Source organism: Mesoplodon mirus, assembly GCF_964341445.2.
Source record: "Mesoplodon mirus genome assembly, chromosome: 6".
Taxonomy (NCBI): domain Eukaryota; kingdom Metazoa; phylum Chordata; class Mammalia; order Artiodactyla; family Ziphiidae; genus Mesoplodon; species Mesoplodon mirus.
Window position 1 is genome coordinate 146834294 of NC_138982.1, and position 107070 is coordinate 146941363.

At 50.6% G+C, this 107070-nt stretch overlaps 3 protein-coding genes across 7 annotated transcripts; all 3 read right to left on the reverse strand.

Annotated features, from left to right (window-relative positions):
* Positions 1 to 10782: 10782 nt before the first annotated feature.
* Positions 10783 to 27480, reverse strand: FTCD (formimidoyltransferase cyclodeaminase). 3 transcript variants are annotated; one of them, XM_082625631.1, is made up of 14 exons: positions 27400 to 27480; positions 26568 to 26751; positions 25796 to 25924; positions 24933 to 25021; positions 24663 to 24842; positions 23491 to 23610; positions 23274 to 23405; positions 17244 to 17305; positions 16773 to 16902; positions 16515 to 16676; positions 13115 to 13158; positions 12774 to 12912; positions 12061 to 12156; positions 10783 to 11031 (listed from the first exon to the last, which is right to left on the reverse strand). In XM_082625631.1, the coding sequence occupies exons 1-14, from the start codon at positions 27451 to 27453 to the stop codon at positions 10945 to 10947; spliced, it is 1608 nt and encodes a 535-aa protein (XP_082481757.1). In that variant the 5' UTR covers positions 27454 to 27480; the 3' UTR covers positions 10783 to 10944. The 3 variants fall into 3 exon arrangements, with proteins under 3 accessions (XP_082481757.1, XP_082481758.1, XP_082481756.1); XM_082625632.1 differs by having other exon boundaries at positions 16833 to 16902; positions 23491 to 23628; XM_082625630.1 differs by having other exon boundaries at positions 23491 to 23628.
* A 2754-nt stretch (positions 27481 to 30234) lies between these two features.
* SPATC1L (spermatogenesis and centriole associated 1 like) lies at positions 30235 to 53029 on the reverse strand (the record flags this gene model as incomplete). Its single annotated transcript, XM_082625345.1, is given in 5 exon segments — positions 30235 to 30561; positions 31108 to 31160; positions 31163 to 31258; positions 41163 to 41519; positions 52828 to 53029. Coding segments are annotated over 5 exon segments (1035 nt in total).
* A 7533-nt stretch (positions 53030 to 60562) lies between these two features.
* Positions 60563 to 100799, reverse strand: LSS (lanosterol synthase). 3 transcript variants are annotated; one of them, XM_082624970.1, is made up of 23 exons: positions 100700 to 100799; positions 100067 to 100235; positions 99192 to 99330; positions 97029 to 97137; positions 95786 to 95907; positions 94303 to 94399; positions 92290 to 92425; positions 91902 to 92010; positions 91131 to 91249; positions 89733 to 89830; positions 89448 to 89475; positions 87735 to 87791; positions 87042 to 87113; positions 86748 to 86798; positions 86049 to 86198; positions 85547 to 85643; positions 84650 to 84755; positions 72798 to 72941; positions 63397 to 63462; positions 62929 to 63009; positions 62166 to 62336; positions 61267 to 61345; positions 60563 to 60834 (listed from the first exon to the last, which is right to left on the reverse strand). In XM_082624970.1, exons 1-23 carry the CDS (start codon positions 100711 to 100713, stop codon positions 60703 to 60705), a joined length of 2346 nt encoding a protein of 781 aa, XP_082481096.1. In that variant the 5' UTR covers positions 100714 to 100799; the 3' UTR covers positions 60563 to 60702. The 3 variants fall into 3 exon arrangements, with proteins under 3 accessions (XP_082481096.1, XP_082481098.1, XP_082481097.1); XM_082624972.1 differs by lacking the exon at positions 100700 to 100799 and adding an exon at positions 99423 to 99572 and having other exon boundaries at positions 100067 to 100177; XM_082624971.1 differs by lacking the exon at positions 72798 to 72941.
* Positions 100800 to 107070: the final 6271 nt, after the last annotated feature.

The window sequence follows — 107070 nt, forward strand, 5'->3', positions numbered from 1 at the left end:
GTGACCCCAGAGGAGAATGAACCAGAACTACCTGCTAATGTTGAAGGGTCTCCTGCAGAGGCAGGGGTTGGCTGTGTCTCACCATGAGCACAAGGACACTGCCAGCAGAAGTTCTGGGAAGTACTCCTTGGTGTGAGCCCTCCCAGAGTCCACCATTAGCCCCACCAAAGAGCCTATAGCCTCCAGTGCTTGATCATCTCAGGCCAAACAACCAACAGGGAGGGAACCCAGCCCCACCCAACAGCAGACAAGCAGATTAAAGTTTTACTGAGCTCTGCCCACCAGAGCAACACCCAGCTCTACCCACCACCAGTCCCTCCCATCAGGAAGCTTGCACAAACCTCGTACATAGCTTCATCCACCAGAGGGCAGACAGCAGAGAAGCAAGAAGAACTACAATCCTGCAGCCTGTGGAATAAAAACAATATTCACAGAAAGGTAGACAAAATGAAAAGGCAGAGGGCTATGTACCAGATGAAGGAACAAGATAAAACCCCAGAAAAGCAATTAAGTGAAGTGGAGATAGGAAACCTTCCAGAAAAAGAATTCAGAATAATGATAGTGAAGATGATCCAGGACTCTGGAAAAAGAATGGAGGCAAAGATCGAGAAGATGCAAGAGATGTTTAACAAAGACCTAGAAGAATTAAATAACAAACCCCCAGAAGAATTAAGGAACAAACAAACAGAGATGAGTAATACAATAACTGAAATGAAAAATACACTAGAAGGATCAATAGCAGCAAAACCGAGGCAGAATGGATAAGCAAACTGGAAGACAGAATGGTGGAATTCACTGCTGCAGAAGAGAATAAAGAAAAAACAATGAAAAGGAATGAAGACAGCCTAAGAGACCTCTGGGACAACATTAAATGTACCAAAATTCACATTATAGGGGTCCCAGAAGGAGAAGAGAGAGAGAAAGGACCCAAGAAAATATTTGAAGAGATTATAGTTGAAAACTTCTCTAACATGGAAAAACAAATAGCCACCCAAGTCCAGGAAGCACAGAGAGTCCCAGGCAGGATAAACCTAAGGAGAAACTCACTGAGACACATAGTAATCAAATTGACAAGAATTAAAGACAAAGAAAACTTATTAAAAGCAAGAAGGGAGGGCTTCCCTGGTGGCGCACTGTTAAGAATCCACCTGCCAATGCAGGGGACATGGGTTGAAGCCCTCGTCCCGGATGATCCCACATGCTGCAGAACAATGAAGCCCATGTGCCAAAACTACTGAGTCCACGTGCCACAACTACTGAAGACCGCATGCCTGGAACCAATGCACCACAACAAAAGAAAACACAGCTATGAGAAGCCCATGCACCACAATGAAGACTAGCCCCTGCTCACTGCAACTAGAGAAAGACTGCATGCAGCAACGAAGACCCAATGCAGCTAAAAATAAATTTAAAAATTATATTTAAAAAAAGTAACAAGGGAAAAATGACAAATAACATACAAGGGAACTCCCATAAGGTTAACAGCTGATTTCTCAGCAGAAACTCTACAAGCCAGAAGGGAGTGGCACAATATATTTTAAGTGATGAAAAGGAAGACCCTACAACCAAGATTACTCTATCCAGCAAGAATCACATTCGGATTTGTTGAAGAAATCAAAAGCTTTACAGAGAAGCAACAGCTAAGAGATTTCAGCACCACTAAACCAGCTCTACAACAAATGCTAAAGGAACTTCTCTAAGTGGGAGACACAAGAGAAGAAAAAGACCTACAAAAACAAACCCAAAACAATTCAAGAAATGGTAATAGGAACACACATATCGATAATTACCTTAAATGTGAATGGATTAAATGCTCCAACCAAAAGACACAGGCTCGCTGAATGGTTACAAAAACAAGATCCATCTATATGCTCTCTACAAGATACCCACTTCAGACCTAGGGACACATGCAGACTGAAAGTGAGGCGATGGAAAAAGATAATCCATAAAAACGAAAATCAAAAGAAAGTCTGGAGTAGCAATACTCATATCAGATAAAATAGACTTTAAAATAAAGAATGTTACAAGAGACAAGGAAGGACACTACATAATGATCAAGGGATCAATCCAAGAAGAAGATATAACAATTAAATATATGCACCCGATATAGGAGCACCTCAATGCATAAGGCAAATGCTAACAGCTATAAAAGAGGAAATTGACAATAACACCGTAAGAGTGGGGGATTTTAACACCTCACTTACACTAATGGACAGATCATCCAGACAGAAAATTAATAAGGGAACACACACTTTAAATGACACAATAGACCAGATAGATTTAATTGATATTTATAACACATTCCATCCCAAAACAGCAGATTACACCTTCTTCTCAACTGCACATGGAACATTCTCCAGGATAGATCACATCTTGGGTCACAAATCAAGCCTCAGTAAAGTTAACAAAATTGAAATCATATCAAACATCTTTTCCAACCACAACACTACGAGATTAGAAATAAATTACAGGGGCAAAAATGTAAAAAACACAAACACATGGAGGCTCAACAATATGTTACTAAAAAACCAAGAGATCAATAAAGAAATCAAAAAATACCTAGAGACAAATGACAATGAAAACACGACGATCCAAAACCTATGGTATGCAGCAAAAGCAGTTCTAAGAGGGAATTTTATAACAATACAAGGCTACCTCAAGAAACAAGAAAAATCTCAAATAAACAAACTAACCTTACACCTAAAGGAAGTAGAGAAAGAAGAACAAACAAAACCCAAAGTTAGTAGAAGGAAAGAAATCATAAAGATCAGAGCAGGAAAAAAAATGAAATAGAAACAAAGAAAGCAATAGCAAAGATCAATAAAACTAAAAGCTGATTCTTTGAGAAGATAAACAAAATTGATAAACCTTATCCAGACTCATCAAGAAAAAGAGGGAGAGGTCTCAAATCAATAAAATTAGAAACAAAAAAGGAGACATTACAACGGACACTGCAGAACTACAAAGCATCATAAGACACTACTACAACCAACTCTATGCCAATAAAATGGACAACCTGAAAGAAATAGACAAATTCTTAGGTATAACCTTCCAAGACTGAACCAGGAAGAAATAGAAAATAAGAACAGGCCAATCACAAGTAATGAAATTGAAACTGTGATTAAAAATTTCCAAAACCAGGGCTTCCCTGGTGGCGCAGTGGTTGAGGGTCCACCTGCCGATACAGGGGACGTGGGTTCGTGCCCCGGTCCGGGAAGATCCCACATGCCGCCAAGCGGCTAGGCCCGTGAGCCATGGCCGCTGAGCCTGCACGTCCGGAGCCTATGCTCCACAACAGAAGAGGCCACAACAGTGAGAGGCCCGCATACCACAAAAAAAAAAAAAGTCTTCCAAAACCAGACAAAGATACTACAAAGAAAAGAAAATTACAGACCAATATCACTGATAAATTTAGATGCAAAAATCCTCAACAAAATACTAGCAAACAGAATCCAACAACACATTAAAAGGATCGTACACCATGATCAAGTGGGATTTATCCCAGGGATGCAAGGATTCTTCAACATGCACAAATCAATCAATGTGATACACCATATTAACAAATTAAGGAATAAAAAACATATGATCATCTCAATAGATGCAGAAAAAGCTTTTGACCAAGTTCAACACCGATTTATGATAAAAACTCTCCAGAGTATGGGCATAGAGGAAATCTACCTCAATATAATAAAGACCATGTATGACAAACCCACAGCAAACATCATTCTCCATGGTGAAAAACTGAAAGCATTTACTCTAAGATCAGGAACAAGACAAGGATGTCCACTCTCGCCACTATTATTCAACATAATTTTGGAAGTCCTAGCCACGGCAATCAGAGAACAAAAAGAAATAAAAGGAATTCAGTTTGGAAAAGAAGAAGTAAAACTATCACTGTTTGCAGATGACATGATACTATACATAGATAATCCTGAAGATGACACCAGAAAACTACTAGAGCTAATCAATGAATTTGGTAAAGTTGCAAGTTACAAAATTAATGCACAGAAATCTCTTACATTCCTATACACTAACAATGAAAGATCAGAAAGAGAAATAAAGGAAACAATCCCATTCACCATTGCAACAAAAAGAATAAAAAGCTAGGAATAAACCTACCTAAGGAGGTAAAAGACCTGTAGTCAGACAACTATAAGGCACTGATGAAAGAAATCAAAGATTAAAAAAAAAAAAGACAAAATGAAACAAAACAAACAAAAAAAAAAAATCAAAGATAACACAAACAGGTGGAGAGACAAACCATGTTCTTGGATTGGAAAAATCAACATTGTGAAAATGACTATACTACCCAAAGCAATCCACAGGTTCAGTGCAATCCTTATCAAACTACCAGTGGCATTTTTCACAGAACTAGAACAAAAAATTTCACAATTTGTATGGAAACACAAAAGATCCCGAATAGCCAAAGCAATCTTGAGAAAGAAAAACGGAGCTGGAGGAATCAGGCTCCCAGACTTCAGACTATACTACAAAGCTACAGTAATCAAGACAGTATGGTACTGGCACAAAAACAGAAATATAGATGAATGGAACAGGATAGAAAGCCCAGAGATAAACCCACGCACATATGGTCACCTTATCTTTGATAATGAAGGCAAGCATATACAATGGAGAAAAGACAGCCTCTTCGATAAGTGGTGCTGGGAAAACTGGACAGCTACATGTAAAAAAATGAAATAAGAACACTCCCTAACACCATACACAAAAATAAACTCAGAATGGATTAAAGACCTAAATGTGAGACTGGACACTATAAAACTCTTAGAGGAAAACATAGGAAGAACATTCTTTGACATAAATCACAGCAAGATCTTTTTTTTTTTTTTTTTTTTTGCGTTACGCGGGCCTCTCACTGCTGTGGCCTCTCCCGTTGCGGAGCACAGGCTCCGGACGCGCAGGCTCAGCAGCCACGGCTCACGGGCCCAGCCGCTCCACGGCATGTGGGATCTTCCCGGACCGGGGCACGAACCCGTGTCCCCTGCATCGGCAGGCGGACTCTCAACCACTGCGCCACCAGGGAAGCCCGGCAAGATCATTTTTGATCCACCTCCTAGAGTAATGGAAATAAAAACAAAAATAAACAAATGGGACCTAATGAAACTTAAAAGCTTTTGCTCAGCAAAGGAAACTATAAACAAGATGAAAAGACAACCCTCAGAATGGGAGAAAATATTTGCAAATGAATCAACGGACAAAGGATCAATCTCCAAAATATATAAACAGCTAATGCAGCTCAATATTTAGAGCTTTATAATATTATACCCAATCAAAAAGTGGACAGAAGACCTAAATAGACATTTCTCTAAAGAAGATGTACAGATGGCCAACAGGCACATGAAAAGCTGCTCAACATCACTAATTATTAGAGAGAAGCAAATCAAAACTACAATGAGGTATCACCTCACACCAGTTAGAATGGGCATCATCAGAAAATCTACAAACCACAAATGCTGGAGAGGGTGTGGAGAAAGGGGAACCCTCTTGCACTGTTGGTGGGAATGTAAACTGATACAGCCACTATGGAGAACAGTATGGAGGTGCCTTAAAAAATTAAAAATAGAATTACCATATGACCCAGCAATCCCACTACTGGTCATATACCCAGAGAAAACCATAATTCAAAAAGACACATACACCCCAATGTTCATTGCAGCACTATTTACAATAGCCAGGTCATGGAAGCAACCTAAATGCCCACCAACAGACGAATGGATAAAGAAGATATGGTACATATATACAATGGAATATTACTCAGCCATAAAAAGGAATGTAATTGGGTCATTTGTAGAGACATGGACGGACCTAGAGAATGTCATACAGAGTGAAGTAAGTCAGAAAGAGAAAATCAAATATCGTATATTAACACATATATGTGGAATCTAGAAAAATGGTACCGATGAACCGGTTTGCAAGGCAGAAATAGAGACACAGATGTAGAGAACAAACATATGGACACCAAGGGGGAAAAGCGGGGGTGGGGGGTTTGTGGGATGAATTGGGGGATTGGGATTGACATATATACACTAATATGTATAAAATAGATAACTAATAAGAACCTGCTATATAAAAATAAATAAATTTAATTTTTAAAAAAAGAAAAGAAACAAACTGGAGAGACATTACAGGACATATGACAAGCCGAGGGTTGTGTCTGCGCTATAACAAACCCACAGATTCATAAGAAGGAAAGTGACTCCAAGGAAGTGGACAAAGAACATCAGCAGACAGAAAGTTAAGTACGTATAAATGGCCAGCAGGCGTGCTTTTATAAGACAAATCATTAATAATCAGTTAGACCCGAGAGTGCTGGAGCATCTTTCCAGCAGCATCTGGAAGCACAAGCATTTGTCCCAAAGCCTGTGAAATACCTGAGACCTGGGAATGGCCTCCTGTGGGGGGTCAGCTTAGGGACACCCCTGGATTTGCCTGGCAGAGCCTCTCCCAACTCAGGTGGGGGTCCCTTGAAGACAGGGTGTCCCCAGGCCTGAGTCCCCAAAGAGAGGATCTCCCCAGATCAGAGTCTCCCTGGGTTCAGTGTCGCCAGGGGAGGGTCCCTCCCATCTGCCCACAGGGCACCCCCTGGTCTGCCACAAGAAACAGGCCACATGGTCGCTGCTGAGGATGAAAGATGTCTGGAGGCAGAAGCCGGGCCCACTCGGTCTTGCAGAATGTCGTCCCACCATGAGTGGAGGGGGCAGTACCTGGGGGGGAAGCGCGCGGAGCAGCATTGGGGGGCCCTTGGGGAAGGCGAGAGGTGAGGCGGGCGGGCTGCAGGGCCTCCCGTGAGCGCCCCGGAGCCAGACAAGCCCCCCCAGTCCCCGCGCCTGGTCCTGCGGGAGCAGGTGGGTGCAGCGGGTCTCCCCTCGCTCAGGGATCGGTGCCCCGGGTCCCACGGTGTGGTGGCCGCCAAGCAATGTCCTGGGTGTTGCCCTGAGATGTCCGGGGTCAGCTGAGCCGGGGCCATGGGGAAGGAGTGCAGAGACCCCACGTTTCTGAGCACACACACACACACACACACACACACACACACGGCGAGACCCCAGGCGCCTCGCCTTCCAACCCCTCAAAGGCAGCAGAGGAGGGACCTGGTGGAGGCGCGGAGAGTCCGGACCAGTAGGCTGGGGTGGAGTGGGGCCCGCGCAGCGGACGAGCTCCCGGATCACGAGGAGTGCCTCCTGCTCAGGGACGCTGTGATTTCCAATAAAAATAACGACCACGAGCAATTACAACTGCCTCAGATACAAGCAAGAAAGAGCCGATGAAGGGAGTCGTGAAGGAGCTGCGGTGCCTCCTGGGCAGCCCGGACCCTCGATACGCCGTCTGGGGGGTGGATTCTAAACCCAAAGCAGTTCTTCCCCTAGGCCTCTTGGAAGGGACTCCGTCCCTCCCCATACGGGCCTGCGGGTCCCCTTCCCAGGACAGCCCCCCACCCCACCCCCGCCCCCCCTGCTCCACGTGTAGGCCGGGCCCCTACGAGAGCCTCTGGCCTGCGCAGCTGCAGGCCCCTCGCCTGTGCCCACACTCCACTGGGAGAATACGGTAGAGGTAAGGGAGACCCTGCACCCCAAGCTCACGCCCTTTCCAGAGTTCACCCCTTGAGGACTTTCCTGGAGCTGTCCTTGCATTTGCACATATACACGCACACCGGCTTGCACACTCAGACAAGCACACCCACCGCACAACTGCTCAGACACTGTCCTTGTCAGTTTAATTTGTAGGAGCTTTTCTATTGGTCATAGTAACTCTATCTGTTATCTATGTTGGGTTTTTTCCTTCCAATAGGTTCTTGACATTTACTTTAGGATATGATGTCTTTTACCAAAACAAGTTTTTTGGGGGTTTGGGGGTTTTTTTTAATAAATTTATTTTATTTATTTATTTTTGGCTGTGTTGGGTCTCATTGCTGCGTGCCGGCTTTCTCTAGTTGAGGCGAGCGGGGGCTACTCTTCATTGCGCTGCGCGGGCTTCTCATTGCAGTGGCTTCTCTTGTGGTGGAGCACGGGCTCTAGGCGCGTGGGCTTCAGGAGTTGTGGCACGCAGGCTCAGTAGCTGTGGCTCGCGGGCTCTAGAGCACAGGCTCAGTAGTTGTGGCGCATGGCTTAGTTGCTCTGCGGCATGTGGGATCTTCCCAGACCAGGGCTCAAACCCGTGTCCCCTGCATTGGCAGGCGGATTCTTAACTACTGAGCCACCAGGGAAGCCCACAAAACAAGTTTTTAAATTTTTAGATAGTAAGACTTCCCTGTAAAACATTTGGGTTCTCTGCCTTGCTCAAGGAGGATATACTCCCCAAATCATTTCCTGTTAATATCTTGTCTGGTTACCTAGCAAGTACGTTCATACGTTTTGTTTTTCCATGTGCACAGCCTGTCGGGAAAGAATTTCAGGGTGTGATGATTTTTTCAATTTTTTTTTTTTTTTTTTTGCTGTACGCGGGCCTCTCACTGTCGTGGCCTCTCCCGTTGCGGAGCACAGGCTCCGGATGCACAGGCCCAGCGGCCATGGCTCACGGCCCCAGCCGCTCCGCGGCATGTGGGATCCTCCTGGACCGGGGCACGAACCCGTGTCCCCTGCATCGGCAGGCGGACTCTCAACCATTGTGCCACCAGGGAAGCCCTCAAATTATTTTTAACAGGAACTTCCTGGAGGCAGGAGGCTACAAACACAAACACGTGAATATATATTCTTCATTCTTCCTTCACTACGTAAAGAGAGCAGATCAAATGCAGCCAAGGACGCCCCCCGGGAAGGAGCTGGAGGCTGGTGGATATTTAGGGCCAGTCTAGTGCCCAACAGAAAAACAGGCTATGCACATGAACAGACTGCAGAAAAGGAAATCCATCATTAATGATATGAAGAGACAGTCAACCTCAGATATAACAAAAGATAATTAAACCATACTGACACTCATCTTCCACCTCTCAAGGCAAAACCCCCAAAGTTTGACAGTACACTCAGTTAGGAAGTGTATCTGTCAGCTGCTGCTACATAATAACCAGCCACGACGTCTCATGGATGGGACAGTTGAAATTTATTTCATTCCTGAATCAGCCAGGGCAGCTCTGCATAAGACTCCTGGGGCTGCCTCAGGTCTGACTCTCACCGAGGGGCTGTGGGTCGGTGGGGAGGCTCAGGCCAATGGCAGTGGCCACCTGGGGAAAGCTGTCCTCGGGTGGAGGTCAGGGGTTCCCAGACAGGCAACAGGTGAGAAACAGGTGAGTCTCTTCTGGCCCGGTGGGCACCGTGCTCACCCCCTCAGCCCCCATCCCAGCATCTGAGAGCTGGGGACACACTCCACCGTCAGTGGTGAGAACTAGCGCTCCTCCGAACTCTGCCACGGGGACAAGGGGAGATTGCGTGCAGTGGTGCAGCTGCTCGGGAGGGTGACACCCCAGGACTCAGCGGTCCCCCAACCCTGTGAGCCTTGGGCAAGATGCGCGCAAGGTGGAGAGACACAGCAGATGCCGAGGGCACATACGACCCCATTTACCCAAATGTCAGCCCACAGGGAAAACTGAGCCTTTGTGTGGGAAGTGTGCACTTGTGCCGGATGGCCTACAGGAAACCAGAGTGCAGTCACCGTGGAGCAGGGCCGTTGGCGTCAGGGGTCAGGGTGAGAAGGAGTCTGTGACGGGGAGAGGGCCGATCAGGACATGCACCTTCCTGAATGTATCTTCTATTTCACAATGAAATGGTGAGGAAATATGGAGAAAGGACCAGTGAATAAAATAAGTATTAAGTAGGAGGCTCTAAAATAAACGCTGATGTGAAAGGGCTCCGGGCCACGGCCTCCAGGCTAACGTGTTAACTAGGAACAAAAGTCAGCATTTGATCTGCTCTCTTAACGCAGTCAAGGAAGAATGAAGAGTGTATATTCACATGTGTTTGTATTTGCATAAACACTGAATGGGCGCAAAGAGGGAGTTCAGTGATTTCCTGCAGAGCTTACAAAAGGGCTGCTGGGGACCAGGTGGTGGCGACTCTCTGCACAGCCCTGGTTTTTGAACTACGTGATGCGTTGCCTATTTTAAAAGACCAGGTTGGGGCCGTCCTGCAGCTCCTGTTGTCTCCTGGCCTTCCTAAAGTAGCGCCTGTGCTCGCGCGCTTACAGCTCCAAGCCTCAAGGATGCTGCCCTACTGGGGCAACACGGCCGCCTGCCCGGGCCTCTCCCACGATCCCCACAGGGCCCCCCACACACCTCCCGCCCCCCAGGATCCCTCGGCCCTCCCTCCGGCATGATTGACTCGGCAGCACCTGGACCAGGTCGGTTGCCCCCAGCCCAGGGGGCTCTCCGCCACACCCCCACCTCCCTCACTGCCCAGGCCCTGTAGGGACCCTCCTGGGACCCCCACCACCGGGCCTTGGCCCCCGAGCTTCCACTGAGGGAAGTCAGTGCCCAGTGCCCGGGAACCCCCTCCCAGAGCCCAGGTCCAACGCTTCGAGCTCTCCCGCCAGGACGTGGGACCCGGCCACACGTCAGCAGCGCCTCCCCAGGAACCCCCGGCCCTCTGCCTCTCCTCACCTTGGCCTGGCCACCCTCACCTTAGCAGGTCCCTGCCCATCAGGCAGCGCGGCCTTCATCCCTCCATGTGACGGGCTCTTTCCCCCAGGACCCCAGGTGCTCTGGGACCCTGTGTCACCTTGGGTGACATTCCCCCCACCTGCCTCCCCACACTGGCACCTCACGGGGTCCCCGTCCCAGCCGCTCGGCTCAGCCCTCCCCCAGCCCACCCACTGATCCCTTGCATGCACCCCACAGGCACCAGTGTGTCCTCACTTTACTGGAGGCTCCAGGTGACAGAAGGTGACACCACGAACCCCAGACACACCTGCCCCCCCACCCTCCCCTCTCTCGGCCCCATGGGATGTGTCTGGAGGGGCCTCGGGGGGAAGCAGAGTCCAGTGAGGTCCCCCGCCCGGCCCTCACTCCTGCCGGGCCTCCAGCTGGTCCAGCACCAGTGCCGCCTGGGTCTTGGCTTCCTGCAGGAGGCCGGAGATGCGCTGGCGGACCTGACAGACACAGGGGCCCCATCACCACCCCAAGCCCGCCACCAACCCCACTGGCCCCGCCTCCCTGCCACCTCCCTGGGCTGTCCACTCTGGGTGACCCCAAGCCCCTGACCTAGGGGCCCCCAGCTCCTCATGGGTCTCTTGGTGGTGACGGGAGGGGCCCCTCTGTCTTTCCTGACATTTGGGGCCAGCCAGCCCCCACCCTCCCAGTCTCCCCAATTTAGCCATGACTGCCAAGGGCAGGGCTGTGTCCTTGAGGCCCTAAGGGCCAGAGCTCAAGTGGCCCATCCGTTATCTCAGTGCCCCCATGGTGGACAGGGCCTTCCCTGATGGCCAAGCCCAGCCCAGCTGGAGAAGCAGGTGGACACGGGCTGACGCTCGAAAAGGCCATGGCGCTCCCACTCCGAGCCGCGAAATCACTTTTTAAAGATTGTCACAAAATCACAGAGACACATGGGCAGTGGCCAGGGCTGGGAATGGGGGTGACTGTGGGGCATCCTCTGGAGTGATGAGAATGTTCCAGACCTTGATAGAGGTGGTGGTCTCGCAACCGCACAAGTGTGCTTAACACCACTGAATTGTATCATCTAACACAGTGAGCTGCATGTTTTGTGAATTTTCCTCCAATAAACAGTAACAATGCAATTATCATAAATGCTGAAGTGGGATCATTGCTTAGGCTGGAGACTGTTCTTTGAGACCCTGTGCTGCCAGTTGTACAGCCAAACCCACCTGGGAGAGAGCCCAGCCCTGGCCAGAGCCCCCTGGGAGGGAACTAGGGGGTGCCGGCAGGCCCCCAGGCCACCTGCCTCCACAGAGACGCTGAAAGACGGCCCGGCCGTCCCCGACCCCTGCGTTCTGCAGGCCAGGCCTCGTCCACCCGCAGGAGCTGGAGGAACTTCTCATCTGATGGACACTTCCCTCCCTCGAGGACCTGCTGGCCAGGCGCCCTGGGCCCCAGGTCTGGGAGCCACGGCCCGAGGGCAACCTCCAGTCCCCTCGGTGGGCCCGGCCCACACCCCTGCCCACCTGGTCCTTAAACGCATCATCGGTGACATCCTTCAGGTTGATGAGCACGTTGAAATACGCACCAAACACACCCGTCTCCAGGGCCTTCACCGCCACCTGCAACAGCCAAGGGGCAGAGCCGGTGTTGGTACCGGGGAGCAGCAGGGCCTTGCCCTGCCCACTCCTCAGCCCAGGGACACGGCCTGGGGGCCTCGCGCCTCATCCGTGAAGATGGCAAACTGACCAGCCCCAGGGTTCCCTCCAGGTGGCAGGGCCGGCCCTCTCCCCACAGAGAGAAGCAGCTCGGCCTGGCCCCCTCCAGGGACGGATAACAACCAGCCCAAGGAAACGAGGCTCCTCCCCTCAGGATGGGCTGCGGACACGCAGAGCCAGCCCTGACGTTCCTGGTCCCCGAGCCTCCGCGCACGGGCTGCGGACAGGCAGGCCTGTGCACGTCTGCAAGCCCCTGGGTTTTCTGGAAGAGGGGCGGTGGGAAGGAGGGAAGGGACGGGGTCTGGGGGGATGGTTAGGGGTGGCCTCTGGAGACACACTCGAGTTTCTGCTTCTCTCTGCCGCGACCTTGAACAAGACATTAATAGGTGACGGAGCCGGCCCTGCAGGCTGAGACTGACCGAAACACCTTGTGAGCGCTTGTGCCTGCCCGGCTTGGTGAAGAGCTGTGATGCCCGGTGCCCCTCCGCACGTCGCCCCTGCAGCGGGGCTCCACCGCATACCTGCAGGTCCGACCGGCAAGCCAGGTTCGCGCACAGGGCCAGCTCCTGCAGCGCCGGCCACAGCGAGGTCACCATCTCCGCCAGCGCCAGGGGCACGGCCACCGCCCGCCTCAGCCCCTCCTGCAGGGCAGCCGCACGTCTGGAAGCAAGAGGGTCAGTAGTTAGAGCCCAGGGCACCCGGGCACCACTGGACCCACCTGATGGCTCCGCTCTGAGCAGACGGAACCAGGGTGGGGACCACAGGGAAACCGTTCTTCAATCACAACACACCCCAGAGGGGGACTGACTGGTACCAGGGCCTTCTGAGGTGTCCGGATGTCCGCAGCCACCGCTGCACTCACCTGTCCTTGTCCTCAGGTGTGTTCTTGGGCAGCTTTGTTGCTTTCTGCCGGAGCAAACACAGAAACGCGCGGGTGACTGACTGTGATGCGGGGACACGGGAGCCTGGGAGGGAGGGGCTTCACGCAGGGCCCACACCACCCCCGAGGTGGGTCCCGTGGATTAGAGCCCTGGGCCCCCGACAGAGGAGGGCAGGCGACCCGGAGCAAGGCCCCACGTTGTCAGTGCTGGAGGCTGGAGAGGAGGGTGGAGGGCAGCGGCTTCTCCAGCCCCAGGCCTCCCAGCCTCCAGGCGAGGCAACCGCACCCCCCCGAAGTCCAGGTGTAATGGTTCAGGCCGTGTCCCCGCATCCCCGAGGGGCCACACAACCCAGGCCTCCTCTGAGGAGCCATCAGCCCGTGTGTCACTCTCCTCGCCGCTGCCAGGCAGGCCTCCCCCGTGCCGCACCCCGTGCTGTGAGCACCCGTCCAGGCTCGCTCGCTTACACCAGCGCCCTAGGCCTGCCCACGTGCCAGGTCCAAGGGCGTAGCTGGTGGGGAACGTGCCCTGCTGGTTTTGTAGGTTTCACCAAATCTCCGCCCAAAAGCTGTTAACAGTCAGCTGGTCCATCAACCCTGCATGAGCGTAAAGGATCCCTGGACCCGACCTGAACCGGATTCGATCAGCATCCTGACCCGACCAGAACCAGATTCTGTAACCATCCTGACCCGACCTGAACCGGGTTCTGTCACCATCCTGACGTTCCCTAGCCTCCCCCGGCGCCCCTCCTGTGACACATGTCTCTTTTCCATGTGGACCCACAGCAGCTCCTCCCGAGCACGGGAACCTGCTGAGTCCGCTGCAGACCCAGGTCGGGGTGGGGGGGCAGGGGGTTCTCCACTGGGCAGAACTTTGCTGATTTTAGTCAAGTCTGGCTTTCACGTGGCCACGTCCGTGTCTGGCTGAGGAGGGCTGCCCAACGCAGTTTGATTTATTTTCTGCTTCACTGTGAGGCTTGTTTGGTGGGGAGGGAGGTGCACAGCCAGCTTCTGACTCCACCTAGAGATGCTCACGTATTCGGTGGAAGATAAGGACGTTTTTTCTTATTTTTGTTCCAAAGTCTGTCTTCTTGTTGCTCACTGGGGACATAGACCAGCACAGTATCTGCCACACTCACACGTGTGTGTGTGTGTGATTGTTGCTCGGGTGTGTCTTCAGTCTAACCATTCTATTTTAGGTTTTCTCTAAACCACACCTCTTTGCTGACTATTTTTCCTTTTCTTTCCTGCCTTTTGATTAGATTTTCATTTTTCTACTGCCCTCCTCCAGTTGTTTTATATTTGTCTTATTTCTAATCTCTAGTGGTCAGAATTTTTTATATTTGTTTTAAATTACGTATTATTATTTATATGCACACTGATGCTTCTACTCGAGCCCCTCTCAGCATCTGAAGTTCCTCAGACCACAGATGGCTAGAGGTACCCTGAGAGAAGTTCAATGATTCCGGCCTGGGGAGGCCGGTTAGGCTACGACACAACACCAAGGAAAGAGCAAAAGAAAGACTGAATATTTGACGACATAAAAACACAAGGCTCTTGTGGTCAGAAACCAGCACAAGCGAAGCTGAAAGTCAAACAAGCCGAGACTCCCTGGCTTATGAAAAGTCCTAGTCAGCACTAAGCAGAACAGAGAAGAAAAGGACACCTCACTTTCCTGAAAAGGAAATAAAACCGCTGCAAAAAGGATGAAAACGCTCCTCCCCCTGCCCTGCCCACGTGAGACACTCGCACCAGGGCAGCACCAAGAGATGCACGTGACCACCAGGTCCAATGGCCGTGGCGTCCGGGTAAACGGCAGGAGGACCACTCCAGGGCTCGATCCACACAACCTCTGCAAGGGCCACTGGGCAGCATCCTTCAAGTGGGAAACACACCCACCCTGGAGGGAAAGCCCGTCCCCGAGTCACTCCTACAGCCCGTCCACTGAGTGCCCAGTGACAGAGGCCAGCTGTCCACACAGCCTGTCCCGGGTGCTGACTGGACCTGGTCAGAATCCCCAACAGGGCTGGTCCAAGGCCTCCACCCCAGGCGTCCCCAGAGCACTGGGCCACTGAGCCGGGGGAGTCCCTGCTCCAGGAGGACGCGAGCTGAAAGACGCAGCTGCACCTGGACATCTGCTGCCATCATGTGCGTAAGAAAGGAAGAGAAAGGGGAACCCAGCTCTGCCTGAACGCACACAAACATCGCAGGGGGACGTACGCACTGGGGCTGCACCTGCTTGGGCAGGGGGGACGGGGAGGACAGGGGGCAGCTCACCAGCTGCCCTCTGCCCCTGTGAACTCTGAACCCCTGAAGCTTTCACCTATTTTAAAAAGCAAATAAATGAAATTAAAATGTAAAAGCGCATAGGGGAAAGGTGATCAGTCTCTGTACCCCGCCCCCGGGGACCCAGCTTCTGTCACAGGGTCACCTCCTCCCGCAATTCGACATTCTAGACTGTCCCCGTGTGGACGCGGCACTCACATCGGGGCGCCCAGCCCAGCAGCCCCCGAGGTCGCCCCCCGAGGTCGCCTGGCCCAGGTCCTCCTGACCCGTCCCCCCCCACCCCCGAGGCGGATCTGGATGCCTGCTGTCTGTTGGGAGCTCACTCCTTCCCAGGCGTGTCTTCCTACCCCCGTGGGTCCGAGCGCCCTCATTCCCACCTCTCCCCGGCCCTCTCTGCTGGATCTGCCCTCAGACACGCCTGGGGCTCCTTGACCTTGAATTCGGACCTCGACCTTCCTGCAAGTTCCCCATCCCCCGCCCGGTCTGATGGACGTCCCTCCTCTGCTGCCCCCTGGATGGGCACTGCATGGATGCAGCCACCCACGTCCTGTGCTGCTGAAGGTGCCCGGCTCCCCGGGGGCCCTTTGTGTCTCATGGCTGAACGTCTTCTCTGATCTCTGAGACCATGACGCACAGCGTTTCTTCTGTGAAGATTCCTGTTCCCGCCCTTCCCGGGATGGGAGCTCTTCCTTGGGGACCTTGCTTTTCCTCCGGCATCTGCAGGTCTGGGTGTCGCCCATCAGGGGACTCGGGGACGTGGGCAGGGGGACGCTGAGACTGGCTGACCCTCAGGACAGGAGCCCTTCTTGCCCCTCCCCCAGCCTGCAGAGACCCCGACATGGAGTCACGCCTGCGCCACACCTGCCGCGCTTGGCCCTGCACGAGCGGGGGGAGGGGGGCGCCCAAGAGGGGCTAGACCACTGTCTCCTCCCTCCAGCCCCCGGGGTCTACAGACACCTGTGCTCGTGGCAGCCCCCCCCCTCCCCCCGTGACCCTGACCCACTTTTCTCTCCTCCGGACCCCATACTGTCCACCGACCCCACTCTCCCTCGGGGCTGCCTCTGCAGGGCTGGTGGTGGAGGCCCGTGTGCATGCTCACCAGGTAGGTCTCGAAGGCCCGGGCGTCGGCATCCACCATCGCGGTCAGCTCAGCCAAGGCCGTGTGGAAGGGTGGGATCAAGCGCCGCACGGTCGCGTCCAGGTGTTCGAACTGGCGCCGCCCGTAGGTCATCAGGCCGGCCATGGAGGCCAGCGCGGCACCCTGGCGAGAGTGCCCTGTGCGTGGGACTAGCCCCAGGCCGGGCGACGCCCCCAACCCCGGCCGTCCACCCCGCATCCTCGCCCCGGCCCCACTCACCATGGCTGCACTGGCTGCGGCCACGGAACCGCCCCCTGGGGCTGCCGAGCGGGCGCCCACCTCACGGACGAAGGTGCGCAGGGGCTGGTCAACCAGGCTCTGTTCTGGGCCGACCTCAGGGACCAGGTACCTGCAGGGGTGGGGCAGCTGGGAGTGAAGGTCTGCATCGTGCAGGGGCGGGGACAGGGTCCTGGGTCATTGCAGCCAGGCCGTAAGGGTGGGGTTGGCTAGGCCAGGGGCCCCTGACTCGCACCAGTGCGGCAGGGGGGCAGGGATGTGGGCCCAATATGCAGAGTGGCTGCCCCGGGTAGGGGCTGTGACCAGCCAGGAGCTGCATGAGGACAGAGTGGGACCTTGTCGGGACCCCACTGGGCCCCCCAGCAAGCTCCCAGCCCCACGCCTGGGGACAGAGCAGAGCTCTGGAGGACTGAGGGGGTCTCCACACGGGGGTGGGGGGCGGGGGCTGCTCACTCGATGATCCGCTCCTTGGGGTTGAAGGGGGCCAGGGAGTCCAGGCCCAGCCGGTTCACCACCTGGAAGAGGGGCCGGTAACTGGAGTCCCCTTGACTGGCAGGTCCCACCCCTGCCACCCGCAGGGCACCACGCCCTGGTGGGGAGCCTGCAGGGACACAGCTGCCACACCCCATGCCCACCAGCAGCCCTGCCGGCTGAAGGCCTCGCCCAGAGCAGGCACCCTGCCTGGGCTCTGGACACACCACCCACCCACCGTGCTGCTCCAGGGAGACCAAGGCCCGCGGTGACCCCATCCTGCCCGCACAAGATCCTGTGCTGGAAAGGGGCCAAGAAAACTGCCTCTTTGGACAGGATTCCAACTCCTCGGGTGTCAGGGTCTCTCTGGTTCTTAAAGGCTGGGAGCTGCCTGATCTGCCCAAATGTGAGACTTGATATGTGAGGAAAAGTGAATTTTACCCAAATTCAAAATTAAGGTGAAAATATACCCATTTTAGAGTAGAATTCTTTCCACCAAGAACCACTCAGGACACTTTATGATGCTCGATGCCGTCAGCACAGTCCCAACCCCTCTGAGCCACACAGGTGACATGTTCCACACAAAATAGAAAGTGACGAGTGCAGCTTGATGGAAACAAAGCAGCAGATCCCAGAGGACGGTCATGAGGTCTCCCTGAGGGTGCAGAAATGGGGCAGAGAGCGCCCGAGAGCTGGCGGTAGAGCCAGCAAGTAGCCCACCTGCCGCAGAAAACCTCAGAATGAGGAACAGAACTCTCAGAATAGAATTCAGCACCCGGCAAAGCTGGCAGAAAGTAAAGGAAACCACTCACAGCCGGAAGTGACCAGAAATGCCCAGAAAGACCTCCTCTCCCAGAAGCTGGGTCCACCCTGGAGACATCTGAGACCTCTCACAAGTAGGGGGTGTCTCAAGCCCACAAGAGCTGGGTCAGACGGGAGACCCTTGAAAGAGGACATCTCCAAGGATGAATCTGGGAAAAACCGCCCATCACAGGAAATATTGGGATACTTCCCAGTCTCGGCCTTCCATTTGGTGAAGCATGAAAAAAATCTTTCCTGGGAATTCTAACCTGACAGGCAGGTGGGCCACCATTCGCACAGAACTCTCTTCCTGTGTGGCTCCAAAGCTCCAAGCAAAAGGCTCATCTAAAGTGGTCCAAACATCTAACAGAGGCAAATACAAACTAAACCAGGTGACCAAGAATTACCACAGACGAAACTCTAAAGAACAGGCATTCACAATCAAAAATCACAAAGCACATGAAGAAGCATCACCGTGAGAATCAGCAGACAAAACAGTTTGCAAAATCAGACCTTCAAAGACTGCAGACCTCAGAATTTTCAGATAAAAAATGTAAAATAATATGTTTAAAAGACAGTAGAGGGGCTTCCCTGGTGGCGCAGTGGTTGAGAGTCCGCCTGCCGATGCAGGGGACACGGGTTCGTGCCCCAGTCTGGGAAGATCCCACATGCCGCGGAGCGGCTGGGCCCGTGAGCCATGGCCGCTGAGCCTGCGCGTCCGGAGCCTGTGCTCCGCAACGGGAGAGGCCACAGCGGTGAGAGGCCCGTGTACCGCAAAAAATAAAAAATAAAAATAAATAAATAAATAAATAAATAAAAAATAAAAGGCAGTAGAGGGCTTCCCTGGTGGCACAGTGGTTGAGAGTCCGCCTGCCGATGCAGGGGACACGGGTTCGTGCCCCGGTCCGGGAAGATCCCACATGCCGCAGAGCGACTGGGCCCGTGAGCCATGGCCGCTGAGCCTGCGCGTCCGGAGCCTGTGCTCCGCCACGGGAGAGGCCACAGCGGTGAGAGGCCCGCGTACCACAAAAAAAAAAAAAAAGACAGTAGAGAGCTTCAAACACATGAATAAGAAATAAATAAACGTGGGAGAGGTGAAAGCTTCTTACAGAAAAAGGATGAAGTTAGAAAATTCTCGATGCTCCTAATACTTGCCGCTGGAATTTTAAGAGGAACAGGTCATTTACACATTCTTAAACTACCTCCCCAGGGAGTTCTTATTAACAACCAAAGGAAAACAGAAACACTGCAGTGATAACCCTGGGTCGGGGATACCAGCTTGACCAGAGGACCCAGGTAACGCCTTGAGGGGGACACTCCGTCACTTCTGTGCTGCTCCTGCCAGAAACGCACAAGCACACCCAGCCCTGAGACAGATCAGACCAGCACCCAGTGAGCGGCACCTCACAAAGCCACCAGCCGGTGCTCCACAGCCCGTCACGGTCAAGGAAAGATGGGGAGAACTGGGGACCTGATCCAGATTAAAGGCCATAAAAGACAAGCCACCCGAACCCACTGCTGGTCTGGGACAGACCGTGGAGAGGGGGGACGCTGATGCGATTTGATTACTGTCTGCAGATTAGATACCAGGTTGTACCGTGCTGGATTTCCTGGTTTTGATCATTGCACTGTGATTGTGTAAGAGAACGTCCTTGATCTTAAGAATTATACCCTGAATAAACAAGGGGTAAAGGGCACAGTGTCTTCAATCTACTTTAAAATGGTCCAGAAAAAAATATGATTATGCGTGGAATACAGAAAAAGAGTGATACAGCAGATGGGGCAAAATGCAACAATAGGTGAACCTGGAGAGTATAAAAGAGTTCCTGGTACTGTTCTTGCACCTCTTCTGTGAGTAGGAAATTACATCAAAATAAAAAGTTACACAAAACTTTGTAACTGCTAGGAAGAGAATAGACCCAGCCATAAATGGCATCAGTGATTGCCGAGTGAAGCCTGAGAAAACCACAGTGAATACGAGGGAAAGAAAGTACAAAAAAGACAGAATATGTGGAAGAAAATGCTACCGCAGTGTAACGGGTGTCGGTAAAGTGCAAGGACCAAAAACTGGATCAAAAATACAATAGAAGAAAACATTCCTGAAGCTAAACAAGAATGAACCTGTGAATCACAAGAAACCCTGCTCCAGAGGAAAAAAATGATGCAGAATAATCCACAGCAAGACTCTTATGGCAGTCATTGAATTTCAAGGATAAAGATGGAATTCTTCAAGCATCCAGGAGAAAGAACCGGTTACCAGGGGTGGGGAGATAACCAGATGGTCTTAGACCTCCCCACAGGGACATTTATTCCAAAGGTGGTAAAGATGTGTTTGCAACATTCTCAGGAAAAGACATGTGACTTGAGGTTTTGGTTGTCCTACTGTCTTGCAAGCATAAAGTCACAGAAGGACATTCCCAAACATGCCAGAACCCACAGAATAAAGCCCCTATGAGCCTTTCTTTAAAAATCTGCTTGTTTGTGAAATCCAGCCAGGCAGATGGGGAAGGACAGAGATGCATAGTGACCTCACTCGTGTATAGAACCAAGATTAAATATCTGTGGATATTTAATATGTGTGGATATGTTTACAGAAGGTAAATGTTATACAGCTGACAATGTAAAAATAACGACAAAGCAATTTAAATCTGGAACAGAGATGACCACTCACACAAGTGCATTAATTTTTTTGTCTCTCTTCACAAGAGTCAACAGACATTGTCTAACATTGATAAACAGCTAAAGGATTAAATACATTATTTAAACTTAAAAAGTTAAGCACCTAGAACTAATAAATGAATTCAGCAAGGTAGCAGGATACAAAGTCAACACACAAAGGTCAGTGCATTTCTAAACACTAACAGTGAACAATCCGAAAAAGAAATTACAAAAACAATTCCGTTTTCAATAGCATAAAATACTTAGGAATTAATGAACTTAACCAAGGAGGTGAAAGACTACAATGAAAACTACAGAACATGATGAAAGAAGGCAAAGACAAATGAACACACAAATGGGAACACAGCCCACGTCCAGGGCTGGAAAGATGGTGCTGTAAGACAGCACCACCACCCAAAGTGGCCTGCGGAGTCAGTGCGAGCCCCGTCACAGTCCTGACAACGTCTTCTGCAGAAATAGGAAGCCCCATCCTGGACACTGGCAACAGCTGCACAACTTTATACACACACACCAGTGGCCGGTACACGTAAAAAGGGTTAAAAGATGACAAATTTTATGTCATGTCTATTTTACCATAATTTAAACATCTGAAAAAATATTTAAGCACCAAAATAACCAGCTCCCTGAAAAATAGCACAAGTCTAAAAAATCAGGGAATAGAGAAGGAAGAAAAGACAGCAGTGAATGCTGGGTAGTTACTTTCGTGTTCATTTTCTGTGTCTAATGTTACGGGAATGTAGATTATTTTCTTAAAGTGTATATTATGCTTTCGGATGATTATTTCTTCAAAGCTACACAATTGAGTATAAGTTCTGTTGGTTTCTGCCAGCCAGCAAAAGGCAGACATCCCTCTACCGCACTTCACAGATAGTACGTTTTTGACAAATTGAAGGTTTGTGGCAACCCTGCTTCAAGCAGGTCTATTGGCACCATTTTTCCAACAGCATTTGCTCACTTTGTGTCTCTGTGTCACATTTTGGTAATTCTTGCAGTATTTCAAACCCTCCACCGGCACAAAGATCACAACTCTCTGTAAGCTCAGATGATGCTTAGCATTTTTTAGCAATAAAATACTTTTTTTTTTTGGCAGTACGCGGGCCTCTCGCTGTTGTGGCCTCTCCCGCTGCGGAGCACAGGCTCCGGACGTGCAGGCTCAGGCCATGGCTCACGGGCCCAGCCGCTCTGCGTCACGTGGGATCTTCCCGGACCGGGGCACAAACCCGTGTCCCCTGCAATGGCAGGTGGACTCTCAACCACTGAGCCACCAGGGAAGCCCTAGCAATAAAGTACTTTTAAAGTAAGTATGTACACAGCTTTTTTAGACATAATAGTATTGCACGCTTAATAGACTACAGTCTAGTGTAAACATAACTTTTATACACACTAGGAAACCAAAAAAATCGTGTGAGTTGCTTTATTGCGATATTCGCTTTATTGCAGTGGCCTAGAACCAAAGCTATGCTATCGCCAAGGTGCCTGTACTGATAAAAGTTAAGTCAAACTGATACATTTGGATAAAGTTTTTAAATTAATAAATCAAAAAATAGAGATAAATATATTGTTATAAAGTAATTACCAGAATTCCTAAAAATAGACTAACTCCTCCATACAGCCCAAAGGAAACCACACACTCTCATGCCTAAAACTAGGACAAAAGCAAGTCCAGACATACCTGCTAAATTAGTAGATACAAAAGGATAAACTCAACTACCAAAAGACAAAAGCTTTCAGAGAGGGCTTCCCTGGTGGCACAGTGGTTAAGAACCCGCCTGCCGATGCAGGGGACACGGGTTCAAGCCCTGGTCCGGGAAGATCCCACATGCCACAGAGCAACTAGGCCCGTGCGCCACAGCTACTGAGCCTGCACTCTAGAGCCCGTGAGGCACAACTACTGAAGCCCGCGCACCTAGAGCCTGTGCTCCGCAGCAAGAGAAGCCACCGCAATGAGAAACCCACGCACCGCAACGAAGTGTAGCCCCCACTCGCCACAACTAGAGAAAGCCAGCACACAGCAACGAAGACCCAATGCAGCCAAAAATAAATAAGTAAATAAATAAACTTTCAGAGAAATCCAATCACGCATTCATTATAAGAAACGCCCTCAAGACAAAATGACCCCGAGGCCAGAGCAACAGGACTGAGCGGGGACGGCCACACCCGGCGGCAGGACCTGGGACCAAAGGAACAACTTTGCGAATAACCCACGGACACTAGATTCATGCACCCAAATCCCAACAGGCAGGGAGCGGATGAGAGGCAGGTCCTTCCATCCGCGGGACGCGGCTCCAGGACAGGCACCAGGCCCCGTCCTCTCCGCTGAAGTTTCACAAGACTGAACACATTTTAGGTCACAGAGAAAACCTCAACAGTGTCCCCCAAGTGAAAACAGTGTGATCTCAACTTCCAGGCACAGACAATAAAACAAAGAAGGAGGAGGAGGAGGCCTGGCCCCACAGACAGGGCCCCAGGCCCGGGGTGAAGGCGCCCGGAGCCCCCGATCTGCTCCTTGACTCACCCCCCAGCCCCACCCACCAGCCGGAGCCGCTGCCCCTCCTCCAGGACGAAGAGGTTCTCCTTCTCGCAGTAGAAGTCGGCCACGTCCAGCAGGGCCTTCAGAGGCACCAGGCCCACCAGCTGCGAGCCCACCACCGGGAGGCTCAGCTCCTGCAGAGGTCAGAGGTCGGAGGTTGGGGAGTCAGCGCCCAGGGGGCTGGGCTTGAGAGAGGGGGAGGGGACCCACCCTGCTCACCTGGGCTTCTCTGCAGGTCTCCTCGTAGACCGTGTGCAGCCCTGTGACCTCAAAGTCCAGGAGGTTCATAGACACCTGAGCCAGGTTCTTCTCATCCAGGTACCAGCCGATGCCCTGCACCTTTCTCAGGCGTCCTGGCTGTCAAGGACAAGGCTTGCCCAGCCCGGCCCCGCCCAGCCTCTCCTGCGCCCCGCACTGAGAGCCCCTTGCCCCTGCATCCCCCAGCCAGCCCGAGGGCTCCCTTCCACCCCAGACACCCGGACGAAGGGGGCCGTGGCCTGAGGACTGTGCGGTGCAGCCGGGCAGCGGCTTCAGGCGGGTCTCTTCCTCACTCTCCCATTCTCATCTGAGCCGGGAAAGGGCCTGCCCACCACGGGAAACCAAGGCTCCGAAGGGTCAGTGCTGCAGGGCCCGCCCTGCACAAGCCACAGGCTCAGACCAAGCCCTGCGGCCTGGGCATCCCCACCCACATCCTTGTCCTGGGGGCAGGTCCCTGCCTCCCACCCCTTCCACCCCTTGCCCCAGAGGCCAGCTCCTGGCCCTCACTCCCTGGGGCGACTCAGTCTACCTTTCGGGGTTAGGTAGACTCTTGACGTCAGCAGAGCACAGAGAAAGACTGGGGAGCTGCGGTGTTTTTGTATTGTGCTTGCAGACACCTGAGTGTTCCGCACAGAAGCTGGGCTCCCAGGGCCTCAGCTGCCTGGAAGGCCCAGGGTTCGGAGTGGGGCCTGACAGGTGGGCAGGGCCTCCTTCACCGGGTGTCTCTGTGTCTGTGTCCAACTGGAACTTTCTGCAGGAGCGATACTCACACTAGGTGACAGCTATGATGGCAGACTTGGTGGATCAGGGCACCTGGGGGCACCTGGAAGTACCTGAGGCATCTGGAGGTACAGGGGGGCACCTAGGGGCACCTGGGGTGCAGAGGCAGCTGTTTTCCTATCAGTGTGGAAATGATGCAGTATTTTAACCACAGCTGCAGCCCTGCAACTTCCATGGAAAACGTCCTTAAAGACCTGCTCCCCAACTTCAAACCCTGTAACCCCGACCCTGCCGGTCCCTCGTGGCATGGACCCCGAGGCGGGATGGTCAGCAGGCCCACACACAGTGCAGGGCCTGGGCCCTCTCCGGCGGCAGCACAGATGCCCTCGCGGCGACCCTGCGCCCGCCCTCACCTGGCCCTTCCCGCGGCCCTGCTCCCGGAGGTCGAGGGCGATGCGGTGCGCCTGCTCCCTGGTGCTGAGCAGGTTGACGTTGAAGGCGATGAGGAACTTCCGCGCCCCCGTGACTGTGGCCCCCCAGCTGGGGACGAAGGAGCTGGGGCCGAAGTCGGGCGCCCACTCAGCCTGCTTGAGCTGTGGGGAGACCCGTGGGTGAGGGAAGGGGGAGGAGGGCCCACCTTGCGGGGCCGCCCCCAGACCGCCCACTGGGAGGGGACACCGCACCTTCTCAGGCAGGGCCTCGTACTCCCCGGCCCGGATGGCCGGCAGAGACCGGCGGCCGTCCGTCCGTGCTGCCTCGCCGTAGAGGTACACTGCAAGGGGCCTGGCCGGTCAGGCCCTCGGCCGGCGGGCGCTGCAGGACCCCCACTCCCGCAGCTCCGTCTTGCTGGCAGCGCCCCCATCTCTGAGCCCCGTCAGATGGGTGTGGGTGGTCGCTGATGGGCACTCTATATGGGCCAGGACCCCTCCTCTGCCCACCCCCGCTGCCCCTGCACAGATGCCCCAGAAAAAGCCATTGCCCGCCCACAAGAGGGGCTGGAAGGATATTCGTGTTTCTCTCCAAAGTGCATTTTCACTGAACAAGCAACACGCCCTCAAATTAAGGAATGAGGAGGAGAGAAAACAAAACTCACCACCAGCTCTGACACCTGCACAGGGCAGGTGACACCTGTCCCCCTGCCCATCCATCCGCCACATCGCAGGGGGCTGGACCTGTGCCCGGGCTCACAGGTCCGCTTGCTGCCCTGTGCTGGGCTTTTCCTTGATTTGGTTAATTCCCCAAAGAGACTGTTTAGGGCTCCCCGTCCATCTCAAGCCCTTACAGAGCGGCTACTCCGTCCCACCACCTCCCTGACAGCTGGGACCCTGTCCCTGTGGTTTGTCCCATTGCAGGAGAAGCGGGACATATTCCTGCCTGTCAAAAACCTGCATGGTAGGGTTTTGGGGGGTTTTTCTTAAAATGCATTTTTAAGGATGCAAGAGCAGAGAACCTCAAGGGACGGTTGAGGCTGCTGGGAAGTGAAGTGAAGTGAGGAGGGGCCGCTGGGGGAGCCCCTGGCATAGGCCGCCCTTCCCCAGGCACGCACCTGGCACACCCAGCTCCTCTGCCAGCCGCTGGCCGAAGGCCTGAGCACAGAGCACACATTCGTCCATGGTGACGCCCCTCACGGGGATGAATGGGCACACGTCCAGGGCGCCCATCCGAGGGTGCTCCCCTGCACAGAGACGGGGGCTGAGGAAGCCGGGGCCCAGGTGTGGAGCTCGGGGCGGATCCTGCCCTCCAGCCCCCTGCACATGCACACCCGCACTGACCACAGGGCCCCGGGAGAAGCAGCCCCCGATTTCTGCGGCACCTCAGGGGTAAACCCCTCCCTCTCCTAAGACGAGAGGATAACTCCGAGCCCTCAGGGAGGGCGCCTTCACCCGGCTGCCTTACAGAGGGTCCTTCTCAGAACCCGAATCCCTCTGCGGGTCAGATGGCGGCCCCGCGCCCCCCGCCCCCCAGGCGGTTCCTCTGAGATAAGCCTCCATCTCTCTTCACCAGTTGGGATCTCTTGTGAATTCCCTCCCCCTCTGTGGGCGTCCAGAGACCCTGCCCTTTTGACCAGCTCCCCGTGTGTCCACCGACCTTTGACCCTGCCGCCCAAAGAATGTGTTTGGTTTGTGGGCTGTTGACAGATCGGGCTGTGTCCCTCACCCCCGCCCAGGGCCTGCACAGAGTGCGATCATCTCTCTGCCAGCCACTCCAGGGCCCCCTGAAACATGGACGGGGTCCAAGGAGCATCCAGCCAGCGCGATGGCCCCATGCCCTTGGCGAGTCCTGCGGGCAAGGCCGGCTGCATGCACTCGGGCCCTCACCTCTGTGCCTGCCCATGTCGATGAGCCGGTGGGCGGCCCGGGCGGCATTGAGGGCCCCCTCCACCACGTCCTCGGGGCGCCCCACGAAGGTGTAGACAGTGCGGTTGGTGGAGGGGCCAGCGTCCACGTCCAGCAGCATGCAGCCCGGGGTCTGCACCACCGCTCGGGAGATGGCGTCGATCACCTGGGGACAAAGCCAGGCCTGCGCCTCGGTCTCCCCACGCAGAAGAGGGGGCGGGAGCTGCAGGGGCCGTGTCCGCCCCGCCCCCATTCAGACACGACGCGGGGCGAGGACCTGGGCACATGGGGGCCGGCGCCCGGGCAGCACCCTCCGGGAGAAATCGAGGCAGGAAGCAGAACCCGGGTGCAGGGGCTCTCAAGGCCCCGAGAAGGTGACCCACAGGCCAAGGTCACAGAGGGGCAGGGCCCCAGCCCACAGGCCACCTGTGTCTGGGGTTGGGGGGGGAGCGTGAAGAGCCCGGAACCTTCCGAGGCACCAGGAAGGCCTGCCCCGCTCTCTGTGCCTCAGTTTCCTGCAGGTCACGTGGGGATGAGAGCGGCGCCCACCTCAGAAGGTGGGGAAGGGAGACAGGGTACCCCCCAGGGACCCTGAAATGGCCCTGGGGGTCGGGCTTCAGAGGCCCTGTTTTCACACAAGAGGCCAAGTGACCCTCCCGGACCCCAGGCCAGACCTGGGTCAGGACCTGGCTGCCCGCCTGCTGCCCCCTCCCTCACCCTTTCCAGAGAAGACAATCCCCAAACCCCACACTGAGCCGCATTCTCCTCGCCCTGAGCCCCCTGCACCGCCCCCCACCGCCCCCAGGTGCCTCACCTCCTGGCTCTTCCCCTCCGAGAAGTTGGGGACACATTCTACCAGCTGGGACATGGTCCAGGCCCTGCTCCAGACGCTCCTCTCGCCAGCAGAGGTGGGAAGGAGGCCAGCGGGGCCTTTATGCCCTCGGGCGGCGCCCCACCCCGGGGCCAGGCTTCTTATTAACTGAGTAGATGGGGGAGGGGCAGAGCCAGGACCCCGAGAGGCTGCAGCGGAGGGCGAGGGCTGAGGCCTCCACCCACATGGGCGTGGGCCCCGCCGAAGGAAGTGCCTGTGACCTGGACCCTCGGGGAAAGTCCTCAGCAGGCAGCGGCCTCAGGTCAGCCCAGGCTTGGGGCCCAGCTGGGTCCAGGGCCCCCTGGTGACCCTCTGGGTGACCGTACGGTGACCCTCCAGGCCTTTTGTTTCTTGGCAGAACAGCCAAGCCTCAGGGCTGCAGGGGGATGAGAGGGACCGTGTGTGAGGCCCCGGTACTGGCCCTGGCTCTCAGCAGAGGGCAGCGCACCTTGTCGGGCAGGAGGAGGGGCAGGGGGTGAGTGTGTGCGGGTGCGTGTCACTGCTGGAGGGGCGGGCAGGTGAGGCCCAGCTCTCCCAGCTGCTGGCTGTGCTCCCTGAGGCCGGAGGGTCCCCACAAGGGCGATGCACCCCAGGTCAGCAGCACAGGGCCCTGAGCCCAGAGAGCCAGCTCGAGTCAATGACGTCTTGGAGTCCTTCGTGATTTTTGAACAGGGGTGTGTTTCCATTCTGCAAAGGCCCACCGATCACATGGTCATCCTGGCAGCACATGGACCCCCACAGACCCCTCCCTCCCAAGAGCAGACTACACCCATCCATGGTCCTCCCGGAAGCGGGCACCCCACGCGGCCTTTGTGGGGTCAGCGTCTGCAGCTGTTTCACCATTGCAGTCACCACAGGGCCGGGAGAGGGGATGCCCGGATCTCTCGGGTCAGCAGCTCTCTGGTCCTTGGGAAGCCCACCCCTCCAGCAGCTGCTCACGGGGACTGGAAGAGGGAGAAGGGCTGGGCGAGCCCAGAGACCCCGGAGGCTAGGGGCAGGCCCGTCCTGTCCAGCTGTGGCTCCCCGGGCTGACTGTGGGTGAAGATGGGTGATGGCCGTCCTGCCCCCCGGGTCCCAGGAGGGGACGTGGGCACCCCGGCAGCACCTGGTCCTTTGCGAGGGCTCAACCAGGGCAGCTCTCCAAACTCAGGCCCCGACGCCAGGTCCCACCCGAAAGAGCCCGCAGGCCCAGGGGTGGGGGCCCAAAGTGCCCACCAGACGGTCCTGCATCCTGCAGAGGGCCCCCAGGTGGTGGGGAGTCTCAGCCAGGGTAGTGTCTGGCGGCTGGGAGGGATGAGGTCTGTTATGGGCTGAATTGTGACCCCCCCCAAATTTATATGTCGAAGGCCTAATCCCCAGCGTGACTGTGCCTGAAGACAGGGTCTTTGCAGAGATAATGAGGATAAAAAGAGGTCACTAGAGTGGGCCTGATCCCATAGGAGTGGCATCCTTATTAGGACACAGACACCCACAGAGAGTGATGACCACGTGAGGACCCAAGGAGGAGACGGCTGTCCACGTGCCCAGGGGAGAGGCCCCAGGAGGAATCCGCCCTGTGGCACCTGGATCGCAGATTTCAGCCTCCAGAATTGTGAGATGATAAATTTCTATTGTTTAAGCCGCCCTGTCGGTGGTGTTTGTTACAGCACCTGAGCTGACTGAGACAGGGGCCAGTGCATCTGGGGCACACAAGGCTGTGACAACCAAGGGACAGGGCGCCCTAGCACCTTCATCCTCATACCTACAGCAGAGAAGGAACCAGGAAGGTGTCCTGACTGCGGAGCCCCCGGGGGCCACCTGCCCTCTCCAGGCTTCAGGAGAGTCGGGGGCCAGAGGGCTCTGGCAGGAGTGGGGCTGTGTGTCCTACGGAGACGGTTCTGGACCAGGGCTTGGCCACGGCTGGGAACGCAAGATGCAGGGACAGGACCCAGTGTGATGCTAGGACCAGTTTTTTTTTTTTTTCTTTTCTATTTTTTTTCTATCTCAGGGGAGTGGGACCAGTTCTTGGGGGCAGTTTTGAGACATTAAAATTTTTGGCAGGTGCTAAAAACAGCTCCTGAATAGGGGACCCTGGAAAGCTCCACCATTTACAGGAAAAAGCCATCTCACCAGCACCCGGGTGCTGGTTTCTACTACAACCTTCCAACCAAAGGGACCAGGGCTCTCGATCCCAGAACCAGGCAGAAGGTCGACGCCCTTTGCACACTGGCTCCCCTCCCCTGGGGGCTCCTGCTTCCTGGAATCATCTCCCAGGTAAACTGCCTGTCCTGCGCCAGCCTCACCGCAGGGCACAGCTGCACGCGGGCACGTGGTTTAAAGCGCTGCGGTCGCTGTCTTGCAATTCCTGCCTTTTGAAAAAGGGGCCTGTGTTTTCACTCTGCCCTGCAGATTCTGCAGCTGCCCTGCCTGCTGCTGAATCCTTGCCCCGGGCTCCACCTTCGGGGAAACCCCCAGGGGGACGGACCGCCGCCCTTCAGAGAGGAGGCACTGCGACCCCAGGGGAGGGGGCCAGGCACCGTGTGTGCGGGCAGGTCGTCGGGGTTGGTGGCCTCGTTCCAAACACAGCGGGGCTTCCGCCCTCAAAGAGCAGCGGTAAAGGAGGAACAGCAAACAGACGACTTTTAATAGAGTGCGACTCGCTGGGCAGGTGGGGGCGGTGGGGCGGGCGGCGGCGCCCGCGGCCCCGGCGCCCTTAGCGCGCCCTCCGGGGAGCAGACGAGGAGCGCGGCGCCCGGGTTGCAACACGCGTTGATTGCGGGGAGGCGCGGGTCGGCGGGTTCACCAGGCGAAGAGCGGGCGGCCGTCCTCCTTGGAGAGCTCGCACAGGCAGTTGAGCAGAAGCAGCGAGTCGCCCAGGAACTTGGGGGGCACGACGTCGATGACCAACTTGCGCAGGGCGGCCGGGCTGCTGTGCGACGGGGTGGCGCGCAGGTCGGGCCGCTGCTTCAGGATGCCGTAGGTGTTGATGAGGAACTCGCTGAACACGGGGGGCACGTGGCGGTCGTAGCCCAGCCTCTGCAGGCGCGCCGTCAGCGTCAGGCAGCGGCGCGTCAGCTCTCGCCGCTTCTTCTCGTCCACTGAGCCGTCCAGGGACCTGATGGACGTCTGTGGGCACAGGCGCGGGTGGGCGGGCGGAGCCCGGAACCCGCAGACGGGGGCGTGGAGTGGGGCGGGAGGCGAGGCCCAGGCCCAGGGCCGGGGCGGGGCAGGGGCTAGATTCCCCGAGCGCAGCTGTGTAGGTGGTGACACTGAGGCCCACAGCCAGGCCCCCACCAGGGGAGCCGTCCCCCAGTCTCCCTCCGGCACACAGTGTCAGGGAGAGCAGGGAGCTGCACCCCAGGCTCGCAGAAGGTGTCTTGCCAGCTGGGGCTGAGCGTGAAAGTACTCCCCGGCCTGGAGCCACTCCTGAGACTGTCCCAAGCCAGGAAGCACAGGGCGGGAGCAAAGGGCCTCATGGGACCCGCTCATCGTGTCCCCTGGCACGTTTGCCTCAGACACCACTCAGGCTCGCCCAGGGCTGCAGCTGTGTGGGCGCCACTTGTGACGGGGCAGCAAGGGGACCCTGGGGCAGGGGGAGTCCTAGGGCAGCAAGGGGACCCCAGGGCAAGGGGTGTTCTAGGGCAGGAACGGCCCCCAGGCAGGGAGGCGCACCTGCTTGATCTTCTCAGGGATGTTGGACACAGTGAAGCCATAGAGCCGGGTCACCCTGGGAAGACATAGGCCAGGATGCGCCGGTCCAGCTGAAAGGCGATGTCCCCAGCGATGCGCCCGTCCTTCTCGGTGCCGGCAAAGCTCTGGATCTCTGCGGGGGGGGGAGGGGGTGGGGGGGGGCAGTGAGACAGGCTGGCCAGGACTCGGAGGGTCAGGGGCCACCCACCTTCCTCCTGCCTGTGCTCCAGGGTCCATTTCAGGGAGAGGACCGCCCCAAACGCAGACACTGTGGGATTGGGGTGAAGCCTTGGGAGCCCAGCAGAGCTTTCCGCAAGGCCCTGGTTGTGACCTGAGGGGGACCCTCCTCCCCACTGACAGCTGCCCTCCACTGTGAGGCAAACACAAATTTAAAAGGAAACTTTGAATTTTCTGTTGCCAAAGGGGAAAGAGAGCTTTCCTCTCCTCCCCATTCTTGGCACGTTCCCTGCGCACCCTGATCCCAAGTCCTTTCTCCATCCCTCCCCCGCTCCCCCACCAAGATGGGCGTAGACACTTTAAAAGCCTGTTTCACAGCCCAGCATTATTTTTCTTGTCCCCGAGCCTGCTCAGTTCCCAGTCAAGGCTGACCCCTCAGAGGCCCCAGCCCTATGACCAGGTGAACACAGGATGGGCTAGGCGTGTCCCCCACCTGAGGGTGGGGTCTTGTTAACTGAAGGACATGTAAGTAACACGTGTGGGTCCAGTCTGCGTAGCTATGTGAAACGGTGAGGCTCTGTCTTGGCAGCCTGTGTGCATCGCATGCTGGTCTAGTGCTTACTCGGTAGCAAGACTTCCCTTCGTTGTGAACAGGATTGCTGCGCTGGCAGGAGATTCTGATTTTAATTGTTTCCCACCGTCACCCCGGCACATCAACCACCCTCCCCTCCAAACCCTGCTCCCACACCCTCCTCCCCACAGCAGCCTCCGGTGTCAGCAAGCCTTCCACCTGACAGCCGTGACACGGTCGGTACCTTCAGAACCACTGCGCTCTGTGAAGGTCACACTGCCTGCCCCCTGCTATCACCAGGTGCCCCTGACCTTGAGAGACAGCGGAGTGGGAAAGGCCCTGCCTCACGACGCCCGGGGCGCCCTCACTGACCAGGACACGCCCGGCGGGGGGGCGCGGGCTCTCGGCACAGGATCCTGTGCCTTCCACGCTCTGCCCTTTCTTCCCCACGGGAGACATTTAATAACGTGCCCGTTTCTAAAGCTTTTCCTAAAGCCCTGCAACCTTCAAACCCGCCCGTGATCCAAACCCCTTCCAAGGGTGTTGGATGGTGCAGCCCTGCCAGGTCCGTCCACCGGGCAGGCAGTGCACAACCGGCTGGGAGCCCCGCGTGGAAAGCCGGCCCCCCGGTCCTGTTACCCACAGACACCTGTGCCCACCGAAGGCTCAGGACCCCCGGCACACAGAGAGGTCGGCCTGACTCCCCACCCATGCTGGCAGGGCTCAGTGGCCCGGGGAGTTGCTGAACTGCTCCTGCAGGCTGTCTGTGTGGGCGTGAGCGCTGGGCTCCCGGACCAACCCTGCCTGTGACCTCGGGCAGCTGTTCTGCTTCCCTCGGCCCCATCCTGTGACTGTCCACGCAGCCCCCCATCCCAGAACCCCGCCTGGTCACTCTCCATAGGAACCTGATCGCCAGTCAGCTCGGGCTTTTCAAGGCCAGGTACTGGCAGCCTCCTCCTCTGTGGACTCCAGGAGAGGCTGGGGGGACATCCGTCCTTCCGCTCCCTCGGCCGGGCCTGTGCAGGTGCTGAGCGGGGAGGACGAGGCCGAACTCAGAACAGTCCGGGTCTCAGGGGATGTGGGCCAGGCAGATGGGTGGGCCGACAGAGGGGCCGAGGGGGTGTGGATGCCCGGGGCAGAGGGCCTCCCCTGAGCCACAGGACCCAGAGCCCTGTGAGGGCCCTGGGGTCACAAGGTCACAGGGTTGGGGGTGGCAGAGAGCCAGGTGTCCAAGGGCCCAGGAGAAATGCTGGGCTGACCCTGTGGAGACAGGGAGCCACAGAGGGTGTCGAGAAAGTAATCTGGCAGCTGCGGCCGGAGCGGCAGGACAGGCTCTGGACTCAGGGTTAAACCGGGGGTGATGGGGAATTTCCTGCTAACAGGGGCTCAGACCCCCTCAGAGGGGCCCTCGAGGCCGCGAGCAACCAACCCAGCTGAGGCCGGGCTGCGTCCGTTCCCTCCTCCAGGAGCACCTCTGGTCCGTCCGTGGTTTGACTCATCCTCACGATGAGCCTTTGAGGGGCCTCAGACTCCACTTACACACAAAGGAACTGAGGTGTTGAGGGGCTCGCTGCTTCCCAATGACTTTTTTTTTTTTTTTTGCGGTACACGGGCCTCTCACTGCTGCGGCCTCTACCGTTGCGGAGCACAGGCTCCGGACGCGCAGGCTCAGCGGCCATGGCTCACGGGCCCAGCCGCTCCGCAGCATGTGGGATCCTCCCAGACCAGGGCACGAACCCGTGTCCCCTGCATCGGCAGACGGACTCTCAACCACTGCGCCACCAGGGAAGCCCCCCAATGACTTTTAACTCTTTTTATTGAGATGTAATTCACATTATAATAGTCACTGTTTTCAAATATGCAATCCAGTGGCTTTTAGTGTATTCACCAAGTCGTATAACCATCACCACAGTCTACAAAACCCTGTACCCAATTAGCATCACTCACAGTTCACCCTGCAACCACACATCTACTTTCTGACCCTATGGATTTATCTACTCTGGACATTTCATATCAGTGGAATCACATAAAATGTGGTCTTTCGTGACTGGCTTCATTCACCCAGCATGTTTTCATGGCACATCCATGTTGTAACGTGTGTCAGAACTTCAGTCCTATTTATGGCTGAATAACATTCCATTGTATGGGTACAGCACATTCTGTTTATCCATTCCTCCACTGATAGGCATCTGAGCCGTTTCCACTTGTTGGCTAATATGAATAATGCTGCTATGAACGCGCATATAAACATTTTTGTGTGGACAAATGTTTTCAAGTCTTTCGGCGATATACCTAGGAATGGAATTGCTGGGACACGAGGTAACTCTATGTCTAACTTTTTGAGGAACTGCCAAACTGTTTTCCACAGTGGCAATGTGTGTCGGTTCCAATTCCTCCACACCCTCTCCAACACTGGTTATTGTCCATCTTTTTTATTATTACCATCCTGGTGGATGTGAAGTGGTGTCTCACTGCAGTTTTCATTTGCATTTCGCTGATGGCTGAGGATATTGAACATCTTTTCACGTGCGTATTGGCCATTTGTCTGCCTTCTTTGGGGAACTGTCTATTTAAATTCTTGGCCCATTTTTAATTGGATTGTTTGTCTTTTACTGATGAGTTGTAAGTGTTCTTATATATTCTGGATACTGTTCCCTTATCAGATACATGATTTACACATATTTTCTCCCATTCCGTGGGTTGACTTTTCACTTCCGTGAAATGTTCCTTTGAAACACCGAAGTGTTTACCTTTGATAACGTCTGATATATCTGTTTTTTCTTTTGTTGCTCATGCCTTTGGTGTCACAGCTATGACTCTATTGCCAAATCCAAGGTCGTAAGAGTTACGTCTATGTCTTCTTTTAAGAGTTTTATGGTTTTAGGTCTTTTAAGTCTTTGATCTATTTTTAGTTAATTTTCATACGTTGTGTGAAGTCCAACTTCATTATTTTGCACGTGGATATCCACTTTCCCAGCACCGTTTGTTGAAAAGACTCTTCTCTCCCCACTGAATTGTTTTGGAACCCCTTGTCAAAGATCAGACCTGTGAATGCATGGGTTTATCTCTGGACTTATTCTATTTCATTGACTTGTATGCCTGTTCTTATACCAGTACCATGCTGTTGATTACTGTAACTTTATAGTAAATTTTGAAATTGGGAAATGTGAGTCCTCCGATTTTATTCTCCTTTTTCAAGATTGCTTTGCCTATTCTGAGTCCCACGCATTTCCATACACATTTTAGGATCAGCATGTCAATTTCTGCAAAGGAGCCAGGTGGGATTTTGATAAGGATTGCATTGTGATTTGTAGGTCAATTTGGGGAGTTTTGCCATCTTGATAATATTAAGTCTTTTAAGCCATGACTGCAAGATTTTTTCCATTCATTTAGATCTTAATTTCTTTCAACCATGTTTTGTAGTTTTCAGTGTTCTCCTTCCTTAATCACTTAGCAGTGCTGCAGAAGGTACCCAGGAATTAAAGCTGAGAACCAGATACACTGCACAGAAACATGTTAGGGAAAATGGGGCCCATGGAGGAGCAGGGTGCAAACTCCCCCTTCTGTATTAATACATTTATCTTATCAGGAATCAGTCCTTCTCCCTGCTTCCCTCTCTCCCTAAAGTATAAATTAGGCGGAAGAAACGAGCTACACCTGAGAGGATCTAGAAATCATGTCTAGCCAACTTGGGCCTTCCAAGATCCAGCCAAAAACCTATTCCTCAAAGAAAAAAAGTCAGTAAGATTGATAAACCTCTATCCAGACTTATTACAGAAAAAAGAAGATAAAAATTACCACTATCAGAAATGAGAGATGGCATCACCACAGATTTTACAGACATTAAAAGGATAATAATGTAATATTAACAACAACTTTATGCCAATAAATTTAACAACTTGGATGAAATGAACCAATTCCTTAAAAGATACAAAAGCTCACTTTTGTATCTTTTTTTATGAGTGAACTACCAAATCTCACTCAAGAAGAAATGAAAAAAAATTTGAACAGCCTTATATCAACTAAGGAAATTGAATTTGTTGGGGTGGGGAGAGAATGTTCCTACAAAGAAAATTCAATGCTCAGATGGTTTCAGTGGTGAATTTTACCAGACACCTAAGGAATACATAATGCCAATCCTACACAAACTCATCTAGATAATTAAAGAGAATGGAACACTTTCTTCCTCACTCACTGAGGCTGACATTAACCCAATATCAAAGTCAAAAAATGACATTATAAGAAAACTATAGACCAATATACCTCACAGACTGCAAAAATTCTTAACAAAAATTTAGTAAATTGAATCAAACAATACAAAAAAAGTATAATACATCATGACCAAGTGAGGTTTATCTCAGTAATACAAGGTTGGTTTATAATTCAAAAATCAATCAATGTTATTTAACAAACTACAAATGAAAACCAAATGCTCATCTCAATAGGTGCCGAAAAAGCACTCAATAAATTCCAAAATACATCCAGGATAACTCTAAGCAAACAAGGAATTAAAGGGAACTTCCTCAACCTGATGGAGGGCATCTACAAAACTTAGCTAACATCATACTTAATGGTGACAGACTGAATGCTTTCCCCCTAAATGCAAAAAAGACAAGAATGCCCACTGTCACCATTTCTATTCAACACTGTTCCAGCCAATGCAATAAGACAAGAAAAAGAAATTAAAGGCATACAGATTAGAAATGAAAAAATAGGGGCTTCCCTGGTGGCGCAGTGGTTGAGAGTCCGCCTGCCGATGCAGGGGACACGGGTTCGTGTCCCGATCCCGGAGGATCCCGCATGCCGCGGAGCGGCTGGGCCCGCGAGCCATGGCCGCGGAGCCTGTGTGTCCGGAGCCTGTGCTCCGCAACGGGAGAGGCCACAGCAGTGAGAGGCCCGTGTACAGAAAAAAAAAAAAAAAAAAAAAAAAAAAAGAAATGAAAAAATAACTTTGTCTTTATTCACAAATGACATGATATCCTAAGGAATCTAAAAAAAAACTACTAGAACAAATATGTGAGTTCAGTTAAGTTGCAAGATACAAGATTCTATTTGTCAGGGTTCTTTAGAGAAACAGAAACAGAACAATGTGTGGTGTGTGTGTGTGTGATTATGAAAACTGACAAGTCCCAAGATCTGTGAGGGTGAGTCAGCAAGCTGGAGGCTCAGAAGAGCTGATGATGTAGTCTCAATCTGAGCTCAAGGTCTGAGAAACAAGAGAATCAATGGTGTGGCTCCAGTTCAAAGGACTGGAGGCGTGAGAACTGAGATTTCAGTTGCAATCCAAAGGCAGTCAGGCAGGAGGAATTCCCTCTTACTTAGGAAAGAGTCAGCTTTTTTGTCCTATTCAGGCCTTCAACTGATTGGATGAGGCCCACCCACATTAAGGAAGTCAATCTACTTTACTCAGTCTATTGATTTAAATATTAAACTCATCCAAAAACATCCTCACAGAAATACCCAGAATAATGTTTGACCAAATATCTGGGCACCTAATGGCCCAGTCAAGTTGACAAATAAAATTAACCATCATGGGGTCAATATACAAAACCAATTGTGTTACTATATACTAGAAACAATCAGAAATTCATATTGATAAAAAAAATACTATTTATTTTTCAGCATCAAAAACATGAAATACTAAGGGATAAGTTCAACAAAAATGTGCAAGATCTGTACACAGAAAACTATAAAATATTGCTGAGTGATTTTTTAAACTTTATTTATTTATCTACTTATTGGAGGCGTTGGGTTTTTGTTGTGCTGCACGGGCTTCTCATTGCAGTGGCTTCTCTTGTTGCAGAGTGCGGGCTGTAGGCGTGTGGGCTTCGGTAGTTGTGGCACATGGGCTCAGTAGTTGTGGCACACGGGCTCAGTAGTTGTGGCTCACGGGCTCTAGGGTACAGGCTCAGTAGTTGTGGTGCATGGGCTTAGTTGCTTTGCGGTATGTGGGATCTTCTCAGATCAGGGCTCGAACCCGAGTCCCCCGCATTGGCAGGCGAATTCTTAACCACTGCTCCACCAGGGAAGTCCCGAGGGCGTGTTGCCTCCCCGTCAGGGAATCGAACCCTGGTCTCCTGCGTGACAGGCGGGGATACTCGCCACTATACTAATGAGGATGGCGGCTTGAATGATATTTTTAAAGAACTAAATAAATGGAGAGATATAAAGGCATACCTTGGATATATTGCTGATTCAGTTCCAGACCACCACAATAAAGCAAAATATCACACTAAAGTAAGTCACATGAATTTTTTTGGTTTTTCAGTGCACATAAAATTAGGTTTACACTATACTGTAGTCTATAGTGTGCAATAACATTATGTCCAAAAAAACCAATGTACATACCTTAATTTAAAAATATTTTATTGCTAAAAAATGCTAACCATCATTTGAGCCTTCAGTGAGTCACAACATTTTTGCTGGGGAGGGCCCCTGCTTCAGTGCTGATGGCTGCTGATTGATCAGGGTGGTGGTTGCTGAAGGCTGGGGTTGGTGTGGCAATGTCTTCAAAAAGGTAACAATGAAGTTTGCCACATTGACTGCACCTCATTTCAAGAATAATTCCTCCATAGCATGCAGTGCTGTTTCGTAGCATTTCACCCACGATAGAACTTCTTTCAAAATTAAAGTTAATCCTCTCAAACCCTGCTCCTACTTTATTGACTAAGTTTATGTAATGTTCTAAATCCTTTGCTGTCATTTCAACAATCTTTACAGCATCTTCACCAGGAGTAGATTCCATTTCAAGAAACCACTTTCTTAGCTCATCCATAAAAAGCAGCTCCTCATCTATGAAGGCTTTATCCTGAGACTGCAGCAAGTCAGTCACATCTCAGGCTCCACTTCTGATTCTAGCTCTCTTGCAGTTTCCACCACATCTGCAGTTATTTCCCCCACTAAGGTCTTTTTTTTTTAATAATCGAATATTAGGGTTTTGTTTTGGTTTGGTTTGGTTTGGGCTGAGTTGGGTCTTCGTTGCTGCGCACAGGCTTCCTCTAGTTGCAGTGAGAAGGGGCTACTCTTTGTTGCAGTGTGAGGGCTTCTCATCATGGTGGCTTCTTTTATTGCGGAGCATGGGCTCTAGGCGTGCGGGCTTCAGTAGTTGTGGTGTGCGGGCTCAGTAGTTGCGGTGCACGGGCTTAGTGGCTCCACAGGATGTGGGATCTTCCAGGACCAGGGCTCGAAACCATATCTCCTGCATTGGCAGGCAGATTCTTAACCACTGTGCCACCAGGGAAGCCCCACACTGAGGTCTTGAACCTCTCAAAGTCATCCATGAGGGTTGGTACCAACTTCTTCCAAACTCCTCTTAATGTTGATATGTTGACCTCTTCCCATGAATTATGAATGTTCTTAATGGTATCTAGAATGATGAATCTTTTCCAGAAGGTTTCAATTGACTTTGCCCCGATCCATCAGAGGAATCACTGTCTGTGGTGGCTGTAACCTTACGAAATGTATTTCTTCAATAAGACCTGAAAGTCAAAATGACTCCTTGATCCATGGGCTGCAGGATGGATGTTGTGTTAGCAGACATGAAAACAACCTTTATCTCATTGTCCATCTCCATCAGAGATCCAGGGTGACCAGGTGCATTGTCGATGGGCAGTAAAATTTTGAAAGGAATCTTTTCTCTGAGCAGTAGGTCTCAGTATGGGGCTTAAAGTATTCAGTAAACCATTTTGCAAACAGATGTGCTGTTATCCAGGCTTTGTTGTCCATTTATAGAGCACAGGCAGAGTGATCTTAGGATTTTCAGATGATAAATGCATAATTCTTAAGGGCCTTAGGATTTTCAGATGATAAATGAGCACTGGCTTCAACTTCAAGGCACCAGCTGCATTAGCCCCTAACAAGAGAGTCAGCCTGTCCTTTGAAGCTTTGAAGCCAGGCACTGACTTCTCCTCTCTAACTGTAAAGTCCTAGATAGAATCTTCTTCCAACAGAAGACTGTTTCATCTACATTGAAAATCGGCTGTTTAGTGTAGCCACCTTCATGAATTATCTTACCTGGATCTTCTGGACAACTGGCTGCAGCTTCTACATCAGCACTTGCTGTTTCACCTGGCACTTTTATGTCATGGAGATGGCTTCTTTCCTTAAACCTCATGAACCACCCTCTGCTAACTTCAAACTTCTCTTCTGCAGCTTCCTCACCTCTCTCAGCCTTCATAGAATTGGAGAGAGTTAGGGCCTTGCTCTGGATTAGGCTTTGACTGAAGGGAATGTTGTGGCTGGTTTGATCCTCTATCCGGACCACTGAAACTTTCTCCATATCAGCAATAAGGCTGTTTCACTTTCTTATCACTCGTGTGATCACTGTAGCACTTTAATTTCCTCCAGAACTTTCCTTTGCCTTCACAGCTTGGCTAACTGTTTGGCACAAGAGACCCAGCTTTAGCCCATCTCGGCTTTTGACCTGCCTTCCTCACTCAGCTTCATCATTTCTAGCTTGTGGTTTAAAGTGAGAGACATGTGACTCTTCCTTTCACTTGAACACTTAGAGCCATTGTAGGGTTATTAATTGGCCAATTTCAATGTTGTTTTGTCTCAGGGAATAGGGAGGCCTGAGGAGAGGAAGAGAGACAGGGGAGGGCTGGTAGGTGGAGCAGCCAGAACTCCCACAACGTAAATGCGTTAAGTTTGCCGTCTTGTATGCGTGCAGTCCTTGGTGCCCCAAACAGCTAGAATAGCAACATCAAAGACCACTGATCAAAGGTCACCACAACAAAGATAATAATAATGGAAAAGTATGAAATATTGCAAGAATTACCAAAACGTGACACACAGACATTAAGTCAGCAAATGCTGTTGGAAAAATGGTGCCAATAGACTTGCTCCACATAGGGCTGCCACAGACCTTCAATTTGTAAAAAATGCCATATCTGTGAAGCACACATAAAGCAAAGTGCAATAAAACAAGATATGCCAGTACAGTGTCCACACATCTGAAGATTCAATATTGTTACAATGCCATTTCTCTGAAAAGTGACCTGGAGGTCCAGGACAATTCCAATAAAAATGCCAGCAAGGTTTTTTTGTAGAAATGGGCAAGCTGATTCTAAAATTCATACAGAAGAACCTAGAATAGCCAGAACAACTTTGACAAAAAGAACAAAGTTGAAGAACTTATACAATCTGATTTACAGTCTTATTATAAAGCTACCGTAATTGAGACAGTGTGTATTGGAATCAATACTGACGCAGATAAATGCAGCAGCACAGAGCCCGGACCACGCTCCCCAGCAGTGCCTACCACCCCGCACCCACCCCTCGCCCGCTGTACCGTTAAGGTAGAAGTTCCTTCTGGTCCTGTCCCCGGAGGGCAGGCTGCTCTGGAGGGAGCAGAAGCACACCTGCAGCCAGTTGTCCACCTCCCTGGGCTCCAGCAGACTCTTGTCCGCCAGCAGGTCTTGCAAGGGACTCAGGAGCGGGGACAGCTTCCAGTCAGAGCCGTGGGGCGCAGACAGCTCCGGGGAGCTGAGGAAAGCCTTGAAGGACACCTGGGAAGAGGTCGCACAGCCCGGGGAGGCATCGTCCTCTCTGGAGAGGGGGGCGTGTGAGCACAGCAGGTCCTCCAGGGAAGACACTTGCAGCTGGGAGGGCGCATCAGGGCCGCTGTTGAACCTTCCAAAATCTGGAACTGAGGCAGGGAGGAGAGGAAGGAGACGCCAGGCTGAGGCTCCTGAAACATCCCGAGAAGTGTAGAGACCACTTTAAGAACACGCACACACCCTGCCCCGGCTCTGACACCTGCTCCCATTTCCGCTTTGGAGGAGGTGACGCACACGTGGGCGAAACAGCTATGGGCGCTGGCGCCCAAGGACACCAGCAGCCTCAGGTTCACGGGCACAGCGAGCATGGGTGCCTCTGACGCTTCCTCCCACCTGTGCATCCACACACTATGACAGTGACTTTTATGTGCTTCTTAAATTTTACATCAATGGTATCACCTGACACATGTTTTATTCTGAAACTTACCTTTTTTTGAGATTTATCCACATTGACTGAGTCAGTTGGTAGCTCACTGGTTCATTTAACCATTTCCCGGCACACGTGCACACACACTTGCACGCAGACAGATCACAGATTTTTTTAACCATCATCCCACTGGTGCATGTGGGGCTGTTTCCAAGTTTCCTTGTAAAGGCAAAGCCGTGATGAGCGTCCCTCGATGGGCATCCCCTGCCAAACACACAGCCCACAAACTGTCAACGGGACACGCCTCAGGAACTTAACAAGGCTGAGGCATCAAGGGTCCCCAGAGCTGGATTCTTCCTCTGGCTCAGCCCCAGAGGAGCCTGGAGCCCTGTGCTCAGGACGCAAATATTCCGAGGGGAGGTGGGCTGTTCCAGCAGTGGGCAGGGGCTGGAAAAACTCACCTCATGGACTTGGGGAAGAGCCACATCTATGACCCAGTTTTAAAGGGATTGTTGTGTAGCCAGGTGGGTTTGCACTTTTCATTTAGTTTCTATTTAGTGAATTGAAATTCCCTTCTGTTATTCCCAAGCCTTAATAAAGTTGTGCTAAACGTTAAATTAAACATTTTATTTAATCCTCAGTGAAGTCCAAATTTTCAGGTCACATTACAATAAAACTGTAAATGAAAAATGAGAGTCAATAGAAAACGCTGTCTCCTCAGAATTAAAAGCACTCTCTTAAGTAATGATCTGATCAAGGAGGAAATAAAAATAGGAAAAAATGATTATTGAAAAATACCGAAAATCAGAACACTATATATATTATGACATTTAAAACTGTACATTTAAAACTGTATTAAGGCAGACTCTGCGAGGGCTCACGCCAAGGAGTACTTCCCAGAACTTCTGCTGCCAGTGTCCTTGTCCTTACAGTGAGCCACAGCCACCCGCGCCTCTGCAGGAGACCCTCCAACACTAGCAGGGTTTCAGAGAGGATTTAACATGTAATGGGAAGAACTCTGCTCTCAGTTTGAAGACTGGGTTTTCGATCAGCAGCGGTCCCTTGGTATCATTAGATTGACTATTGATTCATTTTTGTCTACATCAGTCAAGATCTATCATCTGAGTTTCTGATGCTGCTGACTCTACATCTCAACCTGGATGTTTTAAGAGCATTACAAACTGAGAAAGTCTGAAAATGAATTGGTGGATAAAAGTACTCATGTAAATTCTCTTCAGGAGAGAGCAGACAGCAGAAGCAAGAAGAACTACAAACCTGCAGCCTGTGGAACAAAAACCACATTCACAGAAAGATAGACAAGATGAAAAGGCAGAGGGCTATGTACCAGATGAAGGAACAAGATAAAACCCCAGAAAAACAATTAAATGAAGTGGAGACAGGAAACCTTCCAGAAAAAGAATTCAGAATAATGACAGTGAAGATGATCCAGGACCTCGGAAAAAGAATGCAGGCAAAGGTCGAGAAGATGCAAGACATGTTTAACAAAGACCTAGAAGAATTAAAAAACAAATACCTAGAAGAAATAAAGAACAAACAAACAGAGATGGGTAATACAATAACTGAAACGAAAAATACACTAGAAAGATCAATAGCAGCAAAACCGAGGCAGAACAGATAAGTGAACTGGAAGACAGAATGGTGGAATTCACTGCCGCGGAACAGAATAAAGAAAACAGAATGAAAAGAAATGAAGACAGCCTAAGAGATCTCTGGGATAACATTAAAATGCACCAACATTCACATTATAGGGGTCCCAGAAGGAGAAGAGAGAGAGAAGACCCGAGAAAATATTTGAAGAGATTATAATTGAAAACTTCCCTAACATGGGAAAGGAAATAGTCATCCAAGTCCAGGAAGCACAGAGTCCCAGGCAGGATAAACCCAAGGAGAAACATGCCAAGACACATAGTAATCAAACTGAAAAAAATTAAAGACAAAGAAAAATTATTGAAAGCAACAAGGGAAAAATGACAAATAATATACAAGGGAACTCCCATAAGGTTAACAGCTGATTTCTCAGCAGAAACTCTACAAGCCAGAGGGGAGTGGCATGATATATTTAAAGTGATGAAAGGGAAGAACTTACAACCAAGATTACTCTACCTGGCAAGGATCTCATTCAGATTCGATGGAGAAATCAAAAGCTTTACAGACAAGCAAAAGCTAAGAGAATTCATCACCACCAAACCAGCTCTACAACAAATGCTAAAGGAACTTCTCTAAGTGGGAAACACAAGAGAAGAAAAGGACCTACAAAAACAAACCCAAAACAATTAAGAAAATGGTCACAGGAACATACATATCGATAATTACCTTAAATGTGAATGGGTTAAATGCTCCAACCAAAAGACAAACGCTTGCTGAATGGATACAAAAACAAGACCCATCTATATGCTGTCTATAAGAGACACACTTCAGACCTAGGGACACATACAGACTGAAAGTGAGGGGGTGGAAAAAGATATTCCATGCAAATGGAAATCAAAAGAAAGCTAGAGTAGCAATACTCATATCAGATAAAATAGACTTTACAATAAAGACTATTACAAGATACAAGGAAGGACACTACATAATGATCAAGGGATCAATCCAAGAAGAAGATATAACAATTATAAATATATATGCACCCAACATAGGAGCACCTCAACACATAAGGCAACTGCTAACAGCTATAAAAGAGGAAATCAACAGTAACACAATAATAGTGGGGACTTTAAAACCTCACTTACACCAATGGGCAGATCATCCAGACAGAAAATTAATAAGGAAACACAAGCTTTAAATGACACAATAAACCAGATAGATTTCATTGATATTTATAGGACATTCCATCCAAAAACAGCAGATTACACTTTCTTCTCAAGTGTGCACGGAACATTCTCCAGGATAGACCATATCTTGGGTCACAATTCAAGCCTTGGTAAATTTAAGAAAATTGAAATCATATCAAGCAAAATTTCTGACCACAACGTTATGAGATTAGAAATCAATTACAGGGGGAAAAATGTAAAAAAACCCACAAACACATGGAGGCTATACAATACATTGCTAAATAGCCAAGAGATCACTGAAGAAATCAAAGAGGAAATCAAAAAATACCTAGAGAAAAATTACGATGAAAACATGATAATCCAAAACCTATGGGATGCAGCAAAAGCAGTTCTAAGAGGGAATTTTATAGCAATACAAGCCTACCTCAAGAAACAAGAAAAATCTCAAATAAACAATGTAACCTTACACCTAAAGGAACTAGAGAAAGAAGAACAAACAAAACCCAAATTTAGTAGAAGGAAAGAAATCATAAAGATCAGAGCAAAGATCAATAAAACTAAAAGCTGGTTCTTTGAGAAGATAAATAAAATTGATAAAACTTTAGCCAGCCTCATCAAGAAAAAGAGGGAGAGGACTCAAATCAATAAAATTAGAAATGAAAAAGGAGAAGTTATGACAGACTCCTCAGAAATACAAAGCAACCTAAGAGACTACTTCAAGCAACTCTATGCCAATAAACTGGACAACCTGGAAGAAATGGACAAATTCTTAGACAAGTATAACCTTCTAAGACTGAACCAGGAAGAAACAGAAAATAAGAACAGACCAATCACAAGTAATGAAATTGAAACTGTGATTAAAAATCTTCCAACAAACAAAAGTCCAGAACCAGATGGCTTCACAGGTGAATTCTATCAAACATTTAGAGAAGAGCTAACACCCATCCTTCTCAAACTCTTCCAAAAAATTGCAGAGGAAGGAACACTCCCAAACTCATTCTATGAGGCCACCATCACCCTGATACCAAAACCAGACAAAGATATTATAAAAAAAGAAAATTACAGACCAATATCACTGATGAATATAGATGCAAAAATCCTCAACAAAATAGTAGCGAAAAGAATCCAACAACACAATAAAAGGATCATTTACCATGATCAAGTGGGATTTATCCCAGGGATGCAAGGATTCTTCAACATACGCAAATCAATCAATGCGATACACCATATTAACAAATTGGAGAATAAAAACCATATGATCATCTCAATAGATGCAGAAAAAGCTTTTGACAAAATTCAACACCCATTTATGATAAAAACTCTACAGAAAATGGGCAAAGAGGGAACCTACCTCAACATAATAAAGGTCATATACAACAAACCCACAGCAAACATCATTCTCAATGGTGAGAAAATGAAAGCATTTCCTCTAAGATCAGAAACAAGGGAAGGATGTCCACTCTCACCACTATTATTCAACGTAGTTTTGGAAGTCCTATCCATGGCCATCAGAGAAGAAAAAGAAAGAAAAAGGAATACATATTGGGAAAGAAGAAGTAAAACTGTCACTGTTTGCAGATGACATGATACTAATCCTAAAGATGTCACCAGAAAACTACTAGAGCTAATCAGTGAATTTGGTACAGTTGCAGGATACAAAATTAATGTGCAGAAATCTCTTGCATTCCTATAGACTAATGATGAAAAATCTGAAAGAGAAATGAAGGAAACACTCCCATTTACCATTGCAACAAAAAGAATAAAATACCTAGGTATAAACCTACCTAGGGAGACAAAAGACCTGTATGCAGAAAACTATAAGACACTGATGAAAGAAATTAAAGATGATACCAACAGATGGAGAGATATACCATGTTCTTGGATTGGAGGAATCACTATTGTGAAAATGACTATAATACAGATTCAGTACAATCCCTATCAAATTACCAATGGCATTTTTACAGAACTAGAACAAAAATTCTTAAAATTCGTAGGGAGACACAAAAGACCCCAAATAGCCAAAGCAATCTTGAGGGAAAAAAAAACTGAGTGGGAGGAATCAGACTCCCTGACTTCAGACTATACTACAAAGTTACAATAATCAAGACAATATGGTACTGGCACAAAAACAAAATATAGATGAACGGAACAGGATAGAAAGCCCAGAGATAAATCCACATACCTATGGTCAACTAATCTATGACAAAGGAGGCAAGGATATACAGTGGAGAAAAGACAGTCTCTTCAATAAGTGGTGCTGGGAAAACTGGACAGCTACATGTAAAACAATGAAATTAGAACACTCCCTAACACCATACACAAAAATAAACTCAAAATGGATTAGAGACCTAAATGTAAGACCGGACACTATAAAACTCTTAGAGAAAAACATAGGAAGAACACTCTTTGACATAAATCACAGCAAGATCTTTTTTGATCCACCTCCTAGAGTAATGGGAATGAAACCAAAAATAAACAAATGGGACCTCATGAAACTTAAGAGCTTTTGCAAAGCAAAGGAAACTACAAACAGGACGAAAAGACAACCCTCAGAATGGGAGAAAATATTTGCAAACGAATCAATGGGCAAAGGATTAATCTCCAAAATATATAAACAGCTCATGCAGCTCAATACTAAAAAAACAAAGAACTCAATCAAAAAATGGGCAGAAGACCTAAATAGACATTTCTCCAAAGAAGACATACAGATGACCAAGAAGCACATGAAAAGCTGCTCAACATCACTAATTATTAGAGAAATGCAAACCAAAACTACAATGAGGTATCACCTCACACCAGTTAGAATGGGCATCATCAGAAAATCTACAAACAACAAATGCTGGAGAGGGTGCGGAGAAAAGGGAACCCTCCTACACTGTTAGTGGGAATGTAAACTGATACAGCCACTATGGAGAACAGTATGGAGGTGCCTTAAAAAACTAAAAATAGAATTACCATATGACCCAGCAATCCCACTACTGGTCATATACCCAGAGAAAACCATAATTCAAAAAGAGTTATGTACCACAAGGTTCATTGCAGCTCTATTTACAATAGACAGGACATGGAAGCAACCTAAGTGTCCTTCGACAGATGAATGGATAAAGAAGATGTGGCACATATATACAATGGAATATTACTCAGCCATAAAAAGGAACTAAATTGGGTCATTTGTAGAGACGTGGATGGATCTAGAGACTCTCATACGGAGTGATGTAAGTCAGAAAGAGAAAAACAAATATCATATATTAATGCCTATATGTGGAGCCTAGAAAAAAATGGTATGGATGAACCAGTTTGCAGGGCAGAAATAGAGACACAGATGTAGAGAACAAACGTATGCACAGCAAGGGGAGAAAGTGGTGGGCAGGGGTGGTGGTGTGATGAATTGGGAGATTGGGATTGACATATATACACTAATATGTATAAAATGGATAACTAATAAGAACCTGCTGCATTAAAAAATAAATAAAATTAAATTTAAAAATTAAAAAAAAACCCTGTATTTAGAGGGACCTCCCTGGTGGCACAGTGGTTAAGAATCCACCTGCCAATGCAGGGGACACGGGTTTAAGCCCTGGTCTGTAAAGATTCCACATGCTGCGGAACAAGGAAGCCCATGCACCACAACTACTGAGCCTGCGCTCTAGAGCCTGCGAGCCACAACTACTGAGCCCATGTGCCACAACTACTGAAGCCCACGCACCTAGATTCCATGCTCTGCAACAAGAGAAGCCATGCAATGAGCAGCCCATGCACCGCAACAAAGAGTAGCCCCTGCTCACCACAACTAGAGAAAGCCTGCATGCAGCAACAAAGACCCAACGCAGCCAAAAAATAAATTTAAAAAAATACTTTATAAAACAAAAAACTGTATTTAGAGTGAAATTAGTAACTTAAATCCTTTAATTACTTCTAAAACATCACCAAAAAATTAAACATTCATATGGGAATGAACTCTTGAGGAAAGAAAAAGTTAGAAAATAATAAAAATGGCAGCAGAAATAAACTTGAAACAGCTCTATGGAAAGTCCAATAAGATAGTGAAACTGTGGAAAGCAACTTTAGAGAAACAGAAAACATAAAGGAATAAAATTGGAAATGAGAAAAGTGATATAAGAATGACTAGGAAGATAATGTTCAAATTATAAAAGTATTGATATTATATACAATTGAGTGTTAATTGAAATTTTTAATAAAAGGAGAGATCATCTGGGAAATTATTTTAAATGACTCAGAAGTAGAAAACCTAAATGGACCAATAAGCAAAAAAGAAAAACCTAGGGGCTTCCCTGGTGGCGCAGTGGTTGAGAGTCTGCTTGCCAATGCAGGGGACACGGGTTCGTGCCTCGGTCCGGGAGGATCCCACATGTCGTGGAACGGCTGGGCCTGTGAGCCATGGCTGCTGAGCCTGCGCGTCCAGAGCCTGTGCTCTGCAATGGCAGGGGCCACAACAGTGAGAGGCCCGCGTACCGCAAAAAAAAAAAAAAAAAAGAAAGAAAAGAAAAGAAAAACCTAGAAGTTACAGAATAATTATGCTGCAAAGGGCTGAAGGCCTGGGTGATTGGTTGGTGAGTGAGTTCTTTCAAGTTCCCAAACAATTCACAATCCCTACATCATATAAATGAGGTTGGAACACTGAAAAAATTAAAAGATGCTTGATTATTAAGGTTATAAATTCTCGCAACTCTGATATCAAATCCCTGCAAAGACAGCCCATGGAAAGAAAACTGTAGCCCAGATTCATGTAGGAACAGAGTCCAGAAATCCTAAGCAAAGCCCCAGCCAAACAGATGCCACAACAGACACAGCTCAGGCCCAGGACCCACAGGGTCTCTCAACAAAGCAGCATAACAAGACCCCACAGACGAGCTGTGAGAAGCAGCTGAGGGCACTTCCACCGATGCCGAAATGAGGTCATAAAAATTTAACAAAATGAGCTGTTTCTCAATTCTTTATTTTTGTTCTTTAAAAATAAGGACTAGAAAGACTCTTCCCCAGCACCCAGACTGCACAGCCCCCGATCCCTGGGCAGACAGGGCCATTCACTGCCCACCACCCACCAGGAGGATGGGGGGAGGCTGCCAAGGCCAAAGGTCCTGGGAGTTCTGATGAACAAAGACAAAGACAGAAACAAGTGTATGAGCTGCCAACCTCGTTTAAAATGATCGTTTGTAAACAGAGCAACTACAGACTTAGAAAACATAGGAGAATGAACTGAAAAACTTAGCAGAATAAAGCAGCTTATGAACGGGCTGGATATAGGATAAATATCTACAAATCAACAGCTTACCAAAACATAGCAACACTGATAACTGAAAATACAATGGAAAAAGAAATCCCATCCATGATTGCAACAAGTAACATAAAGTGCCCCAGGAATAAACTAATTAATGTGAAAGATTTATGTGTGAGAAATGGCTAAAGAGACTTAAAGAAACAGAGCGAAAATAGCTTAATAAAACTGCAGTAGATGAAATCATCCTCTGGGTGAATGTAAGCAGAAGAAATGCGAAAAAAATTACCCCTGCCTTCTGAGCCAGTGATTCTACTTCTAGGAAAACATACCCTAAGGAAATAACCCTAAATATAAAGTATTTTGCTGTGGTATTTACCTCAGGGTAAGAAAAAAGAACTGTCATTTCAAACATAAGAAGAGTTCAGTAAATTGTGGTTCATCTGATTTTTGGAATATTACACAGCCATTTGAAATATATTTATAACAATATAGAAACAGCCACATCACGGTGTTAAAGGGAAAGAGGCAGAGAGATACCCAGAAACTACTTAAATCACCTGACACTCCACCCAGGACAACAAGGAGTCCAGGCAACAGCAGAGGCGCCATGACTCGAGGGGCTCGGGGACCAGGATGGTCTGAAGGAATAAGGACCAGGAGGGAGGAGCCGGGATGGTCGAGGCCGCCCCCGCCTCTGTCCCTTGGATCATGTGTACCACATGCTCGAAGTGGCCCCAGGAGACCTCAGTGTGGCCTGGCTCAGCTCCCACAGGTGAGGCCGTGTACTGGGAAGGTGCAGGGTGTAGAGGCCGGGGCCTTTTGGAGAGGGTCCCAGTGTCCTCTTCAACGTTTCAACTGCACGCGGCCTTTGACCTAAGGGCTTCCCGACAGCTACCCCTCGGCAGGCCGCAGAGGCACACGTGGGGCCATCCGTGGTCACAGGGAGCTGGAAAGGCGCTCCTGTCATGGGGTCCCGGCTGAAGGGCTGTGGTGAACCCACAGGGAACAGTGTACCCTCCAGGAGAGGGCCGATGGGCAGTGGCAGCAAGATGGACAGTTGGGGAAATCCAAGTGTAGAACGGCTCAGCCCCATTTATGTAAACCAAAGGGATCCCTAGACACACACACAAATAGCCACCGACAGTGTCAGAGAGACACGAGTAGACGTTGAGAGTGGCTGCCTCTGGGAGTGGGGTCAGAAGCTCAGGCTGAGCCTTGGGGTAGTTATGTTCCCTGAGTGACTCTGGTAAATGAGAAAAATGGGTTTCCAGAGCACATCCTGTTTCGAACACAGACAGTGAGCCGCTGCTGTGTGCAGTTCTCCGGTCTGTACCATGAGCTGCTCGCAGGAACACCTGCTGGTTCTCCAAGTCCAGCCCCAAGGCCAAGGCTGCACCCTCTGCTGAAGGCTGAGCCCTGGGCATGGAGGTGCCTCTCTGTGGAAGGCCTGGTGGCCACGGGCTGGCCAGGGGCTGGGGCTCCTCCTACGACTGCTGTCCGGCAGGATCTAGGCTTGCCCACAGGCGGGGTGCTGGCCACGGTCCCGGAGACTCTGGCCCGACTTGGACTCTGACGGGGAACAGCCCAGCCTGAGCGAGGGCCTGCACCTCGCCCGCAGCCCACACATCCGGCCCGGTGAGGCGGGGAGTAAGGGAGGGCCCAGAGAGCCTGTCCCCGGCTGACCACGTGGATGGCTCTGAGCCCTGAGGGTAGGCCCTGGCACAACTCAATTCTTGGGATGAAGGGTGACAGAGCGGCACAAGGCAGGTGACTCTTGACAGTTGTCACAGTGCAGATGAGGCCTTGCGACAAGTGCCTCATGAGCCTCCGTGCACTAGGCGTCCCTCGTAGGCTGCGAAGGCGGCATGGACCCTCTGCAGGCGTCACACGCAGGACACAGCACCGTGAGGCCAGCCCCTCCTCAGCAAGCGCCCGGGGACAAGTGTGTGTCTCGACCAGCGGCAGGAGCTTACGACACGGGCCCCCGGGTTTCTCCAGCTGCCCCTCCTTTACCCTCCATCCCCCCAGCGAGGACGCCCTGCTTGTCTGAGCTCCTTCCTCAAGGCCCCCCTGAGGCTGAAGGTGTGGAGATGCCATGAGGGACCCTCACACCCTGGGGACACACTCGCTCACAGGGCCCTGCGCCGGGCTGATGGGTGATGGCGCCACCTTCCACGTGGGCCTGCTTGCTCAGGGTGGCAGCAGGCGTTCGGTGGACTCCAGGAGGTGACCACACAACAGAGGTCCCCGGGGCAGCCCAGGCATCCTGCTGCGGAACTGGCAGCAGCTTTGGAAGCAGCTTCAACTGCTTCCAAAAGGAAAGGAAAACATCTCACACCCAGTCGAACGGCTCATCCCAAGAGATGGCAGGTCCATGGGCGCGGGCACGCCCAGGCGAGGGGTGGGGTGTGGACTCTGCCCGCCCTGCTGGGCAGTGAGTGATCACCACCTCCAGGGACAAGGAGGTTGCCTGGTCAGGGGCCCACTGTCCACATCCCAACCACTCAGACCAAGGTCAGGGCTCCAACCACGACCTAAATCATACTCCACGTATGAAAATGTTTAAAGCATAGCCAACTAACTTCCACAGAAAGTGTCAGGCCTCTGGAGCGGCTCCCGCAGGGCGAGCTGCTCTACGGTCCCTCACTCACTTCCTGCCGGTGATGCTGCAGGTCCTCCCTCCTGGGCGCCCTTCCCAGCCCGGGCGCGGCTCAGCCACGCGATGGGCCTTGACTGACGGCCAGAGCGGCGGGCGAAGCTGCCCCGGCCGAGGGCCGAGCATGCCCGGCGGGCCCGGCTCCCACGAAAGGAGATGCGCACACGGCCCAGCCCTGCCAGCACCCCCGGGCTGACTTTGTGGACCTGGACGTGCTGTCTGTAGCCTCTGGGACAGCAGCTCGGCGGCCACCACGGACAGAGAGCCCCGCCAGCCCAAGCGGGTAACCTGCCCACCCTCCTCCCAGGCGCGGACCCGCCTGAGGACACAGGCCCGGGCTCACCTGCACCGCGAGGGGAGCAGGCCTCGGGGTAGGCAGGCGCCTTGGGGATGAGCAGGTCGCGGCCCCCGCGCCCACAGCCCTCCTGGCAGCTCGCACTGAGCAGCCGCTTCAGCACCTGGTTCGCCTTCACGAGGCGCACCTGCTTCCTGAGGTCCGCGTTCTCGCTCACGAGCCTGTTCATCAGCTCGCTGCCCTCAGCCATGGCCATGTCAGTGCTCACATGCGGGCCCGTGGCCCCATGGAGGTGGAAATCCAGAGCCCAGGGGCGCTCCAGAAACACCAAGAGAAGAGCCCGGAGTTCCACGCCCCTAGCCTTCCGCAGCCTTGTGATGTTGCCTTTAAAGCAGCGGCGACCCGAGGCCACGAGGGAGTGGAGGGGAGGGGGCGGGAGGGTGGGGAGGGGGCGCCTGAGACCTCGCGGGATGGGCACCCCAGCGCAGGGAAAGCGCAGGCCGAGGCCCAGACAGGAATGTTCTGGCATGTCCCAGGAACAGCAAGAACTCTGGGCCACAACCCGGAGGGAGAGGAGGCCCTGGACGCAAGGAAGGTGGGCCGGGGAGCCCCTCGACGGCCCCCACGGCCCACGCAGCCCCACGGGGCTCGAGGGGGCTGGCAGTTGGAGGCCACCTGCCGACCACACTCCCTTGGTCCAGAGGGTCCGGGCAGCACGTCAGTGTCCCCACACGGACCACCAGCACTGACTGTCAGGGACACTGACCATTACTGGACCTGAGGACCCCTGGCCAGGGCCCAGGGCTGTCTAGACCAACCACATGCAGAGTCCTGCCATATTCCAGTCCTTGGTCAGGGTGACCTCCGTGACCCCCCTCCACTTCCACTAACTACCTGGGAGGTGCATAAACTCAGCACTGTTTCCTGGCTCCAAAGGCAGCAGGTGGGTCGCCTGCTGCTCTGCCTGAGGACACAGCCCAGAACAGGAGCAGGGTCTTCTCTCCCCCTTCAGCGGACGCCTCGATGCCTTGAGGGCAGGGATAGGGGGAGGAACCTCCATGCAGAACGCAGCCCTGCCTTCCCCAGACTCACAGCTTAGCGTAACGTCGCCCACCCAATCTCGAGTGGCATTTGCGGAGAAGGGTTGCATCCCGAGATGGAGCTGACAGGTCGGCGGGAACGTGGACAGCGCCCACTGAGGAAGGCCCCAGGGCAGATGCCCCACCAGCCTCCTGAGAACAGGGCCGGGCGTGAGCAGCTCCCCTCCGCTGGCCCCTCCCCTCACACTTACAATGCCATTTCTTTCCCCCCACGAGAAAACCCTCTCAAGGTGGTACCCTCCAGCCCTGGACCTGGGAACATCCTGCCAGTTTCCTGGTCATAATGCACTTCCCTTCTAACACATCACTGGATTCAACTTCTAATATTTTAAGTATTTTCTATATTCATGAGGGAAATTGATCTGTATCTCCTTTTCTTGTAATGTCCTGGTCTGGTTTTGCTATCAAGGTCATATTGACCTTATACGATGAGTTGTAAAGCGTTCCCTCCTCCATTTTCTGGATGTTGTGTTACATTGCTATTTCTCTCTTAAATGGTTGATAAACTCACCAGCAAAGCCAGTGAGCTTAAAGTTTTCTTCCAGGAAAGCTTTTAGTTTCTGATTCAATTTCTTAAATAGATATAAAGTCACTTAAGTTTTCCATTTCTTCTCATGCCCATCTAGATAACAACTGTGTCTTTTTTTTTTTTTTTTTTTTTTTTTTGCGGTACGCAGGCCTCTCACTGCTGTGGCCTCTCCCGTTGCAGAGCACAGGCTCCGGACGCGCAGGCTCAGCGGCCATGGCTCACGGGCCCAGCCGCTCCGCGGCATGTGGGATCCTCCCGGACCGGGGCACGAACCCGCGTCCCCTGCATCGGCAGGCGGACTCTCAACCACTGCACCACCAGGGAAGCCCAACAACTGTCTTTTGAGGAATTTGTCCACATCATCTACATTGTGGAGTATTGGCATTACATAGCTCATATTTCCTTATTATCTTCTCTGAGGTGTTACGCCTCTGAGGACTAATGGGTCCAGCCGAGGCAGAAGACCAAATGTGAAAGTGCAGAAACAGTGTTAGCAGGTTTTTGCAGGAGCATGTAAAGCAGAGCATGTGAGAACCATGTGATCCAGGAAGAAGGGTGGCCAGGCTTGGGGGGGCAGGCTGGACGACTTATTTCTGCAGGATCTATAGTGAGGTACCCTTTTGTATTCCCGACATAGGTTGTTTTCTTTCTTACTTGGTCAGACTAGAGGCTTGTTACCTTTCTCAAGGCATCAACTTTTGGTTTCAATGATCTTCTTTTATGTTTTCTGTAGCATTTGACTTCTACCCTTCTGTCTGGTATATCCTTCCTTCTACTTACTTTGGTTTTAAGATTCTTAAGATGGACAATTAAATCATTGATTTTAAACCTTATCTACGGCGTTAATGTGTAAGCCTGTAAACATTTCTCTAAACACTGCTTTAGCTACATCCCACAAATTTTGATGTCATGTTTTTATTTTCATTCAGCTTGAAATATTTTCTAATTCCCCTTGTGCTTTTACTTTTTACTATAGATGATTTAGAAGTGTATTGTTTCATTTCCAAATATTTGGGATTTTCTAAGTCTTTTTGTTACTGATTTCTAATTTAACTCCACAGTGGTCACGTACACTCTGTACAGTTTCAATCCTTTTGAATTTCTTGAGACTTGTCTCATGATCCAGCATATGGCCTATCTTAGTGAATGAGCACTAGGAAAGAATGCTGGGAGCTGTACAGATGCCAATTCCTCAAGTTGGTTGAAGGTTTTGTCTACAGGTGCTGAGACAAGTATTACAGTCTCCCACTTCAATTGTGTATTTGTCTAATTCTTTCTTTAGTCCCACCAGTTTTTGCTTCATGTATTTTGAAGCTCTGTTATTAGGTGCACATACATTTAAGATTGCTATGCCTTCTTGATGAATTGACATTTTTTTTGTTAGTAAATGTCTTTATTTCTGGTACTATTCCTTTTCCTGAAATCTACTGATATTAATATAGCACTTTTTCTTCTAATTTGTGTTTTTATGTTATGTACTTTTCTAAACTTTCACTTTTATCCTGTCTGTATCTTTACACTAAAAATTTCTATGGACAACATTGATGGGTCATGCTTTTTCATCCAATGTTAACAACCTCTAGTTAAAATCTCTGCCTTTTAACCAGAGTGCTTGGCCCTTTACAGTTCATAAGATTATTTAAATGGTTGGTGTATTAGTCTTCTAGGGCTGCCATAACAAACCAGCACATACTGGGTGGCTTAAACAACATTTATTTTCTCACAGTTCTGGAAGCTAGAAGTCCAAGACAAGGGTACTGGCAGGGCTGGTCCCTCCTGTGGCCTCTCTCCTCGTGCGCAGACCGCCCACCCTGGGTCCTCATGTGGTCTTTCCTCTGTGTGTGCGTTCCTGGTGTCTCTCTCTCTTACAAGGACACCAGTTCTACTGGATCAGGGACCCACCCTTAGGAGCTCATTTAACCTTAATTATCTTCTTAAAGGCCCCATCCCAGATGCAGTATCATATGAATTTGGGGTGGAGGGGGACACAATTCAGTCCATAAGCGTTGGGTTTAAGTCTATTATCTTATTTGTTTTCTATTTGTCCCATCTGTCCTTTGTTCTTCTTTTTCTCGCCTTCTTTTATTTTAGGAGGGTTATTTTACCTCTTTTATTAGTTTACCAGCTGTACCTCTCTCTGTTTCAGTGGCTTCCTCTAGGGTTCACAGTAGGTTCTTCTGCTTATCAGTCACCTTTACGCAGCATAACAACCACGTCATACACCATCCTCCTCCAACACCCTTTGTGGTGTCGTATCTTTTACTTCTTATGTTAAAACCACCATTATTATTTTTGCTTTTAAAAGTTAATTTTAGGGACTTCCCTGGTGGCACAGTGGTTAAGACTCTGCCTGCCAATGCAGGGCACATGCGTTCGAGCCCTGTTCCGGGAAGATTCCACTGCCGTGGAGCAACTAAGCTCGTGCGCCACAACTACTGAGCCCACGTGCCACAACTACCGAAGCCCGTGCGCCTAGAGCACGTGCTCCGCAACAAGCCACCACAATGAGAAGCCCGTGCACCACAACAAAGTGTAGCCCCCGCTCACCACAAATAGAGCAAGCCCACGTGGAGCAACGAAGACCCAACGCAGCCAAAAATTAAGTAACTAATTAATTAATTAAAAGAAAAAAAGTTAATTTTAAAGAAAAAATCTTTTAGACAAAGGGGGAAAGCTTCTATACTTACCACACACTTCCCACCTGGTGCTCTTCATTCTCTGAAGATCAGTTTCCACCCAGTATCTCTTTCCCACACCTAAATAACAACATTTCTCGTAAGGCAAGGCTGCTGGATGATCCCTTCAGCGTTGGTTTGTCTGGAAAAGGTCCACTCTGCCTTCATTTCTGTTTTCTTTGAATATGGAATTTAAGGTTCCAACACTTTGAAGACGTCATTCCAGCATGTCTGTTCCTGATGAGAAGTCGCTTCTCACCCTTGTCTTTGCTCACCAGTACATAACGTGCCTGTTTCGTTTGCTTTTAAGATTTATTCATCCTTGGTCTTCATCAGATTATCATGAGCCTTAAAGTGGGTTTTGGTGGGGTTTTTGGTCTGTCTGCTGAGGTTCATGGATCTGTGGGCTTACACGTCTTGTGTTTGGGAAAATTTCAGCCATGGTTTCTTCCAATGTTTTTCTGCCTGCCTTCCACCCTCCCTCCTGCTTTTCTAGGTCTCAGATGACACGCGTTGGACCACTCAGTATCATCCAACAGGCCACTGAAGCTCTGTTTGATGTTTTAACTCTTCTGGCCACCGTCAGGCCGCTTCAATGCTCACCTATTCCTAGAGGGCCCAAGGGCAAGCCCTGCTCCCTACCTTCCCAAGAACCAGGGGCATCAGGGAACATGAGGTCTCAGGCTCGCTGCATCCTGCACAAGAAGCCTGGCCGTGGGACAGGCATCAGAGGCTGCCTAAAGCCACCAAAGTAGCTGTTCTCCACCACGTGCAGCACGGGTCTCAAACGGCCCCTGGGGCACCACTGCCCTGGGAGGAAAGCTGGACGTCACATACCGATAATAGTCATCACATAGAAACTATTGGTTGAATTATTTTCCCTGAAGAAAACAAGTAACTCTGAAGTTATCGCTATCACCCTAATCCTGAGTGAGGAAAGAGGGTTTTTAAAACAGCACCAGAAATTCCAAGTGAAAATGCCAGGCACATGTCTTTGAGGGGAGCCCAAGGTCAAGACATGCTGCCCCAGTGCCCCTAGTAAGTTTACCGAGCTCTTCAGAGCTGCGTCTTCAGCTTCCTACGGGTGCCACTTGCGAGGGCGGTTCTTGTGAATTCTGCTGTGACCAGACACCTTGTGGAGAGGCGCAGCCCAGACGCCCCCTTCCCACAATCAGTGAGAAAGTTGAGCGCTGACTTTGGAGGCCAACGTCAGCAAGCGAATCAAGCCCCCGGCAGGTACCTCATGTGTGACATCCCTGCCAGTCCCCTCTAACTTTCTTGCCTTCGTGTCCCCTTGTCTTGTGTTTCTAACCTTAATTTCTTTTTGAAACAAAGGGAACTATAAATAAAACTTTATATTGCAGATGGAGAGATGAAAATAAATCAAGCTGACCAATTAACCTATAATTAGTTGCTGAGAGTTGAGAGAATGAGGAAGCAACAGTTGATTGTATCAATTGTTCAAACATTTTTATTGTCTGAATAAAAGTTAAATCTACATATCGACATTGGTTATGTTCAGTAGGCAAAGTATTTTCTTGGAGATAAGTTTCCATTGTGAGTTAAGCATTTCCAGTTAGAGAATCCCTCAAAGGGTCAGATCTGAAGCTTACATCCTGCTGAACAAGAAAAGCTAACCTGGCTCCAGAGAAAGCTTCCCAGCACAACATTCAAAATTTGCTCCTGATAACCAAAAATAAAACAATTTGAATTCAAGACACGTTAATCATTCACCCAGGACAGAGAACTTGACTTTTAAGCAGGTTGAGGCAGATATTTTCCCCTCAAATAACTAGAGGTGCATCCTGCTTATCTTGGAACCATTTCTCTTGTTCCCTGAGACTGAGGGGTGGTGGTCCAGCATCGGACATGGGGCACGAGGGACCCCAATCTATGACGGTTTCCAGGATGGAACTAAACACATGCACGGCAAGCCTCTGCTAAGGGACTCAAACGTCTGTGTATTCAGGTAGCTGGGAAGACAGGTGGCGTTCAGCAGCGTTTCAGTGTGACGGCTGGCTTTCACTTCTTCCCTGGAAGTTTTGCGTTTCGTCCGGTGATCTGACCATGGCTGGGCAGTGACCGCTGCAAGAAGCAGACCGCTGGGAATCACCGTCTGCACTGCGGTGCAAGAGCAGCCCCGGCAGGTCCCGGTGGGGCCCAGTGCAGCTTCCTCAGCAAAAGAAACCCGAGTTTAAAAACGTCTGGGGCAAGTGCTGGCATCCAACTAGCACCAGCTGAACACCTGCTACATTCCACAGTGTGGCAGCCGGTGGAGCCAGCAGGACGTGCCCGCGCGTACACGTGCCCAGGCCCTGCGGGGCTCAGAGCAGGGGGAGCACCACCTGGGGCAGGAGGGCAGTGGGGGGCAGCTCAGGCAAAGGCCGGACGCAGGCGAGCCCCGGGCAGAGTCAGGGAGAGCGCTCGGGGGCCACGAGAGCTGCGGAAGCAAGGCCACGTGGTGCAAACCTCGGAGAGCGCCCTAAGGGTCTGGGCAGGGATGGCGGGAGCAGGGGGGCACCCAGGCGTCTCTCTGGCTGTCAGAGGGAGGGTGGTGCGCTGGGGCCGCGCAGCCAGGGCTGCCGTCAGACAGGGAGAGGCACAGAGGAACAGCAGACGGAGAAGGACCTGGGGGGGATGAGAAGCAGGTGGGCCGCTGGGGCGACATCAGGCCTGGGTTTGACCCTCATCAACGCTCTCAGTGACCCACACAGCCACACTCCTGCTCATCCTCGTACGTCAGAGGCAATTCCAGGATTTGGATTTTCCATCCTGAGCCCCAAGTCCATGCACGCTAAGCCAGACGGGTGTAGAAGCCAGAGGGGAGTTCAGAGGCTCTCGCCACCTGAGAGGCTGCAGCCTGGAAATGTGACGCTCCCTGCAGCTTAGAGCACAAAGGGGGTGAGGGGTGTCCCCGGCACACATCAGGGCCCCACTGTTGTGTGGCCATCAACAACCCCTCACCCTTCCTCACGCTCGGCCTCCCATCTGTCACTACAAGGCGACTACAAGCTCTGGAGGTAGCGATGCTGGCGCCCCACAGGCTGTGGCTGCACCAGGACGCAGCGCCCGCGAGCTCGGGACCCGGGGCAGAGGCCGGCCGGCAGCGTCTGGTCCCCGATCCTCGCTGAGCCTGAGCTGCCACGGTGAACAGGGAGGCCCAGCCTCTCCCGCCAGGCCGTTCCGGGCGGCTGTCCCATCCCTCAGCCAGAGACAGAGACAGGAAGAGCCGGTCCTCGAGGGCCCGAGGCAGCACGCGGACGAGGCACAGCTGCTCCGCTCCTGAGGACTCAGTCACTGGTCAGGAAAGCCCTCCCAGCCCCGCGCCCACAGGGAGGATACGTACCACGCCAGGCGGTTCCACGGAGCGCGCTGTGCTTTACCCACCCTCAAGGCTCATCCAGTTCCTTCCCTCACCCGAGCTCGACTAACTGTTCTCAGAACTAACCCTACGCTGAAAATCGGGTCTGAAGGCACCAGCCCTGCCCGTGCCACAGGCCCAGGCTCAGCGCTTCCGCCGAAGCGGGCAGGGAGGGGGCTGTCTCGGCCCCTCTGAGATGCCCCAACCTCGCCTGGAACTCGCATGACCAGACCCCCCCAGGTGCCCACAGACGTGCTCTCAAGGGTAGCCGGCGAGGGCGCTCTCGGGGTGCAGGCGGGAGAAGCGCCCAAGGGTCCAGATGGGGAAGATGTTTCTGTAGCTCGTGTAGCTGATGGCACAGGACTTGTTGAAGACCCCAGCGATGTTGTCCTGAAAGAACACAGGGAACGAACACAACGTCTCCACCAGGTGCTGGGCAGCTCCCTGAACCGGGACGCTGGCTGGAGGGCTGGCCTCAGCACGTGGGCCTACCACCACCCCAGCTCTCGGACCCCAGGCCCTGCAACAAACCCTCCAGCCCAGGCCACCAGCCCCTCACAGCCCCGCCAATCCCGGACTCATCCAAGGCGGGGCCAGCCTCACGTGACCTTGTGACCCCATGCCCTTCCACACTTCCTTCCGAGTGAGGGGCTGTCAGGCTCAGCCCAAGGGTGTCCTGGCCCGTGGGCTTCTCCCCCGCCAGCTCCTTCCCCGACACCACCAGCCCTGCCGCCAAGCCAGTGCTTCAACTGCAAATGGCCCAGGCCTTCAGGACCCGCCACCATCACAGACCTGCTTCCAACACAGGCCACTCACTCGTACCTGGGGCCAGTCGCCATTGGGCAGCTGTTTTCCAAGCAGGTAGCTGACTCCTCTCTCCAGGGCCGCTACGTCAGGGTGCCTGCAGGGAGAGGGGCACTGAACATTCCCACCACCACTCTGCACGAGCCCACCTCCGGCTGCGGACAGACCTGCGTCCTCACCCTTACACAGCCAAGCACAGGGACAAGGATGTGAAACGCTGCACGATGACAGACAGACCTGAACTGCCTGCCAGACCCGCCGGTAACAGTCGGCCCACCAGACACCCCGAGAGCAGGAAACGCCACCAGGGCAGAGGCGAGAGGGCAGGAGGGCAGCCCACGCGTGGCCGGGCGAGCAGTCCCTGCCACGAGGTGCTGCGCTCCTGTCCACCCGGCCACTGGTCCTCAGGGCCCTCTGAGGGCCACTGAAGCCACATGTGCTAAGCTTGCTCATCCCAACCTGATGAGACACCAGAAGGCTCGATGGCTCAGGACGGAGCTCAGCCTGCCCGCTCCTGCCCACACTACCTGGCCTTCCTTTGAGGGGGTTTTAGGGAGATTTCCCAGGGGCCCCAAACCCAACAGGGCAGCACAGACTGGGACACCGTGTGCACGTCTGCGTGTGTGTGTTGTGCGCACGTGCCTGAGCACGTGTGTGGCTTAGGGCCAGCTGCGGACACAGAGCACATGCTGCCATACCTCACGCTGCTGACGGCCCTGCTCCCCTGGCTGTCCCTGTTGGGGGGCCTCTGCACGACCTGCCACCTCGCCCTGGGAGCCTGTTGAGGGGGCCCCGCAGGCCTCGCGTCCTCTCACTGCTGCACTCGGAGCTCAGCTGCCGTGCCCTCCCAGGCTGCCGGCTCACCGCCCTTCCTTCGCCCAGCCCCGTGGCTCTGGGACAGGCCTCATCGCCCCCACCTGACGGCCATCAGCCCCATCAGGGCCCAGCACGTGTTGTGGATCTGGGACCGGGCGCTCTGCACGTAGCGCCGCTGCTCACAGGACTCGAAGTCCTCCCCCCAGCCTCCATCTGCCATCTGTCGGGACAGCAGGAAGTCGCAGGCCTGGGAGACCTCTGCACAGGCAGCCCTGCAGAGACCAGCAAGACACGAGACACCATCATGCCGGGCGAAGTCCCTGCCCCCCTCCTCGCCCTTGCCAGGCCCCTCAGGGTCACGGGGAGGGGCGCGTGGGCCCCCGCACTCAGGCCTAGCCCACCGTGGGACGTGAAGCGGGACAGAGGCGCCGGCACCGCAGGGCTGTTGGAAGGTAAAGGGAGATGCCGTGCATCTGCAGATGGCCTCCTGGACGTGACCCACCAGCAAAGCAGCCCTCTCGGAGGTGGCAGGAGACAGCTGACCCGAGGCCTCCTCCCTTCTCTCAGCCAGCGTCCTGGCCTCGGGCCGCTCCCGCTCCTACTTGGGTGTGGGGCTTGGGTATGGGCGGGCGAGCTGGGGGAGGGCAGAGGGCCAGAGGCTTCCCTCCCCCACACGAGCCCGGAGGCTGCGCAGAGCAGCGGGGCACAGTGGCTCGTACATTTTCTGGAATCCTGATTTTATCTCACTGCTTAAAAACACGTAAGAACACCCCCAAAGTCAAACAACAAAGGGGGAAACACCCCCAGCAGAGTGTCATGCTGAGAAGACCCCCATCCCGCCAAGGTGGGAATGTCCACACTCACCCGTCGCGGTAAATGTGCCCCATGCAGGCGAAGGCTTCCAGCCCAAAGCAGGTGCCGTAGGTGAAGCACACCCCCCAGGAGCTGGAGGAAGAAGGGGACAGCGCCCGGCCCCTGAGTCCTCGTTCACAGCGGGCGCAGGGACTCCCTCCAGCATGGGGGTATACGGGGGGCTGCGGCTGTCTTCAGGAAAAGCATCCACAAGGCCTTCAGCACTAAGACAGACCTACCCAACCTGGCCTCCGTGGGCGGCTCCATGTGCTGGATCCAAAGCCAGAGGAGGGGTGGAGCCACCAGGCCACCACACCCTTCCAACGCCCTCAGCCACACTGCCTTAGCAGCACACTGAGCAGTCACCACCGGGGGAGGCTGGGCATTCAGAAAGGAGCAAGGCCCACCAGGAACGTGTCCAGAAACCCCTGGGGCAGCACAAGCACCCCACACGCATCTGCGCCCACAGGCATCACTCACCCTTCCCAGGAGCCATCAGGCCTCTGCTTCTGCCGACAGAACTGCAGGCCCCGCTCGAGGGTCTCCCTGGAACACAGCAGGATGAACACACCCGATGAACAGTCCAGCAAAACAGCAACTCACCTGCTACCCCCATTCCCCCCACTCTACGGCCTCAAAAGAATGAGCATGGTCTTCCTTAAAAATATGTAAAAACAAACAGTTCAGGGAGGAGATACAAGGTCGAGAAAGCAGCGATTACAGGCCACAGGAGGGGAGCACAGTGAGGTGAAAAGAAGAAATTAAGGAGAGGAAACCTCAGGGACGAACCCACATTAGAAGCAGCTGCAAACAGGATCGATATCACCGAAAACAAGGTCAGTGACACAGGCTTGAGTAAATCACATAAATGAAAATTTTAAAGTAAACAAAAAATGAGAGAGAAAATGATACATTCAGAGGACAAAGAAGATCCATCACAGGTCTAACTGGTACTTCCAAAGAAGACCTGGTTCTCTGAAAGGACTAGAGGTGAAGGTATGAGTACAGCCTTTAGGGTGATCCACCCCCATGACGCTCACTCGCCTCCAGGCACCCAGCCTGTGTCATTCCTCTCGAGCGGCAGCCCCGTGTCCTGTTTGTAGCCAGCTGATCCCTGCACAGTTGATGGTCGCTGCTTCCAGCTCCCACCTGGCTGGCAGACAGACTCCCTGGCTCTACTGATCCCTCCCTTGCTGGCTCTCATGGAGCCGCCATACAGAAGCCCACGTGGCAGGAAAGTAAGGGTGGCTCCAGCCAACAGTCAGCAAGGAAATGGGGCCTGAGGCTGACAATCCGCAAGGGATGGAAACCTGCCAACAACCACACACGCCTGGGGCAGACCCTCTGTCAATGCTCAGGTGAGGCCCCAGCCCTGGCCAGCATCCTGACTGCAACCCGGGGAAATCCTGAAGCAGAGGGCCCAGCTCAGCCATGCCTGGACTCCTGACCCACAGAAACTGCGAGGTGATAAACATGTGCTGTTTTGAGCCACCAACTCAGCAAGACATGTTAATACAAAGAATGAAAGTACAAATAAACATTAGCAATAAGAAGAGCGGTATGAATATAGCTTTAGTGGAAATTAAAAAGTGAAGAGAAAATAAGAAAAACTCATGCAATACATTTGAAAACTTAGACAATATGTACAAATTACTCAGAAAATTAATGTATTGAAACTGCCTCAAGAATAAAGAGCCTGAATCGTCCTACAACTACTAAAGATATACGTAAAAAGCATAAACTTTGCCCAGAAAAAGAACTCCAAGTCTAGACATTTTGTAAGTGAATTCTACTAAATTATCAAGAACAATCACTCTAACCTTACACAAACTCTCCTAGGAAATAGAAAGAGGAAAGAACACTTTCCCTAGTTCATTCTGGGAACTCAGCATAAGCTTCTCAACAAACCAGACAAGAGGGATATGGTAGAGTAAAAATATCAGGCTGTTCATTAATGGACACAGATGCAAAACTCTAAATTAAATACTGGGAAACGACATACAGTAGAGACATACCAATACTAAGTGAGGTTCATCCAGAAATGCAAAGGTGTCTTAACATTAGAAAAATCTACAATAATTATCTACAACATTAACAGATAAAGGAGATTAATGTATAATCATCTCAATAGAGATAGAAAAATTGTTTGCTAAAATACAATACCCATTCACAACAGAGAGAAAAAACAACTTAGCAAACTAAGAAAAGAGCTTTGTTAACCTGAAAAGGGATAATTACCAAAAACCTACAGGAGATGTCATTCTTTTTTTTTTTTTCATCCACATCACACAGCTTGTGGGACCTTAGTTCCCTGTCCAGGGACTGAACCCAGGCCTCCAGCAGTGGAAGTGCAGAGTCCTAACCACTGAACCACCAGGGAATTCCCAAATGTCATTCTTAATGGAGAAATATTAGAAACATTCCCCTTTAAAATCAGGAAATATGACAAAGATGGCATTATTACCACCTCTGCTAAGCAGAATACTGAAGTCTTAGCCAGGGCAATGAGACAAGAAAATAAACTATAGGCCTATGGATTGAAAGGAAAAATATGTCATTTACAAGTGATATGATTGTCTACAGAGAAAACCCAAAAGAATCTACAAGCAATTAATTAGAATAAAAAGAGTTACCCAGATAGATCCACTGGTGAATTCTACCAAACATCAAAGGAAGAAATTGTACCATCTCTACAATCTCTTCCAAAGAACAGAAACAGAGGGAATTTTGCCTAACTCATTCGATGAGGACAGCATACCAAAAACAGACAAAGACATTATAAGAGAGGAAAGCTAGGGATAAATATCTCTCAGTAGCACAGATACAAAAAATCCTCAATAAAATATTAGCAAATCAAATCCAGCAATGTATAAGAAGAATTACATATCACAAACAAGTGGGATCTATCCCAGGTATGAAAGGCTGGTTGAACATTCAAAAATCAATTAATGCAATCTATCAAATCAACTTCTTTTCTAAAGAAAAAAAAATCACATGATCATATCAATAGCTGTAGAAGAAATATTTGACAAAATCTAACACCTATTCATGATTTAAAAAAAAACTTTCAGCAAACTAGGAACAGAGGGGAAGTTCCTCAACTTGATAAAGAGCAGCCACAAAAACCCCACAGCTAACATCGTACTTAATGGTGAGAAAAACTAGACGCTTTCCTGCTGAATCAGGAACAAGAATGTCTACTCTCACCACTTGTATTCAACTTCATACTGGAAGTCCTAGTTAATGCAATAAGATAAGACAAGGAAATAAAAGGTAAACATATTGGGAAAGAAGAAATAAAACTGTCTTTGTTCACAGATTACATGGTTATCTATGTAGAAAATCCCAAAGAACCGACCAAAAAACTCCTGGCACTACTAAACAATTACAGCAACGTTGCAGGATAGAAGGTTAATATGCAAAAGACAATTGTTTTCCTACCAGCAATGAACAATTAGATTCTGAAATTAAAATCACAATACCAATTATGATAGCACCAAAAAAACTTTAAGTACTTAGGTATAAATCTGAAAATATATACACAAGATCTGTAAGAGGGAAACTATAAAATTACGATAAAAGAAGCAAAAGATCTTCCCAACTTGATCTATATATGCAACACAATCTCAATCAAAATTCCAGCAAATCATTTCATAGATATCAACAGATTCCAAAGTTTTATGCAGAGGCAAAAGAAACAGAATAGAAAACGCACTATTTAAGGGGAATAAAGTTGGAAGACTGACACTACCCGACTTCAAGACTTACTGTAAAGCTACGGTCATCAGGACTGCATGGTATCAGTGAAAGAATACACAGATGGATCAATAGAGAATAGAGAGCCCAGAAACAAACCCACACAAATACAGTCAAGTAACCATTGGCAAAGGAGCAAAGGCAATCCAATGGAGAAAGGAGAGTCTCTGTAACAAATGGTAATGGAACACCGAACATCACATAAAACATAAATACATCTAGATACAGACCTTACACCCTTCACAAAAATTAACACAGAATGAATCAGAGATTTTTGTCTTTTCATGTAAAACACAAGACTATAAAACTCCTAGAACATAACATACGAGAAACTCTAGGTGACCCTGGGTTTGGTGAAAACTTTTTAGATATCACTCCAATCACAATCTATGAAAGAAAACACTGTTAGGTTGTACTTCATTAAAATGAAAAACTCCAGCTCTGCAGAAGACATTGTCGACAGAATGAAAATGTAAGGAGCTCTTTTGCCCCTTTCCTGTTTGCCCATTTCTGTTGCCCTCAAACCTTACAGAAATGAGGTCACTAGGTGACATTTAACCTAACTCCTGACTCACGCTCTACTGAATGCACACCATGTCTTGCCTAACCTGTCGGTCCTTTCCCTAGACGAAAAGAAGTAGGAATTAAGAACTGAGCAGTTAAAGAGTGACTAGCTGTCTACCCCCGGCAGTCCCCTTAGCAATCCTGCAGGCAGGCCGTGTGGGCAAGACAACATCTGAAGAAAGCTCATGAGGAGTCAGCCAGCCTGCACGCAAGGAGAGGACACAGAGCTTGACCTCCTGCCTTGACGGTTCACTGAGATTCTTTACCCCTTTCCCCTTTAAAACCTGTCAGGGCTGAGCAGAATCTTTGGAGTTGATTCAGGGGACATGAGCCCACCTTCTCCCCACATTGCTTCTGATTAAAGCAACCTTTCCTTTCTACCAACACTTGCCTCTCAAGTATTGGCTTTTGAGCGGAGAGTAGCCAGACCTGAGCTTGCCACAGACTGAGAGAAAATCTTTGTAAAATACATAGCTGACAAAGGGTTGCTATTTAAAATATACAAGGTACTTCTAAAACTCAGCAATAAGACAACAACCCAAATTTAAAACATGCAGAAGATCTGAATACACACCTCACCAAAGATATACACATGGCAAATAGATACATGAACAGATGTTCAGTATTATACGTCACTAGGAAATCACAAATTAAAACAATGAGATACCACTACACACCTATCGGAATGGCCAAAATATGGAACACTGACAGAACCAAATGCTGGCGAGGATGTGGAGCAACAGGAACTCTCATTCACTGCTGGTGGGAATGCAGAATGGTGCAGCCACTTTGGAAGACAGTTTGGCGGTTTCTTACAAAACTAATATACTCTTACCATATGAGCCAACCATATGCTCTTTGGTATTTACTCAAATGAGCTGAAAACATGTCCACACAAAAACCTGCACAGGAATAATTATAGCAGGTTTATTCATAATGCTAAAACTTGGAAGCAACCAAGATGTCCTTCAATAGGCAATGGATAAACAAACTGGTACATGAAGATATGAAGAAACTTTACATGCATATTACTAAGTGAAAGAAGGCAATCTGAAAAGGCTACAGACTGTACGATTCTAACTATATGACATTCTGGAGTGGTTCCCAGGGGATGGGTGAGGGGGGAGGATGAATAGGCGGATCTTGGAGGATTTTAAGAGCAGTGAAACTATTCTGCATGATAGAGTAATGATGGACACATGTTGTATACATTTGTCAAAACCCACGGAACGTACAACACAAAGAGTGAATCTGAACGTAAACTATGGACTTTGGATGATAATAATGTATCAATATTGGCTCATCAATTGTATCTAAAAAGTACCAAATTAATGCAAGATATTAATAACAGGGGAAATGGGGTGGGTGGGGGAGCAAAATGGCTAAACAGGAACTCCCTGTGCCATCTTTCTGTAAACCTAAAACTGCTCTATAAGACAAAGTGTATTAATTTTTTTAAGTTTAGCAGATTGCCTAGCTATAAGATCAATATCAAAATCAATTGAAGAGGCTCCTGGAAAGATGGCAGAACAGGCAGCACTGGGAACCCCTCTCCCGCCTGGACAACTACTGCACTGGCAGAATGTGCCTGATGTAACTATTCTGGAAGTCTGCAGTCTGCTGAAGGCTTGCAACTTCCAGGGGAAGGTTTGGAGGGTTAAGCTGCTCTCAGCTCTTAGCACAGGAACAGCTACCCATCCCCCACCCCAGGGCCCAGCAGGCAGCGGTGCATGTGTCCCTGGAGCATCTTGCAGGACCTAGGGTGGGCAAAAAGGACCCCGTCCTCCAAAAACTGGGAATCTGCTCTGACTGCTGCTTCTGATCACAGAGAAGCAGACAAACAGGCAGGAGGCCACGGCTGTTGCACCTGCCCCCAACTGTTCCAGCCCCTGCCCTTCTGGCTGAAGTGACTTCCAGGGGATTTAAATGCTATTCACAGTAGCACTACTCACAATGGCTAAAATGTGGAAGCAACCTAAGTGTCGATCATAGATGAACAGATGAGCAAAATGTGGTTCATCCATACAATGGAATATTATTCGACTTTTAAATGGAATGAAGTACTAATAATACCTGCTAAAACGTGCATGAACCTTGAGGATATTACTCTCAGCGAAATAAGCCAGGCACAAAATGACGAATATTACATGATTCCACTTACACATGGTACTTAGAGTAGTCAAAATCATAGAGACAGAAAACAGAATAGTGGTTGCCAGGGGCTGGGAAGAGTGGGGAAATGGGAGTTATTGTTCAATGGGTATCAGTTTTACAAGATGAAAAGAGTTATGGGGATGGATGGTGGTGATGGTTGCACAACAATGTGAATGTATTTAACACCACTGGATTGTACACTTAAAAATGGCTAAGAGAGTAAATTTTATGTTACATGTATTTTAACACAAGAAAAAAAAATCAGTAGCATAAGAAACCGTGAGTCCACACTAACAAATAAGCAAATAAGTAAACAGGGGCAAAGCAAAGCTTTTAATAGAACACCAACCAATACATACAAAAGGAATGACAATTTTGCAATCGTTATATGAATAACTGATGCAAGCAAGAATCATCATCAGGTGCTAAAACTAATGGGTAGAAGTATGATGAGAAACAGGATATTTACATGGTTTGAAATTTTCTCCCTGAGAGGGCAGACAGCAGAAGCAAGAAGAACTACAGTCCTGCAGCCTGTGGAACAAAAACCACATTCACAGAAAGATAGACAAGATGAAAAGGCAGAAGGCTATGTACCAGATGAAGGAACAAGATAAAACCCCAGAAAAACAACTAAATGAAGTGGAGATAGACAACCTTCCAGAAAAAGAATTCAGAATAATGATACTGAAGATGATCCAGGACCTCAGAAAAAGAATGGAGGCAAAGATTGAGAAGATGCAAGAAATGTTTAACAGAGACCTAGAAGAATTAAAGAACAAACAAACAGAGATAAACAACACAATAACTGAAATGAAAACTACACTAGAAGGAATCAATAGCAGAATAACTGAGGCAGAAGAACAGATAAGTGACCTGGAAGACAGAATGATGGAATTCACTGCCACGGAACAGAATAAAGAAAAAAGAATGAAAAGAAATAAAGGCAGCCTAAGAGACCTCTGGGACAACATGAAACGCAACAACATTCGCATTATAGGGGTCCCAGAAGGAGAAGAGAGAGAGATGACCCGAGAAAATATCTGAAGAGATTATAGTCGAAAACTTCCCTAACGTGGGAAAGGAAATAGCCACCCAAGTCCAGGAAGCGCAGCGAGTCCCATACAGGATAAACCCAAGGAGAAACATGCCGAGACACACAGTAATCAAATTGGCAAAAATTAAAGACAAAGAAAAATTATTGAAAGCAGCAAGAGAAAAATGACAAATAACATACAAGGGAACTCCCATAAGGTTAACAGCTGATTTCTCAGCAGAAACTCTACAAGCCAGAAGGGAGTGGCATGATATACTTAAAGTGATGAAAGGGACGAACCTACAACCAAGATTACTCTACCTGGCAAGGATCTCATTCAGATTCGATGGAGAAATCAAAAGCTTTACAGACAAGCAAAAGCTAAGAGAATTCATCACCACCAAACCAGCTCTACAACAAATGCTAAAGGAACTTCTCTAAGTGGGAAACACAAGAGAAGAAAAGGACCTACAAAAACAAACCCAAAACAATTAAGAAAATGGTCACAGGAACATGCATATCAATAATTACCTTAAACGTGAATGGATTAAATGCTCCGACCAAAAGACACAGGCTTGCTGAACTGACACAAAACAAGACCCATCTATATGCTGTCTATAAGAGACGCACTTCAGACCTAGGGACACATACAGACTAAAAGTGAGGGGACAGAAAAAGATATTACACGCAAATGGAAATCAAAAGAAAACTGGAGTAGCAATACTCATATCAGATAAAATAGACTTTAAAATAAAGAATGTTACAAGAGACAAGGAAGGACACTACATAATGATCAAGGGATCGATCCAAGAAGAAGATATAACAACTATAAATAATATGCACCCAACATAGGAGCACCTCAATACATAAGGCAACTGCTAACAGCTATAAAAGAGGAAATCAACAGTAACACAATAATAGTGGGGGAGTTTAACATCTCACTTACACCAATGGACAGATCATCCAGACAGAAAATTAATAAGGAAACAGAAGCTTTAAATGACACAATAGACCAGATAGATTTAATTGATATTTATAGGACATTCCATCCAAAAACAGCAGATTACACTTTCTTCTCAAGTGCGCACAGAACATTCTCCAGGATAGATCACATCTTGGGTCACAAATCAAGCCTCAGTAAATTTAAGAAAATTGAAATCATATCAAGCAACTTTTCTGACCACAACACTATGAGATTAGAAATCAATTACAGGGGAAAAATGTAAAAAACACAAACACATGGAGGCTAAACAATACGTTACTAAATAACCAAGAGATCACTGAAGAAATCAAAGAGGAAATCAAAAAATACCTAGAAACAAATGACAATGAAAACACGACGATCTAAAACCTTTGGGATGCAGCAAAAGCAGTTCTAAGAGGGAATTTTATAGCTATACAAGCCTACCTCCAGAAACAAGAAAAATCTCAAATAAACAAACTAACCTTACACCTAAAGGAACTAGAGAAAGAAGAACAAACAAAACCCAAAGTTAGCAGAAGGAAAGAAATCATAAAGATCAGAGCAGAAATAAATGAAATAGAAACAAAGAAAACAATAGCAAAGATCAATAAAACTAAAAGCTGGTTCTTTGAGAAGATAAACAAAATTGATAAACCATTAGCCAGACTCATCAAGAAAAAGAGGGAGAGGACTCAAATCAACATAATTAGAAATGAAAAAGGAGAAGTTACAACAGACACCGCGTAAATACAAAGCACCATAAGAGACTACTACAAGCAACTCTATGCCAATAAAATGGACAACCTGGAAGAAATGGACAAATTCTTAGAGAGGTATAACCTTCCAAGACTGAACCAGGAAGAATTAGAAAATAAGAACAGACCAATCACAAGTAATGAAATTGAAACTGTGATTAAAAATCTTCCAACAAACAGAAGTTCAGGACCAGATGGCTTCACAGGTGAATTCTATCAAACATTTAGAGAAGAGCTAACATCCATCCTTCTCAAACTCTTCCAAAACATTGCAGAGGGAGGAACACTCCCAAACTCATTCTATGAGGCCACCATCACCCTGATGCCAAAACCAGACAAAGATATTATACAAAAAGAAAATTACAGACCAATATCACTGATAAATTTAGATGCAAAAATCCTCAACAAAATACTAGCAAACAGAATCCAACAACACATTAAAAGGATCATACACCATGATCAAGTGGGATTTATCCCAGGGATGCAAGGATTCTTCAACATACGCAAATCAATCAATGCGATACACCATATTAACAAATTGGAGAATAAAAACCATATGATCATCTCAATAGATGCAGAAAAAGCTTTTGACAAAATTCAACACCCATTTATGATAAAAACTCTACAGAAAGTGCACATAGAGGGAACCTACCTCAACATAATAAAGGCCATATACGACAAACCCACAGCAAACATCATTCTTAATGGTGAAAAACTGAAAGCATTTCTTCTAAGATCAGGAACAAGACAAGGATGTCCACTCTCACCACTATTATTCAACGTAGTTTTGGAAGTCCTAGCCACGGCAATCAGAGAAGAAAAATAAATATAAGGAATACAAATTGGAAAAGAAGTAAAACTGTCACTGTTTGCAGATGACATGATATTATACATAGAGAACCCTAAAAATGCCACCAGAAAACTACTAGAGGTAATCAATGAATTTGGTAAAGTTGCAGGATACAACATTAATGCACAGAAATCTCTTGCATTCCTATACACTAATGATGAAAAATCTGAAAGAGAAATGAAGGAAACGCTCCCATTTACCACTGCAACAAAAAGTATAAAATACCTAGGAATAAACCTACCTAGGGAGACAAAAGACCTGTATGCAGAAAACTGTAAGACACTGATGAAAGAAATTAAAATGATACCAATGATGGAGATGATGGAGATGGAGAGATATACCATGTTCTTGGATTGGAAGAATCAATATTGTGAAAATGACTATACTACCCAAAGCAATCTACAGATTCAATGCAATCCCTATCAAATTACCAGTGGCATTTTTTTTGGAGCTAGAACAAAAAATCTTAAAATATGTATGGAGACACAAAAGACCCTGAATAGCCAAAGCAGTCTTGAGGGAAAAAATGGAGTGGGAGTATTCAGACTCCCTGACTTCAGACTATACTACAAAGCTACAGTCATCACGACAATATGGTACTGGAACAAAAACAGAAACATAGATCAATGGAACAGGATAGAAAGCCCAGAGATAAACCCATGCACCTATGGTCAACTAATCTATGACAAAGGAGGCAAGGATACACAATGGAGAAAAGACAGTCTCTTCAATAAGTGGTGCTGGGAAAACTGGACAGCTACATGTAAAACAATGAAATTAGAACACTCCCTAACACCATACACAAAAATAAACTCAAAATGGATTAGAGACCTAAATGTAAGACCGGACACTCTAAAACTCTTAGAGGAAAACATAGGAAGAACACTCTTTGACATAAATCACAGCAAGATCCTTTTTGACCCCCCTCCTAGAGAAATGGAAATCAAAACAAAAATAGACAAATGGGACCTCATGAAACTTAAAAGCTTTTGCACAGCAAAGGAAACCATAAACAAGACAAAAAGACAACCCTCAGAATGGGAGAAAATATTTGCAAATGAATCAACGGACATAGGATTAATCTCCAAAATATATAAACAGCTCATGCAGCTCAATATTAAAGAAACAAACAACCCACTCTAAAAATGGGCATAAGACCTAAATAGACGTTTCTCCAAAGAAGACATACAGATGGCCAAGAAGCACATGAAAAGCTGTTCAACATCACTAATTATTAGAGAAATGCAAATCAAAACTACCATGAGGTATCACCTCACACCAGTTAGAATGGGCATCATCAGAAAATCTACAGACAACAAATGCTGGAGAGGGTGTGGAGAAAAGGGAACCCTCTTGCACTGTTGGTGGGAATGTAAACTGATACAGCCACTATGGAGAACAGTATGGAGGTTCCTTAAAAAACTAAGAATTACCATATGACCCAGCAATCCCACGACTGGTCATATACCCAGAGAAAACCATAATTCAAAAAGACACATGCACCCCAATGTTCATTGCGTCACTATTTACAATAGCCAGGTCATGGAAGCAACCTAAATGCCCAGCGACAGATGAATGGATTAAGAAGTTGTGGTACATATATACAATGGAATATTACTCAGCCATAAAAAGGAACAAAATTGGGTCATTTGTTGAGACGTGGATGGATCTAGAGACTCTCATACAGAGTGAAGTAAGTCAGAAGGAGAAAAACAAATATCGTATATTAACGCATGTATGTGGAACCTAGAAAAATGGTACAGATGAACCGGTTTGCAGGGCAGAAGTTGAGACACAGATGTAGAGAACAAACGTATGGACATCAAGGGGGGAAAGCCGCAGCAGGGGTAGGGATGGTGGTGTGATGAATTGGGTGATTGGGATTGACATGTATACACTGATGTGTATAAAATTGAAGACTGATAAGAACCTGCTGTATAAGAAAATAAATAAAATAAAATTTCAAAAATTAAAAAAAAACACCTTTCTCCCACAAAGAAAAGAATATTAACTTTACAGTTAGGAAAACAAGTGGCCATCTCCTTAATCAACAGTCAGTGTTGACACACGCTTCCTAATATGATGCACTGAGAAGCCCCATCACTTCTGTTACTTGCCTGACAAAAGTGCTTAATTTTATTTTTTTTATTTATTTATTTTTTTTTTCTTTTTGCGGTATGCGGGCCTCTCACTGTTGTGGTCTCTCCCGTTGCGGAGCACAGGCTCCGGATGCGCAGGCCCAGCGGCCATGGCTCACGGGCCCAGCCGCTCCGCGGCGGCATATGGGATCCTCCCAGACCGGGGCACGAACCCGTATCCCCTGCATCGGCAGGCGGACTCTCAACCACTGCGCCACCAGGGAGGCCCAAAAGTGCTTAATTTTATAACCTGAGTCTTGTCATGGGCAAACACAGAAAAACATACACTGAGGACATTCTACAAAATAACTTGCCATATGCTTCAAAAATGTCAGTCATCAAACATGAGGAAAGACTAAAGAATTGTTCCAGGTTAAAGAACTAATATATGACAACTAAATACAATGACCCTGGATTAGACCTTGAGGAAAAATGTTTCTATAAACCACACCACTGGTACAACTAGGACAATTGAAATAAGTTCTATAGATTAAATAATGGTATTATACCAATGTTAATGTTGTGACTCATATTTACATAAGAGAATATCCTCATTAAAAAAAAATACTAAAAGAAGCCACGACAATGAGAAGCCCGCACACTGCAACGAAGAGTAGCTCCCGTTCACCGCAACTAGAGAAAGCCCGCGCACAGCAACAAAGACCCAACACAGCTATAAATAAATAAATAAATAAATAAATAAATAAATAATAAATAAATAAATTTATCTTTAAAAAGTACTAAAGGGCTTCCCTGGTGGCACAGTGGTTGAGAGTCCGCTTGCCTCCCACATGCCGCGGAGCGCCTGGGCCCGTGAGCCATGGCCGCTGAGCCTGCGTGTCCAGAGCCTGTGCTCCGCAACGGGAGAGGCCACAACAGTGAGAGGCCCGCATACTGCAAAAAAAACCCAAAACCAAAACAAAACAAAACAAAAAAACCCTGAAGTATTTAGGGATTAAGGTAATCACATTTGCAATTTACTTTCAAATGGTTCAAGGAAAAACATATATGGGAGGGAGTATGATGAAGGAAATACAGTAAAATGTTAAAGTGGAATTAATTAAAGAAGCTTCACCTAAAGCTGGAGTCAAGACAGGCCTGTAAAGGAAGTGCTCAGGCCCACCAGGCATCATCAATTACCCCAAACAGGAAAAAAATGACCCTCCACATCTCAGGCAGGAAGGTGTCTCTGCTTACTATCCAGCAGGAAGAAGACAACTCTCTTTCCCACAACAGCCCAGCCAATCAGAGACAGCAGCAGCCCATCAATGGGAAGCCTCCATACTCTGGATCCCCAACCCCTCCAACAGACTCTTTGGTTATCACAGCCCCTATAAAAGTAAGTTCCCTTTCTTATTCTCTGGATTTTCCTGTGATCTGTCACAGTTCGCATGTCCCGAGTTGCAATTCCTCTGGCTATTCTGAATAAACTCACTTTTGCTGGAAATTAACTGGCTATTATTAAAGTTGACATTAACAACTGAGCAATAGTTGGAAGAGGTAAATAGGGGTGCTTTTTACTCCTTTTATAACTTTCCTATAAGTTTGAAGTTAATGAAGAATTTCAAGTCAATCTAGTAAAATGGAATATCCCATATATGTATTACTAGAGTAACTGACGCCCTCAAACTATACCTAAAAACACTCCTAGATAAATTAAAAATTTTAATATAACAAGTTAATATATTTGTTTAAAAAATAAAAGCTTATGTTCAAACTCTCTAGAGGTAAAAATAATAAAGTAATTGGGGGAAAGTATCTGTAACATAAGATACAGAATTACTTATTGTGCTTAAGAAACATGTAAGGCAAGAAGAAAAATCATCCCAGCAACAAAGTTGGAAAGGGTATGAATGGCAATTCATACGTGAAAGAAGAAACAGAAATGACCTATAAATGTCTGGAAAGAATATTTTAGCTCAGTAATCTCCAAAGAAATACAAATGAAGTAAATCCACCAGAAAACTATTATAATTTACCTTCCAAAGCAGGAATTTTTACACAATAACAATAGTTATTCTGTGCTTATCACATGCCAATCTCCCAGTGCTTTCGTGTGGTATCTCAATCCTCCCAGTTCCGTGAGGCTGTACTATTGCCGCATGTGGCAGGGGGAACCTAGGCAGGGGGTGAAGTGACTGGACTAGGATCTCAAGCAGAGAAGGGGCAGGGGCATCCACCCAGTCAGGCCGACTCCAAGCCCCCATGGCTCTAGGGAAGAATAATGGTCCTGAACAAAGATTTAACAAGAGGATACTGGTTCAGGTTCAAATGGGGAGAAGCTGGAAAACAGCAATGAAAATTCAGAAATAACCATTACAACTCATGTTGGAGGAGAATGCCCAATGACAAGGGAAGGTATCAGCTGCTCTCAGGAACCTCACAGTAAACGGAGCCAGTTACGTGAAAGGTGCACCGTGGAGATCAAACAGTCAGAACGCCCTCTTCTCAGGGGTGAGGAAGGGCACCTGGCTTTCTTTCTGGTGCTTTTCTGTATCGTCCAAGTCTCCTTCAAAGAGCTTGCTTTACTTTTATTGTAATAATTCTTAAAAGAGAAGGTCAATACTGTGAGGGCATCTCTGAGGACAAGGCTGCCAGAGGAAAGGACCCCAGATCACACGCACAGCACATGGCCAAGGGACCAGCCTGGCCTGGGTGACAAAAGGAAGATTAGACAGAGTGCCCGCTTGTGCCCCCTTGTGGCTGCACCGCCTGCCGGAACAGACGGAAACCAGCAAAAACATGACTGGATACTCCTCCAATTTTTTTTGGAAATAAAGCAACATGCTCCTAAATAACTCAGGGGCCAGAAAACTCACAATAGAAATAGAAAATGCTTTTAACTGAATGATACATCAAAACTTACTTATAAACTTAAGTGTACATTTAAAAAGAAAGCCCTGGGCTTCCCTGATGGCGCAGTGGTTGAGAGTCCGCCTGCCGATGCAGGGGACACGGGTTCGTGCCCTGGTCCGGGAAGATCCCACATGCCGCAGAGCGGCTAGGCCCGTGAGCCATGGCCGCTGAGCCTGCGCGTCCGGAGCCTGTGCTCCGCAACGGGAGAGGCCACAGCAGTGAGAGGCCCACGTACCGCAAAAAAAAAAAAAAAAAGAAAGCCTGAAAATCATTTATCTAAGCATCCATTGAAGAGAGCTTTCTCCTCTGTGGGAGGATTTACTGCAACTTCTTATTTTTCAAACCGTGGTCGCAGACCATTGGTGAGTTATAATTAACATTTATTTAAATGGAAAATATACATATTATTTATACCTATATAGATAAAGGGACAGTATACATCTTTAATTTTAGCTATACCTTAGAGATAGATTTATTAATAGATTAACTTATGTCTGTATGTAAGCAATAGTTCCATACAGTACAAAATAGGATGCATGCATGCCATATACTGAAAAGAAGAAATACGTGTTCAGTTATTACAGTGCTGTCTCGGTTAGTTGTACGGTTCTATACACAAAGGTATGGGCATGATATACACTGCGTCTCTCACTAAGGAATGGCCCATCATGCTGGAAAACGGCCACTCTCACACGACGGCAAACTGAGCAACAGAAGCACCACGTGGCCAGCTGGACAGGCCAGCCCAACCACAGCCACCCTCTCTGCCCTGTACACACAGCGATGGCTCCTCAAGGCCAGGCTGCAACCTCTCTGATAGGCTCAGGCTTTGTTGCCTTGCCTTTTCAGATTGCAGCCAGGGAGCAATCTTATAACTACTTGCAAGCCTGGGAATTCTGGTGGCGTTTTCCCGTACAGTTATAGCTCAGCAATCAGTTTAGAGGTTGTTCTCCATCCTTCAAATCATTCTGCCTACTCAACGCAGAGCAACCCTCTTCAGCAGTGATGTGGGGATCCTGCAGCCCCTTCCTGTTCTATGCTTCCCAGTCTAGTAGAGCAACATTGGGATGAACCTGTAGACACCAGAGAATCTCATAATGTAATTTCCAGAAAGCATATATTTTATTTTAACTGTATTATGTAGAAAGAATTTATATTCATTTAATGTCGTTCATAGGCAATTATGCTATCCTCTAAGAGTGAATGTGTAATTATTCTGTAACAACTTCCTTGCATCATTTTTTCTCTAGGTAAGCTTTTGTAAGTTTTTGAAATTGAGAAAATAACATTTGAACTAATAAAGTTGAAAAATCAGCATTTTTTTAAAAAAGAGGCTTCTAAAAAAAAAATACAGACTGCTGTAGAAGTTCCCTTGCCAAAACTGATTCATAAAAGAGCTAAAGTTTGTTTGTTTACAAAACTACTAGAAAATACAGATAAAAGAAAATGACTATATATGAAAAGTTGGATGTGTGTTTTCAGGAGAAGGCATGAGGGGGACTTCCCTGGTGGCGCAGTGGATAAGACTCCACGCTCCCAATGCAGGGGGCCCGGGTTCGATCCCTGGTCAGGGAACTAGATCCCACATGCATGACGCAACTGGAAGTTTGCATGCCACAACTAAGGAGCTTGCCTGCCGCAACTAAGGACCCGGTGAGCTGCAACTAAGACCCAGTGCAACCAAATAAATAAATAAATATTAAAAAAAAAAAGAAGGTATGAGGAATAAGGATGCATTTTTGTTGAAAGGAAAAAAAGAAAGTAATTTTGTTCTAAGTAAAATGATTGTTCCAGAATAAGAAAGGAAAAAGGACAAAACCTGAATGGATATAAAAAGCTGTAGGTTTATAGAAAAGGAATCTGGAGAAAGGATTTTTATGTGTAGTCACATTGACTAAGACTGGAATGGATTTATACAAGTTTTTTAAAAAGGAAGAATTTTAATATCAAAATTACACTGGTTCTGGGCCTTCCCAGATGGCTCAGTGGTTAAGAATCTGCCTGCCAATGCAGAGGACACGGGTTCGAGCCCTGGTCCGGGAAGATTCCACATGCCACGGAGCATCTAAGCCCATGCGCCACAACTACTGAGCCCGTGTGCCACAACTACCAAGCCCGTGTGCCACAACTACCAAAGCCCGCACACCTAGAGCCCATGCTCCGCAACAAGAGAAGCCACCGCAATGAGAAGTCCGCGCACCGCTATGAAGAGTAGTCCCCCACCAACTCCTTGCAACTAGAAAAAGCCCACACGCAGCAACAAAGACCCAATGCAGCCAAATATAAATTTAAAAAAAAATTACACTGGTACGAAATTAGAATTTGCTTTTCTCTGTTAAAAGGACAGTTTTCTTAGATTATTGGTCTGCTCTTAATAAGAAAGGGTAAACACATGTTTTTCTTTACCTTTAATGTAATATGTCTAGAAAACTAAGATTCTATGATTTGTCTTTATCGGGTCTTTGATTACTTAAGAAAACTGAGTCTTCTCTATTAAAAGAGACAAGCTTTTTTACAACTATGTAACTTCTCGTATGTGTTAAATTTCATGGGAAGCATTTTCAAATAAGAAGTGATGCTGAACTTTTTTTAGGAAATATTTATGTGGAAATTATTAATAAATATTCCAGGACTTCCCTGGTGGCACAGTGGTTAAGAATCTGCCTGCCAATGCAGGGGACATGGGTTCGAGCCCTGGTCTGGGAAGATTCCACATGCCGCGGAGCAACTAAGCCCATGAGCCACAACTACTGAGCCCACGTGCAACAACTACTGAAGCCCACGCGCCTAGAGCCTGTGCTCCACAACAAGAGAAGCCACCACAATGAGAAGCCTGCACACTGCAATGAAGAGTAGCCCCTGCTCGCCGCAACTAGAGAAAGCCTGTGCACAGCAACAAAGACCCAACACAGCCATAAATAAATAAATAAATTTATTGAAAAATAAATAGATAAAATAAATATTCCAGAAATCATATGAAATTCCCAAAAATCTGGTATGCCCTGATATAATTCCAAGTCTTTTCATTTACAAATAGTTGTTGTTTGTCATTTGCAAACAGTTATTATTTTACTCTGATGCTTTTGCAAAAATGTTCCTGCAAAAGTGCTTCATCTTCAAAGAGATTCATGGAAAAGACCCTCACAAGTACTCTAGAATGTAGGCTTCTGATAACTACTCATTCTTTAGCGTTCTGTTTTCCAAAATTAAAGTACCCTTTTTCTCCTCTTTTAAGCAGTCTACAACTTACAGCAATTTAGTAAACATTTATCTTTTTCTCCCTACCTGGTCCCTCAAGAATTCTCAAACTCCTATTAAATATTCTTATTTTTCATAACAATACATATTTGCAAAAGTTAAGTAAGAATCTGTTCTTGTAACAGGACACAACTGGACAAGTCCTTGGCTTGGCCTCTTAGCCTAGAAAGACTTTAAAGATCCAATATGAGATTCCTCATGAAAAGTTCCAACGAAACAGACTTTAAAGAGCCTGTATGGTCAGTCGCTCTTCCTGCTGCACTTACATAAATAATCAGGCCAAGTTTATTGAAACCAGACTCGGTTACCTTTGATAGAAATGGAGGTGATTATAGAGAGAAAAATTATGTTTCAATAACACACCTTTATGTACATCAGATTCTAGTACCAATAATTGTCTTTTAAGTTTGTTTTCTAAGTGTAAACTGGACTGAATCCTGAATTCTTCTGATTTCCTCCAATATGTGGCTAGAACTCTCCAAACTAACATTTACAATTTTCTTCCACTCTTGATTTTTGAATCACTATGAAACTAAAACTGCCCTTTTCCCAAAGCCCTGCAAGCAAAAGCTGGACAACTTGATACGAACTTCAACAGCTCATGTGAGGACGATCCTCATGCCTGTTGCTGTGTGGCCACTCAGAAAGATCGCCAGAGACATTCACACTGAAAACCAGGAAAATCTGTCTAATTGCCACACTCGTCCTCACTGCATCTGAAGATGCTGAGAACCCAGCATCTAGAAATCGTCTCAACTAGCTGCTCTCCAAACTCAGAAACTGAATTTATAATTTGCTTGAATTATTTACCATTGTTTTTCTTTTGTTTCCATAGCAATGCCTCTCATTGAATTACCTGATTGCGCAGATCACATAGAGACCTAATTTATGTGCAAAGACATCTACGGTGCTGCCTCCTGAGGTAAACACCTAAGGTGCATCCTGTTCTGAGGAACACTGAGGACATGTGATTGCTGACAGCATGTGCGCCTCCGTAAACAACTTTTAAAGTTTCTGTAGACTGACTTAGAAAGGTAATACCCGAATCTGACTATAACCCATTTGATTTATTTAATTGATTAAATTTGGGCTCTGGGAAATTTTTCAATCTTGATTATTGTTCTTTTTATAGTCATCACATTAATTTCCCAACAGTTTTAAATGCCTACCGGTAGCCACTCACATACCAAATGGTATCCATCAGGATCAGACAACTGGATGAAATTTGCAATAACGACATGGATGATGAAGATGGTGACTACATGGCCCTCCAACCTGTCAATTCAACTAGTGAAAACAGCAAATATGTGACTCTTCAGCCTGACTACAACAACGGTGGAGAGAGAGAATGACACTACACTGGTTGGTGATACTCTCAGCCAGCTGAGACAATGACCAAAATGGGGAACCGTTAAAATCAAAAACAAACAGAGCCCAGCCTTGAAAATTCCCTGAGCAGACAAAACCAGTTTAATCATATAAACAAAGGCTAATTTAGCTTATTTTGCAAGACTAACTTGACCTGGGTCATTTCTTGTTTACACCTCTGGAAATCATAAAGAAAACTTGAACTGCTTCCCAAGGTTGATACGAGGTAATCACTGAAAATTCTAATATTGTAACCAATCACTGTGAAGAATAAACAGTTACTGCCTTCTCACAATATAAGCTCTTTATAACAATATATACCTGAGCCTCATTCAATGTTTTGGTTTGTGCACCCCTGGTTTGCAAACTGTCTTTGTGGTGTGTGCATGATAAATTTTTACTAATGATTCATTGGCTTTACTTTTAGCTATTTATGAACCTTTGACAAAATCCTAAATAAAATACTTATCAAACTGAATCCAGGGCTTCCCTGGTGGCGCACTGGTTGGGAGTCCGCCTGCCGATGCAAGGGACACGGGTTTGTGCCCCGGTCTGGGAAGATCCCACATGCCGCGGAGCGGCTGGGCCCGTGAGCCATGGCCACTGAACCTGCGCGTCCGGAGCCTGTGCTCCGCAACGGGAGAGGCCACAACAGTGAGAGGCCTGCGTACCGCAAAAAAAAAAAAAAAAACTGAATCCAACAATATATAAAAAGTAAAGCACATCATGACCAAGCTGAATCTATACCAGGTTTACCAAGAGCCATGAGACAACAGAATCATACAAGGATGAAGGAAAATCTACAAGAACTGCACAGAAGCCCCATAACACAGCAAGTCCACATCCGCATCCTCAAGAAATGGGAACCTCTGTGCCCCAAAACAAAAGTCTGAGATTGTTCACAGTAGGATGATTCATAATAACCCACTGAGAGGCCCTGAAGGATGTACAACAAGCACATGCATAAACAAAGCGTGGCATCTGCATTCGACAGTGGAGAGAGACAGACATGGGATTCCACGTTGGGATCACAGTGGGCAGAGGAGAACCAGGAGGGGAGCTTCTGGTAATGTGTTTGCCTGACGTGGTCACATGGGTGTGTCCACTTCATAATTAATCCAAGGGCTATATGTATGGTTTGTGGACTTCTCTAAACATGTGCCAGACTTCAACAGGAAAGGTTTATTTAAAAAACTACCATTATTTGGACACAGGTGGAGCTGGGGGCACAGGCATACCTCATTTTATTGTGCTTTGCTTTACTGCACTTCGCAGACACTGTGGTTTTTACGAACTGAAGGTTTCTGGCAACCCTGCATAGAGCAAGGCTATCAGTGCCATTGTTCCAACAGCATCTGCTCACTTCATGTCTCTATCACGTTTTGGTAATTCTCACAATATTTCAAACTTTTTCATTATTATTATACCTATTATGGTGATCTGTGATCAGTAATCTTTGATGTTACTATTACAAAAAGAATTTGACTTGCTGAAGGCTCAGATGATGGTTAATATTTTTTAGCAATAAAATATTTTTAATTTTAATTTAAGATACATACATCGTTTTCTTAGACATAATGCTATTGAACACTTAACAGACGACAATATAGTGTAAACGTAATTTTCATATGCCCTGGGAAATTCACATGACTCACATTACTGTGACATTTGCAGTGGCTGGAATTGAACCCACAGTAACTCCTAGGCACACCTTTATGTGTCTTCTTTCAATGTTATTAAGAAGATGCAAAAAATAACTCATTTTTGTGTTATAACTGTGCTACTCTGACCCCCAGTGCACACATTTGATATACTTCAGGGCCTACAGCAGGATTCAGGAGCATCTGAAACCCCTTCCATGTTTAAACGAGTTTTATTCCAGAGCCCCCTGTCTGAGATGGGCCCCCGGCCTGAGCGCCCCAAGTGAGCAAATGGCTTGCTCGCAGTGACATCAAGGTTGTCTGATTCCTTGGCCCCAAGCTGATGGTACCCATGCTGCGTGACTGAGCATCCCTGTGCCAAGGCCGCCCTTACCTGATCTCTCCGGCCCTGTGGTCTGGGAACTGCTTGTGGAAATGCTTCAGCGCCTGCATCACAGCCGAGGTGCACTCCACATATGTGTAGTCAATCATGATGTCCCCTGGGAAAGAAAAGGAAGGCTTGAGAAATGTGAACTTTACCTCAACTGCCCAATTTGGTAATTCAGGCCAAATCATGACACAGGAGAACGCCATAACGTGCAGAGCCTGTACAACACATCATGAGCCTGCCCATTCTCCAAAGGAAAGGAGGAAGCGTCACCAGTGACCAGCCTGGTGACATGGCCACCAGGTGGGAGGGAGGCACCTACACAGGTGACCTGGAGGCCCATCTGTGCTGCAGGACAGCCAGGCCAGTGGGAGGGTAACAGAGAAGCGCACACAGCAGAGCTGCACCCCACCCTGAGAAGGCCTCCACAGGAGCACATTTGCCAGTTATAGGAGCCCGACAAATGCAGACCCGGAAGGAGGGTACAGGGGCGCACACAGATGTAGCAGGAGGACACAGGCGAGCGGGTCCCCACTGTCACCTCCCTGTGAGGAGTTGTGGGCTCCGTGAGGAGCACTCAGGAGACAGGCCGGCCTCCACGGAAGACAGAGCAGGAGCCGGCCCAGGCTTGGGCCAGAGAGCCAGTGTGAATCCCACCCACCTCCGAGAGGCTGACTGCAGCCTTTATATCCACAACCAGGGTCTCCACACCCTGGGAAGTCGAGAAGAAGCACGGAACACTCTGGTGCCTGGGGGCCCCTTAGAGCATCCGCCCGCATCTGCCAGAACATTTGTTGGCACTGCCCCCCGCCAGGGGAAAGAGCTCCAGGCTCTGGCGGGAGATCCAGCCTCAGGCACGCGGGGCCCCTGAGTCTGTGGCCATGTAACTGGCCGACCACTCACCGAAGATCTCTGAGGGGTTCAGAAGCTCCAGAATGTGTCCCCCACGCTTGGTCTCGTAGGTGGCAAACCCTCCATCGGGGTTTCTCATGCTCAGCAACTAAAACCAGAGGGAACATCCTGAGAATTCGCCCATGCGCTGAGCACGTGCAAGGGCCCACAGGCTGTGGCACAGCTTTCTAGAAACACCCCTAGGCTAGGAACCAAGGAGCAGGGATGGGAAACAGGGAGCCGGTTTTCATGTTAAACCAGGACCCTCAGGCGCCCAGAACAGTGGGCTGCAACCTTTATCAACCAGGTACTCCGGGACCACCCGGGACTGCTCCCCGGCACGTGCATGCTTACCACTTACAAAGCACACGTGCGCCACCAACCTATGTGATCTCCATCGTAAAAATCGGACAAAACTTGGGTGTGCTAAGCGGGTCTGTGGTGGGGTGGCCAAGACTCCACGTGCACAGCGCCCTCAGCTGTGCGACCAGAGTCCCACACCCGGCAGCCTCACCACGGCGACAGCATCGAAGAGCCGCTCTCGTGGGACGTGCTTGGTGACAAAGGGACACTTTTCCTGCAGGAGAAGGAGGGACTTCAAGGCCTCAGCTGTGCAGTCGGCAACAATCCAGCCACAGTCCAGTGTGCTGAAGGAGAAGCCGCCCTGGAAAGTGTGGGGCTGTAAGGGTGGAGGCCAAGCCCACACCTGGCCACCCCAGGCCGTGGCGCCTCGCACGCCTGCACAGAGCCGAGGCCCATCCACACAGCGGAGGTACAGCCCCAGCCCCAAGCCACACACACGTGGACGGCCTCCAACGTCCAGCACAAGGACTGCAGCCTCTGCCCGTCACCACCTACAGGCTCTACTGTGGGACGGGCACAAGCAACCCGCTGTGAGAACGCAGCCACGGCCATGTCCACGCCCCCACGCGCTGCGAGAACTGCCCTCCCCACTCCTCCCCTCATCACTGCCATTCATGTTCTGACAGCTTATTTAATGTCTGCATGCGCTACTGAATGCACACAGTGTGTGACATGGCGGGGTGAAGCCCACAGAGCTCTACTGCACTTATGCACAACTCTGCAGTCAGGAATATCTTGGGTACATCAGTGGAACCCCGCACTGTGCCTCTATCAGAACAGGAAGCCGAGGAGAGAGCCCTCCTCGAGGGCACGGCCGGCTAACCGGGGCAGGCGGGCTTGGCCGCGGTACCTTGCTCATCTGGCGGTAGTACTTCTGGTAGTCAGGGAGGTTGTCTGGGACCTGGTGAGCATCCGAGGGGCAGGAGGGAACACGTCACCACCACAGCACGTGACCCCGCGCAGGGACGGGCCCGCACAGCAGGACACGCAGGGACCCAGTGCCGCCGCCCTCTCAGCCACCAGTGCCAGTGGGAACCCTCCAGGCAGCGCCCACATGGCCCACTAACCCCACCCACAATCAGGGCACGCCCCGGGTTGGAGGGGCACCCCGCCTGTGCGAGGCACGGACCAGGCCTGGTCTCACCTGCGAGACCCGGAGATACTCATGAGCCTTCTGCAGGCAGGACGAAAACTCTGGCCTGTGTTGTGCACCCGCCTGGGAAAGAGGAGGGGGTGAGCCGCCAGCCAGCACACGCCTGCGCGTGGCTGGTCCCTAGACGACCCTGGTGATACCCGGCCACCACTGGGAACCGGGAGCAAACCCACCCAAGTCTCGGGGCGCTCGGGTTTCTGCCGCCAGGTCAGAAAGACATGGTGGAGCGACGGCAGAAGAGATGGTCCACACCCCCTGGCCCCAGCCCCAACCTGTGCCCACAGGGCCCCTGCCCACCTAAGGCAGGCCCCCACGTGGCCCAGACTCCTCCCCAAATCCTGCCAACCTCATTCCCACCAGCATAAAAACACGCTCCTGTTTCTCTCTAGTACGTGCTCAAAAGTATCCCTAGTGAGCAATCTGAGCACTGAGAACAGCCTGGAGCCCACGCCCCCTTACAGAAGACCCCACCACCTCGTCACCCTGGGAACAGCCCTCACAGGGCTCCTTGCCCATGAAGACTTCAAGCCAGCCCCACACCTAGAGCTGCCAGGCAAGACCACTGTCTCGGAGCCCAGGTAAGCAAAGGGTCAGGGCCGGCAGGTGCCGTGTCCGGCTGGATGCAGGGATGGACACACAGGAAGGGCAGGTGGGGGCTGGAGAATGAGGGACTGAGCCACATACCTCCAGCAGAGCCTGGATGGCGAACGCGGTGTCCCAGATCTGCGAGCCATTGGTACCCTGTGCAGAGAGGACAGCATTACAGCAGCCACCGCCCACCCCCACCCCAACTTTCCAGGTCCGATGGGTGCCTAGAGGGCCAAGGAAGGGTGCAGGGGCATCCACCAGCTCCTACAGAGAGGTAGGAGTCCAGCAGACTCCTCACCCCGGGCTCTGGGCTCCGTACCCCTAAAGCCCACGAGGCCCTCAGAGGGGCTGGTCCTGCAAGGAGCCGTGGGTCAGGCGGCCCCACCTGCCTTCACCAGGCCACCAGCCAGGACAGGGCTCCTCAGAGCACTTCCAGGATTTGGATGACCACCGCCATGGCCTCCACTGCTTGCCCACTGGCACGGAGCCCAGACCAATCGGTGGCACTAAGGGACACGAGACACTGCAGCCTGGTGGGACAATGTGTGGGAAGAACACACACAGCGGCTGGCCAAAAAGACTTGAACCGGATCAAGCCTCAGGGCCGAACTGCCAGTTTGCAGAAACTCTGGGGTGCAGAGCAGGCAGAAGGCAGACTTGCCAGGGACAAACGACCCGGGAGAGAAGGGCACCAGGAGATTGTAGGACAAAGGCGACAGCAAGGATCAGCCTCCCGGGCTGGATCCTGACACCACTGAACACACAGCAAAACCCCACCGGGGGCTGCCGTGAACTCAGCGGGGATGGCACGGCAGTTTTGTCAGGACCAGAAGCCCTCGTAACCTCCAGGGCTGGAGGTGTCAAAGGGGGTGGGGAGCCACATGAGAGCTCGTCACCCCCCCCCCACTTCACGTGTTTCAGGAATCTTTTCACACAAGACTGGCAGCGTGGGGGCCAGGGAGCTGGAAGTGGGGCTCAAGTGCGCCGGGCAAGGGCACCTGGCGGGGGTGGTCTGCACTGGGCGGGGCTGGGCCCACGTGCACTCGTCCCAAAGGGCCCAGAGGTCAGTGTGACCCAAGGACATTGCTGGAGGCACCACATTTGCACACTGAGTGACAGGAGACAAAAGCCCTACAGCTTCCGGCTCGCTGACCCCAGGGCCCCTGCAGCCGGGACAGAACCAGGTCAGCCCAGGCTGCCCAGTGACCCAGGAGCCCCACCCCCAGGGACACGCACAGGACGTAAGCTGGGGAAACAGCATCTACGACATCCAGACACTGGAAACCAGCAAATGGTACAAAACAGAGGTGCGGTGTACGCGGAGAGGGGCCACAGGGAGTGTGTCTCAGGACTCTGAAGGGGGTACCTCTGGGATGCTCAGCTCAGGGGGCAGCAGAAGGCACGGGTTCTGCTCTGACCGCATCCTGCTGCTGTCCTGACCCCGCTAACCAGACCCAGCATGCGAGCTGTGAGATCAGCTGTCCAGCAGCAGTTGGGCTGGCGTCTGAGAACCACCGTGGCCCTTGTCCCCCCGCCCCGAGCTGCAGCTCTGAATGACTTTGGTATACAGACTGCTCCCGTGGTGTGGCTGCAGGCCCTCAGCTCTCCCACCACCCCCCAGCATCCCTGCCAGACAGCACACACCCAGGAGGTGCCCGGCGGTGCCCCTCAGATGCGGGACAAGGGGGACCTGCAGCCACTGGCCACACGCTGACAGAACATGTCGGGAGGAGTGAGTTGGGATCTTAACAAACCCAAAAGGCAGGAACGGTTGCGAGGAAGCAGCAGCTGCGGCCCTACAGCCCTTACCTGCACCTTCATGCCGTCGAGGCCCAGCCTGCGAGGAGAAGAGTCCAGGTCAGGGACCAAGGGCAGAGCCGGAAGTCAGGGGCCCAGAGCCCGTGTCCCAAGAGCAGTGCGCCCACGCAGCAGGGGACACATGAGGACAGCTCCCACCCCCCCACCCAGCTGTGTGGAGGGCCCACCAGGGGAATAGGCCTCCCTCAAACACAGAATTCCCTGCATGGGACACGCTGGCCTTCAGGCTCTCAGCCACGCCCTCCCCGAGGGCCACGCCCTCCCAGCCACACTCACCAGAGGTAATCGGGAATCCTGGACAAGTGCTCCTGGAAGGCAGAGGAGGCCGGCCCTTCCCTGTGCCAGCACGCAAGCATGTTGATGGTCTTCGAGATCTGGAGGAGACAGCCCTGTCACGGTTCTGCTCCACACCCGCCGGGGTTCCCGGGCTGGAGGGCCGCAGTCCTACCCCACCGAGGCCCCAGCACGGCCTTGCTGCAGGCCAGGCCTTCTGTTCCAACCGCTTTCCCAATCACTCACTGCTACCAGGCTGCAGCCCTGCCCTGGGAAAGGTGGGAATGGGCCAAGGCACGTGTGCCAAGGAGGGAGGGGGACGGCAGCAGGGAAAAGACAGGGTGACCCGTAGAGGTGACGGGAGCCCAGCCAGCTAGTGAGCAGAACCGCCACGAGGGTGACGGGCAAGGCGGGGACCCCTGAGTGGGCACATGGGTGTGGTGTGTCCTGAGCTGCCTGAGATAACTCAGGGGACGGAGGATAGGGCTGAGGGCCACGGGACAGACGGAGCGACTCGGAGGCGAGACCAGCGGCGCAGGGCCTGACTGCTCAGAGCAGGTGTTCTAGAGGCCCAGCTCTCCCACCCCGGGACCTCCTAGGCCAAGGTCCGATTACAGCGCATTTCTAACTTGCTTTATGCAGCGTTAGGTCAGAGCCCACACAGAATTCCCTGGCGCTGAAAGGGAAACAACTGGCCCCTCGGTGGGGCGGTGGCAGTGGACGTCCCCCGGGTACCACCTGGCCTCGAAAACATCTGGGAGGAGGGTCACGCGTGGGGCTTGTGGACACTGCGCCCACTGGGCTCACACAGAGAAGCCGTGGGCTGACCCAGCACGGCGGCCACGGTCACGGCCGCCCAAGGCTCGCTGCAGCGCTGCCTCCTGCACCCAGTGCCCTAAGGCTGCAGGCCAGCCTCCCAACCCTGCACTGGCCGCCCGGGCTCACAGCCCCACGGGGCAGAGCAGAGTCAGGAGCCCAGAGGCTCCAAGAAGCCAGTCTCGAGCCACCAGCCTCAACAGGAATCAGGAGTGGAACGCAAGCACCCTGGTCCTGCAAACCCCATAGGAGAAAGGCAAATGGTGGGTTATTAGGGTTGGGGAAGGGGAGAGGACCAGGGGAGGAAAAGCAGCCCACCCCACCGGCCAGAAAGACCTAAGGAGGCGGCCTCAAGAAGCAGTGCTCCAGATACACCAGGTGGTGGGACGGGAGGGCGGGCCAAGCACAGGGGTCCTGGGGGATCAGAGGCCCACGTCCCACGTAAAGGTGTGGCAGCCTCCAGTGGGAGACCTCACCTCCAGGGAGACCCCCACTCGCAGCTCCACAGACACAGGCCTCTGGGCAACCCGCCTTCAGTCCTCGCCCACCCCAGGCCCAGACACCCAGTGGGCGAGGGGCACTGACCGGGCCGATGCTGAGGTACTTGGTGAAGCGGTCGTCGGCTGCGATGTGCTCATACAGCTTCTGGATGGCCCGCTGCCGCAGGCTGGCGCTGTGGTGCCGCTCGTACAGGTTGAGGATCGCTGCGAGGGAGGGGGGGCGTCAACAGGCACCAGACACGGAGAGGAGTCCCGGCCCCAGCACAGACCCCCCAGGGCGGTCGGCCCACGGCGGCCCATCTCTGGGCCCCCCCTTGCCACCCCCTCGCCCCCTCTCCTTGCCTGCTGGTGCAGCCCCCTCCCTGGCATCCTGGTGCTGCCCTGCGGCCCCTGCAGCCGTGCGGAGCGTGCTGCCTCCCAGTGCCGACAGGGCGGGGCCCAGCTCCCACCCCAGGGCCCATCTGCAGGACCAGTGAGGGAACGAACGAATGAATGAGGGGGAACGGGGCCGCCTGCGCACACAGCACCTGCCAGGCTCCAAGGGGAGGCCACTCGGCTCTGAGCAGCCAGGAGGACCCACGGGAGACGGGTTTGGACTGGCCTCGTGGGGTCCCGCCCCTTCTCTCCCACTGAGGAGGAACCACCGGCCCCTGAAGGCCCTGGGCTCCAAATCCTCTGTCCAGGAGCCTGAGCCCCAGGTGGGTCTGCTGGACACGAGATGTGCACGGCCAGTCCCCTTGTGCCCACAGGACCCCAATGCCAGGACTCATCATAGGGCCGTGTCCCTCCGCGTTCCCTGTCGCTTTAGGTGTCGACTGACCCCCGGGGGGCCCAGCCAGCCCCTGGGGGCACCCACCATACACCACGTGGAGGAGCCAGCTGTGCGGCGTGTACAGCTCATCGGGGGCCACGCTGTCCCTGTGCGCTGGCCAGTCGATGCGGCCGTAGTCCTCCACGTAGAGCTCCTGAGGGCGGCAGTGCCTCAGCCCCAGACCTGCCCGTACCCTCCGCTGCCTGCCCTCCCGAGGGCAGGCCCCAATGAGCACCCTGCTCCCCAAGCCCCATGTCAGGGCTGCTTCCCGGGGACACACTGGGGCCTGGCCTCTGCTCACAGGTGCCCTGCAGCCCATCCCACTGCACAAGCCCCCAGGCAGTCATTTAGGGACAGGAGGTGGAGGCTCCACTCTGTCGGGCTCTCAGCTCCGTGGGGACCCCTGAGAGCGGGCGTACGTGGTCAGGCTCACCTGGCGGAGGCTCTGGACCAGCGGGTCCTCCTCGGCGCTCAGCCGGGTGCCGTAGCAGTAGGCCATGGGCAGGTACACCTGCCGGCAGTGGCACCAGATGGTGGAGGGATGTGCGGGCATCCAGTCAGGAAACAGCCTGGCAGGACAGCGTGTCAGCAGGGCCCCCCCAACACTGCAGCCCGGGGCCCTTTCAAGCCTGAACACGGAGTGGACGGCTGTCTCCGGCCCAAGTGGGCACAGCCGTGCTCCTGAGGGGCTCAGCCCACAGAAGCCGACAACTTCTCCTGGCTCACCAGGCGCCTCCTAAAGCCAGAAGACTTGGCTCCTAAACGGTGAGGACTGCCTGTGGGTTCCCAGTTGTGACAAACGTGCCACAGTAACAAAAACGTTAATCACGGAGATACTGAGTGAGGGGTCTACAGAAACGCTCTGGACTATCTTTGCAACTTTTCTGGAAATTGAAAACTATTCCAAAATAAAAAGTTCACCTAAAACCCTTCAGGACTGCCACAGCTTCTCAAGGCCTGTGTCTTTGATCGTTACCTCTGCTGTGCTTCACCCAGATATGCAGCCTGACGTGAGCACAGCTCTGCCAGCCTCCCAGGTAGGGGCGCACCTGGGCTGTTTTCTCAACCCGTCCCTTTCGCCTCCGTCCTCGAGTGAGAGGGGAGGCCACGTGGAGGCGAGCCCGCCTCCCCTGCTCCCAGGCGTAAGGGTTGGGCGGGTGTCCTCAGCCCCACCACCCCTGGCCTCACTCTCTTGAGGGCTCCTCCACTCACCTTAAAGGGCGTTTGCTACATTTTGGGTAACATTTCCAGCATTCCTGCAGCTGAAGCGGTTCAGGGTCTCTGGTCCTTTATCCTGCACACCTGCCCTTTACACTCTAACCTATGCCCTCCAAAACAACTTCCGCCAAGACTAGCAGTGCCCCAGTTACCGAGAGGCCCGGCAACCACGGCCTGGGCCCTGCAGTGCGGGGATGCAGCCAACGCAGTCCCCCACACCCGCCTCTGACACCACACCCCTCCCAGCGCCTGCTCCGTGCCTTGCTCTGCGGCTCCTTACACACCGGGTGGGTCCGAGGTCCAGCCGGCAGGCCCACTGGTGAGGAACAGTGGAATGGCCCCAGACCACTTCCCGCCCCTTCCAGAGTGGCCAGCCTTGGGCAGGGCTGCCCCGGTGGAGGCTGGGCCGTCGGCCCTTTCATCAGGCCCCTGCTGTCATCTCCTGATCAGCCCCTTCGCCTCGCACCTCTCCTCTACCGAAGTCCCCTAGCGCAAGGGCCCCCCAACCTCCCTGACAGCTCCCTGCTCCAGGGACCTCACCTCCTGAAGGTGATATTGGGGTACTTATATGTATATGAATGTATTCGGAACACATGTCCAGAGATTTCATTAGTTATTCACAAAATGTTTAAAATCTCTGGCTTATAAGTATCACACAATATGGAATTAATGTCGATTTTGCTGAGTTTTTAAGCAATATTGTAGCTCTGTTGAAAGAAAATTCTTATCTTTTAAAAACACACACTGAAGAGTTTGCAGGGGAAACAGAATGTCTGTGATCAACTTTAACATTCACTAGCAAAAAAGACAAGGGGGACAGTCAGCACGGCACACCCAGCACTGGGCTGGGGAGGGCTGCATGGGCTGTCACCTCCTTTCCTTTATTTCTATAGATGCTCAAAATGTCCATAACAAGACACAGTCACAGGCATCTATGCAACAAAGGCAGTGCATCACGCCCCACACCAGAGGTTCTGTAACCAGCCAGGCAGGACCCCACCCACCTGCCACACGGCCCAACGCCACGGCATCTCCCTCCCTCCTGCCCAAGCGGGAACCCTCTCCTATCGTCTGTAGGACTCAGCCAAGCAGGGGCTCTGCCAGGAGCCTAACGCCACCCCACTCCACTGAACGGACAGCCCCTCATCTGACTAACAGGCAGCAAGTGACCCAGGGCGGCGTCACTCTACTCGCTAAGAGAGTGGTGACTGTAGATGGGGAAGCGTACCACATTTCTGGGAACAGAGTGTTGAGGCCTTCCCAGCTGTACACGTTCAGGACAGCCAACCAGAACTTCCCCCAGGAGGGGATGAACACAGCGCCACCTGTGGGGAGAGAACAGGCCCCATCACCTGCCTCTGACTGTGAACATGAGACCCTCAGGAGTCGGGTCCCCTTCAAAAGGCAGGCCTGCTAAGGGTCCTCCCCCTGTCGTAAGAAGCAGGCTCCAGAACCACTCGGGACCACCCAACGCCAGGGCTGCTTGATGGAACCAACGTCTTCCCCAGAACAAGCCTGTCTGGCCCCTGCCCCCGGGGAAGGAGCAGCTGGGAAGGTGAGAGGCCCAGGCGCACATGGCAGCCCCTATCCACACGGGCCTGGAGGTGATGAGGGAGTTAACTGTGCATGCTCGGCCTTCTCCCTCCTGAGTCCATCTGGCTGTCCCGCGCTGCACTGTCCCCACGCAGCAGACGGATCTGGACTGTGGCTGTGGGGATGCTTGTGGCCCCATGTTGGAGCCACCCCCAGCAGCACTGGTCCCAAGCACAGAAAAACCATCCTGGACACGATTCACAAGGAGGCCTCACCCCAAACCCAGGTGTGCAGAAGGCAAAGAAGCCACAAAGCTACTAGGGAAGCGTGGCCTGAAGACATTCCTTCCCAGACAAGGAACCAGAAATCCGCCTTGGGATCTCACACTAGTGAGCCCAGAAGCTGACGATGGATTTGTTACAAGAGCAACACACGTGTGAAGAATGCAGGCTCGTGAGAAAGCGCGGCAGGAGGCATCACCCGACGTGGCAGGTCAGGAAGTGACACGCAAGGTGCCAGGCGAAGCATGAGAAGCCCCCGAGGCAGCGGGGCTGGGTGGCAGGTGGGACATCCCAGGAGAACACAGTGGCACATGCGGAGCCCTGAAGCAGGAAGGGGCTTCGAGGTGCTGACGGGAAGCCCCTGGGTGTGAGCACAGAGCAGGGAGGGCGAGCAGACTGAGGAACGTCCGTGAGGGGAGGGCAGGCGGGCGAGACGCACCGGGCTCTGCAGAAGAGCAGTGAATATTCTCGGAGGAGCAGGAGAAGAAGGGCCTCCCCGGGGCGAGGGGAGGGGAGTCACCCCGGGAGCCCCACAGGACACACAGGAGAGCGAGGGTGGAGGGTGCAGGCAGAGCCCCACCAGCTGCCACCACTCTCGTGCGGCCAGGCTGCCCCCTGGGAAGGAGCACTCCCACAAGCAACGCACGAGCGTGTTGTTCGTGAGTCCTTGCCCATTTGCGAAACAAACAGAATTATATGGTGACCTTTATTTGTGTTTTAAAAATTTACTGGCAAGGTTAGACAGTTTCCTCCCGTTCTGCTTTGACACCTGCCTGGCTCGCGTGTTTTGCTGCATGTGAAGTGCAGGTGCACCTTTCTATTTCCCATTTTCGAGCACTCATTATGCTGAGGTAACGTGAACTCCTTATTACGTAGCACGTGCTATGCGGGGTGTACCTTTCTTGTGAAGAATATTCCGGGCTCGCACCAGGTCAGGATCGTCAGGCCCCACGCCCAGAATTCTCAAAGCCACATAGTTGAGCGCAGTCCCAAACACCGTGGACTTATCCTCAATGTGCCTACAGAAGCAGGGGACAGGTGAGAAAATGACGTCTTCCGTCACTTGTAAGAAATTAAGCAACGCTTCCGTTAAGTTTCCTCAGCAAATCAAGAATGACGTAACAACACGAGAAACATCCAGAACAGCCATTCTCCAGTAGGAGCTCCTGCACCTCCTTGACAACTGAACAGTTCCAAAACTGCCCTCAAGTGACTTTCCTGGCGGTCCAGTGGTTAAGACTCCGTTCTCCCAATGCAGGGGGCGCAAGTTCGATCCCTAGTGGGGGAACTAAGATCCCGCATGCTGCAGAGCACAGCAAAGCTTCCTCCCTCCAGGACCTGCCCGTCCCTGTCCATTTACTTCCCATGCCTAAATCAACATGACCCCAGGCAGTGGCCCATCAATAGACCCTGCATCACTACGGCCCACAGAGCAAGCTCCAGAGGCAGCATGCCAGGGCAGGCGAAGGCACTGGTGAGACCTCAAGTCTGTCCCAGGACCCAGATGGCAAAGAGCTGGGATCTGAAGCTCGAGATGCCCACGACCCCATCCAGGAGGCAAGCAGAGCTGAGCTGTCCTCCTAGGATTCTGTAAGGAAGGCTGGTGGTGTGGAGTTAGCCAGCCCAGGAGGGGCCCACATCCTGCTTGCAGGACAAGAAGCACCAGGGCTCCACAGCCAGGTGGGCAGGCAGTTGACCACCTTGGGACAGGGCCCTGCTCCCAGAGTGAGCGACACCACAGAAAGGCAGGCTGAAACATGGGGAGAACTGCCCAGCCTGCCTCTCCCTGCTGCCATCCCAGGGTCAAGGACAATTTTCTTCTGCCTTAGCGATGACAGCAAATGGTTTTCACTGTGCTATATGGGGGTCGGGAGCCTCTCAATCAGTCATGAAACTCACTACAACACAAGCTGCAAAACCGAGGCCCGGAAAGTGCACAGGCCCATTCTGAGAGCCCCAGCGAAACCCGGACCCAGCCTGCCCGTAGCCTCCAGCCCATTTCCCTTGTGACAGGCTCTCCCCGCCCACCCGGGGCCAGAGCTACAGTCACCCCACCCCTTGATAGGTGCATCTCCCACGTAAGAACAGGTGTGCACGTGCACGTGGACACATGCAGTGACGCAGGGTTGGGCAGACTCACAGGCCCCAGCCGCCATCAGGAAGCTGCACAGACCGCAGGTACCGTGTAATCTCTTCTCTGTATCCAGCCGGCAGAGGAATGTGCGCCACGTAGCACGTGATCAGGAGGCCTGTGCGGCAGAAAAGATGCTCCTCAGCAGGCACTCAGCACTGCTAAGCCCAGGCCCCGTTCCTCCTGAGAACCCCAGGTAACAGGCAGCCGTCTGCTAGGGTCTCCTTCCTGTGGAAACAAGCCTGGGAAGGCTACTGTTCCCGGCCCCGTCAGGGCCTTCAGAACTGGGGCCCCAGGAGCAGCAGCAACAGCACACGTGCCACGTGTCACGTGGGGTGTGCAGAGTCCCCCCAGCCACTCCAAGGTCCCACACTACTGACATGCCTACTGGGAGAGAAACACTAAACGGATCATCCCTGGATGGGGCAGTTTACTCGCTTACATTTACATTTTCCTGTTTTATTAATTTTAATAGCACACATCACTTTGCAAGATGGACAACAATAAATGTCACCCACAAAGAACCTTCTGTTCCCAGCCTAGCCCTCCTGAGCATGGTGTTCACAGGCTACCCCCCCGCCCCTCCACCCCACCCCTGGCCTAGGCTCCATCAGCCACGTGCCCACGGCACCGAGCACGCGGGGTCTCAGGCAGGCCCCGGCAGCAATGTGTCACGGAACGGATGCCCAACTATGGCCAGAGGCGTGAGAAGCCCCAGTAGACACAGCCACACAGACACACTCTGGAAAGGCAGATAGATATGGACACAGCACAGAGGTTCACAGAAAAAAGCCCAAGTCCCTTCATAACAGGTATGATGCTGTCAAGACAGGGAAGCACACAAGCAGGAAGCAGAGCCGGTCTTCCCCATTTTACAGGCGAAGAAACTGAGGCACAGCCCCTAAGTGGTGGGGCTGGGGCTGGAGCCCAGGAGGTCCAACCCCAGAGTCAGTGATCACCACAGTGATGCTCAATGCCACACGGCCACACACAGCCATGACATCCATGAGCATCCGCCAAATTAAAGCAGAAAAACACAGGTCAAACTTCAGCCAGCCATGGAAGAACCCTGAGACGGCACCCCCAAACAGGCCAGTGTCCACCTGAGAAAGATGGTCTGTCCAGAGTCCAGAGGGAGAGAGGAAAGCCCCAACCTACAGCCTGCAGACAGCAGGTGGGGCATGCCGCAGGCTGAGCCCAGAGCTACAGCAGCAAAAGCACAAACCAATGCAGTGTCCCCGTGACCAGTCACCCTCTGAGTGCCTGGTGCCATGCACATGTGACCAAACCCGATTCCCGTCATCCCCACATCACAGATGAGTCAGCCAAGGCATGGTGAAGTCCTGTCACCTTGCCCAGGGTCAGAGCAAGCCAGGGCAGTCGCTGCTTCCCCATGAAGATCCCTGGGAAAAGGCTCCACAGGCTCCAGGTCAGACCAAGGGAAGAAAGCCCAGAGACTTGCCCCCAAGGCCCAGGCCCCTAGGTCCCTGGTCAGGAAGATACGAAGCTGTACAGTCCAGGAGGCAGCCGGGCTTGGAGTCACAGCAGAGGTGGGAGCTTGAGGGACTCCCAGTGCTACTCCCACGAAAGGAAAAGGTCCTTCTGCATAAACTCAGGGAAGTTTCCGGATTGCAAAGCTGAGCATGTCTTTAGAGAAACAGTCCCAGGACGCAAAACAGACGTGTCTAGCCAAACCAGTTCAGTACCCAAGGGCTCCAACTGCAGTCCTCCTACAACTCACCAACCTGCACCTACAGGTCCCATCTGAGCTCTCCTGGCCAACGATTCAGGTGAGTTCACACACACAAGCTGCCTACACAGGACTTAAAAGATTCCTGCCCACCTCTGCACCTTGGCATAGGCTAGGCCCTCCACTGCTGCCCCTGCTCTGCACCGGGACTCAAGAGCCTCCCCTGGCCCCCAAAGCACCCCCTGCTTCCTTTTTCAGCACGCTAGCTAGCTGAGCCTTCACTCCCATCTCCTGGCAACGACAGCAGGACAACTCAGGCACAGGGCAACCTCCCCAGCCCTCTTCTATGCGAGCTCCCGGTTTTTCACCTGTTCACGCAGTCACACCTTAGACGTTCACCGAAGGCCTGAACCAGATCAAGCCAAGACGCCAAGGATGTCCCAGGGTGGCCTCGCCCACAGGCCACAACAGCACCTTCCTACCTGGCAGGAGGAAGAGCGGGCCACCGTAATCACCCGCCCAGTGCCCATCCTCAGCCTGCAGTGCAGCGTAGAACGTCATCCCGTTGAGAGCCCCCTCACGGGCTGTGTGGGCTTTCGGCAAGTCCTTAAAGTAACTCCTCTGCAAAGAAGAAAAAGGAGTTGAGAGCTAAGTGGTCTGAAGCTGGGCCAGAGAAGCCCTTGGCACTTGGAGACCAAGTCAAAGGAACAAACCTGAATTGCTTTGAAAGCTTCAGCTGTTTCAATCAAAGGCCTAAAACTCTGATGACGGTACTGCCAATCTTAGCAAATGAATGGCTCCACATTCTCATGGTTCTGCGTTCCAACACATTTGCAAATGTCTTCACAACTTCTCCAAGACATCTTGAATCAAGCAGGTGCCCAAGTGTGTGGGGCGGGGCACTGATGCCCACCCAGACCTGGAACTCAGGCCTCCCTCGGGCAGGGGCCGTGGGATGGCACAGTGACAGGGAGACCCCATTTCTACGTCATACTCTCTAACTAACTGAATTTCTCTTATGAAATTCACTAGATCAGAAACTTCTTCTTCTGAACAAAAACGAAGTTAGAGCAGTTTCTTACACACAGCTTAGTGACAAAGGGATTGAAGCACAGGGGCCCATTCACTTCATGCTCTATCTTTACCTCGATTAACTCTGGTAGGAAACAGCTTTGGCGACACGAGACACAGGTGCACAGTACACATCCCTTCTGTTTTACCAGAGAAGAAAATGCCCTTCACATGGAGCTGCTTAAAGCTCCCCACTGGCTGCTGGCGCCCACTGCTGAGAAGGGAGGCAGGCGGGGGTCTGGTGGCGTCCCAGACACTGCACGTGGCGAGCAGAATCAACACTTACGGTGTCCAGGCCCAGTAAGTGAGCTTCCAGGCCAGACTGCCCTCGGCCAGGGTCTTCCTCTCCTTGGAAGTATGTCCACGTCTGCCTCCCCCTCTCATTGCTGAGTCGCCAGCGGCTGAGGTCGGTGGCAGGCTCTGTCTTATACGGTCCCCCTCTTCGGCGCAGACACCTGGAAGCGATCATGCTCCAGTGACCTGCTCGCCAGGTCAGAGGCCAGAGGCGCAACGACCTTCCCGTTTCACCCCAACGACCTGCGAGCAGACCACTGTTTCCCTTACCTTGCAAAATAAAAACCCTCTTGGCGCGCTTCTGCACCGAAACACCGCGCCATTATTTCTCCGGGAGAGCAGACACATGCCCCAGGGACGGCCGCCCACGTCCCGCTCCCCAGCCCGACCGCCTGCCCCACCCGGCTCTCCCCGGCCCGGGCCCAGAGGTCCCCGGGCGACATCGCCGAAGGAGAGCGTGCCCCTCACCGCCCCTCACCGGCCCCAGGGCCGGTGCCGCACGTCTCCACAGACCGCGGGCGGGGCCGGACGGCGCAGCAGCCTCGCTGGAAGCCCCCGACCCAGTGAGACCCCTCCGCTGCGCCCCCGATCGCGCCCTCCCTTCTCGAGGGGCGCGGGGACTCACGTGCCCTCCGTCATGACCGCCGCGCGCTCCCGGTTCCCCTCAGCCTGCGCCCGCACCCGGACCAGCCACCAGCCCGCAAAGGCCTTCGCCTCTGCAGACCGGAGAAGGCGATGGGAAGATGCCCGCGCAGCCAATCAGAGCGCGGTGAGGGTGGGTCCGGGGCGCGGCCAGCTAGCTCAGTGGTGGAGCGCGAAGGTCTGAGCGGTGGGGGCGGGGCCGGGGAACATTGAACGAAGCGGGGTCGGGGGGCGGGGCGTTGAGCGGGCGGGACTGGGTGGGTAGGCGGGGCTTGGTGAGTGGGCGAGGCCGGGAGGGACGCGACTGCCAGTCACGCGTGCCGCCGGAGTCTGTCAGCCTCGGAGCGACTTGTGGGGCGAAGCGCCAGGACGAGGCCACCAGGGGACGCCTGAGACTGAATGACACTTGGGGAGGGTCCCACCCGAGGCCGGAAGGCAGGAGGTCTGGGGAGCGCCTAGTGCCCTTGAGGAAGAGCCAGAGGCCAGAGGCTGTAGGTGAGTGAGTGAGGGGAGACATGGCCGCGAGGTCCCGCGGAGGGCGCGACGCGCGGGAGAAAGGCTTTCGGGGGACGAGGGGCGCTGGCAGGCACCTGAGAGGAACTGACAGGAGAGAGCTGATGGGAGGGCAACTGACAGGAGGGGAGATGACACCAGAGAGGAGGTGGCAGGAGAGGAGAGACGGCAGGAGGGGAGAGGGCAGGAGAGGGGCTGACAGGAGGGGCAGGGCAGGCTGGGGCTGACAGGTGAGGGGCAGTGCCTCTTCAGGCGGGCTGAAGGCTTCGCTGTGGGGCTTTCGAGGTAGCGGTGCCAAGCCCTGGGAGGGAGCCGCCCTGGGAGAGCTTGTGCCACTCAGAGAGAGCCCTGCAGTTTTGCGGTCCCGGCGAAGTAAGTGTGGAAGGCCTGGACTGTAAAGGGAAGCAAGAGAAAGATGGAGAACGTGCTGAAAGGACTGGGGGTAGGTGGGTTGAGGATAAAGTGGTCGCAGGGTGTGCAGCAGGGGCCAGGGGCTCCGCGGAGTTGGAGGAAACTGTGCAGACACTGAGGTCCCAAAGGTGGCTCTGCAGGAACTCACGCACAGCCCCACCATTTCTTCATCTTCCCCACAGAAGCCCTGACATCAGGTCACAGCTTCCCCGGTTAGGTGAGTGTTTCTGTGCCCATCCCTTGAGTCCTATCCCCATGCCATGAACCCCAGCAAGCCAGGGGGCAAGGGGGGATTTGCAGAGGAAAGCACACATACACCTTCCCCTAGTGGAATATCAGGCTGTTAGATGGTCAGTAAAGGACACTGGCCTCTTCCTATCCCAGTTCAGAAACCAATGAAGAAGACGCAGCAATAAGAGGTTTGGAAATCAAAATACCAGCCTTGCTACAGAGAAGAAACTAGTTTGGAAGACATGGCTTAGACTGACGATCAAGACGGCTAGCTACTTCCACCTCTAAATCAGACACATATACCTCCCAGCCTCTGGCCCAGGGGGACAACTGCAGCTTCCACAGAGCTGTCCCACCAAGCACCATGCAGCCAGGTGCCAACGAGAAGATGGGTGCCTGTCAGCCTACTGACCCCAGAAGGTGTACCCAGAGGAGCCTGAGCACGCTCAACCCCGTCTGTTCTCCTCAATTCACCAATTCACACTTCCCTGGGAGAGGGAAAAAGGCTGGAAGTTCTTCTCCAGGGACGTCCCTCCAATGTGGAAACACAAAGCATGGGAATAAGGGCTCCAGCCTACATGGACATCCCAAACTCTGACTCTGGTCAAGCTAAGGGAGGAAATAGGTTTCGCTTGGAGCAGAATTTGAGTTTTGATATTTTACTGGACTGGACTTTTTATGAGCAAAACAATAATCCTCTTTTTACAATTTCTAAGATAGGGAGGCTTCCCTGGTGGCGCAGTGGTTAAGAATCTGCCTGCCAATGCAAGGGACACGGGTGCGAGCCCTGGCCCGGGAAGATCCCACATGTCGCGGAGCAACTAAGCCCGTGTGCCACAACTTCTGAGCCTGTGCTCTAGAGCCCACAAGCCACAACTACTGAGCCCACGTGCCACAACTACTGAAGCCTGTCGCCTACAGCCCGTGCTCCACAACAAGAGAAGCCACGACAATGAGAAGCCCGAGCACCGCAACGACGAGTAGCCCCCGCTCAGTGCAACTAGAGAAAGCCTGCACGCAGCAACGAAGACCCAACACAGCGAAAAATAAATAAATAAATAAATTTATAAAAATAAAAAAAAAATTCTAAGATAGGTGAAACCTATAAAATCTGAGAATCACAGATAAGAGTTTCTAGGGAGAGTCATGAGAAAAAATAATGCTTCTCTCCACTTGCACCCTACCAATTCCTGCGTGTCCAATAAACAGGACATGGAAGACTCGGAGGTTTTTGGCATGGACAACTGGGCACATGATAGTGTCATTTCTAAAGTAGAGAAGAAGGTTTGGGGAAAACTTTCAACTTAGATTAGGGACATGCTAAGACAGAGATGCCCATTAGACATTCAAGTGGATAGGCTGAGTAGACAGGCTGGTATTCGGGAGAGAAGACAGAACTAGAGAGAGGAACTTGGGAGTTGCCTGTTTTCGGGTGATGTTTGAAAACATAAGATTGGATGAAATCAGCTAGGGTGTGAGTGTTCCAAAGAGAAGAATTTCCAGGATCAGTCCTAGGGCACCAACCATTTCCAACCTAGAGGAGGAGGAGTGGCCAGAGAGAGGAGAAAAACTAGGGGAATGTGGAGTCAGGGAAGCCAGGTGAAGGCATGGTGATCTGTGTGGAGACTTTAAAGGGATTGTAAAATGAGGTCTGAGAATTGGCAACTAGATGTGGCAAGACAATTTCCTGGTGACTGACAAGAGCAATCTCAGGAGATGTGAGAAGAAAAGCCCGGTAGTAGTTAAAAAGGGTGGGGGGGTGGCTTCCCTGGTGGCACAATGGTTGAGAGTCCGCCTGCCGATGCAGGGGACACGGGTTCGTGCCCTGGTCTGGGAAGATCCCACATGCCGCTGAGCAGCTGGGCCCATGAGCCATGGCCGCTGAGCTTGTGCGTCCGGAGCCTGTGCTCCGCAACGGGAGAGGCCACAACAGTGAGAGGCCCGCGTACTGCAAAAAAAAAAAAAAAAAAAGGGTGTGGGTGGATTTCCAATTAAACATGTCAGACTGAGCACAGGCATTGACTTCCATTTCCCACCTAAACTCTACTTACATAAAGCAATAAAAGAGATAAAAATGCATAGTAGTGAAAGAATGGGAGAGGAAGCACCAGTAAACGAGGGAGGTCAACAGAATTGGAGATGCCAGGAATGTAAGGAGGAGTACTCACTGCCTTAGCAAGCCAGAGGAAGCTGCAACCCATTGTCGGGGTGAAGCCATTGAGGAAAAAGACCATTCTTGCCCATGAGCCCCAGGAAGGTGCAGAAGTTAGAACTGGTGTCAAGTTTGAACAGGAAACAGTCTGACAACAGACCCCTTCCCCTACCTGGACAGAAGCCTGCAGCAGTGGAGTCAGAGCAGGTGTGAACTCAGGCACAAGGCATAGCTGAGGGCCACTGAAGGCAGGGTGTTGAGTGAAAGTCTCCACTGTTGTGGCAGTTCCACTTCTCCCGCTCAGCCGTACAGCTCCGGGCAATAGGAGGATTTCTCTGGAGCAAATGGCCCTCCCCCAAAAGACCTCCGAACATTGGCAGCTGGGACCCCGTGGAAAGGCAGAGAAGCCTATCAGCTGGCAGGCTGTATCTGCTGGCACAAAGCTTCCAGCAAACTCCTCAGAGCCCGATCAACAACACGAGCCAAACATTTGAGGAAAACCTCTACCACGAAAGGCAACGAAAAAGGAAATTTTTTTTTTTTTTTTTTGGCTGCGTTGGGTCTTCATTGCTGCGCGCGGGCTTTCTCTAGTTGCGGCGAGCGGGGGCTACTCTTCGTTGTGGTGCAGGGGCTTCTCATTGTGGTGGCTTCTCTTGTTGCAGAGCACGGGCTCTAGGCGCACGGGCTTCAGTAGTTGCAGCATGTGGGCTCAGTAGTTGTGGCACATGGGCTTAGTTGCTCCGAGGCATGTGGGATCTTCCTGGACCAGGGATCGAACCCGTGTCCCCTGCATTGGCAGGCAGATTCTTAACCACTGCACCACCAGGGCAGTCCCGAAAAGGGAAATTTTGAGAAATGGAGATGATTGAAAGTCGTAGAAGAGGACTTTGACAAAAACATGTCCTCACAGAGATAGATGGTTCTTGTTTCATGAGTGCAACATCCTGACATACTCTTTCCCTCCCTTATTGTTTTCTGTGCTTATCACCAGTTATCATACCAAATGTTTTGCATAATTATCTTGTTTATTGTCTATCTCCCCACTAAAATATAAGCTCTGTGAGGGCTGAAATTTGTTTCATTTGTTGCTATATCCCCAGCACCTGGAATAATGCCTGGCATATAGTAAACATTCCAAAAGTATATGCTGAATAAATGAATGAATTAACAGGAGTCATCTCTAATAAGAAACATTAAGAAAAAGACTTTCAGAAATTAAAAATATGGCAGCAGTTTAAAATTTTTTAAACTTTTTTTTTGAAGTATAGTTGGTGTGCAATATTATATGTTACAGGTGTACAGTAGAGTGATTCACAATACGGTAGCAGTTTTAAAATCACTAGAACAGGGAGATAGAGAAATTTTAGAAGAGTAGGATAGAAAGATAAAGATATACAAAAATTGAAAAGAAAATTGGAGCATCAATACAGGTGGTCAGGGCTTCCCTGGTGGCGCAGTGGTTGAGAGTCCACCTGCCGGTGCAGGGGACACGGGTTCGTGCCCCGGTCCGGGAAGATCCCACATGCCACGGAGCGGCTGGGCCCGTGAGCCATGGCCGCTGAGCCTGCACGTCTGGAGCCTGTGCTCCGCAATGGGAGAGGCCAGAACAGTGAGAGGCCCACGTACTGCAAGAAAAAAAAACAAAAAAAACAAAAAAAAACAGGTGGTCAAACATCTGAATATTAGGAGTTCCAAAGGGAAACAGTGGAGGAGAAAAATGTATTAAATAATTTCCAACAATTCCCAGAATTGGGAAAAGTTTTCTGGATTGAAAAAGCATGGGAGAATATTTTCTAAAGATGCTGCAAAATCTCCCATCTCACATGCTCTCTTACAATGTGGTCTTACCACTCATCCCCACTGAGAAATAGGACCTATGTCCCGTCCCTTGAATCTATAACCAGATGCTTGTAACTAATACAATGCACTGGAAGTGATCCTGCACAGATTCCAAAGCTGGGTTTGCATTTCGCTCACTGGGGCACTTGCGCTTGGAGCCCTGAGATGCCATGTGAGAAGTCCTATCTGAGGCCACCTTGCTGTGAGGAAGCCAAGCCACATAATGAGGTCACATATAGCTACTCAGGTCGAAAGCCCCAGCTGAGCCCCTAGCCAACAGTGCAACATCACCTGCCCGCTATGTAAGTGAGCTGTCTCAGACATCCAGCCACAGTCAAGACTTCAGATAACCAGTCCCAATACCTGCATTCAATACCTGACTGCAACTGCATGAGAGATCCCAAGAGAAAGCTGCCCAGCCTATCCTTAAAGCTGCCCAGCCTATCTTTCCCAAATTTAAGCTATGGTTGGGGTAGCTTGTTACATAGCAAAAACTACTGGAAAAAAGCACTACAACGTGCCGAGCACAATAAATTCGGCAGGGAATAGGGGAGGCAAACCAATACGTCAAGCATGTTGTTGAGAAACTTGAGACCACCAGGGATAAAGATGATCTTTAAAAAAAAACCTCCCAGTAACAAAAAACAAAAACACAGAGGAATAATTTCCAATGTAAAATTCCACTTCCATTCAAACGATGAATCTAATATAAGGGTAGAAATAAAGACCTTTTAGATATGCAAGCTCGGAAGGCTCTAAAAGATGAGCTCCATCAACATGAGAAAGCAGACCACAGAAGAGGAAGATATATGACTCAGAATCCAGGAAACGTCCAAGGTGGCACAAAGACGGGGGGTTTCCCAGCGGTTCATTTCCAAAAGAAAATGGAGCTAGCATGTTACCTGAGGCACCTGAGTGTTGGGAGGAGCTTTACACTCAGCGAGGAGAGGTTTGGGTGAAGCAGTGCTAGCAACACAGAAAACCAAGCAAGTGAAAACGCAAGACAGTTGACTCCAGGTACAACTGAAAGTTGTACCTAAAGGAAATGTAATCATAAACCAATACAGGGCTCGACCGCAAACGGTGTTAATATAGTCATACTGAACTCTGAATGCAGATTTCAGCTAACATCTTAAATCGTTTTGGGAGACTAGCAGGAGAGGAAATGTAGTAGCATGTGTGGGTGATACACGTTGCAGAGAGGATAG

Excerpts from the sequence above, each read along its gene's own strand:
- FTCD (XM_082625630.1), bottom strand. The coding sequence starts at position 27,453 with ATGTCCCAGCTGGTAGAATGTGTCCCCAACTTCTCGGAGGGGAAGAGC. Across the intron at positions 16,903-17,243 it reads CCCAAGGAGCGGATCATCGA|GTACCTGGTCCCTGAGGTCG; the intron begins GTGAGCAGCCCC and ends CCACCCCTGCAG. Across the intron at positions 12,157-12,773 it reads CTTGCCGGTCGGACCTGCAG|GTGGCGGTGAAGGCCCTGGA; the intron begins GTATGCGGTGGA and ends TGGCTGTTGCAG.
- LSS (XM_082624970.1), bottom strand. Across the intron at positions 95,908-97,028 it reads CCTGATGGCGGCTGGGGCCT|GCACATTGAGGATAAGTCCA; the intron begins GTGAGTCTGCCC and ends CTGCTTCTGTAG. Across the intron at positions 91,250-91,901 it reads GCTCCTCCACGTGGTGTATG|CGATCCTCAACCTGTACGAG; the intron begins GTGGGTGCCCCC and ends CCTCCCTCGCAG.